Source organism: Lepeophtheirus salmonis, chromosome 4 (assembly GCF_016086655.4).
Source record: "Lepeophtheirus salmonis chromosome 4, UVic_Lsal_1.4, whole genome shotgun sequence".
Taxonomy (NCBI): domain Eukaryota; kingdom Metazoa; phylum Arthropoda; class Copepoda; order Siphonostomatoida; family Caligidae; genus Lepeophtheirus; species Lepeophtheirus salmonis.
The window spans coordinates 27,434,378-27,578,556 of NC_052134.2; the positions used below are offsets into that span (position 1 = coordinate 27,434,378).

The 144,179-nt window shown below is 28.9% G+C and overlaps 2 protein-coding genes and 1 long non-coding RNA gene across 6 annotated transcripts; 2 read left to right on the plus strand and 1 right to left on the minus strand.

The window, feature by feature from the left end:
• Window positions 1-7,962: 7,962 nt before the first annotated feature.
• Window positions 7,963-111,429, minus strand: LOC121116731 (neurotrimin). Of its 4 annotated transcripts, none has more exons than XM_071887771.1 (8): window positions 111,264-111,429; window positions 62,670-62,828; window positions 44,261-44,490; window positions 26,467-26,677; window positions 25,276-25,403; window positions 21,310-21,481; window positions 14,403-14,429; window positions 7,963-8,318 (listed from the first exon to the last, which is right to left on the minus strand). In XM_071887771.1, exons 2-8 carry the CDS (start codon window positions 62,731-62,733, stop codon window positions 8,197-8,199), a joined length of 954 nt encoding a protein of 317 aa, XP_071743872.1. In that variant the 5' UTR covers window positions 62,734-62,828; window positions 111,264-111,429; the 3' UTR covers window positions 7,963-8,196. The 4 variants fall into 4 exon arrangements, with proteins under 4 accessions (XP_071743872.1, XP_071743873.1, XP_040566960.1 ...); XM_071887772.1 differs by lacking the exon at window positions 111,264-111,429 and adding an exon at window positions 67,081-67,096; XM_040711026.2 differs by lacking the exon at window positions 14,403-14,429.
• Window positions 12,888-14,653, plus strand: LOC121116732 (uncharacterized). Its single transcript, XR_005863929.1, has 2 exons — window positions 12,888-13,171; window positions 13,357-14,653. It is a non-coding gene; the product is annotated as an uncharacterized lncRNA (long non-coding RNA).
• On the plus strand, window positions 108,258-108,767 carry LOC121116251 (general transcription factor II-I repeat domain-containing protein 2A-like). The gene has a single exon (XM_040710497.1). The coding sequence runs from the start codon at window positions 108,258-108,260 to the stop codon at window positions 108,765-108,767; it is 510 nt and encodes a 169-aa protein (XP_040566431.1).
• Window positions 111,430-144,179: the final 32,750 nt, after the last annotated feature.

Genomic DNA, 144,179 nt, shown 5'->3' on the forward strand with positions numbered 1-144,179 from the left:
GAAACCCTAGTTTCTACAATAAAAATATTCCACTTCATATAAACGAGTTCTACAGCTCTTATTGCAAGTCACCTTACTTCCGGCAATAAACTACTATTTGGGCCAATTATGAAGGTAATTATTGCTTCTGTAACAAAATATGCGGCTTTTTTTTAGTATTCCTATGGGAAATTTCTTGAATTGTGAATTTGCCTTGCATTTGGTTCGATATTTTCCTTCTTCGTCGGTTAGATTTTATCATAAACTAAAAATTAAAATAAATCAATTCTGGAAAAGTAAAGAATGAGATGAGCTTAAAGTTATTATTATGAACCTTCATTAGATTTTTTTTTTGTTCTATATGTTACTGGGTTGTACTTGTATTTTTAATTTAAGAAAATAATTTGAATAAATACATGTTTTTAGCCCTCTCAATAGTTGCATATTTTTGTAAAAATTGTTTTTGGTTTTTTATTTGTCAAAGGAATGCAAATGGGATGGTAGGCTATAATTAAGGGGGGAATTCTTAACTAAAATTTTTATTTATGATGTGTATTTTTGCATTCCCTCTTCATTTATTTCACATGGAGTGTTTAAAAACACCATTAAATAAATAAAAACGTGTATTCTTGTTATTCATACGATTTTTGCTCCTTTTAAAGGAAATTGCCAATTAATCTATATTTTGTACATCTTGTTAGGTATGCTACTTACACAGTTCATGAATTTATACAAAAGTACCCGGATGTCTTGGATAAAGTACAAAAACAGGACAATTTCTTGAAAACAAGAAAGTTGGTCATCTTATATGTAAGTGTTAAATAGTTGAAGGTTACGCCATTCACAATCCCCTATTAGTTTGACCCGAAATAAAATCTTTATTAAAGATCTAAAGAAAAATATGTCATTTCAAAAGACATTAATCAACTTATACAAGGTTTGTAGTAAGTACAAATATAACCCATCATCATAAAAGAAAAAAAGATTGATTTTTTTTCTTCAAAATTGAGTGTGGATTACATGTGTTTTTGACGACAAATTATCATTTATTTATTTGAAAAAAATTAATATTATTGAATCTTTGTAAGTGTAGAAATTGCATTTAAATTAGGAAAATGGTTACAATAAAATAATGATAAATTAAGATACTTAATTTGACATAAAAGTAATATAAATCAAATAAATTTTCTAAAATTACAGTAATTTTTTTTAGGAATCTCAACTCAACTAATAATTCAACATGTAATTTAAATATAAACTTATAATTTACACAAATATATTTATAGTCTATTGTGCTGCATATGAGACATAGGTTCGAATCCCACCGCTTCCAAATATGATATTTTAATTTAATATTAATTCATTTTAAGACACTAAAAGTTTTCTTCCTAATTTTTGTCTGGGCTTCTTCGCTTCCCATAAAGTAACAAGTATATTGGGATATTTCCTTTTAGAAAAATAATGGCTTTTGTTTACTTATTTCAAATTATTTAATTATTGGTAGCTTGTTTATCTACATTATGAAGTAAAATAAACATCCCTCTATAAATAACTACCTCTTGGATATTCATCCCCCCCCTGCCATTTTCATATAATAGAAAATAGAAAAAGATATCCTTCATTAACAGCTTGGATACAAATCTTGAGATTCTTATCTGTTATTTGTAATACTTTTTAACTCCGTTTCAGGAAGGAAAAGGTTGCATTTGGTGTCTTACTATTATATCAGTTCTTTTAATTCCTTTAATATTTCATTCACGGTCTCTTCAACTCTTTGGATTTTATCATCAGCCAAGGATCATTTATCGTATGAGTTTTCTTTCATGCACAATTCAAAAACGTCATATAGTTATCTTGGATCTTGGTACTAAAGTCCTTCTTTTGTATTATAATATGTGGACTATAAGGTAGAGATCTATTGTTATTTGGGCACCAATTCGTCTATTAATAGCATTTATTAAGACGGGAAATTGCAAAAACTCTGTCACTCTTCAGTCAACGATAATATGTCCTACTTTATTCAATAATAGTAATTGAAAATGTGGACTTTAATCGCTTAGGTTCGTAACCATATTTTATTTAATCCTGGAAGTTACGTATCTATCAAAAAATCATCTTTATTCTTTACAAAATTATACAAATATATATAAAGAAGAATAAAATAACATTTTATACTTATGCAAGCAAGTTTTAATTGTTGTATGGATTCTAACCAATAGCTCAAGTCATTTGAAATAATGTTTTTACCTAATAAGGAGGTGATTTAAATAGTGTTTGATCTTGTATGAACGCTACAATTTATGATAATTGAAATATCATATTAATTTCAATATCATATTTTACAAATCTAAAATTATTTATAGAACGGAATACACTTTTGTGAATGGTATAGTGTTGGACAAACTTGCAGTACTCGAGCCCAAATATATAACTATATGAGTTTGAATACAGTTCTAGGTGTCTGCTGCTTTAAAGTTTGGCGATTTAATGGAGTAACTTCATAAAACATTAGGTCTTTCATAGGTTAATTATAGATATCTATCTTGTAATCTCACAACTTAGTTAATCAAATAACTAATTTTGGGTTTCAATCTAGTATTGATGGAAAATAACTATAAATATAAGTTCAAAAAAATAAATGGTATTGATTTTTATTTCAACAATATATTTTTCTTTTTTAAGTAATATTTTCATAGTTATTGAAGTTATAATATGCATATTTTTTAACATATAATATATACATATATAATAACTATGATCCTATTAGGAACAAAGTTTACTAATATTAGTCGATCGATAGAAATTACTACAAATGCAATTTTTAATCCAAATAAATAAAAAATTAAACATAAGAAGAAGAGTAATAGCAAATAAGAGCGATACAAAAAGTTCAAATAATTTAATTAAGACTGATAGTTTAAAAGGCTTTAAATAAATTACATATATTGAAATATAAATCAACTTTTAAAAGATCAATTGAATATGGCATCAATAAAATTATAAACTGTTGATAACTAAACCATGGAGTAACCAAAAACTTATTTATATTTTATTTTATTAGTAGTAGCTATTGAGGAATTAATCACTTTATCGTAAATATCTAGATTGAAATTGAGTAAAAGTTTCATTATTTTTTTTTCTTGGCCACAAGGAGTATCTATTTCATTGAATAGTTAATAATTTAGCATAAATATGATAAGAAGAATAAAAAAAATAAACATCCAACTAAATCAATAAAAGATGTTAAAGTATTTTTGAGAAATGTTCAAAAGATATTGCTTATTCAACAAAACTAATGGATAAAAAATTAAATTGTCTTTTTTAAAACTCGGATATAAAGTTTCACTTTCGATAAAACACCGGATATATCCGTAGTTGAAGAGCATTTCTGTCCTTATAAATTTAGTTGGGCCTGGGAGATGACGGCGCTTATCATGTTTTCTTCTTTTGCAATGTAAAATGCTATGTAATCGTCTCACTTTGGGCGATAAAAGTTAACATTTTTGTTTCAAAGGCTTCCAATCACTTTAAACAATGTCTTAAGAGTTACACATTCGAAAAGAAAATGTTTCCTTGTTTCATCTTCCATGTACCAAATATTACATATACATGATTCCAAGTAAAATACTTTGCTCTCACTTCGAGTGTACCGGAGAGTATCCCATATTTTAGGTACTTCTAAGCTGAACATAGAAAATAATTACAAATAACACCAAAGAACTTCCTGAAATTAGTCTATTTTTCTTCTTGCTAAATGTCTCCCATATGGGAGTCAAATTAAATTTTCTAAGAGTAGATGGGATTAAAAAAGATAACCGAAGGTGAAATGGTACTGCTGGTATTGGAAATAATGCAAAGTTCCCTAAAGTGGATTTGTAACGTTCGAACACCATTTCATTTATGAGCTTGTCCGAACAAACTGTTTCCGCTGTGTAGTCGACTCCCCTGTTTCGAACCCCCATGTCGAAGATGGAGCCCCTGGTGGGAAATTACCATCTAAGAGATCTCTCAAAAGAGTTAACAATATCCACAGCACCCTTAGATAGCCTTTCCATCGTTTCAGTATACTCTGACATTCTTTGAAAGACTTTTTTAAGTCCAGTGTGGGGATCATACGAGTAACTTATCTCAAAAAAGTTAGATAGATGTCTGTTCCAAAATTGGTCCTCTCTCCAGAGTTGCCCAATCCAGTAGGCGTTAAGAGATTTCCACAAGTCATCAAAAAATATGACAAAAAGGCCGCCATATTTTATAGAGTTATGGATCCTCCTGGACGATGTTTTTTTTCTTGTTTAGCCCAAGAAAAGACTTTTCAAGCATGGAAACCTGCATTGCTACATTTTTTTCATATGGTGTTTCCTGTAATAAATTTATTACCTTTGAGACTATATAGGTGTTCCACGATCAAACCCTGTCCCAGGTATTGAGCTTAAAAAAAAAAAAAAAAATTACAAGTCCGCCCAATCTTAGAACTAATTTTGTGTAGGTTTTTTTCCAGGCATTCATCTCCAATCCAGGATCCTAGCAATTTTGTGCTCATTGTAGTGTGGAAGGTTGGCCAAAACTTTCGATTAGGTCACTGATAATTTTTGTTTTTTATATATTCATTTGCAGTCCAAAACATTTTTTAAAGTTATCTAGCAGGCTCAGAGTCTATCTTATTAATTTAATTGTTTGCAAGGGGTTACTAGAAAAAATCATTGTCAGGTCGTCTGCATAGCCAATACACATTGGATGGGATGTAATTGAGGAAAATCCAACGATGTCACCATCCTTATGAATCTCATAGATTCAGGGGTATAATAAGTAAAGCAGAGGAGGGATTTTTTTGTTGTGAATACTTGCCCTTTCATTTCCATACTAAACTATTGTTTGTTATTTGGCTGGGAGAGTGCCAATCATTCCAATGATATAGTCACCAAAACATTTATTGTATAGAGTTTGAAATATAAATTTATGAGACAGTGTGTCGAATGCCTTGGTAAAATCAACTGCCATTCAGCAAATATATTATTTTTTTATATGTTTTCTTCCTCTGATAGTGCAAGAGTGCCCTCTGATGTGCATCTCCATTCTTCGCAGAAGTAATGTACTTTTGCTGCATCTTGTACACGATGTTTCGTCAGTGCAGTCAAAACAGCTATAAAAATGAGGGTAATACATCTCGATTGCTTGGCTAATATATTTTGGGGCATCAGAAATTTCGCCGCTTGGAGTGAAAAGTGAATAACTTTTTCTGTTTTTTTTTCTGTTATTCTTCTTTTTTCCTACCTCTACATATCAAAAGCCGAGCATGGGATAAGTCTTGAATGGAATCAATCTTCAGTTTGGTCCTATAAAGAAAATCTGTATCCATAAACAGTTGGTAGGTCTTATACCTTTTTTCGATTCGACTTGATTCTTTCGTTGAATGTTTGCAATCTTAGCTAGATTCTGGGGGAATTTTTCAGCCTTATAGTTTCCTTTCTTCGTAATAGACAAAGGGTTTCTTTTCAAAACATGATTTCGACTGTGGAGAATAATCGTACATTTGGAGTTAAGGAGTATCTTGTTTTTCAATAATATTAATTATTTATTTTTTATCTCTGGGACATTTAATAGTGTTAAGTTAAGTTTCCAAATAACTTTAATCCTCAGTCCCTTTGCACATGGGGTAATTTGATCTTTGATGCCCAAATTGATGATCAAATATCATTATAAGATACTATTGATTCCCTCAATAATCTCTTGACTAGAAATAAGTCAATGCGCTAAGATATTTGTCTTAAATTTTTGTCCTTTGTAGAAAAAAGTATAAGTATAATAGTTCTTCAAGCTCCCAACATCGTAAAAACCATAAAAAGCCAACATTGGTTTCAGTACCTTAGTAGTACGAGGATGATCCTTTATAGAGGAGGGTTGAAAGTTTCTACTTATTTGAGGCTTAAAAAAAGTTCATAATCATTGAATCTATTACTCAACAATGATAGATATAAAACAAATAAATGTAGAATTATAATACAAAAAGTCTATGAACAAGTTTGTATAAAGATATTAGCAGGAGATAGTGGGAAATTAGTAAATTGAATGTTGTTTATTGGAATTGAATTGATAATTTGGTTGTTTTAGCATATTACTAATTGTGAAATACATAGAAAGTTTGATTTTGTACTAAACAATTCATTTGATCTAGGACTCCATAATTAATGAATCAATTATCACTATAATAAAAGCATTGTGATAGAAGAATCCCATTTAACATACAATATATAAAGAAACCATTATTCATGGGAAATGACAATCGAACATTCATAAATCACTGGTATGGAGTACAAAACATAGGAGTACATAACATATTTAAAGATAATGAGTTTAGGCGTCACAGATTCGGAGAGACTCTACGTCAGTGATCGGCAACTTATGGCACAAGTGCCACTGCTGGCACGAGGAGGCATATTCACTGGCACGCACAAATTAAAACATTTTCTCGTAGTTTGTGTGTTTTTTATCATTATTGTTGATAATGGCACAATCATTGATTAAAAATGTTGAATTTGGTTGTTTCAAAGGTTATCTACGCTATCCACAGCTTGTGTTAAAGTTTGGAGTTTGTAATAAATCGTAAATGAAATATTAAAAAGGAATACAGGAAATTGATTTACTATTACAACACCAGATGTATTCTATTAGAGTTAAATGTCCGTATAACAGACAAAAATATGGAGATTGGTCTTTCCAATACCTCTTCTCAAGGCACTCCCTAAACTTACTAATGAAGAGAGAGGTAGTTGCGACTCCATAATTTATCTATTTCTCACAACAATTCTTCAAGGAGTTCTTTAAGATGACCCATGGCTCTATAGACTGTTGTTAATGTCTGATTCAAGTCTCTTTACACTTCCGTCTACTATACAGATAGGACCCTTCTGCTTCAGACACTCGTAAAAGGCTTTCTAAAAGTCCTTATTTTCCTTCATTTTAGTAGATCCACATTTTCTATAAATAATGTAAAATTGTGTTGGGGGTCTGAAGGCAGGATTATCAACCTTTTAACATAGCCTTATAATACTTTTGAAGTACGGGAAGCTTTTTGCAATGATCTTAATCTAATTTATTCTCTCCTTACCTGGCATTTTGTATATATGGATGCACCTTATACGTTCGCAAGTTGACCGTACATGCTAATGGAAATTTTAAACTTGTCCTTTACATACTCTTAACTGAACAATAATTTTAATTACATACTAAAAGTCAATTGAATCAATTATTTCAATTTCACTTATTAATATTTTTAATTATTAAATATTTTTATGATCAACGAAATAATATAAATTTATAAATGTTTAAAACAAATCCGAATTGAAAATACTATTTAATTTTGCTCTTGATATATTTCAATATTTAGGACGTGGTAGAAATGTTGTCACGATACCAATATATAGGTATTTTGGGACTTTTTGTTACAAACTATAAAGCAAATTTCGTTAAGGGCAATTCCCATACAGTTACATGGGTATTCAAAGGGCTTTTGTTTAAAATGTAGACTAGCTCAGCAATTTTAGGACTAATTTTTTATAAAATCTAAATTTTATGGTACGAGACGAAAGAAAAGACAGATGAAAACAAAATAGACTGTAAATTTGTGTGCTAGTGAGATAACACGCAACCTAATTGGCATTCGACATGTTGTTACTTTTATTGGATCTGCAATACGCTCCTCAAAAAAGAAACATAAAAACAGGTTCAAAATCAATTATTCGTTTGCCCGTTCTATGCAACACTTGAATCATCATTCAATCGTTTTCAGATTAAATAGAGCTGGTTCCAATTCACTTAATCATCGTCAAGAAAATTAATATATTGGAAAAGAAGCAAATAAATTGATAACAAAATTGTATGCTGTACATTTTAAGTTCTTGTTGTAAAGTCACGTAAAAAAATGAACAATGGCAGTAGCTGACAGGTAAACAGCTTCATGAATGTATATATATAAATATCCAAAGCTCATATAAATTGTTATGTATTTCAAATAACACATATTATCTTAAGTTGAAATGAATACAATTAAAAAACAAGGAAACATTTTATTATACCTCAAAAACATTTTTTTAGTTCAAAAAATAGTAATTATATCAAAGTAAATTTAATGATAAGTAATGTAAATAAACATTTATTTTTATATGGAATAATAATAATAATATATTGACAGGAAAAAATTAATAATCATGCTGTTGAGAATCATTGATAAAAACACCAAATCATAATCAATTGAATCAGAAGTTCGAAAAGAAGAGCCGATAGTGAAAATACGGGACTGAAAGATGATGAATTTGTTAAAATTAATTGATGCGAAGTTTCACCTGAAAAAAAAAAAAAAATATCGTGTTAGAATTGTTTGTTATCATAATATCTAACCACATAAAATAGGATTCAATACAATCCAACGAGTGGTTCTTACTTCGTTATCCAATTTCTACATTTTAATAAAACCATTCCCCCATTATCAAATTTAAAAAAATCACATTCTATTAATTCATATTTTTACGAGGTATTTATACCACCTCGCCCTATTAAAACATATTTCAAATGATCCTTACAAGAGATAACCTCTCCTTTCAAATTATGAACCACTTGCATAGTGAATACATAGAAATAAAAAGTTTTCTAATATTTTTCTTAAATATTTAAATTTATACTATAAAGGTCTCTTGTAACAGTACCCGCAAGTATACCAGTTAAAGGATTGAATTAGAAATGTTCTAGTTCTAACTAGGACGTTTTGAGGATTTGAAAGATCTTTTGGATGTAGCATTTTTTCTGCTTAATGTTGGCAGTTCAGATTTGGGTGTTTTTTTTTTGATTTGGTACTTACTCAATTCAGACTAAATTGTTAAATAGTGACAATTGTGATGATGTCTTGTAGGAACATAAATATACATAAGCACTGTGATAGTTGTTAAATTTATACTCTTACACTTATCAACTGTTGTATTATCCGTTTTATTCATCCGGTAATAAATACTGTTACATTCGGTCCGTAATGTATGCTAATAATTTAATGAATTGTTGTTGATAGCGGTAGGGGCGTTCCTATCTTTCATAATTTGTGGGAGGGACCTGAACTCCAAAAATTAACACTGTAATATAATTAAGTTTATTATAAACATTCGTATGTATATAATTCTTGAGCTCCTTCCTGAGTCCGCACACCTGTATTAACCTCATTTTCAGTTAGTACTAAACTTCATAAGAAAGCTGTATTAGAAAAGTATGGTATGCATTATAGAACAATTTAAAATTCATATAAAGACATCATATTATCTATGTTCACAAATTTGAAACATATATGAGGTCATCAATAATTAATCCATGATTGGGGTCCAAACATTATTTTAATTGAGACCGATCATGACCATTTTTTTTTGTAGGACAGATCTATATGTTTTTCTATCCATACAGACAATATTTAATAAAAGGACCTAATTAGTTCGGTACAAGAAATATTATAAGAGTCTTACATCGTTATCTTTATTTTATCCCTCCACTTTTCCTAAAAAAAAGAAACATAAATAAATCAAAATCTGTTAGTAGATATACAAACCTTTCTAATTATGAAGTTGTTGTTTAAGAACTGCTAAAAACATTTCACAGCTGAACAAGAGCTTATTTAAATTCAATCAAGCAACGTTCAACCCCCCTGACTAAGGAAAAAATCAGAAACATCGACATCTTACAAAATATTATGATGTATACTTTTGTGTAAGTCATATCAGTCAGGATTTTCAGACCGAGACCCAACACTATTTGTTACTATTAAAACCGCTTGGAAAATGAGCATGACCTGTAAAATTTCTATATCTTGGGCATTAAAACTATCCAATTCCCTTCTCTCAAAAATCAATATGTACGTAATAATAATCATATAAATTAAGAATAATAATTGTATTAGAAAATCAGTAAATACTTTGTTAATTAGTTCCATTGTAGAAGCCATAGTAGAACTAAGTTATAAAATAATTAAATAACTCTTTAATAAGCTATTTTTCATTATATAGTTTTTCCGGAAAATCAAATACAATAAAATGTAGGAAAATTGATTAAAAAATGGAATGAAAATAAAAGGAAGGGGGAAAATGATTTTTCACTTTTATAATAATAATACTAATAAAAGTCCACCTTTTTTTCTCTTTCCTCTTCTTCTGTTATTAAGGTTAATTAGAACCACTGCAGGAGGGAAGAAGAGAATACGAAACAACCACAGAAAGAGAAGAAATTCTTTTTTGTTCTATTTTAAAGAGAGAATATTAAAAAAAAATAGACAGAATGAGTCTAGATAGATAGTATTTACCATATAATATATGTAAAGTAATAATTCATTTTCTTATTGTTTTCGCTATGAACTATAGGACTACTCGTCTTTTATATACATATACTATATATATATATGTATTTAGACAAAATGATCTATGACATAACACTAGGAGAGAACTATTTTAGTCCAAAAAAGCTGAAACTTTGCTGATGGCAGATAAATGCATCTCGCTGTTTCAGCCATTTTGGACAACAAATATGTAACAAAAGCTGGACATTCGATTTTGTCAATTTTCACAAAAATACTCACACCAACTCTCTCAAATAACTGCTACGTATTATAATATATTTTAGCCTAATAAAATTTTATTATCCTTTAGTAATTGTTAAAAATTGTGATACTATCTGCATCAATGAAAATATGAAATATATTTTTACCTATGAATTTTTAATCGAAAAAAATCATTTGAAAAAAAATAATTATATATTGACTGTAAGTAGAGGAATTATTTTTTCTAAATTAATACATTATTAGTAAACAAGACATTTCTCTACCAAATAAGACACCTTTCACTCCATCTCCCCTCATCATATTTATCCATGGAATGGTAGATAAACAATGAAAAAACATAAAAACATTCATTAAAACCTTACAATAATGAATTACAGAATTAGTTAACAACTAATAAATCGATAAAATATCACCCCATAAATTAAATAATGAAAGTGTATAATTACTGCATTATATATATATTACACATAGTATAAAGAGCGGAGACCAAAACTAGCAGTAACATGATCAAATTTTAAATAATATGATTTTTATGGAACAAAGAACAGACAACTTAAAACCAATTTGGGATATGTTTGAACACTTCATATATGTAGATATATTTTTTTATTAGATATGTCCTCTTTCACAAGCAATATCAGCCTCGTCATGTCGGCGAACATACTGACAGCTCTTAACGATGAATACAATGTCCATGGTGTACCAAACTATTATGAAATCAGTTCGGAGCGACTCCCAATTTGAATGAGAGTTGTGGCAGAGATTCTTCTTCAAAACACCACAAACTGTAAAGTCCAGGGGGGTTAAGGTCAGAGTTGTCGGTTCTATTATTGCTACATAAGTTGTATTTCTTTATCGTTATATGAGGCCAAAATGGACTTCTTGACGTTGTAGGCAGTCTGAATAAAGATGCCTATAGTCTTTGCAGCCTTCTCGGTAATGACAACGGCACAGAGGAGATCGCACACGCGTTACCTACATTTCTAGACTAAGATACATTGTAAAAAACCAAACTTAGTTTTTTTTTGTTTCAGCTATCGTTTAAAACCTTGTTATTAAAAAAGGTGGATAAAATTGAAAATAAATGGCATTGCAAGTTTTGGGTTCCCTCTGTGTATAATAAAGTAAGAATTTACAGTGAAGGGAATACATACAGATATATATTACATACAATAGAGTAAAAAGATATTTCAATTTATGGGGTGAATCAAGCCCCCAGGGAAGGTACAGAGGTCTTAGTCAATTTGTATTTCTTTTTATTTCTTAAAAGTAGCCTGGTTTATGTTGTAAAATATGTATGTTTACTTTGTTGCATTTTTATAAAGGCTTTATAATTGAATAATATCATATGACACAAGGCTTTACATTATTATATGTACATAAAATATAAATGTATATTTTTTACTAATAGTTGTAATTAAATAATTGCTGAAATGAAGATGGATGAACAAGAAAAAAAAAATGTTGGGGTAACATATTTTTGTGTTTTCTTTATACAAAAAATAGTTTGGTTTCAAAAATATTTTGATTAATGGCTTAGAATGCACCATTTTCATAATAAACATATGCACGCACAATTTAAACTGTCCCTGTTTCATGTTAGTATTTTTATTCTCTTGCATATATAGAGCTTTCTGTGGGAGACAAGAAAAAAACAGACTTTATCAAAATTTGAGACATCCCAAGCCATTTTAGTGAAAAAAAAACTAAGTCAAAATGGACATTTTTAAGCAGCTTATACTGGCCCAAATATGATACTGAGTCACAGATGTACTTTTTATATTTTATTTGTTCAATGATTTGTAGTTTCCCCTGTTTACCATTCATAACCATAATAAAATAGAGAAATAGCAAATCATTGAAGACATCTTAGAACCTTCAAATTATTCATTTAAAGGAAGGTACACCATTTTTTAAATGTTAAACCAAATACTTAAAAATATATGACTTTTTACGCACAGCATTCTATTTGGGACAGTATCAAAGGCCTAAGAATCGCCAATTTGGAAAGAAAAATACCATTTTTATAAAATTAAATTGACTAAGAGGCCTATTAATTTTCAAAAGTAAATTTTTTGATTATCCTCAGAAGAACAGGTCTTTGTTTTTGGATGATAAAAATATTTTCCCCGACACGGGACAGTCTAACAGCATATATAGTTTTTCATACTGAACAACAATGCCACTAAGCCTCCTACTGCAAGTATATACATAAATATGTATGCATATTCAAAAATCCTTGCCTTTAAGTGAAAAATAAAAAAAATTACGAGCATATGTACCCAGTTTATTCATCAATCATTTTCAATAACTCAATTAGGGGAGAATAGCAAATGTAATTTTATTTCATATATATTTTATTTTAATTTGTCAATTGCTTATGATTAATTAATTAATATCTATAAGCATAAGTTTATAATATGTTAGTGTTGTAGTTCTTGAGATAGAAGTTGATCGTTGCTTTCCTTATATCTAGTTCCCTAAAAGTTTTCGCTTCGATCTCTCAAAGTTTTCCCTCAGTCTTGGTTCCGAGTGACCTGATAAGTGAAACAAAAGATGCAGTGATTCTCCTTTCAGCTTTTTCATGAGTTGACTCTTTTATGGGTTAAGGTAGCTATTTATACATATTATTAACTTAAAAAAAAAATCAAAATCAAAAAAAGAGTATTCGATTTTCATGTGTAATGTGTCCATATAAAAACAGCCTTGAGAAAAACAACATGTTAAAAAATAGAATCTTTATTTGTCTAGTTACTTTACTTCGTATAAAAAGATCACATAATTTTTTTTTACAGGCAATTATGACCATGTCTTACTCCCTTGGACTGAACACGTGAAATAAAAAATCCAATTGTGCCCGTGTATGGAACATGGATAAGACAGTCATATCACGCAATTGGGGCTAATATCAAATAAAGTGGTTTGGCTTTACGATGCCATGATCAGACCTATTATCATCAATGGGTGTTTCGTTTGGGAACATACAAAGAAATGTGGAATGAAGACATTAAACACTATTCAAAGAAAGGTACTTCTGGGTATGACTCACACCCTAGGATCAATGCAAATTGCCGCAATAGAGGCTTCTTTTGTTGTCAACCTCATTGATCTCCACATAGAAGCACAAGCAACAGATTCAAGATAGAGAACAAGGCATTTCCTACGGGACACCTGGGATGACATTAGTATCCTACCAAGGGGCCGTGGGCATCGTTTCTCCTGTGATAAAATACTTCATCGAACTAAATTGAAACAAGCAAGTGACTTTTTTCTTATTGGGATCAACAACTTTCAAATTGACAACTCTGACGGTTATAAACACAGACGAATCCAAAAGATGAACAAGGTGGTACAGCTCCAGGATGGGCTATCACTCAAGGAAATATGTTCATTCACCAATCATCGACCTCTTTGAACAACGTGTTATCGGTAATTCAAGCAGAAGTATTCACCCTCTCACAATCAGTGGCCATCTTCTCAACCAAGATAAACTTTTAAAAAAGGTTATTACTCGATCAGATTCCCAATCAGCACTTTCGTGATATTTTAAATTCTGTACTACAAGTTATTAAGTCAAAAAGTCCAAAAAAATATTGAAGAGTAGAGAAAATGAAAAATATATATATCTTGAATGGTGCAAGGGGCATAATCATGAGACAGGAAATCAGATTGCAGATTACCTATAAAAAATAAGCACTAAGAATAAAAATCAAAAAGTTTGTTGGAGTGCATAAAAGCCTAACTAAGTACAGACCAAATTATGTAACAAATACACATTATCCGAGACAAAGCCAAAGATTTTCAAACTTGGGCGTGACCAGATAAAACTTTAACTACTTACGAAAGTCACGGGCTATTTCTTGCTCACCTGAGTAAATAGAAAAATATGAAGAAGTTCGTATTCTAAAATTCCTCAAATGTTTAAACATGAAAAACATTCTTGATAACAATTTTAATGTCTAACTAAATAGGTAGGATCTGCTGTAGTAGCCAAATACCCTAATGTTGATTGTGTTCTTTATCTTAATGTTTTCTTTTTGTTAATGTATAATATCCTACGGTAAACAACAATAAATGTTAACTAGCTAACTATGTACCGTTATATCAGTAAAAAAACAACTTGTGGGTTGAGGTTGATATGCATACAGCTTTGACCTTTTTTATGATGCTCCGTATTGAAAATTTAAAGTTTTAGAATTTACAGTTTTTTAAATCCAATCCAATCTATTTCTATGTTTAACATTGTTTATTCAATTTTGTTCACAACTAATAATAACAAATTAAAACCTGCGGTATTACCAAACAAATAAAAAAATTGTAAATATACATATATTTTAAACATTTTATGGTCAATACCTGTGGGAATGCTATTTAAGCATTAATTCCTATATTATGCTATTCTTTTTTATCGTGATAATTCCTGCTTTTGGATTTATTTTTAAATTTCGTTCTTTTTAATCAAGGATTTGTGATTAATAGTTTGTTCTTATGTTGTTTCAATTATTTCAATATAAATATTTATTATCTCTCAATGTGTTATAGACATAAATTTTTTTTTGTTTTTTTACTTATTTTTACAAGGTAAAAATGAATTGAATAGTTACAAAATGATACCAAATTTAAATGATTGAATTATTATAATCGATAAACTGTTTATGATGTAATCAAATACATTCCATCCTTAGAGTTCCTTTTTATTACCGAGTTACTGTGTTTTATAACGGATGATTATCTAACAAAGGGTTAAAACGCTAACTAGTTTTCCCTATAACACACTTTCTGCAGTTAGTGGTTTTTTGTTCAACATTAAATTACTATCAATAAGATATCAGTAAGCTACCTATCAAAAGATCAGCATACAGTAGCTATCTATATGCTAGCGTTTAGTTTGTTGCGTATATATAATGGTGTTTTGGGTGTTGAAACAAAACATTATATTTATTTTATTATATTTTAATCTTTTATAAACGTTGCTCCTATCCTATTCACTGTTTTTTGTTATTGAATCGACAAATTGATTTATCGAAGCTTTGAGAATAAAAAAAGTTTAGTTTAGATAGCAAATCAAAAGTTAGATTTCGTACAAGTTTTTCATTAAATCGAATATTTACCAATGTCTGCAAAATTTATTCATACACTATGTGAATAGATAATTATTGCAGACTAGATTGATGACTTTGCTTGTCTCGTAAATATCATTTACTTGCATATACATATTATGTAGTCTTAAATATATGCCTAGCCACACCATTCATTTTTTATTATTTTTTTTTTTTTGCATTGTCATACTTGACAAGCAATTATGCTCAAAGTTAATATTAAAAAAGTGTTTGTTAAAACTTTTGATACATTTTCGCAATAGTTGAATACTTTTTGAAAGTGATTCGACAAGAAAATATATGATTATACAGGGCTTGAAAAATCCCTAGCTTGTCACTTAGGGACTACATATTTACTTTTTCCCGCGAGTTGTTCAAATTTACACTCCTTGCACGTCGGCCACCTAAAAATATACACGAAGAAATATTTGAATATGACAAGTCTATTCACTCAGCAAAAACAAGAAATTTCTTACTTGCTAGAATAATCTATTTTTTTCTTCTTGCTCTGTGTAATCAAAGTTCCAAAAATGATGTCTTATTTTTATGTGTTATAAATATTATACAAACATTGAAAACAAAAAATGAACAAGTTCTTTTCATTTCAGACTACTGAAAGTTAAGAGTGCCTGTTTAAAAGATTACTAGAGATTTTTAAATTGTGCATGCCATGATAAACTAAAATTTGTTTCAGAATATCAGGGGTTTCATTAATTACAAATAAAAAATGTTTGAAATTAGGGCCAACTGTACTCGAAAATAATACTTTCGCAGAACATTAGAAACGGCAAAATTGATTAAATTAATATCTAATTTTTGCATATTATACAAGCAAAAGTTCAATGATTATCTTATAATTTAAATTTTGACGTAGTGTTATCATGATACCAATATATTGAACTGGTTCCGGTGTTAGAATACAAATATCGAAATTTCAAAGTTTTCAAACTCTTTAGACTAAAAATTTATAACTAACACGTCGACAAGTGTTATTAACATGTATTTACTGAAGCATCTTGCCAATTTTAGTCTGGGAAGAAATAAAAAAGTGGTTATCTCAAAAATTTGGGTTTCTTGTCCTCGACAAGTAATTATTTTTATAACGTAATGGCGCAACAAGTATAGGTTTTAATTCAAATGTAGTAATAAAATTCTGGGTTTAATTGCGCCTTATTACCGTTATAACAAGTAGCACTTATATATTTAGTTTTGTCCAGCTTTTGCACTTTTTCATTTTAAAAGACTTGAAGTGATTAAATCCAAGACTTCAATTCCAAAAGAATAAAATGCTGATTTCCAATAAAGAAATACATTTTGTTTCAAATATTTCGGATTCAAAAAATATGTTATATTTGCCATTTCAATTAGAATAACTTTTAGATGTATTGCTGAACATATTTTTTAAATCATACTTGCAAAAAATACAGAAAATGTATATTTTAGTATCCTTAACCTTTATTTTCTCTTAATAGTTGTTTCATATAAAAATCATTAAATAAATTTAATATTTGTTAAATATTATATTTTATACTTGTCAATTTTTAATCAAAAATAGTAATTAGAGAAAATAATATTAAATTTTATTTAACAATAGAAGATAGATTACTTATATATTACAAAAATATTCTCATAAAAAACATGATCTATATGAAATATAATATTTTTTTCTTCTCTTTTATTGTTTTTTTTTTCATATTCATGGTTGGGGTTAATAAATACTAAGAATGTATAAAAAAATCTTTGATACATAAATAATTAATTTCAGAATTGGTTAATAACTAAGAAATTAATTAAATATTATTATAATATAATTAATATTTAATTTATATAAAAAAGTGTGCCAAAATATGATAATCACCAGATATTACAATAATATTTTAATCTACGGGGTGGTTTAACATTCCTTGGGCAATATTTGAGTTTAATGACTGAAGCAAATGCTTATCACTATTGTATGTTTTTAATAAATGTGAATAGACTAGGCAATATTGTGAAACATAAAGATTATTTACAGACAACCATTGAATTATTGCTTTAAGTATTCAAAGATAATTAAAAATAAAGATGAAAAGAATTGATTGAAATTAATTATGGTTATTGTGCACACGATTATAGGGAACAACATCCAAAATGGGGGGGGGCAAAACCATTAAAAACAAACCACGAAATAAAGATTGAATATTGCCTTTTATTTCTCATTTTCTGGCATATATTTATATGCATGCAATGTCATTTTAATGCTCATTTGGCGATATTTTGCTTATTATTTATCTATAGGCATCATAGATTGAACCTCAAAATTTATCGACTATTTTTATGAGTCCTTCATTATATTTGATTTTATGCAAAAAAAGCTTTTAACTCATTACGTGTTTTGAAGTATTTCAATACATGGTTTATTGTAAAAATCAAAGTTGTTTACGACTGACTATAAAATAAAAACTATGGATTTATATATGTAGGTACCTACAATATTGTGGGTTCAGAGCAAAAGTTACAAGCCACTTGTTTTTTATAGAAAATAATTTTTCTTATTTTCAAATTAATATACAGGGTTTCAAGCAAAATGGGAACTGGGTTTCTCATTATTATTTAGCATTGGTCTATTGAACTTTTAAAAAAACAAGAAAAAAAAATCACTTGTTCTTCGACATAAGGAGAAAAAAGCAACGGTAGCAGATTTTATGATCTCATTGACGCAAGAATTTGTGTAAAGAATAACATTATTAAGTGTTATCTAGATTACCTAAATGACAAATAGTGTAAAATAAGGCCATCATTGATGTCTTTTAGAGAACGCTTGATCATCCTCTCCTATTTTAGAGGAAGACTTAGATCCTCCAATGTTGCTTAGTGTGGTGATAAATATAGATCAGTATATTTCAAAACTTCAGAATTAAATTTTAGATACCAAGGAATAAGAGGAAGATGCCACTTTGCTGATCTATATAGAACATAGTAGAATTAAAAATAGGTTTGTGATCCATATCGTGAAAGGTACACAAGTCCTTTTTTATAAAAATAGTTTCCAGCTCTCTCAGTTGTTTTTGTAAGTTATTAAAGAATTGATTCTAGTTTTTAATTTTGAGAAAGACATTTATTGGACTATTGTAATCAAAGACGTGTGATTTAATTATTTGTGTTGTTCCCATTTAAATGAGTGCTTTACTACTGTATCGTTAGAATAATTTGTACAAAAACCCTTGACCAATAGGAAAAATAGAAGTATTTTCCGCATTGATTTTTACCCCAGAAAATAAAGAATATTTATCTCAATAGAAAAGCAAAATATCGACTCTTTTCATTACTTGTCTGTCCGAATTTCCTTCTACCATCAGTGTAAGGTCAGCTGCATAAAGTTCAATCAAATGTCTTTTAGATCCTAGGTAAACATCAAACCTCCCTATTCCCGCATAAGTGTACAACCTGATTGTTCCATTGAATCCTAAACATTAATAGAGATATGGTACTCCCTTGTTTACAGCTTTACCTTAAGACTATCATGTTACTCTGCAATCTATCAATCACTAGAGTGGAAGTTCCATTGAATATGAGAACACAGATCAAATTATAACTTACAAAATAAAAAAAACTTATTCTTAAGACAAAAGCAATTATTGCTCCATTGGGGTTTTCTCATTTTAACGGAATTAATAATTGTCTAAATATTTTGTGTAATATCGGCTTCATGTAATTTGTTTAAATCCTTTCTGTTCTAAACCCCACTTATTTTAAAGTATGTGCTCGATTTGTTTTGCTTTAAGACTTACTAAAATTATGTATGATTCATTAAGAATTGGCAAAGGCCTCCAATGACTAAGTGATGTTCCATTTCATTTTTAGAGATGAGGGAAATCCTCCTTTGAAGTTGAGATGATAATACCTTTCTTTTCCATATCAAATACAACCCCAAGTAAGTAAAGAATAATATCCTCAGTACATAGGGTAAAAAAAATTTATTTTTTAATGTCAGATCCAGAAGTTTTGTGTATCTCAGTAAAACTTAGTGATATAGACAACATATTATTGTATGTTAAAGAAAAAAACAAGATGTGACTTTTTTTGGTATAGGAAATCCACTCCTAGAGCATTCCAAAATAACATGATAATCATCCTCTCTCGAAGTTAGTATATTACATGTACTTTGTCACAAGACTAATGTTTCCAAAAAAATGTATTTTCTCCATTAAGTCTTCCCCTACAACATACATATAGTATAGTTAATATCTTGCCCTGGATAAGTTATTCTGGTTTTGAAAACCTTTTCGCCATCGGCTTCCACAACCCAATCTTACATTGATAAAAAAAAAAAAAATGGAAATTTGTGTTTGAATTTTCAATTAGTGATATATTTTTTAGAAAAAATATTACATGTTGAAAATATGAAAACATCATTTAACATTATAGTTTTAAAAGGATCGCCTTTCAAAGACTTAAAGCCAAAACAATCGAAATATCAAAAAATGATAAATACAAAGTTTAACATATTCACACATACTTAATATCAAATTTTTCAAACTTAATTTACTTCAGAAAAAAAAAGGAAAATAAATAGACAACTCAGTTTGTATTTTGTTTCTTGTACTTCTGATATCACCGAATAATTAGCATTAGAGTACTTTCATACCGAAGTGATATCGATACAAAAGTTTTAATTATTTTTTGTGGCATAATTCCATGATGAACCTTGTGGTTGGGGAATTAAAGCGGTGTATATAGCTTTAGATGATATCAAAATATTAATTAGATTTCGTACGTCAATCAACCTATCTTCTGTGAGCTGTTGATCAACAAATGCTTTAAAGTTAATAATAGCAGCACTAATTATGTACTTTTTCCTCATCGAAATAGAATAATCGCTTCCCAATATCTTGGCTCGAAATCTTTAATATACTCGGAATCTTTTATAATTTTCAAAACTGGACAGTAAAGGAAAGCGTGTTTGATATCGATATATATTCGTTCACAGTCTTTGCAATATTGTGAAAAATTGAAAGATTAAAACAGGAACGGAAATATATTAAAAAGGCTACCTTAAAGTATGAAATATATTCTTTTTTACCCAGTTACGTGATCACGTTATAAAATCATGTTCAATAAAAAAGGTTAAATAGGCTTCATTTGATACACGCTTTCAGATTTAAATTTAGTTTTACTAATCTAATAATGAATTTAGATTATAGTTAAAATTCCAGTGTATCTTAACTCATCCCATAAACTTGCGAACAGGCCCTATAGTTTATCAAAACAATCTATGAAATACGGACTCTATGTAATTTGTATGAAAGTAAATTAGACAATTCGTCTAATGTCGTTTTTTGTTTCAGACTGTTTATATGTTAACTCACCACATATATAGGTACTACAAACATACTTAAAATAAGAAACGAAAAAAAAAAATAACATAAAGTTATCGAGAAAAAAACGCCTAAAAATACCACTTAAAAAATGATTGTTTATTCAAACTACAAATGATATACCTACATAACAATATTCCTAAAACATAAACTCTTCATTATTTGTGTATCTTGATTTTCATAACATTAATCGCACATATCTCAAAACAAATAATATCACACTTTTAAAATCACACTTGCTTCAGACGCCCTTAAAAAATAGTTTTTAATATACCAACATTAGACAACTCACCTCGTAAAACATGTACGTTGACAGAGATTGTATCTCCCAGAGAAGGAGAGCAGGAATACGTTCCAGAGTCTCCATGCTTTGCGTTTTGAATTATGAGAAAACTGGATGTGATGGAGTCTCCCTTATCCGTGATGACACTTACACCACCTCGAGTAGAGTCGTAAGAAATAATCTGTTGATACATTAAATAATTCCGTTAAAATAGAGTTTTATATAACATTTGATGAAGTATTATTTATATATGTTCATTAACTAATAAATTCGTTCTCTGGAATGATTCAAACAGCGAAATGTTAATATAATTAGTTTTACACTATGATTGGTGTTATTACTTTGTGGACATGCTTGAATGCTGAAAATATAACCTACCCATTCAATATATAAATATAGTTAATTAAAAAAATATATGAAAGAAATATTGACATACCATTGGTAAAAAATAATTAGTTTAATAATTTAAAAAAATCCCTTTAATTAACTTTGTCCCTTACTAAAATAGTAGGAATGAATCCATATGCAAAACCTAGCATTCAATACAAAACCACAGTTCAGCTCAATACACGTTGATAAATAAATTTAACATTAAAATCCATTTTTGTTTTGTTTTATCAAAAAGCAAAGTATCAACGCAAGAATAATCATTCAACCGATTAAGTACGGTGCGTAGGTATATCTACGTCCTTCTTTTTTCTGTTGCAATATTAATTTTGGCGAATATAAATAAATATACTGTTTTTTTCCCTTCATTTATATGTTTATACTGTATCACAAGAGATTGACCGTTTTTTTGATTTTGTTTTAACTAATTCCTTCAGTTTTTAAGTAGTGTGTAATAATGGCAAGAAGGAAAACGTTGCTTTCAAAAGTATAAATATAATTTATATATTTTTTTACTACAAATAAGAAATAAATATGTCATTTTATATTTTAATCATAATTAGAAGATACATAGGTTCAACATTGACAGGTTTTTTTTTTTTAATTTTGTTTTCTTCTTATATTTTTTCCCAAAGTAATTTTTTACGTCGATATATCTACGCTGCGGCCGTTATTACAAAAAAAAAACAATTTCGAACTGCCCATACATTTTTTTGCATATGTGTGCAATGTGTTCAAGTGGTGGGTATCTCTATTCTTTTGATTTATACTTGGTAAAGAAACACAAAAGGTAAAGAAGAATATCTCAAAAATTGGATTGAAAAGGAAAAGCTGTTTTAAAATAGATTGAGAAAGCAAAACATTTACCAAATAAAATCCGTCATATTATTTTTGACAACTACTTTATTTTCACTCATTTATGTGATACTATCATATAGTGGATATTTCGCATCGAGCAAATTGAGGGCAAATCGTACAGAAAAATATTCTATAGCAAGAAGAGAAAAAGAAGGAAAAAGGTGCTTATGATTTTGTTCATTTGACAACATTTTAGTCCTACGTAGGAAAAATATCAAAGAGTTTCATATTGCCACACATTTCAGAGGTTTGTCTATAAAAAATGGAGAAGATGGGACAGAAGTAAAAAAATAGAAATCCCTGAACCTAAATGTATCAAAAACTATATAACCAGCCTATTGGTTATGTTGATACAATGTGTGGGAACATTGTATCAAGTAGGAATTCGTCTAAAAAAATAGTGTTGATCAATATTTTTCTATAAGGGGTTATCGACAATCAATAACAATTTTCAACTAATGAAAATGAACTGAATAAAAAATACATTAAAAAAAAAAAAAATTAATTAAATGAATTTTATAGAAACTTTAGCTTTCTATTATTGCAAAGTTAAAGAGCATCAAAGTTGGAAAACAAGCACCAACCATCAAAACAGACTGGCTATTGAAGCTTTGAAAGAAAATATTATTAGATAAGTAACACAGAAAATACAAAAGTTTGCAAAGAATGCAATGAGAAAAGCCCTTTATTTCTGGTAAATATGAAGTTGGTCTGCATCCAAAACGCTTTAATATTATTAAATTCAATAGAAAAATAATATTATTTTTTTATAGTAATTGGTTTTAATATTTGGTGTATTTATTTGATCGGAATAAGAAGGTTTAAAGAATTGTTTAGAAAATACATTTTTCCCTTAAGTAGTGTGCTTTTTTATGTCTATATGGCCGATGCGTATATTTATCTACGTTCAAATATTTTGAAAAGTTATAATTCGATTTCCCTCAAAATTTAGTATGAAAGGCTTAGGATCATTTAAAATAGTATTTACAAGGTTTGTTTATCTTATGCCATTTTTTAACTTTCGGCCTTAATGGGTTAAATAGCCAAGGTGCCGAAATTTTTTTAGAATTCTTGATTTTTTAATGAAATGTGATTTACTTTCTAAGGTATTAATTTAAGAAAAACATCAATCATAATCATAATAGTATAAACAATTTTAGGTATATTAAAATATTTTACAAATTAAGTATATGCCTATTTAAAAGAAATCAAAAATATTACAAAGTTTTAAAACTTTTTTTTAGATTAATTGTGTAGAAAAAATAAATAATTATAATAAAATTAGAGAGTTAAGTCCTGATTGGAAATGAAATAAAAAAAGTGATGGTTTCCAATATTACATTTTTGACATTCTAGTGGTAAGCTTAGTTACCTTATTCATAATACATAATTTAATCAACTTATATTTGTGTATAATTTAAAAAAAATAAAAAGAACACAAGAATATTTATTTTCCAAAAACTTTACAAATTATTATCTTTAAACTTCAACAATTATCCTTTTCAAAATAAAGGGTTGTAGGTATGATTTTAAAATTTATTTTGTTTGTAGGAGTGAAATACTATGGTAAATTAAACCTTGAATGAACTAAAATAACTAACACAGCAATTTATCTCCCACAAAAAAGAAACTTTCAAATCACAGAACCTCTTTATTTTGAAAGGGAAAATTAACAAAGTTTCAAGAACAAATTATGCATTGTTCTTATACATAAATTGCGTTTTAGCTCATGATTAATATGGTTAACACCTTTAGGAAATTTCCTGTTATATATGGGGGGAAAACACATATATGTTATGTAATATTGTTGGCTTTCTGTCTGAAGCAGTTATAATGTTTTATGTCGTACTAACACGGCCTTTTAAATAAGTTCTTCATAGACTAGTCTCATTGATAGATTTGGTCAAGATCTCTTTAATTCAAAAACTACACATAGACATATTTAATGATTGAATTGTTGATTACTTCAAATCTGTTTGGAAATTGTGTTATCGGTGCAATGGCGATATATGAGGCTTAAAGTATTTAATATTTTTATAATTCGTATAACTCGGATAACTGAGAGTGGGGAAAAATCGTGAGTTTGCAAAAATAGGTCCATGACTTGAAAATTATGAACTTTTATGTACAGTCTCAGACTAAATAGCCGAACTTTATTCCAAAACCAATATTAAAGAAGTTCTCAATGTTATTATTGATCTTTTGTAAGTCTCTGTGAACTATGACGTATTTTTTTGGACTTAATTTCGGCTGAAAAAATCAATTTACGTGGTGGAGTACCAGAAAAAAAATCTAGAATTCACTATTGTAGACAAATCAAAAGTTACATTTTGCAAAAATAATAAATTATAAAAAGAAGTCTAAACCACCAGCTTACTAACCAATTTTGTTAAAAAATACATTTCTGTCGAAAGCTTATCAATAATTTTTTTATATTTTTGAGTTATATGACCAAACCCTTCTCTTTTTGGGGTTGGCGGACCTGAATGTGTGCTCAAAAAAATTTATTGAGATGTAAACATTCACTAACAAAAAGGATTTCGGCTAAAAAATATAAATGCTTTCTTTACATGAGTAATTATGATTGAGTACTTATGTAGGTATGTGTAATTTGTTGAACCACCTTACCTCCAAAAAGAACCACAAATATTTGTTAAAAAGTAGATTTAAACGTCCTATCTCTATTCAATAGACTAAATACAATAAAAGAAAATTTAAAAGAAAACTTACTTCGTCGTTGTGTCGCCAAAATATATAAGATGGAGGTATTGGGCTTTCTGATATTAGACATGTTAGATTTATAGTACTTCCTAGATTGAAGTAGATATCTGCTCCACCTAATATCGATGTATTTGGAACTGATGGAGAAAAAAATAAAGTTAATTATAGGACATGGGGTAACATAAATGTATATAAAAAAGATCGTTCATGCATATATGGTCCAACAACATCAAAACAAACCGGATGAATATTTTTTTAGGATAAGGAATATATCTCTAAAGGTGAAATAACGGCATGTTTCATTATCTATTATCCAATTTATAATAATATCATGACTGTTACTGTATATTAATTACAATATGGCATGAGCAAACAAACAATATATATTATCCAAAAGGTGATGTTACAGTTTTCAGTTTGAGGGGCAACATAAATATATTTGAAACATATAAATATTCTTCTTAGGCCTCAAATACCGTTTTGAATTTAAATTTACGAATAATAATTATCTCAATATTAGTCAGAAATTTGCGTTATCGCCACTCTCAATTGTTTTGTACACAAACTAAACAATCTACAGTAGTGCTGTCTTTTAACAAAATAATACAGCTTCTAGATTGATGATATTACTAAATATACTTGTTTTTATTATTATCTGTAAATTCAAAAGTGTATTTGAGATGTAAGAAATATAAATATCTTTTATTAATTTATGTATCTAATTAAGTAAACAACGACCATTACCAATTATTTTACAAAAAAGTAACCAACAGAGTTGTTACATACTTTTATATAAAATTTGCAAAATACACTTATAGATTGTAATAATTTCTTCTCATAATTTCAAAAAAACAATATGAAGGTTAAATAAAGTTTCAAAAATCAAATGAAGATTTCAAACTATTGTAACTATTACTTAGTATTTTCAGTAAACACTGAAATTTGAATATAAAACTCATAATTGATCAAAATATGTTCATTAAAATATTAGGTTTTTATAACAAAAAAATAAAATTGCTACAATATTATTTCCTTGATAATTATACCTGATTGTTTTTGTGTTAACGCACAAAAAACAAATATATCGATTTCTTTTCCTTTTTTAATTTACTTCCAGGGGTTAGTTATATGTTAAGGCAACCATATATAAATACATTATACTACATTCTTGTAACAGAAAGGCATAGATCAAATCCTTACCTGCGATTTCTAAATTAACAATATGACTATGAGGAGGTGTCGAGGATATTTGACACTCATATTTCCCTGCGTCTCTCTTTGTAGTGGGTTTGATTTGTAGTAAATAGTCCTCTGAAAGCTCTTTATGTATGGCTTTGAATCTTAGATCTGAAGTGTAGGTGTAGCGTCCGATAGTGAGGAGGTGTGTGTCATCATGGCGTACCCAAGATACCTAGAGAAAACGTACATATAATAATAAACAAGAGTAATTTAATGGGTGTAAAGATTAGAAATTTATTATTGATATAAATATATTTTATGGGATTCTCTTGATCCATTTAATTTAAAAAGACGTTATCAGGGAGGAAAGGAAGTAAGGGGAAAGAGGAGTAAAGAACCCGTATCTCTTAATGAAAATTTCGCTCGATCTATAGCTTGTAAGGCCTTTTTTTATCGTCAACAACTACATAGCAGCATCTAAAAATAATGTGTATCTTAAAAGTACATACATAATAATAGGTTTGGGAAAAAGTAATTTCGTATTTTTCGCTTTACTTCAATACTTTATATGAAGTGTTACAATAATCCATTTTAAGCCAATTATCTCCTGTTCTGTTCCATAACTTGTTTTTAACAAAAAATCAAGTTCATAATGCCCTTCTCCTAAAATCCCTTATCCCTATTATAAAAAAACTCAAACTACCAATTTTCACAGGCTTCTATTAAGGACGAATTTGTACCCTTTAGCGCATTGGCCATAGACAAAAAAAGGTGGTAATCATTTGGGACCGGTTCCAGACTGTAGAAGTCTGTATAAGAACTTCCAATCCGAGATCCCGAAGCTTATTTCACGTTATCACAGATTGATACAGCCTGACGATGTTTTGATGAAAACAAGATTCCTCTACTATTCACCAATCCTGTCTGCTTCTGTTCGATCGCCAGCTTCAAATGGTCAAGTTCTTCTGAGCCGACAACAGAATCAAACATTGGCTATAGGGGAGCAACTCATAGTAGACTATTCTCTGCCGATCCCACCAAACACATAGCATCTAATTCCTGGCAGTCAATCCTAGGTATAAAACTGTCTGGGCCGCTTCGTTGGCTTTCAAACACGATATTTGTCACTTGACATTGATGTGTTTTTACTTGGAAATTTGTCATTTAATCATTAAATATAACAATTTGAGGACGCATTCAGGCGTGTGAGCAAAGAAATCACGCAATTTGAACTTGTTTATTGCTTACGTAGACTTAAATTTGTGTGTAGACACTTTGCTAAAAATATCAATATATTTTATTATGATTCTTGTTGCATGACAATGGCATTAGGATTTTTATTTATAGGGACGGAAAAAGACTAGCCCTGTTTCGACTGCTAAAATTACCATGGAACTTTTTGATGAAATTTTTTTAAATTTTTTTTGATTTGCCTCCATGCTCGCCTTTGATAAAAGCTTATGAGTGCTTAGTAAAGTCAGGTCTAAAAGTGTACCAAATCTAATTAAAAAAGGAACGGACAAAACTTGAGCCAAGCTATATTATTAAGATTTTGCGTCACTTTGAAGCCGGCTGAAGAGCGTTATTATGACCATAGGAGGAAAAATATGACGTGTCTATTAATTAATGCGTGAAATATATTTACTTGTAATAACTAAAGTATTCATTTATCTAAAGTTTGTCATCACTAAATTTACACACGGTACATATAATAAATAAATGTCATTCCAGCTGGTATTTTTTTCTTTATTTCTGTATCTTTAAATTTCTTAACAAATGATGATAAAAGACATAAATAATAAAAACGATTAATAAAGATTTTTTTAATAAATATAAAAAAATTAATTTAAATAAATTGCTTTGCATTTTTAGATTTAATGAGATGCAGTAGTATCCCATTTATTTCTGAAAAGAAATGGTTCTTCTAATAATAGGATTAAGCTTTGAAGTATTAATTTTCAATTAATTTTACAATTAATTTATGTAAAACACGGTATATAATATGATAGTTGTAAAGTACAACAAAGAATTTGAGATTTAGTATTGCATTGATACTGCAAATTTAATTGTTTTAATTTAAAAAAAATGATTTTAATCTTTTTAACCTCTGTAGTCTGACAATAACAAAGCAATCATTCATTTGTTCAGTAATTATTATCAATTAAATTTATAATTTGTGAGGGATTTTGGTTCTTTTTTTGGTAGCTTTGGTTCTTTTATAAAATATATCAAAGTAGTTACTAAAATATAAGATATCTTTTTTATTTACCTCTACATGACATTTAAACACAATAAAGACAAAAATTATATTTTTTAACTTTTTTGATGAAATTTCGCTATTGTGAACTAATATTTGACAGATATGGAAAAGTTAAAATTTAAAAAGCTATTAATTTCCCAGTCATAAAATTACTATCTACATACTTCAATAAAAACTCTATAGATTTAAAGAAACTTCTTTTGGATAACACTATTTTGATTGTTAAGTAAATTCAAAAATGAATTCAAATAATAATTTGTAAATTTTTAAAAGTGTAGAAATAGTTCAAACCTTCCATAAATGAATAAAAAATAGCAGGAGAAATTTAAAACACTCAACTAAAAAATATACTCACATTTGTACATATGTGTGGAATTCTTATATATATAATATTGGTATAAAACTATATCAAGAGTCCGGTTATCTTCAGAGTTACCTTTAATAAATATCTTGGAACCCTTGCTTACTCTATGCGTTTATCAGGAATATTTTTGCGTTTATGTAAAATTTTATATTCTAAATTTTAAAAACAAACAAGCAATGTTTTCTGGTATGTTTTTTTTTATTCTTTGAGGATGACTCATTTATTAGAGACAGTGTGTCTATCAATGGCTGAGCGTTTCATATTACAAACAACCCGTAGTACGCATAATAAATAATTTATTTGAATACAAATGAAGCTTAGCAACGACATGTGTGATTAAAGTTTAACGCCTCATATTATAAAAGAAAAAAAAAAGGAGTGCATATAGTTAAGGCTTGTAAATCCTTAGCATTTATTAGAGTATGATTTTTGTTGTTTTTGTTGGCAACCCAAGTAATATTTTTATTTTATTTTTTAAAGCTGTTATCATTATTCTTTCATACTTGAGTATATAACATCTAAGTATTGAGTAACTGCGCATAAGTGTCCTCAATATAACAGAGATTTAAACTGAATATTTTTCGCATTGGAGTTATATTCTATATTTATCCAATAAATCTGTATTATTATATCAAATTTTGTTTCTTTGTTGAACCCTAATAATTACGGGACAATAGTTTACTTATTATATAGAAAGGGGACCCAAAACTTGAATTAGCATTAAGTTATAATTTTATCTGCATTATTTTTAATTCAGACTTTTCACCAGTAAGAAGTAGCATATGATTAGTGCAATGTTTTAAAGGGATTATATACTGAAATCAGTATTTTTGAATTTATGCAAAAGATAAAAACAAAAATAATATAACTTAGTACATCGTTGTATGAGTAGTACCATACAGTCTGCAATAAAATACCAATATTAAAATTTCTTCAACTAAACAAGCAAAGCGAATGACAAAAGACATTGTCGACCCTGCGCTATTTTTTTTTGTATAATAAATTTAGCAAAAAATAATAATAAAATATGAAATAAGTTAGGGAATTTTGTATTTAAATATAAACTTTTGGCATAGAAAAGTTAAATTGTATATTTGCATATACTTATTTCCGTTTTTAGCCAATATGTACTCAAAGATTTTAAACTTAATCTGATATTTATGTTTTGCATGTTCAATAGGGTGTTTCGATAGAAGGGGCAGAATATAAAAGAGAAATAAAGTTATGTCCTCATTCATGCAACTATTTCATTGGCATAGAAATAAGTCGAAACAAATTTCCCTTTGAATGAAAACTATTTAGGAAGCCATATCTATCCATTTTTTGTTTTTCTTTGAATTAATTTTCATTCAGAAGTTTTAACTTTTTGAAGAGGTCATAAAATATATGTTTTTCCCGAAATAAATAAAGTTACAATAACTTGATTTTCACAAATTGCACTAATTAAAAATTCTTACAGAAATTTCAGGACTCTAGTATGTTCATTTATAGAGTTTTTAGTGTTCAAAAATTTTTTACGAATTTAAAATCGTAAAAATTAATTGAAAAAATCATTTTTGTAAATTAGAAATTTAAATCAATTTAACTAACTTTCATTTATCACTCTAATAAAAATTTAATAAAATATTATGTCAAATCATCTTTTGCAAAATTTGTTTTCGATGGCAAACCATGTTCCTGTCTACTTCAAAGTATGATAGCAACTTTCTGTATTTTCAAAAAACTTTAAAATCTTTTTTCTAGGTCGAAACAACTCCTTCATCCCTACTATTTCTACAGCTTGTTTGACACGCATTATTAAAAAGAGTACATTTTACCGCACCATGAATAACTGGCATTAATATATTTTATTAATGAAGTTCATCTAGCCAAAGCCTATGCTTCTTAATAGGACAAACCACTCGGAATAAGAATACATAAAGAAAATATTTTTATGGGGGTTTCTTAACTTTTTTGAACTTTATATATGTTCTTTTTCATATTACTTTTTATTAATTTGACAATATAACAGCAATTATAATTTTTTTAATGCCTTATCATTATTCATAAAAATATATACCAAACATAAAATTATTCCTTTCAATTACAGCCTAACCGTCATATTTATATTAATAAAAACAATTGTCACAAACGATAGCTAAACATTTGCAAATATCCAGATAATCAAAATAAGAAGGTATTTCTGATAATTATTTTCTATTATCAAAAAATACACTTTTAATTGAAAACCATATACAGTTAAAAACTAAGTTTAAAAAATCATGAAAATAATAATAAAAGATCCAACAGACGTGCTTCCTTTCATTCTTTACTTTTCCTGAATCTATCTATTATGGTTTTTAGTTTATGATAATATACTAACCGACCAACAAGGAAAATATGGAACCAAATCTGAGCTGAAGGTTCTTTCTCAGAAATTATCAATAGCAGTACAAAAAGAAATAATGGGATATGTTTCATCTTTTGTTCCAAAATGGTTTAATTTCTCTGTAATCTCTTTTTTTTTTTAGAGAGGAGTGATAATTTTGTGGTAAGAGGAACTTGAGAATGGTTGAGAAAAAAACATATATTTTACTTTGTCTTTATAAAAAAAAAACCTAGCTACATATGCTATGTATCTAATGTGTTTTATCCTTCTCCTGTAAATTTTCTTTGAAAGGGGTCCTTGGAATTTTTTTTCAAAAATTAAAGTATCCCAGAAAATTTTACGATGCCGTTTTTAAATTATAATTAATTAAGTGACATTTAATTCAATATCTTTTAAGGAAATAATAAATTTTGAGCTATACTTTTCTCTATAATCTTAATTCTCATTTTATCATAATCAATAATAGCACTCAAGTTATTTTTAGACCCTTCGGGTCCCACTTTTATAAATTATGTAACCCGCAATAAAAAAAACTTTAATAGTAACTGAGGAAAGATTTCATTTTTGATGGAGCTGGGGGCTATAAATTTGTCAAATACACAACCCAACCCGTTGGATAAAAGTTAACTTAGTATACATATATAATTATAGTAATTATATGAACTTTATATTATGGAGTGATTAAATGTGTAATATCCCACGAAAAAAATATTTCCCAAAAATTATTTTCGTGGGCGTAAAATCCAAAGAAGTTATGGAAAATAAACCCTTAACTAAGTATGACTGGCATTGAATTACATAGAATAAATAAAGATGTTTAGAATGTACAAATATCAGGATAATGTAAAAGTAATAGGATTCTTTGGAAAAAAATAGTGTTTATTTGTTCAACTTAAATAAATTAAAAGTATATCAAAGAATAAAAAGTGAGCTGAAGATCAAAAGAATTGTTGAACTATGTATCTACAAGTCTTGCCTTTCCTTGTAAATAACTTACATTTTTTACAAATTCAAAGATCAATAAGACAACATTAAGTAAACCTACTTTGTATTTATATTCATATATAAATACACATTAAGCTACTTTATAAAATAATTAAATTGTCAATGTTTGGGGACAAAAATTTTGCCCTTTTTCATTTTTTTAATGTAAAATGAAGTCTTCCATTATACATAAAGGAACAAAAATCAATGTGCTTTATGTGCGGTACATTGATATTTCATTTGTATTTTTTTACTATAAATAATTGTTTTAATTATTATGTTGCTTTTAATTTGTTGACATATTTTCTATTTATATAAATTTATTTGTATTTAATTTGATTGACTTTTTTTTGTATAAACTTTATTATTTTTTACAAATTTTGACAATTCAATAGATTTACTGAAATTCTAAACATTGAAACTTTATATTCCTTCAGTTTTTACCAATAAGAACAATTTTACCCTATATTCTTCAAACATTTAAAAAAATATACTTTCAATACCTATTTTATCAAACATCTTTCTTTTTGTGTATATAATTGGGGGAAAAAAATAATATAAATGAAAAATAATATATTTCACATATCAAACATTTTAAAATTTTGAATCGATGTACTGTACATTGTTCAACTTTCCATTCTTGAAATGGTACAATTTATAATTAATTCTAAAATTCATTATAGTCTCGATGGTGATATGTATGAGGCAATATAACAGATTGTTAGAAATTGGATAGCACGTCGTGCTGTAGAAGAAGTAGTTGTTGTTCATTTATTCAAACAAATGCAATATGATGACATTTCCAAAAATATACAATAAGTAATAATGAATTGATGTCTTATATTTGATTGATTGTATTCGTAGGATTTTTAATATTTATGTATATATTATTTTATTTATATATTGTAATTTGTTTATGCAGATTGTACAAGTTTCAATAATAAAATGTAATGAATAATAATAAAAAAAAAATACAGTTGTCATGGTGGTGAGAATGGTGTTATAAATTAAAATTCTTTGGATGATAATTATATTAATGTGTATTTGTTGACTTTTTAATGAAATGACTAATTTATGAGTATTTTATGGCACATTAAAAAGTTCAGATGCCCACAAGTCAATATACTAGGCACGGCTACATCATTACCTTTTTTCAAAAAACAAATTAACAAGTTTTATTAATTTAGATTGGATAATGTTTTTTCAATAAAGATAGTACACATATTATGTATATATTACAGTTTTGAAGATCATTTGAGATAGGTGATATTCCCCATTGTCCATGATTATTTTTATTAAGAAAAAGATGCAAAATTTTAATGTAAACATATCTATTTTTTATATAAATGTGGAAGATTAGGTAATTAATTATTGATAATTTTGCAAAGTTCTTAAAATTTTTGATTTGTCCGGAATAAATCCAGTTCCAATTACCTGATTTGAATAAACTGCAGCAGTTTTAAATTCTTGAATTATACTGAATTTATTGTTATTCCTCTCTAACACCATTATATATAGACTGTGGAGTCATTTGCATTTAAATAATTTCAAAAATTCCAAATAATGAAAATGAATTGAAAAAATTTTGTTTTTTTTGTTTTTTTGTAAATTAGAAATTTAAATAATTAATTGGGTTTCATAAAGTATAAAAACTTAGAAGCTATATAACAATATGTTAAGCTTTTATTTTTGGCACTATTTACATTTGACGGCAAAGATGATGATAGCGACTGACTGTATTTTTAAGAAAACTTTAGAATCTCATCTCTAGAACGAAACAATGCCCCCACCGTTACTACTTCTACAGCTTGATTACAGCGCATTATAAAAAAGAAAATTATATTGCTGCACCCTATATAATAAATTAGTAACTTCTATACCTCAAAATGAAATAATAAGATATATATGAACTTATACTTGGGTATTAAGCTAAACATTACAAGCCATACAAATTGTAGCTTTAACAATCTAATTATACAAGTTTCAACTTGTATACAGCATGGATTACATTATTTAAGAGTGCCAGTAAATTTTGGATTCATATTTCAATGAAAGTCCGTATCTTATTACATATTTATGTTTTATATTGTGTCAAAACACAATATCTGTGTACATTGTAATATTTCTTCATTAATTGAAGAATAAATCAATACCTAGATAGATTGATTTCACTCTAATACATATATTGATTGAAGCTCCGTCTCCTTTTTGATTTACAAACTCTACTAACACCCTTTCGATATTAGATGTGATAAATACTATAATTATTCTGGTTTTTATTATATATATGATTCGTATAGAGAATGAATTTTTAAATATCTGGAGCGAGACCAGTTCTACAATGCAACATCATGGTTGGGCTTAATAATTTTTAAGGAAATAATTAAGTGGCTAAAATAAATAATTTTTTTTTTTCAATAAATAATGGTTAATCTTATCATAAATGTCTTATTTAATTATCAAATTTTGATGATTTCGTGTAGATACACGTTATACCACGTGAATAATAAATATAAGTGGATCAATGATGTATAGAAGAGTATAATCAGCCGAAGAGACTGACTACTTCGTTTAAAAAAAATGTTATTAAACCTACACATGATATTGCATTATAGATTTCGTGTCACTCCAGATATTTATACAACTCATGCGTGAATATATATTAACCAGGTAAACAAAAGTGTCATAAACATCAAGAACCATGTACTATTAGTAGAATAATTATTTACAATATAAGGAACACTCAAGTCTCTATAAAATATGTCCTCCCGTTATCTAAAATCTCTATAAAAAATGTAGGTAACCTAATATGAACCAGGTAGTTCTGACAATTAGAAGAATCTTTGAAATTAGACAAGTTTAGTATTATTGACACTTTTTATTTAGAAACATATAAACATGTTTAGTCCTATATTAATCCTCAATTTAACTTCAAATCGCTCCATTATTCTAGGACATATTTTATAAATCTTTAGACACACTCATAGGTATATGAGTACTCACACAGTATGTACAATTGCTTAAGTTTTATAGAAATAAGCCATTGCATATGCTTATATTATTAAGAATAATTGCATTACTTTAGTAGTAATTTTTTTTAACATCTCAAATAGGAAATACTACGGCGGAAACTGAAATATTGATATTTCTCAAAATACATTTTAATGCTCAACTCCAGCAAATAGCTTTTGAAGGGTAATTTACGGGTATCTACAAGATAGTTTTAAAACACTGAGCAAATATTTAATCTATATTATGACGTTCCAATGCAATGTAAAAAACTAATTACTGTAGTTAATATTTTTTAAAGAAACCTAAATAGTATTTTAATTTAAAAAAAGGTGATAGGTATCAGGCCAATATTTTACCAATTACTATGCTGTAAAAACAAGCTAATTTATAGTTATAACATTATTCTGTCTTTTATTTGTATATACCTCCCTATATGCTAACATAATATGGTTTTGTAGCCTTGTAAACTTTAAATATTTATGCAAACCAAAGATTGTTAACTTCCAGTATGATGATATCCAGTGAAAATGCTCTTTATACAGCGCATGAACTTGTTGGTTGGCCATTAGAGTGTGTCTTACGAAACCAATTTTTACTAATCCAAAATCCGTTTCTACCAAGAGTTGAGGTTTACTATGGGTGAGAATGTCCTGCAATATTTTTTTCCTTTAGCAAAAATTCGAAGGGCTACTTCCGGTCAACACTTCCAGTTAATTATAAAACTTCTCCAAGAATGATGTTCCATCTACAATAATTTTTTTTTTGTAATGTACTACGAGTGTAAAAAACATTTTTTATAAAAAAATCGCTTTGTTAGTTAAAAAACGAGGGTTTTCACTACACTTGTGGACCTTCTCAAAGAAATATAGTGTAGAGTAATATAAAGCGCGTTGCAATTCTTCGTCCTTCGTTTTACTTTTTTTCAAAAAATAATAGTAAACTAAATTATGTACAATACACATATAAGGACATTTCTAATATAAGTTATATACCAATTCTATGCTTTTAAAAAATAACAAAAATATATAAGATTATATTATTTTTGATGTTTATAAAAATATCGAAAAAGGATTGCAAGAGTAACATTGATAATTAGTTATCATTATCTAAAGCTATAAAATCTAACTTTTGAAAGTTTTTTGATATTTTTGATCTTGAATTATATATTGTTAATAATCTATGATGTCTAGTTCTTTCAGGCGGTATTAGTTTAGCTTCTTTAGTAGTTGATACGACACATCTTTCCACATTTTGGGAATGGCACGGGATGTCTGGTAAATCCAAAAGTTATCCTTCAATGCACTTCAAAAATTCTTCTTTTTTAATGTCAAAAGTTAAAGGAAGTTCCGTTAAAAAACTATTTAGATTCGATGATAAATCAACAAACTCCAAATAACTTTTTGCATTGAAGTTTAAGTAATCAGTTTGGCGAATATATTGCCTAACTGATCCAGTTTTTCTTTTTTCTCTGTCTTTCATGATTATATTGACTGCTGTCCTTCTGGTATTTTTGTCCGAGTCAAATAAAGCGCCTAAATGTATAGCTTCTGGGTGTACACCGAATGAATTAACTTTGAATGAATTTGCAACCACATTTCGTTCCTCTTTTGTAAGATGCTGACGTCCTTGATGTAATACAAAGAAATAGTGCTGAGAAGCATATCTAACATGATCATTCTTTTTAATGTTTACAAATGTTAGTCCATAAATATTAAGAATGATCACTACCATTCTTTTAAGCTCTTATGATGGATTTCTGGTTTGGATATAGAATCTCAGAAGAGTGGATGCTGTAGTAATCTATCTAGCATTGTGGACAGTTCCTGGATGTTTTTAGGAAAGGCATTGTGATAGAATGTGGTCCATTTGGAACATGTGTGCAAATTTCTAAAAAGTAATTTTGATCCAGACTAAGTTTGTTTTTAAAAGAATCATTGACGTTTAGAACGCATCCTTTGATGCCTTCATATTTCATTGGATCAGTTAGGCATGAAAAGTTTGACATAAACATTCCTAATTCTCCTCTAAATGTGTTGGGTCCGGTAGATCTTCCATGATAAAATTCAAATAGTTTTTTGAAGGGTAATTCATTAAAATGGAGCATGCAAATAATCCATTGTAAAAGAGTGCCTAATTTTTGATGATGCCACCTTTGTGCCCTGTATTTAATGTAGTTCCATCGCACCCGATGGCTCTGATAGAATGAAAACTGCCAGATTCAGAAATTGAAGAAAATAATTATCTTGCAATGTGTTCTGCTTTTCCAGAAATAGGGAAAAATGGGTGATATATTTACCTTCTGGTTCTACAATTACTGTGATCTGCTCCTCAATATTTCAGGTCTTTCAGACCCGGGCAAAGTTTTTTTAAGATCTCAGCGACCATCAAACTTGTTGCAAATGAATTCTTTGTTATCTTCAGCAATTTGACTAATATGATATAGATCTTTCTTTACTTGTCTAACCTCTTTTGATGTTGAAAGTAAATTTTGGGGAGTAGCTTGCTTCAGATCTCTTAATAATGTATTTCCATATGCTGCAGCAGAACGAACTGAAAGACCATACCTCATAAGAGTTTTGCTAGATTCCTGGAGTTCAGTATTGTTTTTTTGTACTGCTGGTTGGCATACTTGATTATTTGGCGTGTCATAATAATCCAAATTGCTTCTATAATCACCAAAAATGTAATTTTGTTGTTTAGATTCTTCTTTTTCTTTGTCCAAAGTAGTTATTCTTTCTGTTTCTCTTTCTGTTCGTTTTACCATTGAATCTTTTCTTTCTTGCCTTTGAGCAAATTTTGTATAATTATCTCCGTAGGACTGACTTGCTGCCTTGAAGTGATCATGAGTTTAAAAAAAAGTTTTGATCCATGTAGAAATGAAATTCATTCCGAGGTATTTTTTTGAAGGAGTCACATGTGCAATTTTTCACTTTAGAATAACTAGTTTTTTTATTCTTATAGCAAGATCATAAAGCAATATCAAAAAGTTCTGGCGTCTTTTTCAAAAACTCACCAACAAGTTCATCACTAGATCGGTCTTGTACATTCATCTTCTTTACTTGGTCCTTGATGAGAACCAAGAATTTGTCAATTTTTTGCTTGAGGTACTTGATGTCGTAGGGAGGGATGCTAACCATCTCCCAAATACTTTTAACATTCATTGACATTGTTATTTTTTTTGAAAGTCTTACTCCATTGGGATATTTATTTTTAAGGTAGATGTAATATCTCATTAAGTCTAGCTTACTTGGCAGAGCATTTAAGGGGAAATCGCGGGAATATCCAAATAAAAAGTGCTCCTGAGTGCTCCTTGTTCCTGAAGCCATGATAAGTGCAAATAAATGATAGTTGTTTGAAGTTCGATAACTTATAGAATGAAGAAATTAATTTTATAAACTAAAGGATATAATCATAGCTACCCAATGCTTAGTTATGTTCTTTGTTGTTCGAAGTACTCAGTAATTAATAATGGCACTGGTAAGACTAAACAACCCTACAGGCAATACTGTTACTTTCTTTAAAAGTAAAATTGCAAAGATTTTATAGGCAATAAACATTTTACATCAAATCCATTTCGGGTGTGTAAGAAACGCAAATTCTGTTGTGCCTTGACCAATGTCAAGGTCTCAACTACATACTCAATTTGATATTTCTTAAAAAAGCCAATAGTTTCTAAATTTTCACAAATCAAACTCCCAAATACCAAACTTTGTCGTATTTGTATTCATTTTTTTGCTATATAAAAATATTTTTATTTACTATGAAGAAGTATAAAATTTATATTACAAATGTTCATATATGTGTATTGTACATAATTCAGTTTACTATAACTTGTTGAAAAAAAAAATAAACGAAGGAAGAAAAATTGCAACTTATAATACTCTACACTATATTTCTTTGATAAAGTCCACAAGTCTAGTAAAAAATCTTGTTTTTAATTAACAAAGCGATTTTTTTATATAATAAAAAATGTTTTTTACACTCATATTACATTACTAAAAAAAATATTGTGCATCTAACATCATTTTTGAAGAAGTTTTAGAACTAACCGGAAGTAGCCCTTCGAATTTTTACTGCAGGAAAAAATAATTGCAGGACATTCTTACCCATACTAAACCTCAACTCATGGGGGAAACGGATTTTGGATTAGTAAAATTTGGTTTTGCAAGACAAACTCTATTGGCCATTGCAAGGCGGGTGGTTTTTTTTTCAAAATGTCCTTCTAATATCATATTTTTTTCGACTAGGGTACCAACTTTTTTAGCTGACATCACTTTTTTTCGACTGTAATATGAAAAAATAAGTTTTTGACCTTCCATAATTTTTTCCGAGTAATATTTATTGTATGACAAATTTTTTAATTTTAGCTTTAGAATGGCCCTTTTAAAAAAGATAAGTGTTAAAGCCGTGGCTGAACCCCTGGTGTTGAATGAAATTCAAATTAAGTACCACTACACTATAACAATACGTAAAATTTTATCTCAGAGATAATTGGCAAAGAATTATCCAATATCTGTTTTAAAAGTTATATTGTTGAAACTCTCACTTTTCCGTTGTTTGTTATTTTAGAAGAAAAGGAGGTTATTTCTGTTTAAACAATTGTTCAAAGTAAAATAGACATTTATGTATTGTACAGAGCAATGAAAATAGCAAGGAAAAGTAGGGTAAGTTCAGAAAATATATAGATTTTCAAAGAAAATAATAAATGATTAATAGCTTTGTAACAAACAAGAATAGGAAGAGGGAATATTCTATGTATATATTTATGTAGATGTACACACATATATACACATGCCTGTTATTCCATTCTCTTCGCTATGTGCTTTGGATATATTATATGTATACACACATATCCATATATAATGAATTGCTACAAATAAAAGGAAGAACTTCAATCATTTCAAAATGAGGCTAAGAGGCTCTACTCAAACCAACCATGCTAGAGTTTTTTAACCCATAAAGTAATATGTTTATTGGAATGAAAGCCGTTTATTTTAAATTTCTGAGCTCATTTGGAATTATGAGCTTCATTTGCAAAACAATGTACATACATATATTGCTAATTTTGTTCCTTCTCAAAGATATATGATTATATTGCTGTGAATTAATACGTCGAAATGCGCCAGTAAATTAGGATAATGTACCATTATAATAGTTAAATAAAGAAAGGATAAAAAGTCTGCAAAATACATATCATATAAGATCGTCTCAACTGAATGCACAATGGTTTTTTGTTTCTAAAAAAAAAACTCTTTATGAAAAATATCTTTATTTTCTTGATGTTTTTTCTTATATTAGTTTAATATAATTAGGGACGTCAAAAACTATTTTTTCCTCTTTTTAAGGAATGCCGGTCACATAAACTCATTTAAACTACAACTCCTTTTTTCGGTAAGTTATCAATTTGTATACTCTTGGTACTATATTAGACTCTGTCCAAATGGAAACTTTTTCTGTAGAAAACGCAAAATATTAGCTTGATAAAATCAATATTTGTTAAATATAGCTACAAGACCAGTAGAAACTGACATCCCTGTTTATGTATAAAATAACTTGGACAATATACCTGTACAAGTTGTAATTTTACAAATTAAGAGGTGGAATTAATTTTTATTCGCCTAATGTGCTCATTTTCCCTAAAATAAGTAATAATTATAAGATTCTCATCAGATGCATCACCATTAATAATTGGTTCGGATAAAGCAGACTTCTTGCTTGTGTGGGATCAAAATTTTTAGAATCTGAATAAAAGCATATAGGTCGTTTTATAACAGGGGCAAGTGTCTTATAAATTGATTTATTGGGTTATTTTATGCAGCTTATATATATCTAATATTATTACTGTTGATATATTTGTAAGTAAAAAATAGTGCGAGGAAAAGCAGAAGCAAGACATATGATACTACTGAATTAAGACACTTATAAATATCAACTTATTGCTACATGATTTTTGGTGGAGAAAGTAGATTACTTTTAAAAACAAGACAACCTTATACATTTAAAATAGTATTAGTGCAGGGGAAATATTGTAATTATACTTGAATTTATATAAATATATTTAATTTTGCATTTTAAACAATTTACACCAAAGATAAGCGAGAAAGCTTACTTCAAAGAGACAAATAAACACTAAGAATGAAAGAACCAAAAGAAAAAAAAGAGCACACTTTACAATCATTTTTCTTTTTCGAAGCAGTTAACATAGTTTTTCATTACAAAGATGGCAATTCTAACTATAATATAAGTTCAGGAGGTAGAAACTGCGCTCCGATTGTCACATGTAGCCTCGCAAAAGATGGAGCCATAGTGGACAACGCCCTCTAAAAAAGTTATTATCATGAATTCCATGATCGATAAGTGGATAATGGGTTTTGACTTCAAAAATATTTCCTTAGTCATATATATTAATTTTGACGCTACACAATGCTTAATCGTTGTCATTCCCTTTGTTTCTTAAGGGGAGAGGGGGAGTATGACCCGCCAAAAGCTTATATGAAACGATTAATGTGAAGTTTGAAGTTTTTTGGATGATCGTTTCATTGGTCAGATTAAGTTGCACTGATTAAGTATGAGTAAAGATTATATTATTTCTCCCGAGCACGTTGTCCATTGAGCTAAGTCGTTTTATGTTTCTACTTTTAAATATGAATGACTAAAGCAAATTAATCAATTTTTATTTTATCTCTCAAAATTTTCTTCTCCAAAAATATGCTAAAAACAGTTCAATCTATAAGTCAACTCCTATAGAATTACTTTTCACTTAAGAGTAGAAAATTGTTCACAGTTTTATTATAGCTAATTTGAGCTTAACTAATCAGCATTCAAAGTACTAAAAAGGAACCAGGGCATTAGAGAATCGAGTACTGACAATACAATATACAAATAAATTGTTAATATTTTGGGGAACCTTTGGGAAAATCAATATAATTGTTTTGTTACTTGGTTATTTGTTTACAATATGGACACATGATCTCTTAGCCATTATGTGGTTACTTGTATTTTGTTAGTTTACACATGTCCTTTTAATTTATTTCTTTTTTATTTTAGCTATTAACATACGTCCTAACAATTTTAAACAAATATTGAGAAAGGACAAAATCCCGTAAAAAATTTTTTACTTCATATTTAGCACACATACAGTTCACTATTTTATAATCAAATTTGAGTCAATTATTGGCTTTCTACTCAAATTTCTGGGATAAGTTAAAATATAAAAAAAAATTTGCTTTAGTGTAGAACTTCTATTCGTTTTCAAATAAAACTAAAAAATTTATCATTCTTTAAATGTTACGATCAAATTTGATTATTTTCAATGCTATTTGTAGTGGTGTCTTAAAATAGTTTATAATACTTTTTTTATGCTAAAAGTTGATTTGACGATGTCGAATAATACAAATGTAATTCACACACAATTTTGTCGATAATTTTTATCATTTGTTTTTGTGTTGACATGGTATATATTTAGTATTTTAATCAATATAACTTTAAGGAATCTAACTTTTAACATTACAATTTATTTAATGTCGCCCTTTCACATAAAAAAAATTACCATTCCTATCATGAGGTATAGTCAAACAATTGTCATAAATTTGATTTCATTTTCCAGGTTTCTTACGTAAAAGAAACCCAGCTTCAATGTAGTAAAATATAATTGCATACATTTGCTAAAAGAATCTACCATAAAAAACTTTTTCCTCTATGATAACAGGGCTTAATAAAAGGATAAATCATTTTTCATATATTTTGCGTGTTTTGTAGGGATCAGCTGCCTACTTTGATTTCTACTTTTAACTATATTAAAAAAGTAACATTTGAAAAAGCGAGTAGCAAATTAAAAAATTTATAACACAGTTCATAAATATAATTGGTCAAAACCAAATATTAATTCATTTTTGCCCTAGACCAGTAATTCTTAATCTATTTTAATTAAATTAATTGGGAATTTGGTACGTTTTGGAGAGAAGATTCTGGTATAAAACGATATCCATATAAGAAAATTTCTAAAAAAATGGTGGCAATTGTTTATTACACATATGATATTTTTGTAAATATTTGTCTTGACAAAAAATATTTTACTAACAAAGTTATTGATCAAAAAAATGGCAAAGGATTTTTTTAATTCAGATCCCAAAATTCAACAATGGAGATTAAAAAAATGTCGAAATAAAAACATGTTATGCATAAGTAATATGGTATTTAAGTGTCAGCTGGTAAATAATCATATATTCTATCAAATAGAAACAGGGAAGCTAAAAATACATAAAAATGATTAAATGTTAACGCTGTAATTTTTGTTGATGATAAAAGTTTAATAAGAAGAGTTAACTAATGTATGTCTTTGGCAAGCATAAAGTAAGTCTTTTATCTAAAAGTAAAAAAACAACAAATAACTTTAATTTAGTACTTGAGGGAGTCAACTTTATTTTGTACCTTTGGTTGTATATACTAAATACGTACACACAAACAATTATTATTGAAAATATACTACGATGTTAGATATCGGATCCATAAATAAATATTCATCTATTTTCCTATACTTTTGTGAGCTTTCTAATGGAACAAAAAAGTTCTTTTACGTAAGATTAAAAAAATTCAATGTAAAGAGTTTTCAAACATTAATTGACTTCTACATATCATATAAAATTTCTTATTCAGCAAATTTCTCGATCCCCCCCCCCCACCTTTATTGTTTGATCTTTTATCATAATATCTAAGAAATCAATGTATATATTAGTAGCTACTATTAATACCTAATTTGACTTAATATTGTTAACGAAGGTATACAAAGAAAAAAGCTAAATCATCAATATTAAATGAAAACACTCACCGTTTTATTTCCAAGATTCTTCACACGACAGTTTAATATTGCCGTTTTACCAAGAACGGCTGTTACATCTCCGGAATGTATAAAGTCGAAATAGGGAGTACGATCAGAGTCCAAATGAGGATGTTCTTTTTCATTTAAGGAGTTGGTGTGTACCTTGACAGGTTTTGTATCGTAGAGTTTGTTTAAATCTTCTTGGATGCTAAGGTCATTTGTGTTGGAGTAACTCATCACTAGATAATGGGAATAAAAATGGAGTAGGTTATATTTATCTCAAATTGTATAAAATGCATGCAATTAACAATTTATTTGTAGATACCCGGAATAAATTAAATTATGACACATTTTTGTCCTTATCTTGTAATTATTTATTACCAGACAAAACTATAATTAACAATATCTCACAAAAAACATAAATTCCTATATTACTTAAAAGGAATACCTTTGACCTCAATGACATACTTCAACCAGCCTTTGAAGTGACCAAAAAGATCAGGTGAGGAAAAGAATATTCATTCAAAAATTTATGGGTGATTTTAACAATAGGGACAAAGCAAGGACAGGTCCTCTATATAATGGAGTTTTACTCAATGCACAGTTAAATAAAAATTTGTCATAATTAAATTTACACCCAGGGCTTAAGAGATGGAGTGAACCCATATTTCAAATAGGTAAATATGTTATAGGAATGTTTCATTACTTCAGTTTAATATTTACTAAACATAAATTTTATTAGTCAAAGCTCTTTGTAGACTTTATTAAACCTATTATTACAATTTTATAACGAAGCAGAGGCAGACATAAACACACTTATATATGTACGTATAAACATGGAGATTGTAAACGTTTATTGACTCAATAAATATGAAATCAAAGTTGTAATTTTAATGAACAAAATAAAACAAATCATGACAATATGCCAGACAAAAAAAATTTAAGCATTCAGAGTTAGGGGTATTTATTTAAAACTATATAGGACTGTCGGATTGCATGTAAATCTTCGCCGATATATGCAATAAGTAACAAATTTTTTCCATATAATACTTTTGTCTACTGAGCATTCATTCAATCAATCACGTCTAGACGTTACTTCATTAAGTATCTAATAAAATTAATAGAATTAACAACTAATCAAAATGACAAAACAAACTCATATTCTAATTTATATCATAAGTAAATAGTACACGTATAACTAAATCAAATCTATTATTTTTTTATCCAAAATTTTACGATTTAAGTTATATAAATATTAATTCATAACATATATATTGATTAAGAAAATGTTATTTAATGTGAAGCTGAGCCTTTGCATAGAGTTGTAAATCCCAATCATTTTTTTTATTGTGTCTCTTTTTTGTACTTCGCAATCTAACCATCAGCTGTTATCATTCTTACTTAATTTATGAGGACTATAATTTAACAACGAATGCGTGTGCCTATGAAAGATGGTGAGTAACCTTGATGACTTTTAGAAAAGTACTATGTGTAAGTTCTTATTGCACTATAAGTAGAAATTAGAACCGACGTAATAGTAATTCCACTCAATGTCTTTTTTTATTCCATGCCTTTCTCGTTTTAGCTGTTTTAGCTAATCTAATGTAGCGCCATGAGACCTGACCTCCTCTCCTTCTAAAAAAATATTGAGTTTGACATTGTTATTTTTTTAAATTTTTCCATGAACCTACCCATACATACCTATCCTATATAGACTCTACCTATCCTCATTGATGGCAAAGGAATATTGCATAAATGGAACCTGTATTCTTTTTATCTTTCTTATATATTTAACCAGTTAAAACAACTTACATTGAAATGTCTTATGTGTACTCTTAGAGTACACTCGTCACTATTCAAAATATTTTGTGTAAATTTGATACCTTTCCATTAACCACTGCTGGTTCGCAGTAATACCCATGAGATCCAAGCCGTTCCCCGTCCTTTTAAAATAATTATACCCACATTCATTACTGCTATTTAAGCAGCAGAACACGAAAAAGAACATTAAAACTTTTAACCAGTACAGGTGTGGCCTTTAAATACTTTTTTTAAATCAAGTGTAAAGAGTATAACTACGATTCAGTACCACATTTGGATATGAAAGAACTTTATAGATGAAAATCAAAGAAATAATAAATTGATACAAACATTTTAGTATTTGAAAATTGAATTATTTATTACTTTATCTTGATTACAATTAATAAAAATGTAAATAATCCCCAAAAATCGAACTATATGAAGGACTTTAAATAGAAACTAATATATTTTTCATATTTTAATTCAGTGCTCTGAATTGAAGATAAAGAATATACCTTATATTTCAATTTATACAAAAGGTCGATTTGATTGATTTTTGGTTAATTAAGTTTAATATATTTATGAAGAAATTAAATAAAAATAAGCTTAAAACTCTAAAAGTTGAACTTGTCAAAATCATACCTTCAGATAAGAAAGGGCTAAAAATTACTGCTTGCCTGGAGGTGGAAGAAAACCTCTTCTTCATAATTTTCTGTAACAACATAGGTTAGGTTTTGTTAATATAGATTATAACAATATTTGTGGAAAAAAGATGAGTTGCTTATAAGTTTATAACTATCAAATAATTTGAATATGAAGAAAATATCAACTTGTTTTAATCCCCTGTCATCCAAATTATTTGTTACATATGAGTATATTACTAGTTATATTAATTTTTTGTTAGTTATATACATTTATTATTTTGTAAATAATTCATTTTTCATATGCTGAAATGTTTGTATCTTTTTGTTATTTATTTTAATTCATCTATATTGTTCTTACATATCCAAATATGGCACTGAATCGTAGTTATACTCTAAAAACTTGATTTAACAAAAAAAGGCCTTTAAGACCAAAAGTATGAAGGTAAAAAGTTTTAAAAAGTCACTTTAGTGGACTTAAGCCTGCAATAACAATATCAGATGTGGATTTGTCAAATGGAATTTTTTATGCATTTCATCAGTCTTAATCATTCTTCTCATTCCGGAGATCATTTCGTTATTTGTTATACACGACATGTTAAAATCTTTATATTTTGATGTTATAATTCCATCTTATTGCCAAATGAGAATGATCTCATTTTAATCATTTGTATTTATTTATCCATTAATTTCATACTATTATAATAATAATTTAGTGTTAAAATAGAAAGTTATATGGATTTCCCCTTTTTCAAGTAAATTTTGGACCTTCTTCAGAGTCATTTTTTTCCCCTAAATTTCATGGATACAAGTTTATTTATTGTGAAATTATTCATTTTGGAGTAAAGCAAGACATTTGGTTCAATTTGTCATAGACTGTGTGATAATTATAGTTATTTAGTTTCCATTTATGCAAATATTTGATGTAATTATGTTTTGCTATGAGACATACCCAACATACTCTGAGGAAGGTGAACAAATACTAGAGTATTTTTTATGTTAAATAATTCATTTTTTGGAAAGGGTTATGAAAAAATAAATTGTAGCCCAAAGTCTATAGTTAAAGTTCAAAGTAATAGTAGAATAATGAATAATAATGAACATACGCAAAGTTACGAACAGAGGTTGCACAGTTCATGTTATTTGAAATTTCAAACATTTTTTGACCTTGTACGCGTGCTGTGAAGCAACTACTGAATAATTTAATCTAAATAAGATCTGAAATCATAGGAATAGTATTTATTAACTAGATAAGACGATTAAAAACATTTTAGATACACAAGATGCATCATCGTACCTAGATAAACTTTGCATATATTTACGTTCCTCTAGGGTCGATGGCCAGTAATGGGTTAACCATCACAATTCGTGAGTAATAATTCAATAAACATTAAATCTTTTAAAATTGGAGAACCATGATTGAGAATTATATCTTCATAATAATCCATAATGAGTTATTATCAAATATTTTTATTATTTTTCTACACAAATTAGTCATTCAGCAAGCTGTTAGTCTTACAATCATTATAACATTACTAAAATTTAACTATATTTTTCATTTTAAGTATTCTTACTAACAGTAAGTTAATAAAAGTACCCAGTAGTTGGGCGAAAAAAAAAACATTGAAAGTTCTAAAAATGAAAAATATTGATTTATGTTTGTAGTTGATCAATTTTTGACAGCAATTGGATAACCCTACCCTTGATACATGAGTACCTATAGAATTTTTCATGATTTACTGAATTAAATTTAGAATGTCATTTTCGATATTGTTGCAAGTCTTCTTTTTCTTCTATATAATATTAGTATATTATATAGATGGCTTATGTTGTTGTTATACTAGTCCTTAAGGGGGCTCCCTCTCTAATTTTTCTTTGTTTATTAAATAGACATATATGTAATTATCTACTTGAAAAAGCCCCCTTATCTATTAGAATATTCCAAATAATATCAAAACTTAAGAAATCATTTAAAAAATTTCATAATATTTATATATATATACACAGGGGGATTCAGAAGTTTTGAACCTCATCATTAATGCAATTAATAATTTAACAATAAAAATATCTAAATTTAGTTACTATAAAAGTATATTAGCATATAAATACCAATTAATTTTATGAATGACCTATTCTTTATATCCACCATCATTCGAAACTATTGATAATAGTCTATGTTGAAATGAGTTGTATGGTGTTAGAATCATTTTTTGAGTAGTTCGTCCATGCAGTTTCGATGACATTTCGTAGAGTATTCAAACTTTGATATGACCGGACTTCAATTCTAAATATTTCTTTGCAAAATAATTGGAGGGATTGGTATCTAAACTTGAAGTTGGCCACATTGATTTTTGTTCTAAAATTGAATGTGGTGTCCCAACCCTTCTTGAATTCAGAGTCCGATATGTATAGGAGCCCCATATTGCTAATTAAACTAATAAGGGGTTATTTTCAAACGATGGAAGCACCACAGCTTTTAAAATACTTGTGATGTAATCATCCTGGTTCATACAGAGACCGTCAGGCAAAAAAAAAAAAAAAAACTCGACACTCAGGCCCTGACCATCAGATATCGGCTTTTGGTAGAGCACGTGTGGTTTTACTGTCCAAGGCCAAAACATTGGAGGTGGAGCAGAGTCGAATTTTATGTCCAATGATTTTTTTGTTAAAATCCCTTTTTTTTTCATCGCTAAAAAAAATTCTTAGTCTTAGCGTACAAACTTAAAACAATTATTGACAACGTTCGACTTTCGTCATGCTGGTTCAGGTATTGATGTTTTGAATGTACCTTAATTTATAGGGCATCATTTTCAAATCCTCACAGACAACTCAACGTGATGATGGCGTTCAAATTTCTATTTTATCACCAATTTTGTATATTTGTCTATTTGGATTCCGATAAATCTTTATTCAAAGTTTAGTCCAGGTTTGTGTAGTCCTTGGGCGAGTGGATGTTGGTCAATCCTAGACATATTGGTCTCACAGAGCTCCTTAATTGTATATTTAATTAAATTTAAGCTCTTTTTTAGGATAAAAGTCAATAAATTTGAATGGGCGTTTTTCCATGGTTAAGAAAAACTTCGAATTCATTCCATAAGTTTTGAATGACGACTAAGGGAGTGAAAATTTGTTTGGTTCTATTTTTACCCTGTACTGAGAATGAAATTTCTTTTCAATGTGAACTAATAGGATTTATGATTGACTGATTTGGTGCCAAAATAATTACAATGTAAAGTGAGAGGTTTAAAACTTATGAACAACCGTTTATATTTTCATTTTTTCGATTTTTATATCTACATGAGAAATGTCCATCTCCTTTTTCTTCGTCTTCTTCTTGAATACACATATTCATGCTGAATTAGCTCTTTAGTAGAAACATTTTTATTTCATATTTATGTATATTTTGCTAAAAAATTAAAAAAAAACACACAAGCATGCTCAAATACGACAAAAAAGCAGATAAACATTTCATTTTTACGATTATGGTTATTGGCATATTTTTGAATTTTGAGATTGTTTTTTCCTTCTAGAGGCTACCTCCTTTCTTCCTCATATATTTTCTTTCTTCACATATTGAACATATTTAAGTGCATACATGGATTCTTCTGCTATTTGTGGATATAGAAAATTGATATTTGAGTCTTATTTATGTATAATAAGTGAAATAAACTAGCAAACAGTCATTGAAAAAAGGTAGATCGGTGCAGTGTCGAAGTGGTACGATTTTTACGTGGAAGCTCATATATACATAAATTTAAGCAACTCTACCCCTACACTACCAATTTGGATTTTAGAAAATACATTTGGTTCTTTTTTCGATTTGACACCCCCATCAAAATATTGTTGGCTGGCCCTAAGCGATTGATTTTAATTTTTTTGACTTTTTTTCTTGCTATTTTTCCCTCCAACTTGTGGTACCATATTAAATATTAATTGTTGAGACACCGTGGATCCCGTCCCTTCCGTGAAACTTCATCCCTGTATTGGTGGCATGTACAGGGTGTTACTTCTAGTTAAACACCAACAAGATTTTTTTAATGTACTTTTTTCTAAACTAATCCCCCAATTTTCATAAAAATCAATGCCAAACAAAGATGAATCAATTTTTGATAACTATTCAACTTAATCACCTTCGGTTATAATAAAGGTCTTTACTTGACCTCTGAAATGAGAGTATGTCTTTATGATCATCTGTTTAAGCAGATTCTGGTATTCCTCCCGGATCAGCTCGTACTTTGTGTTGTTGGGGGATTTTTAATATGTTGCTCATCTGTGCATCAAATAACGAGTCAATAGAATGAGGTCTGGTGATCTTGGAGGCCAAACTGTGGGTATAACAAAGAAAAAAATATAAAAAAAAAAGGCAAGTTTTTCTTTTAAATAGGACCTGTCCAGCTTTCAGAAGTTTGTAACCTTAACATTATTTCCTCTAGTGTGGATATCTAAAAGAACATTCTTCCTTTTCCACGATTGAGTAATGGATAATTTGTCAATCGATATCATTTTTCAAATGGAATCGCCAATACAAAAAAACAAAGTTTTACCTGGGTATGCGCAACTGTCATTCAATGTTCTTCGTTAAACAACGGCTGCAATAAGTATGTCCACTCATTTCAAAGTTATCCGTTACAGCATCGTATATTTATGGGTTGACAAAAATTGTATACAAGTATTTGGAACAATTATGAATAAATTGATAATATTTTTATTTTTTTAAATTTCATAAATACCCTTAAATATATCTTGGTGACTAATAGGATTTATATTCAAATACAAATACGTAGAGGTGTTAGCTATAGCTTTGTTTGATATATGTGAAAGTATTAGGCTCCAAAATGGCCTTACAAACAAAACCAGTTATTTTTTTTTATTTGAGTGTGAATTTTTGTGACTTTTAATTTTATTTTCAGTGCATTTGAGAAATATTGAATTAATCAGTATAACGTATTCTTATAAAATAAAACCAACTAGGCTGAAGAATACAAATTTATGTGTTATATATTTTTGAGAAAAATAACTTCTTTTATTTGAGGTAACGGGACTTACACATACGTAAAAAAATTCACTTCAACTATGGGAGTATTGAAATATATATATAGTAGTCGTTTTGAGGAAGTTAGATCAATTTGAACTAATTTTGGGATATTAGGAAAACAAAGGATTCCTATCGTATAAAAGATTACTCATCGTTGAGATTAATTCTGTCTGATGAATGCATTGGTATTAACTTGGAATCTTGAATTTTATTTTGTCGTTTTGGGAATCTTAAGTTTGTATTAAATTAATTATTGTGTCATTTTTATATGTAAAATTTTATAAACAAGCTTCTTTCATAAATTTGAAATCGTTTTATGCGTGACTTTAAAATTTATATTTTTTTCAATCTCTGCATAAAACTCATCTACAAATGACTCAAGAGTATGAGTGTCTACAAATGTCCCTTTTTGTACCATACATGCATGCATACACAGGTACATAAACGATTATTATTAAATAAAGTTATATGTTTACAAATATAGAGAAGTAAAATGATTAATTACTTATTTATTTATTTTTTCAGCTCATATAAGTATACTTTTTAGAGGTATTTGTGAATGATTAATTAATCCTACCTGATATTCATATGTGTTTGCATGGCTTATTTTTGATACTTCTTATACATACATATATATTCCTATTCTTGTTTATTTCTTTTGGTTTGTGTATTTATATTTATAGAATTTAGAATACAAATCAACGCTAGTTCTTCTATTATGTAGCTATTTATTACCCTTTGTTTATGGCCATTTTTAGTTAGAGCTATTACTAATTAGAGATGAAAAAAAAAACTTTCTGGTAAGCGTCGATCACTCTGAAATTAGCTCAAGTTTAAAAAAAGCTAAGGAATATTAATAATAGGTGCATCACATGATTGTTGTAACTTGTCCTTTTTCTCAATTATCAATTAATTTCTTGCAATAAAATTCACGTCACAATTGTATAATATGCTCTAAATTATTGTGGAAAAACTTAAATATTATTTATGAAGTGTTTTTTTTTAATTAAGGAACATTTTAAAATACCATGTTAAGCCACAAATTTTCTTGAAAAAAATGTATTCTAATTTATATATAATTTTTATTACTTTTTTTATTATTATTTTATCCAAACAAGTAATGATAAAATACAAAGACGAGATCACAGTATCACAGACATATTCTTTTAACCTATAGTCCAGCTCTCTGTTTTTCCTTTAAAAGGCAAATAAGTACTGTGGTGAAAGATAAAAATCCAGGAAAACGCAAAAAAAATACACTTGAGCATGAAAAAATGTATGTAATTACTTTTGGAGTAAAGGTCAACTGTTGATGTTGGAGTTCGCATAAGAATACGTCATATTCATATACTTGTTAATTTTTGTAATAACTATTCATTTAATTATAAAACTACATATTAAGTTATTTATTATTATCCAAATAATAATGTTGAGCTCCATATAAAGTAAATCATGGTGATTTGAATAGATCTTAACCACAAAGTATTCGGATATGTCCTTCTGCATCCACACCTTGATGTGAAAAGAGATTTGCACAATGAAGATCCTTTCATAAAAGGAGATTAGCTCCACTGAGTGATGCACAAAGAAGCGATATCCCTCGAACAAAACGTGAAATCGAAAAGAGAATGAGAAGTAGTCTGGATTGCAAATCCTCCAAATTAAAATAAAAATAAAATATTGTCCCCTAAGAAGGGCAAGGATTGGTACATACGGATCTATATATCTGAATGCTTCGTTGTAAAATTCCATGAATTTCTTAATACTTTACACGCAGTTGATCTTAAATAAATGTTTGGGGGTAAAGTAATTGCGTAGTGTTTGCACTATTTCAATGCTTTATAAGAAGTTTTACAATAACTTGGTACCGAGGAGTATCTATATTCATAATGCCCTTGTCAAACAAACCTTTGTTGGTCTCTGTTGAGGTCAAATTTGTACCCCAAATTATGTTGTCCATAGAAAGAAACAGGTTGTAGACACTTGTTGCCATGTTAGGACTGAAGGGTAAATGTACAAGAACTTTCCATCCGATTTTTTAGACCTTCTAGTGGGGCATCAAATATCTATGCAGCCTTGCGTTGTCTGGTTGATGTTTTGTTGTCTCCTATTTACCAATACTGGCCTCTTCAGTACCATTTCTAACTTCAAATTATCGAAGTGTTCACAGAAGAAGACAGAATTCACTGGGAAAAAAACTAATGTTATGCAACATGAATCTAATGATTATTGTCCCCCTATACATCGCAAATTTTCTTCGTCACTTTCAAAGCTTTTTTTCCCTTCAGTTGGTAAAAATGTAAAATAGGGAAATTTTTTTTCTTACAGTCCTCCATACTCGACGCAGGATAATTTACGACTGAACCAGCAAAGTGGCATACTGTCAAAATAATATCTGTAATGTACACTCACACCTTTACAATGTTTTATCAATTGATCCGATTTCACAAATAATAAACAAGAGTTAAAACTTCGTTAATAAAAGGGATGGGAAAATCAAATTTACTTTTTCCACACCTAATATTTGAATATTAAGTAGTTATGTTACTTATATTTATGATACAAATTCAGCAGCAGTGTGACGTATTTTTATCGTAGCTCAAACACCATTCCAACAAAATTACCATATATTTTTCTAAATGGTTAAAGCGTGCTATTTGCGCTCACCTTATTTTTTCTGAGATTTCCATGTTTGACTATAATCATCAAGTTATTTACCAGTCAGGAATAATTTATGGTTGTGTACATAGACATAAAGTAAATAAGTTATAGCATTGTATGTTTTGATAGACCTTAAAACATACTTTTGTATACCTTACGGAATATTACAAAGATTAACCCTTGCAGCATAAAGAATCCCCTGCGTTATACTTAAATGGATCAAATATAAGCTGCTCAGGGATAAAGTAGCAAAATATTAAGAGCTTTTAAATTCTCTTTCTCATTTAAAACTCGAATTCGAAAGCTTTCGCATATTAAGATCTCTCATATAATTATTACATTTTTTATGACATCCTTTTAATGCCTGCAAAAGAATGACTTTTTTTACGTCATTTTTTAATAAATTATAAGGAAATTTAAAAAAAATATCTAGTTCATATTTTGATGATGATACTTGGAAATTATTGACAAACATGTTATAACTTATAGAAATAATCTGTTTTATCCACTTGATTTACTTTAAATCCATGAAATCCTTTTGGAAATATAAATGTATTTTGCTGGTTCTTTTTTTAGTACTCAAGAGATAAAAAAATGTTTTTAATCAATGATTATGATTACACCTTGCTAATCTCATCCTTTTGTTGTAATTCCCCATTATATTAAATGCTACATAAGATGTTTGACAAATCTGATAATTGTATTTTTTCTGAGGGATTACGATCAAATATCCTGGTGTAGATTGAGAGTTTAAAGTAACTTTTATTTGATCTTGCATCCATACCAATGATTGCTTGTTTAATGCTAAACAAATATATATTCTTTTTGTAGCCAAATACCTTATAGTACTTCAATTGTACTAAAGAACAACTAAGTACATTCCGAAGGAAATGTAGATATGTTATGTATTTTTACATACACTTTCAATTGTTTCTTATTTTCATCCACACTGATTGTATACAAATAAATTTCAAACATCATAAGCAATTTCAGTTAAATTTTAGATATTTTTATCCAAATGTATAAATTAAATTTTAATCAAAAATTTTTCATTGATATTACTTTCTAAAAAGTTGGGAAGGGAGGCAATGGTTTTTCAATTTGATTTTAATGGGACTGTGTACAAACAGTTCTTTATTACAGAAGATGGGAATTTAAAAAAAAAGTATAGTGCATATCTTTTTTGTACCATTGTCACTTTATCAATGAAACTTTCAAATGACTTGAAATGAATCGTACATATATAAATTCAAATTTGTATAACTAGTCAATCAGGAGAAAATGAAAAAAAAAACACCTATTTTAGGTTACCTCTAAAATCAGGTTTCCTATTTTTTAATTATTCCAAATTTGAAATTGGATATGGCCATTAGATCTAGTTTGACAATACATGTGAATTTTATAAATTTTTTACATTAGTGGTTTCAAAACTTTTGTGCACGTAGTACTAGGGGTACTTGAGCTCCCTATATTGATACGTGGATGAATGTAATAAATATATGTCTACTTTTTATTCAGTTTAGTAATAATGGAAGTATTTTGATATTTTCTCTAGTGCTGCACACAGTAAAATTTTTGGTAACTTCTAACTTCTCGAACATAGAGCAATGTTCTATTATCTCATAATTTTAAAAATGAGACATAAATTCATAGTTTTCTTGGGGAATGGTACAATATGATATAGCAGTTTGATAACTAGACCATTCTATCTTTAGAACTTTTGCATTTTTATTTATTAATTAACTAAATTGAAACAAACCAAATAGAACATAGTATCAAAATCTCTTAATGTAATTAATACTAGTTACAAGAGCCTTTTTTAAAAACATATTATTCAGTTTGATTTCCCTTTTGTACATATTCAACTAATAATTCCTTCTTAATTAAACGTATACCATTTTCATTTTTGAGCTGAATGTATGCACATACATAGGTATGCTCCTTACAACATACAAGTAAATGGAAACATGCCATTGAGATCCCTTATACAAATTCAAATAAAAAAAGAAACCCGAGAAGAATGAAATTTTGTTTAATCACTGAACAATTCATATTTCGTGTTTTACGTATACCCATGTGCTTAGGTACTACATGAAAATACAATAACATGAAATATGCATTTATGAGGATAGTAGATTTATATAGATCATCAAATAAGTTAATGTATGCGTATGTATTAAAAATTATAATGCACCAACAACAAATCAGTGAAAAGTATACCATAAAAAAGTTCAATCTAGACGTCTAATAAATATATATTATTTATGAGATCAAATCTTAGTTCCTTTTTATCCGTAAATAAATGACTTTTTTACCTATCAAAATAATGTACTTATCAATATTATAAACCAATATAAATCTATCCTTCATAATACACTTCAAACCATCTTGGAATTTCTGTAGTTCATCGATGGCTGTAAATAAAAATGAAAATGAAGTTTGTTTCTGTCAACATCTATCATGTGTTGTTGTCAATGTTGGCAAGTACATTGCTGAAGTTGAAATCAACATTTGAACTGCAGCATGCATACAAAAAAATACAAATCGGATTTAATTAAAAAATAAAAAAATATTTGTTTTGTATAACTACATGGAATGACTCTTCAAAAAAATTAATTTTCTTATCCTTACCCCATTTTAAATATATATATATATAATTATATCTTTTTACATATAAGTTTGACCGGATTATAATCTCTAATGTTTTTTCAACAATTCATTCATGTATTTTTTTTTTCATATTAGTGGAATTTTTGCAACTGCCTAAATCAATCAATGCACTCTTTAATAGTGTTTTTATCAGTTTGATAATGAGACCTCATGGTGGTAATATAAGCGAGATGGAAGACAGAAAACCTCTTTTGGCATTGAAACGGATTTTTAGAAGTATAGATTATTAATTATTTGTTGATATTTAATATATTTTTTTAGCTATTCTAACAACCAATCCTTAGAATAAAACCAATGTACATATTATTAGGGATTATGAAATTGTCTAATCTCCGTAAATATAATTTCAAAAAAATGGATAAATTGGTAACCAAATTTATATTATGTTGTGCTTTTATAAATTATTTCTCCATTTAAAAAAAAAAAAATTCAAACTTATTTGCAAGCAATGAGCAATATTTTTTTGTTTATCAACATATACTTTTCTTTTTGATTTACAAGAAATTTTCACATTCTTTTACATGATATATGGACAAGTATTGTCCTAATACTAATGTTTTATCACCGTTTCCGCTACTGAAATAAAATTTGATATTTTGATACCCTTTTAATTTATAATATCAAAGAAAAATGTCCATGTTTTTGTACATCAAATATACCTACAATAAATATCTTAAGAACATATTCCGATAACTTACAAAATTTAAATTCAAATTGATGGGATACATTGGACACCCCAAAATAATTAATATAGTATAGTATCCAGTGTTACACACTACTTATATGTATTTATGCCATTTTGATCAAATGTTAAATTGAAAAAAATGCAATGAATTGATTTTAAATGTGAACAATTTCTTTTTCAGGGTAAACGAGCTAAAATAAAATAAAATATATTGTTGCTTATAAACCTTATTAAATATTTTCTTAACTTATTATTACAATATTCGTAGCATAGATATATACTAATTTTTCTGAGAATGATTTATACTGGACATACTGAAAAGATTTTATAACCATTGGAACAAACATTATATATTTTTATTCAACTCATTACAATTTTTTCTCTCGTCTTTTTCCCCCTTAAATGTTCATAGTGTTGAAAAAAAAACGTATTTGTAGATAACTTGAAAAGAAGATTAGTGAAATAAATAGAAAATATGCAAAATAGGAATTAGATATGCATTATTTCCCAAAAATGTGGATTCATAACCAAGAGAACAGCAGATTCACCACTCCATGAATAAAGAATATATATATATATTTTTAAATTGAGTAATTTAAAAAAAAAAATACATATCTTTATTATGAAGTAATTTTTATTTACAATGATAATTTTCTTTATTAAATCCTTGACTTTTCTTCCAATTTCTCTGATCCTAGAGTATTCTAAGATTAACACTTATTTTTTCTTTATACCCTTGTGGCCTTCGGAAAAAGGCCATACATTTTTTTTTTTGACAATTTTCACGGTTCAAAGTGATTTTAAGCCCTCGGTGTTGAAGATAGGGATAAATTGTGAAAATATATTTGGAAGCCGAATGTTACAAAACTCTAAAAACATTAATAAAATGTCTGCATAATACTTTCAACTCGAGTTATCTTTGTTTAAAGTGGAAAATAGATGCTTTTTATTCAGAGGCTCATTGTTTCAAGACGAATAGATTCAAAAAAATTTAAAATATTGTATTTGATAGTTGAAAGTATGATCTTTAATTAAGAAAAAAGAGCCTCGCCAAAAATACTCTATATCTTTATTAGTTTAGGATAAGGCCATGACAATATTTCAAGGATAAAACTCTTTTTGAATTAATCTCATAATAAAAGTCCATAAGTATTCGTATGCCCCAACTACAAGAGATAGAAACAAAGATAAAGAAGAAGAAATGAGATAGAAACAAAGAGAGAGACTAAGAAAATGGATTTGCTACGTGGACTCCCTTGAATGTCCGTTTTTAGGAATCCCTTACTCACAACGGGTATGCAACGAGTCCTCTTGTATCCATAAAGCTTGAAATAATTTATTTTACAGTTTAAGACATGAGGCTTAATGTAATAACAAATTGTATAATATATTTTTTCTTTTTCTCTCTCTTTGATTCTATCGCATTTCTTCTTCTCTCTGTGTGTTTCATTCTCTTGTAGTTGGGGCATACAAATACTAATTGACTTTTATTATGAGATCAATTTAAAAATGAGTTATATCCATGAAATATTGTCGTAGCCTTATCTTAAATTGACAACGATAAAGAGTGTTTTCATAAAGGTGTTTTTTTAAATTAAAGTTTATGCTTTCAGTTATCAAATGCAATACTTTGAAACTTTTTGTATCAATTTGTCTCGAAGATATGAGACTTTGAAAAAAGGGCACCTATTTTCCACTTTAAACAATGATAACTCGAGTGAAAAGTATGATGCAGACATTTTAAATATGGTTTTAGAATTTTGTAACACTTGGTTTAAAAATATATTCATATAATTTATCCCTATCTTCAAGAATGCGGGCTTAAAACTACTTTCAACCTTAAAAATAACAAAATATGTATGGATTTTTTCTTACAAGACTATGAAAGAAAAAATATGGCCACATTTGGAATCAACGATTAAACTGTGCTAAGTTAAGCATACACTGTTCTTGTGCATAAAAAAAAGAGTAATTTTGTTGGATAGTGTAAATCCGTTTGTTGATCTGGATACATAGAAAGAGGACAATTATTATAACTTTCTTATATAAAAAAAGCTTCACTTTCTTATGAAAAAAAAGGGAAATATTTCAACCAATTTTTGTTTATGGCAATATTTGATTTGGTATCTTTGATGACCTTAAAATGGCCAAAAAGATATTTCATAATGCTCTAAAATTTCATTTATTTGTAAATTATAGCCAATGGTAATCATTATGTTATGTATCTATCTGAGTTTGTGTAGAATATTTGAATAAATATAATAAGATAGTAATAAATATACGCATTTAGTTCAAGATCTAAAATTTCTCGATATATATCAAATAAACTTTATCCAAATATATTAATGAAAAGAATGTAAAATAAATTGAATGAAATAATTTGGAAAGTACTATTAAATGCAATAAAATGAGACATATTTTCTTTCTTTCAACATTTTCTAATATAATTGACTTATCAACAGTGATATATTTTTATTCAATTAAATATCTTCCGGGAAATTGGCACCTAAATCAATCAATGAAAGTTTTATTTGAAAAAATTCAACATTTTTGATTAATTGAGGTATTATATGGTGAGATCTTAGTTACATGTATTTATGTATTTTTTTAAATGATCTTGAGCGTTAATTAAAACCGATATTTTTTTTCCAGTTCAGCCTTTATTTATTTTTTATAGATCGATATAATGTCCTTTTAAGATTTATCAATTTACATTTTTCTTGCTTTCTTTGTATATAACTTCATGAATACTTGACTTTATAGATTAATCTTCAATTAACATTATCTAAAAGTATTTTAAAGCTGAGTTTCTTTTCTATGAATAAAATATTTCTTATAAGTTTTTGATACAAATATTTCAATGTGTAATGTTAGCATGTATTTAACTAAAATAAACTAATTTTTTACAATGTAGCTTATACATTTGTACGCATTGTAGTTAAAACACTTAGCATACTACTAACTGTAGAAAATATTTGCATTTAAATAAATCTAAATAATGTGTGAATGGTAATTGAAAGGAAAGACACTTAACGAATATTTCTGTAGTAATACCTAAGTAATTTTACTATACAACTATTAAATTTATGGGCAAACAAGCTATTGTATTTCCAAACATAGCATTGCCAATATTTGTCTATACTATAAATTTGTATATATATACAGGGACTGGGGATCAAATTGTCGCCTACTTTAAACCTTGATAACTTGAAGACAACATTATCAAATAAAAAACCGGTTACCAAATAGGAAAGCTATTCTCGTCAGCTGACGATACATAGTTCAATTAGTATCATGCCGTCATCATATGAGGAGATAAAGAGCTATAAGTGGAACGAGGAGCTTTCGAAGTCCGCAGTAGTCATGGCATTGGTTAATAATGGAAAGGAAATCTCCAATTCAACGATTGCTTCAACCTTAGGAGTGAAATTACGGACTGTTCAGCGTATCTGTAAGAAGCTAGAGGACACCTGGGATGTTGATGCCACAATAAAGAGGGCACCCAAGGAGGAGGGCGCCGACAGGAAGGTCAGGGACACCGAATTTATCGACAAGGTGAAGAAGATGGTTGAGGATGACCCTACCAGGTCCATGAAGGCCGGAGACAGACCCTGGGGTGTGGCAACAGGACTCAGCACCCTGCCATGTGTCCAAAATCTCCATGCAGTGGTTAACCAAGAACTGTTATGACGTCGTAACCAAGGATTTGTTGCCTCCTAACTCTCCCGACCTTAATCCTTTGGACTATTTTGTCTGGGGCTATGTCGAGAGACATACCAACAGACATCCCCATAGCACCAAGGCCAGCCTGATGGACTCCATCAAGCAGGTATTCGGCAACATGGACAATGAGATGGTCAGAAGAGCCAGTGGCCGGTTCAGAGGCTGTATTGAGGCCTTTATTGATGCCAACGGAGATATATCAAATGAATGGCTACTCCATACCTATATGCTCGTCATAGTTTTGATTTTCAATAAAAAAGTTAAAAAATGTATATTTTGTGTTGTTTTTTGTAGAAAAATATTTTGGCAACAATTTAATCCCTGCTCCCTTTATATGCTATGTTACTCTGATAATTTAGAAATGGTTATTTTCGACTTGCAAATTCTATTTTCAAAAAAAAAAAAATATCATTTTGGTACATATGTTTACGAAGTATGTTGACAATGTCAGCAATTTTGTACTGTTAATTTTTTTAAACAGATTAAATGGTTAAACGTTTTTTGTTGTGCTCTACAGTTTTCTACTATTGAAAAAAAGAAAAAAGTATAATCAATTGAAGTTAAAATTTTATTACATTTTTTGACAGATAGTATATTTTTGTCAAAATGTATCATTTTGAAAGAAATATATTTTTTAATTGAATAAATAATCCCTCAATAGACTTTTAAGAATTTGACCCTAATTTGATTATTTTTTTCAATGTTTTACTAAAAATAAAAGACATTCTATCTTTTTACCTGTCAAAAAATACCAATGCAAATTCGGTAGATATGTGCAATAAAGGAATACCAAAAATAAACTTGTGCATCAAATAAGGATTTAATTTTGAATTAAAAAAACCGCTTTCTTTTTTATCAGACCTCAAATGTTGATTAAATGTATCTTGAGGATTTTTCCGTGAAATTAAAAATGGGTTTAATAACTTTAGAATAATCAATTTTGAAAATATCAATTTAATTGCATTAGATTTGATGAAATATGTAGATTTTAATTTGAATTATTTTATATAAATTGATTAATTAAATTCGGATTAATGCTTCAAATTAGACATTTTATTACACTTGCTCAAATGGCAATATCTTTGGTTTTAATGATCAGATTAGCATATAAACTATATCAAACGATATGTACAGAGGCAACTTTTTTATAAAATGTTTTTCGAGCATTCAAATGTAAAATTATGTTACGGAAAAGTTACTTACCCTGAGTGGTAGCCACGATGAAAGGAATTAGAAATATTTTGAAGCAATCCGTGGAAAATACCATATTTATTATTGACAAATAATTTTGTAATTCAAACACTTGGATCTAATTGATACTTTCTCGTTTTGGCAGTATATTTGACACAAAGAAACAATGAACTGTAAAAAATAGATAAGGAAAGGAAACATTACAATTTACTATTATAATCATCCAAGGATATCCGTTGTAATTTGGCAAAACAAACACAAATACATAATATATACACATAAGAGTGAAATAGCTTCAAAATAGAAAAAATAAACTTAAAATCCTCATCTATAATTTCTTTTTTTCCTTTTCATCACTCTTGGCATATGTGTGGACTCATTTCAAATATATTATTTCTTCCACCAAAATATATTTATTTCATTCTTTAATTAATTACTAATGTGACTTTGAAGACCGGAATCTGTCAACTATTTATTCTAAGGTATAATTTAGTTTTAATATTTTTAGTACCTACCAATTTTTATTTTGATGATGATAAAGTATTTGAAATATTATATTGAAACATATGTACTATTTTAAATATTAATACCAAAAAAAAAAAAGAATAATGAACATGTTTGTCCCTTCATATATATTTTTTTTGTAAGAAAAACTTTTTATATTGGTTTGGATAAGTAAACAATAGAACCAATTGAATCTTTAAAATATATTCGTTTTTTAGTTAAGAAAAAAGTAGATATTATTTATAAATGTTTGTACATTGTACACTACTGATTAATTATAATTGTTTAATAATCTTTATCATCCATTGTAAAAAATTGTTTTTGCCTGAAGCTACATAAAAAAGACCTTTATTTCTTAAAATATTTGCATTTTTGAACTACAAAAAGCTCCATTGAATTTCCCTACAAGGGGCATATATATCTTTTTTTTTAATAAGCAATAAAATGTGTTTTCTGATTAAGATTTTTTTATTTTTGTTTTATAATGATAGACACTTAAAGTTTTATCATACACAGTTTATAACAACTAGTAGAGTTTCCCATGTTCAAAACAAGGAATAAACTGAATTTCAATATTTTAATAATTGACATTTTTTTCAGTTTTTATTTATCTTTTAAATAACTTTTAATTATAAGATTTGTAAGGGATATTTATATTTTACAAAGAGATACAAAAAAAAAATATATTTTTTTGTAATTGTAGATAATTAGATAATTAAGTTATTGATTTTTGGTATATCCACAAAGGTAATAAAAATGTTGGGGTTTCACAATGACTCGGGTTCCAATTACCCTATTTGGACAAAAAAGCTCCAATTTATAATTCATTTTGTGCGTTTATGGAATTGAAACAATTAATTGGTTTTCATAAATTGCACCATTAAAAACCCAAGAGCTAAATTGTAATTTTTTTAATTTCAATAAATATTTTTTTATACCATTTTTAAATTATTAAAGAATGAACTAGTCTTGAATTACAACACACCCAGATTACTCAGAAGTAAAACCAAAGGAAGAAGAAATATGATCGGTACTGGATTTTGCCCAGAATGGTAAATTCAATACAGATATCAGAGTAAATGTTAAAAAAAAGTAGTCTCCAATGTTATTATCGTAGCAATAGTAAAATGGTACAGGATCCCCCTTGGAGGAATAATTTAGGGCTGCAAAATTTCAAAAAAAAGAAGATTAATTTTTTGAGAATCATATGTATCACAATTACTTAATTAAGAAAAGCAAGGGTTGAAATAACTTTTTTTAATTGAGTTGAAGATTCAGGAGGAAAAAAGTTCTTCTAAAAAAGTATTTTTTAGGAGTGGTAAAGTATATTCTGGAGGAAAATATAAGATCCGAAGGTTTACTTTTGTAAATCTGTACCAAAGTGGCAGTAATATTTTAACTTGGCCTCCTATATGAAAGTCAAGCAGTCGCTGGATTATATACAACAAGTAAAATTATGTCTTTTATAAGTAGAGATGAAAATGTAGTAAGAGTGCAAGGAAAAGATCTGAGCGAAATATTAAAATAAATTTAAATAAACAAATTGATAAACATGTTAGTTAAAAGTATTTTATCAAAATATTTTCATTAGAAGATCGAATAAAGAGGTTATTAAATATTTTAAAAAAAACACTACCAAAAAATGCCCAAAATTCATAAATCCGGACAAGTTTTAAATCACTTTTTATTTTATTTGGGACGTTATTCAAATCATGTTTGTTAATTTCAGACACCATGAAACAGCAAAATATTGGAGAAAAATAAACATAGGAGTGCAAATGCTGTTTGAATATTTATCTCTTTGGTAGATCAAGTTCAAAATACAACTTAACTACTCTTGTATACCGGGAAATCCCTGATAATTTGGTAATCCTTGAGATGAAAGATTTCATATTATTTTCTGAGAACGAATAGAAGGAGGAACACACACACGGTACATAAATTAGAAGAATAAATTAGAAAAAGGAGAATCATCCTTCCCCCTTATGTCGTATTAATTTAATCTATAAGCTTAAAGGATCATATCAGTAATTCCCAACTCTGTCTCGAGAAGGAATATTATGGAACCAGTTCTCCGATATGATCCCATTTATTCCATGGATACCTCCAATATCCGACTACTTCACACTGCGATAAATTTTAATATCTTTAAGATTACAAAACGCCGTGTATCCCCTACAGGATTAAGGAACTAATTATATACAATTTGCAACTCGGTTATTCCTAAATTCAGTTTCTTATTTATTTCATGATTAAATATTGTTTTCATATTGTCTAATTTATAGTTTTATTAATCATTTAATTTAATATCATAATATACAATTCATAAATGAATTAATTTGAGTTCTTAATTGATTGATTAGTTCGAATATATGGCCTTGATTGGGTCATAACCCATTGGGAGAGGTGGAGCATAATATTGGCTAAAGATTCTTCTGCCGTCCTCTCATATTTTTCTCTCAATAAAAGGTATTCATACAAATGAATTCAAGATTCAACTCCCCGCATAGACAATGCTTCAAGTGGAATAGCTGCGTAAATCCAGTTAAACTTAACGTTCGTATGACCACCTGCTAGGGGATTCATAATAATGATATATGCTTGAAAACAAAATGTTGATAATTTCCCATGGAGTTGGAGTGAAACGACTCGAACTCTGAGAGACTCCATACGATACTTGGATAGTTCTAATTCGGACAGAGATTTAATGTCAATTAAATATGTATTGGAGGAATCCACGGAATAAATGACATTATCTTGCCGAAGTGGATCCGTTATATTCCTTTCCGAGACAGAGTTGGATGCTTATTATTCCTTTTATTATTTATTAATATGATGGATGTGAGTCATGAGAGAGTTGAATGTAACGTATGTAAGTTCCTCATTTTCTTCTTCCTGATCATTAGCTATTTGAATGGGTTTCTCTTCGGTATCTAGCTAATTGTTTAGCTATTTAGTAAACTATTTGTTATTTTATTCAATTTAAAACACTGTCCAATAATTTGAGTTTGTCTATTATTTGGTTCATATTATCAGACAGCAATTATTTTGCAAATAATATGACAAAAATGCAGCAAAAAATAAAATAATAATGTCGAAACTCCTATTGAACTCGAACGGGGCAATTCTGTTCTAATATAAGTAAATGCAGTCGAAGTATCTTTATATTATCACACCCTATAGCATATAGAAGTGATGAGATTGTATCTACAAATAATTAGAACCTCGAACTTTAAACTTTTGTTTCTCAAAAACTATACCATGAAACGATTCGGAATTTTACATGATTATTTACAAATCTATAAAAATTACATAGCAATCTTTTTATGATTTTCTTGGTTGAAGTACTAAAGAATTGTTGCAACTAAGCAGTTTAGTGTCCACAATGTGAAACGTCAAACCATGCGTAATTTAACCTATATAGATTAAATTATGAGCTTTTTAAACAATTTTTATCAAAAATTGATGAGAATGCTTGATTCAGAGAAAGAAGTAAATAAGTTCAATAGCCTTTTATCCTTTTCTAGTTGCTAAGCTTAGCTTTTTCTACACACAGATACCTTTTTTATTTGTAAGGAGAGAGGGTGGAAGAAATATGAACCAAATTTGAATAAAAGGGTAGCAGGGAAAATACCAAAAACTTAATTATATACATTTTATATTGCCCTAAGCATAATTAAACTCATTTTACCGGCATGTAGTTAAAAAAAAGTATAATTCCCAGATATTTTGTATTGATAGTACTGTTACGTAACATGAGAATAATTGAAAAAAAGTTCTTGGCATAATCAATCGACATTGGCATACATATGGGAAAGTAAAACTAAAATTATATATATAAAATATTTTATGAATATTGATTTACATATTATCATAACTCTATATATATATATATAATTTTTCAAAATTTTGTGCTTACCGAAAGAGACACCAATTATGTTCTAGAAAGACTTTTTTTTAATAGACATGTTTATTTGCTTGATAAATAACCAACTTATCTCAAAAAAAGTACTTTACTCTATTTGCGAAATATGATCATATATAACAAATATTGAAATAAATTAGTGAACTATTATTCTAAAATTTGTTGACCTGTCTTTGATTAACGAGTATCACAATAGAAATAATTATACAATTCAGTTAACAGCCTATATTTATATAAAAGCAAAAAAAAATACAACAAAACTGATTTTGGGCATTCTGGTGTACTTACTTCCTTAAACAAGTTAAGTTGTCATTAAAATATAGAAGATTTAGTTCCATTCAACAATTGTATATAATTTCAAATTTCAATAATTGCTTATTATGTAAAAGAAGTAGGCATAAATCTGCGCAATTTCTTGGAATAACCCTTACAAAAAATGGGTCTGTAATTTTTAATTTCATATTATGACTTTTTTCTTCAGTACTAAAGTTAAGGTTCTAGTCTCATGAACTCAGGAACAAAACCCTTCCGAAATATTTCCTGAAGTACTTTTTCGAGGATTGGAGAAAGCAAATTTTTAATCTTTTTGAAAAATTCAAAAAGCAACCTTGATGGTCCAGGGCTTTAAATTTTTTTGTCATAATATTAGATGAACTGCATAATTTCTTTTTCACTATTCGTTGAGTATATATCTAAAAATAAATCACGATTTAAATAATTTTGATTTTTTTTTTCAGTTCTTCCAGGATCCCAATTTTGAAATAACAAAGTTTTCCATTTTGTTGGACCTTTCAATAACCTCCAGCTCAAACAGAAGTCACATAGTCTCTTCGACTAACAAACCGAATAACTATATCATTTGTAATCAAATCTGCATCTTTCTTATAGTGTGACATCAATCATTACATTTCAACTTCAAAGACTCCTATGTGAATATATTAAACGAAAATAAATAAGAATAAGAAAGAAACAACCTTCAAAGTGCAACAAAGCTAGCTCGTGTGTGTAACATCAATAGTATAATATTAGTCAGTTACTTTGTTTTTTCCTCTTTCCCCCTCCACCAATCATAAAATATATTTTTCAAAAGTATTCATTAACATAAATCTACAACTTATGACGAAATATATATAAAAGATTAGACAAAAAAAAAAAAGATCTGTACAAAGTTTCTAAATTTTTCTCTTCTCTCTCCCTATCAATATGTTCTCTCCTCTCGATCAACCATGTCCACCTAAACTCGTTTAATGCTTCTAAAGCTAAACGACTCGTTGAAAAAAATATTATGGTACTATGCTACAGATAGTAAACACTGTAATTTCGAGGCCACTCTCTCGAGATCGCTAGCTCCCCCAATACCATACAAGAGTTTGTGGTTCAAGTGGCTTCAATTTGGACTCCACAAATTGGCTAATTTCTTGTATTATATACTTCAGAGGGCGTCTGTGAAAAAGACCTAAGACGAAATAGCCTATTTCAATTAAATCTTTTTGGTGTAAGGATAGGACCCCGAACAAACTTGATGAAGTCTATAGTTAGCCGGTATGCTCTTCGTGATTCAATCGGAACGCTATTCAATTCTCTCATCGGTGACCACTGTAAACGATGTGGATAATTTTTACCTTCAGCTTCTAGTATCGCCCTCTTCCACAGGAACCCTACATGTGAGGCCCTCCTCCTCCTTCAAGATAATAAAAGGAGATGTCATTTTTATTTTAAAGCAAGCTGTCCCAAGCTTCCACGTTTCTTGGGAGTGAACAAACCGCTCGTCCCCTCCGTTTTTGGGCTCCGAACCAAATCAATACTTTTTTTCTTCCATTTCTCATCATATGGTGTAAATGTCAGGATGTGGTTTATTCTTGAAATTACAACTTGATTCCAACATTTTATTCTCTTGACAAGGGCGAGTTTATGTTTATAAATTTCATCAATAAATTTACTAATAATGCTATTTATCTTACTTCGATTTTTTACATTACTGTTTTGATGGGGATGGTATTTCACAGGATTGCTGTTTCTTCGACTAGATTGAAGGAATGCATCTGAGATTTAGATGCAATAACCCTGAAACCAGATCTTTCTCTGAATATTTCCAACACTTCTTCAAGCCTCAACGTTTGGAAGTCAATGTTGCAACTACTAAGAATGATAGTTCCATCATCTGCAATCAGCATCCAAAAAATTTTGTAGGCGACCAACAGCTAATATATAAAACATTGGACTCACAAATCCCCTTGACTCCTAGACCACTATAGCCTTACTGTCGGACTCTTTTTAATATCAATGATTGATTCTGATTCATTAGCCAAGTTTTTCATAGCTGCACAAAAGACTCTAGGGAAATTAATCCTCGTTAGGTCGTTGGGTTTGCCGTAACTTTGATAAGTGAATATTTTCCTTGCTGAATTTTTAGTAATTATTAGGCAATCCTATGAAAAGATTGTTTACCACCATCTTATAACACTTTGTTCCTTTTAATAATTCCAGATATCTCGTTACCAGTTCCTTCTGCATCCAGGAGAGACACATTCAGTTTCCATAAGGATCTTCGAGGCTTTAATGGATTATTGAATGCTTCAAAAAACGAAAAATTGTAGGTTATGTATAGAGGGAGCTCATAAACTCTGCCAATTTACCTGACGACATAAGATAATCAAGTTGACTTCGTATTTTGTGTTACATCTTGTAATACCTATAAAAGTCATTTTTGGTGCAAACTCACGAAACACAAGCTCCAGGTCCACTATATATTTTTTTTCATTAAGAGCCTTTTCTATAACATTGTTTTTGTTACAGGAACTTCCATAGCCAGAAGCATCACTTTACGGGTGGCATATAACGTTAAGGTCACATACTATTAGACACTCATTCTCCGATTTCAGATCAATTTTTTTCTTTATTTTAGAGAATCAAAGTTTGTATTCAAAGTTTGGACCATATAATATATACTTGCTTGATTTTTGTTACTCATTGTTTTTATGTATTCACCGCAAATGTACAACCTATTTCAATTATGATTACTCATTTCAATTTATTTTTATTCATAGACCATGAATTAAATAAAGCTTTTCTCGATTTTCAAACTGATAATACATAAAATTTTATTGATAGCTTTAAAAAAATTGTCGAGCCTCATGATCTATGGTCCTGTAAATATTTGAAAGCCTTTATAAAATAAAAAACGCAAGATATTTTAGAGCTATACAATGTAATTTGTATGTATGCACGATTTGACTGCAATATTTCATTCAAAAAGAATGATACTATTGCACACATCAATGTACCTAACTTTATCTCTTCATTTTTGCTTGTTTTTATCGCATAAAGAATCACTCATTAATCACACTGTTATACTATTCATTTTATTGTACATAATATATGCAAATACAACAGTGTGTGGCTGAATGCATTTTTTCATTTACATCTCTCTTTATGGTTTATATACCATATTTACCTTGTACAAGAATTCATAAAATAGTGAGATTAACATAGAGAAAAAAAAATAATTAATTGTATTTTCTGTGAATAGGAATCAGCATAAATTTTAATTGAAAAATATATTATTTACAGTTGAGCATCACTTAACATTAAATGTATGTAAATACCCAGAATGGAGTTGTTTGTAATTACATACTATGTAATAAATTAACTTTTACTATAAATGTCACAATAGTTTTTTCTGTTGTTTTTTGTAAACAAAAAAAAGAATAAAGCTCCAAGAAGTAGTACTATGACCATTTATTTTTAATATTTTTATTTCATTTCATATGTCTTATTTTGAATTTGTGTGTGGATGAAGTTAATTTATGTTTACATCATTTAAACTCATTTAATGATTTATGCTTTTAAAGAGTATCATGCAATGTTCAATGTTTGAAAACAAAAGCACTTTACTTCTATATAATATTCATAAATTTCTTGTGCATTTTTATTAATCCTTGGTAACTTTCCTAAAATACTCCTGTAATATTCTATGCTTGTCTTATTTTTGCTCCATCTTTTGCATCAAATTCTTAATCTATAATGTAACATGTTCCGTATAGGCATACAATGATTTAAATCCCACTAAATAACAACTAACGACATATGACCCAAGTTTAAGTTGTACTTTGTTTACAAAAGTTACTAAAAGAACTCAAATGCAAAAATTTATCATCATTTTTTATTGGGCACTAAATATACCGATCACTGAGGAAGTTGAATAATGAGATTATACTTTTTAATTATTCCCAAAACAATTTACGCTACTATAGCGGACAGTGGAATCATTTTTGTATCTATCAACTATTACTAGTTTAAATATTAAATTAAATTTCTAGTCAGACATATCGGAATTCATTTCTTAATGTTTAGGAGTGAGTTAATACTTGTTTTAAAACTAAAAACTTTTACCGCCACAGCCAATCATCTGTAGATTGATATGGAAGATGCACTTATCAAGCTTTCATGTGCCCAAACAATAAAAATAGATTTTGATTCAAAAATACTTGACGATTCTCGATTTCTAAGGTGAAAGAGTATCCACTTCTGGCTAAAGCGTCTCTAAATTTACTTATATCATTTTGGCCCAATTTCATTATGGAGGAAGACGTTTTCTATATTAACTTATTTCAAAATAAATATAGATTGGGGCTTAACTTGTAAGATGACCTTAAAGTAGCTGCGTACAAAATTCAACCTGAAATAGACCTGTTTTGCTCAAAGTACAGTGCATATCCGTCAAATTAAGACCTTGATTTGTTAATAAACCTATTTGCAGAACTGCAGCCTGTAATTTTATTTGTTTGTGAGTCTCAATTTTGACTTTATGTACTGTAAAAAAAAATGAACTGTTAGTATAAAAATGTTTCATAGTAGTAAATATATAGCTGATTTTATATGTATAATATATTCTATTTTTTTTTGGTTCTAATTTTTATTTTTTTCCTATATTTATTAATGTAAGTATAAATACAAAGAATATTTTAATCAATAAATTCAGTTACCTTATTTTATTTGCCTTTAAGTAATCTATTTGCTTCAAATGCAATTCAAATTTTATATTCATCTCTCAATGAGAGGTGTGGGGGTTGCAAATTGTCTAGCAACAAATTTTAAGGGTCGAGTTAAAAAAAAATGCAAACACTGCACTAGGGGTCTATATGGAATGCTGTAAGAAGCTACGTGACTTTTTTTTTATTTTTGTAGATGGTGGCAACTTCTTTCTTCAAAAACCTAACCTTATCGGTTTATGATCTCCAAACTTGGGAACCCCCTCATTACCAGACTGATCACCACTGGAGTATAGAATATAAAGCTTCGTTTAGAAGAATGCCTGTGAAGTCCCTACAGCTATGTTAATTTTCTAATGGTCTCCATTGGGAAGGAATGCGAAATAGCCAATGACCACATCATTAAAGTGTGATAGGCCTTCAGGCCTATACTGAATGCCATGGTGGCTACAGAAGGAGGACATTTTAAGAAATAATTGTTGTATATAAGATACCAGTACGTACCAGTATTACATATTTTATTTCGAATTATATTATTGATGTATAAATAACTACAGAATTTATTAAAACTTATCGACAGTCAACATTTGAAGTTATTTCATCTCTTTGGTCATTATAAATAGATTATGTTCTCCTTCCACCATAATACAACTAACTCGGGAATCCTCATCCTGATTCCCTTATTTTATGCTTCTTCCTTATACGTACTCCATTTTTCCGTGTATACATTTTTTTTTTTTGACAATTAATTTTTTTTATGCATTTTCTAATTGACGACCCTTTGACAAACTTTAAACACGGGGATTTGATCTCTTTGCATGAAAAAAAATCAACTTAAGAGTAAAAAAAAACCTTACCCTCCAGACACCAGGAGTTTGGCATGATCAAAATAAAATATAAGCCTAGGTACGTAACTCAGAATTCAAAATAACTTTTATTTTATCTCTAAAGTCTGGATTTGTCTCCGTTTTTGGAATAACAATGGGCATAAATACAAATATAATATCATAATGTATAATTTCCCACATAAATACTCCTGATACATTTTCATATCGTTCTTGATAAAGTTCATTTAAATCTTATTATCAAAAACTAAAGGATTTACTTATACGCACTGTATATTAGTTAGGATGGACGTAAACATCTTGCTTTCATTGGCCAGCATAATTTTGAAAAATAATTGGGATCATTTTTGATTCTACGAGTAGCATTACACTCCTTCATACTTTTGTCATAAAACACTCAATTTATCATAAATTATTTGATAATTATGTATGTATTACTTGTGTATCATTACTCAAGAGCACTTTAAATTTTCCGGATCGTAAAAATATACATTGATCTAGTAATTTATAGTGTTATTGTTTTTTTGAGAAAATTGACTATTTAGAAGTGAACCATAGGCTATCAGGTCCAATAGATTTAATATTTGTCCATGTACAACCTACGCACATAAATCAGTGGAAAGCCATTCCTTCCAAAAACAAATTGTTTTAAAACGGTCAAACGAGTAATAGAATTTGAGACAAAAACAGAAAGAAACTATTTTTTTTACCTTGAATATACATATTGTCACTACATCTTTGTACAAAAAGAAAATATATACATTGTACGACCCATAAAAAAGTACGTATCGTATGAGTTTTCTTTGTTTTTACAATAGTGATTATTAGGCTATGTAGAACACACTGCTTTGAGTACTACTTATACATAAACACAAGACATTACGGTGTACTTTGTGTATATATATTACTCATAAAACACTACAGGTCTGTAATTATAGTCACAATTTATATTTTCCTTACAGTTTTCAAATGATATCACAAAAAATAAAATATCCGTAATTAAACTGACTCAATTTATTTACATTTATCCGAAAAACTGTCGACTCATTTCTTATATCCAGTAATATTTAATGCAGATGGCACAGTTATAGTTATACTAAATATATATCTGAATAATTTTGCTTCTATTAAATAGAAAAACAATTAACTTAAAGATATTATTTCCTTATTTATATTACTTTTTACTTCTGATAATAATACATTTTTGTTATTACTCAATAGGATTATTAAAAACTTTAATGTTTTGTTTTAATAATTGAAAATTACATTCATGAACCATGATATTTTTCAAAATCAGAGGAAAGTCAGAGTTCCATAAAATTCATTATATAATTATTCAACTTAATGAACCGGAGAATTATACTAGTCAAGATTTATAAAAAAGCTTGTTATTCCTTTTAATCTACATTTATCGTTAATACTTTTTAGTATATTTCTAAAACATTCAATTTGATTATATACAGTTCAATATTTACTTCTGACGATGCCTTGTTTAGTATTTATTAATAAATTTACCTCTTTGAAATCAAAAAATTAATGAATTATATCCATTGCTTTACTTTAAAATCGTTCTTTTGTTCTTCCTTGAAATTTCTTGGATAATAGTATATAGTAAACATTTGTATCCATTTAAAAAATACATATTCATTTTTAAAATGGGGAAAAGTTTTATTTTATTTTTATAAATTAATTTTTTTAAATAGAGATCTTGGCAACTTCAAATTCTATACATACTCGTATGTGCATACACAAAAATATTTTCATTGATTCAAACATAGTTTATGAGTTAGAATGTTTAAATGTACTATCAAATTTTATTCATTTACAACAAGAAATAGCAAAAGATATATAGTCCATTAAAAAAAGAGTAGTTATATATTTAAATATTAAATATTTGTACTTTAAAAATATAAACTCCCAATATTTTTTAAACATAATATTTCATTCAAATATACCTCTATTTTAATTGTTAAGATAAATTGAAATACTCCAAAATATTATTTCTATTTTAAAAAAATAGTTTTTAAATTTTTTGCACCTAGAAAAATGTATGAAATTCAAGGAACCTCTTCCCAAAAATGACTTATTATTAACTTGCATACTCTATAAATGTATTTGAAATGCTGTTAATGATAAACAGTTAAAAGTATTAAATTAGAGTATTACTCAAACTCGAAAAAGCTTCATAGTTTTCTCAAAATAGCTAGAACTTACTTTCAATATTCTTCTGGAAAATTATTTTTTTACTTTAACTCAAATTATCAAAACTCAAAGTTTTCCAATATTGATTATTCAAATTTATATTGACACTTAAATGGTGGTTTAAAACTACTAACACTTCTTTCATATTAAAAATAGAAAATGAAAGAGAGTTCATCTATTAAAAAAGAAAAACTCCTTTTATAATATTTCGAAATTCTCAAATGATCGCACTCTAAAATTGCTTTATTGTCCTAACTTGAATTGACAAAAAACTTAAAAACTCGCCCGAATTTGAAAATTCTGAATGAGTCCAATACTTATAACATAGGAGAACAATTAAGGGGGTGAGGGGGAGTATTTGGTAAAAATGAAAGGAAGACAATAATACAATTTATCTATAAGTGCAGAATCTAAAACTGATCTAAGTTTTTCTCATGAGTGTTCCCCTGTGTAATTAGTATTAAACAGCCGTGTTAAGTCAATCTGCAGTATCAGCAAACAATGTATGCACTTATAAATCCAGGATGGGTAACAACCTGTGGTGTAAGACCTATAGATAGGACAGGTATTGGAGCCGGATCCAAAGTATCCAGGAAATATATGAAAAACTTGTACTTCCATAAAAGATCCAAAATCTGAACTGGCTTAGGATACTTAAACTCTTTATGGGTCTTAAAAAGTTTATGATTTAAAATAATTCTAATCTTGATGTTGCGAGTCCAATGGCATAATAATAATAACTAATAATTATGCTGTATTAGTATTTAGTTGTTCATTGTTTCAGATTAGTAAAAATGTAACCGTAATTCAGATCCTATTATATTACGGTACAAACTTCGGGTAAAATTTTTCTAAAATATAAGACAAGTGTCTATTTAATTTTAGTTTTTAAATCCGAAATTTACCCAAATCTTTACAGCTAAAGTTATTTATCTCTAGTTCAAAAAAAAAAAAAAATAAAGGAAGGTAGTAAACACTGTCATATAAGTATTATTTCTCAAATTTACAACTTCTGATTGCCTTAACGGTAAAAAATAACTCTTAATGGTAGTAGTAGTAATGAATTACTAAAAAACCAGAAACCTTTAAAATTTGTGGATAAAGACAAAGATCAGATGTGGATTTTAACCTTCTGAACTTCAATTAAAATCCAATTGGTAGAAATTGTGTTCCTCAGTGTCATTTTGTTGATGAATATAAATATACTTTATAAAAACCATTCCAGCTTGTTTTTGGGTTAACAAATCATTTTTGTTATTTGACAGTCCCTCAGGCTCTGTTTAATCTATGATAAAAGGGGAAGATTTATTGCAAAAGAGGGTCTGTCAATGCTTTAATATCCGTATGATTGACAGAAATACTATAAGGGGCTAAAGTGGAATTGTTTTATCAATAAATATTTATTTAATATGAAAAAATATTGAAAACAACAAAAAAAGGCGTGTCTCATCAATCAAAGAAGAAAAAGGTTATTAATTATTAATGATGGACCTATTTTTTTCTTTCTGAAGGTTCTTTTATAGTCCCATCTATTAAATAAATATATATATATATCAGTAGAGGAAAGGGAGGGATTTCTGGAAAAGAAAAAAAAGGTATAAAGTATCATACTGCTGCATCAAAATTAATCATGAAAATAAATTTAACAACAATTTATCAAACTCATTGGGGAATTAATTACTTCTATATGAAGCCACACCCTCAAAATATATTAATGAACAACATCATTGAAGGTTATTTCTGAGGTACTTACATTTAAAAAGTAACATTCTTTTACTTACTTAGATATTATTTGCATACTTAATCTGAAATTCACAAGCAAAAAAGATTATTTGTAGGTGGCTATAGTTAAGTGAGGTATCGCCGTGGGTACTATGGACTTAATAAATACTACCTATGTTAACATTACCTATCTGTTAAATTTATAAAAATGCATTTTATTCGTTTAAAAATTAATTTTAAAACAAATATTTCAGTTACCTCCTGCAACAGTATTTCTGCTTATATACAATTCTTTGTTTATCTTGATAATGCATGTTTAGGATTTATTCGTTTATTGAGCAAACTTATAAATCGAAGTTTAGCGAATTTCAATAACAATTCCTTTGTGTTTCCTTTTGATTTCTAGGATTCTTTTTTTTTATATCAGTACAAAATTAAAGATATTACAGGTAATATTTTATATTATACACGCTACCTCATCAAAAATTGATCGGTATTAATTTAATTTCCAAAATTAACATATAGTAATGAATATTTTATATAAATTTTATCAAAATAAATTTTAATGTTTTTATTTTTAGAATAAAAAAACTAATTTGTGAGTTCACGAACTCATGTTGCTCAGATTATTCAAATAATGGATTTTTTTTTCTCGATGTCTTATATTCATACAAGTAGTTTTAACATTTAATTGATATTCCTTTCCAAAATTTATGGAATATTTAATAAAATGAACTTTATTTTTTGGGCTTTTTTTTACTTACTTAAATAATACTTTAATAAAAATATTAATGACTAACAGAAGGATGATTAATTATAGAGGGATAATTATCAGTTACACTATCAAAATAGGACATAGCCAGGAGGCATCTGTACAATATATAGCTTTTATAATAGTCTATCCGGCATCTCTATCAAAAGATGTTATATGAACGTCTTTCAGCACTATTACGTACTTTACAATAAATGAAAACCTTCTAATGATTTATCCAGCTCCCCATTTTGATAATTTTTCAACGTACTCATTCTAAATGTACTTTCTGCATATAATGTTACAAAAAGAACACTACATTTTATGATCGTTTTATTAATGAATAGTGTAAAAAAACAATTATGTATTTGTCATGTCTTTTCTGTTGATAGATTTTATATAGCAAATGATTTTTTTCCCCTTATATGTTTTTGATTCTAAGTTGCGGGAGAGTCTAAAGAGTAAATATATGTGCTCTGATGCACCTATTCTCAAAAATATAGAGTCTTTATCTCGTTATGTAAATTATACTTATGAAATATGTTTCGGGATATTAATATTTAATGATATCACTCAACCTACCTTTCTTTAAAAAGAGAAAGGGGAAAAGGTTACACAATCAATTCAGAGTTTAATAATTTTTCATTTCATAAAAGTCTTGTGGCGACTTGAATTGAGCAAGTCGATAAATTAGAAAAGATATATAAATAAGAAACTACGGAAGGTCCATTTCTATATTTCGATTCAATGAAATACTTTAAACGAGTACTTCGTGTATTACTGAAGTACTATTACAGAATTATTTTGGTAATTTTGTTTGCTTTATAAGTACTACCGAGCCAATATTTTTTAGTAACTGTAAAATTGTCTAATTTCTTACAAAAACGTGGTGCACATTTATATATGTGTAGTCCGTCTCCTTAGATATTGGAAGTAAATGAAGCTGACTTGCATTTTCTCAAATTTGATAATCAACTGACCATTTGAGTTAAGTGGAATCGAATTCATGATTGTTCAATCGGTAAAACACTATTTAATGATAAAAAGTTGTTGAAAGCTTAACAAGAGCTCAATTCATTTCAACCAATCCACAATCATGCAATACCTACTTCGAAGGGGCAAGAGAAGTCATTGCCCACTTTAAGATGTATTTAGTGTATATTTCCATGTATGTAATGGAATAACGTCGTATATATATATTTTTTTGTTTGAGTCAATAAAAACAACTGCTAACTTCCCTTCCTTTACAAGATAACTTTTAAGGAATAACAATGTGCTCATGGTTGAAAAGTTATATATTGCAATCCATAATATAAATGAATTTAATTTTGTATAGACTATGTTTTGCATTTATGTCTCATTTACACCTCAATAACGCCAGTAAAAGGAACAATATAGTTATATATTTAATGGCGTAATATAAATTAGCATAATGACACTATAGTTTTCTTGAAGCTTTATATCTTTCATTTAATGAGTAGACACTTACCTAAAAAAAAAAAAAAAAATCAGGATAAGAAATTTTAAGTAATGAAAGGATTTATAGATTTTAAAATAAATTTGGTAGAAAATGAATAAAAATACGATTATAGTAAAAAAAAAATTATCTCACCATTTCAAAAAAAGAAAAAGACGATAAAGATTTATAAAGGGAAACAAAAGTACGATATACACTTTAACTTCATTTATGTAAGCACAATATCCATATTGAAATAATTAAACAAATAATTTAAGTTACAACCCTGTACAAATCCCTCGAATATACATAAGCCCTTTTCGCTCAAAAAGATGCTTGATAAAAAAAAAAAAATATATATATATATGTATAGTGAACTTATTTTTGTTAATAACATACAAATGTCATTGCTAATATATATTTGAATAGTTGTTACATTTATAAAAATACGTTCTATTTACTATATTTATAAAAATACGTTCTATTTACTATATTTATAAAAATACGTTCTATTTACTATATTTATAAAAATACGTTCTATAATTTACCAAATTTATAAATGCATTTGTTCCTTATTTGAAAAAAATGTTTTGATGTAAAATATATCCTTAGTTCAATATGGGGTCACTTTTTCTATATGATGCAATCTGTGATATCAGACAAAAAGTTTTAAACAAAAGAATAACATTGCTCTAGCGTTTAATAACTATTAGTTTCATTATAAAAATACAATAAGATAACATCTACTACTAGCCTTTAACCCCCGAAATATAATTTTTTTTAGATCAGTAGTAAAGTATAGACTATTACTACTTCATTCATAATCATACTTAAGGAACGAACATAAAAGGAATTTAATTTTTTTACCCGGAATTAATATACTATGTTTTCTTAAACTAAATTTCCCTAATCTTTTTGAGACGTTGTCAACTAACGTATTCTTGGCTCTGATGGGGCCCTGTGAAATTTTCAAATAAATGATATAAACTATCATTCATCGACTCAGGTTTTTTATATTTGAAAAATATTTTTGTTTACTTTTTGAAAATAGCTCTTTTTATAGATCGATACTTTCTTATTTATTCTCTTTAAATGAAAAGTCATTTTAGTAGAGAGTGCAACGAGGAAATTTTCGGCGATCAAGTAGCAAAACCAAAACCTTAATAAGTTCTTAGTACAAAAAGTTATGAAAAATGCTATGGAAAAAACTTTTATTAATCAAATTTGGCCAGAATTATTCAATATGACCGCCTCCACACAAGGTCAGAACTCGGCGCAGATTGCCACAATACATCAGCGGACATATTAACCCATTGTTTCTTGCACATTTATGTGTGATGTCTTCTAATCTTGGCCTCCATGGAATTGAGAAATGTTTCATCTCACTTCAAACCATTTTTTCCACTTCATATCTTCCTTTTGACTCACTCCCTATTTTCCTCGGCCACCCAGATGTTCCGTAATGACCTCAAGGCCACGCCGAAAATGTATGACAGGAGAAACATCCATATCAAGAAGATTTGAAACCCTTTGCCTTTTTGATTCCTGTTCACTTATTTTTTGTCCGATTTTGAATAAATTAAAACAATGACCAAGAAAAACAGCACATGTATCGAACCATAGCTTGATATGTCCCCTGAAACCTTAATTAGTACAAAAAACAGTAACTATGCAGAAAATTTCCATGTCGGCCTCTGTAAATATCTTTTAATTTTTTTAATAAACCTGTGCCGGTCCCTAGTAAAGAAAAAGCCAGGGACTTTCTACAATGCCCATTCTAAAACCTACCCTTCCACTAGTGAAAAAAAAATATTCGAATAACAAACTTTTTTTTTTAATTCGTCACAAGTTTACATCAGACATCAGTTTATTTTAACCAAATACTAGTTTTTTAAATATATTAAAACGAAAATAGAATTCAGTATAGATTAAGCCATACTGGGGATGCTCCAAGAAGCTAATTTGCAAATTAGCAATTAATCGGTCGATTACACATTGCATCAAAATTCAAGACTATGAAAGTCTATTGACTAAAACCCACTTTTTTCATTGATATTTTAGCCATAAAACACAAACATGATTCTTGAAATTTTCAATTGCAGTAATTTTGCCCTTTAAACGTTTTTAAAGTACAATGTTGATTTGGAACCATATTTTGAAATGAAATAAATATATAGATGAAAATAAAATACAATAAAAATGAATAAAAAAAAATTGCAGCATTCAAAATATAATAAAATATTTATTATATTATTTGAAATACAATTGCTACAAAGTGGTTTTAATTATGCAAAAATCAAATGATTTTCGTTTTTTTTGCAAAGTAATATTTTCTGCATTTTGTTTTCAATTGTATTATATTATAGTTAATAAAGGTAATATATAGTAATATAGGTAAACTAAAAATAGTTCGATTTTAAGTGATTTTTTCAATTTAACTTTTAATTTTCTTTTAGAATATTGAATTTATACGTACTGTAAGTAAATGCAATGGAAATAAATCATATTTAAATTGCAATTAATCTTCATTGTTCTTAATATTAATTATTTATCACGATTTGTCAAATAATCGAATGATTTCAATATAATTTTCTAAACTAATAATAGCTAACCCACGATGAGGCTTAGCTAGCTGCATTTGCCGAATCAGCTATTTAACGTTTGATCCTTTAAGAAGTCTATATGTTTATTTATAAATAGTGTTTTGATTTTTTTTTATTAAATGTTATCTAAATAAACAAAAATACTTTAAAACGATAACTTTGTTAAGGTATTATTATTTAATTAAAAACATCCTTTTCTTTTTTTTAGAATGATTTAAATGAATTATTGTGAAAATACAAGCTTATATATAACTAAAGCAGTTTATTATTCACTGCTTTCGTCAAATTTTGTTTATAAATTAATTAAAAAGCTCTAGTTGTCTCTCAAAGAGAAGAAAGTACATATAACATGCTGTGTTACAAGTCCAAAGGTTTTTTTATAAGCACAAAGGTAAAAATAATATGCTAATATTTTTTTTCCAGTTATCTAATTTAAACCCATATGAAAACTGAAAGTACTGTTGATAGAATATTAGTTTTATGTCTCTAAATACATATTTATTATTCCTTTTTCAGACTTATTGCTAAATATTTGAGTACTTTTTCTATATTCAATTTGACAAAAAAATCTAGGATTTTACTTTTACGAACTACATCACAGTAATTTGGTATAACCAACTAAATGTCTTACTAATTTCTTTACTATGTTATTGAAAAAAATAACATTGGTAGCGTAGCAATATATATTATTTAGTGAACTTAAAGGTATAACACAAGCCATAGATACATTTACAGTTATTAAATATTATATTGTTATGCACAACACATGCATTTTGTTTGGGTTTATTGTACTGTTGTTATAAGACAACCATTAGTTTGAAATTTTTTTTTATTAATATTATTTTCCATCTTCTACATTTAGTTCAACTGAATTTATTGAAATATCATGTGAACAAATAAAGATGTTTTGACGAAAAATAATACCAGTTGATCTATCACACCCACACAGATGTCAATATCCTAAAAAATTCAAACATGTCCAACTTTTGATGTGTCCATTAAAACTTAACAATATTTTAAGAATATGAAGGTATCTCAATATTATTAACAGCCATTTTTTTTAGAAAAATCAAAAATTATAAACCTAAAAAGTTTTTCTTTTTTCAAATGTGGTAAAATAATCATATTCAGTAACTTACCAAATATTCAAAACTTATTTTTGATAAATCATTATAAAATTTGAAAAACAGTTTCAAAATCTTCACTACCAAACAAACAAACAAAAAATTCGTTTCAAAAACAATCGCAGGTTCTAATTTTAATAATGATACATTTTTATCCCTTGGGTGAGAAAAAGGAATAGTTATTTTTACTTTATAATTACAATTATTTAACAAATAATTAATTATTGCAGTGGGACTAATTTATCTTAATTGTAATTGGAGTGATCTAAACCTAAAAAGGTTGTTCAAAATTACTGCCTCATCAACTTTTTAATCTTTATTTGAGGTTTATTGAGGAAATTAAAATATCTTCCCCCACCCAAGTTAGTAACTAAGAACATACGTTCAAAACCCGCCTACATCATGGTATGGATTGGCCGCAGATGCCAAAAGAATAACTTCTTTTCTGTATTTCTGCAAAATATAAAATCAACTAGGATACACCTACTTGGACTGTCAAACCCCATGTATTGAAGCGGAGATAACAGTGATTCAATCCTGCTTCCCCTAAGAAAGAACATTCGCCCAAAATGCCAAAAAAATCGATTTATAGCTTGTGAATTTTTCTATGTAGCATATGGTGGACGGGAATACCAAGTTTTTCCAAGAGTTAACAAGGATGAGTAGATGGAAGCTGCAGAGACTATGTGTGTTAGATATAATTGTATTTATTAGAGACTTAAGGACGATAGGATTGTATAAATTCTTGATACTTATATTATATTTTCCTTGCTTCATCAATCGGGGTTTTTCTGTGTCTCTTTTTTTCAAGCCAGGTATTACTCAATTTAGTAAGAGACGATAAGTTAGAATAACGTGAATAATGAGTAATCTACATATAAGAATAAAGTATAAATTTTTTGACAATGTTAAATTTTTGTAGAGTTATATTAATATAGAAAGAACATAAATTCAACAACAACAAAAAAAAAGCAACAGTGCCAATTGTTTATTTTCTCTTTTAAATATCTTATAACCGTGTTTTATCTTGACTGGAAATAACTTGGTTTCCTGTAAAAAATTGCAAAGTTACAACTTGAACAAAGAAGACAAGTATTTCCAAATATACACCCACTAAACAAAAATCCCATTCATTTTTCAAACACAAAGACTTGATTGACATTCAGAGCTCAGCTTTTATGAATATAAAAATGTTTTATTGAGTGATAAATGTATGTATAAAATTATACGTAAATCCTAACAATAAACACAGAATAAGGCTTTTTTTTACTATAAAAGATGAAACTGTATGGACCTTACTTGGTTTCTGCATAGATATATAAATATGTGTATTTGTATTTTCAGGTGCTATTTAAACAAGGGAAAATAAATCAAATGAAGAAAAGAACAACAAATGTAAGTTCTTGTATACGTACATTGATGGATACATAAATCTTAATTACATTAAACATGATGTCAGTTTCAAGATGGAACAAATAAAGAATTGTAGGTACTGTTCGAAAGAGGTAAATACATGATGAAAATAAGAAATATATATATAAACAATATTTTGGGTAGATCTGTTCAAATATTAACTTTTTTTCCAAACCTTTTAATGTTTGATTTTTTCCCGTTCTCTCAGGTCTATAAAAACTAAATATACCCCTAATTTGGATTTAGGACCATGATTATACCTGCCGCGTAGACCTTGAAAATTTATTGTTAGTGGCTCTAAATAAAAAGGCAAAAATAAGGTTATTGTTTTTATTGTTTTGACTATAAATTTGCAATGGCTTATCGTAGAGCATTGATATTCATATCAAATCAAAGCCAATAAACTGTGCTTCTATTTGTATAACTATAGTATTACCCCTTTATTTGTGCCCATGGGTACATTTTACCCCAGATATAAAAATGGTTTTTTTTAAATTTTTTTATTACTATCTTGACATATATGTATAAAAAATAGAATACAATAAATTAAAGTACATTTAACTTTTAAGGAAAATTTACAAAAATATTGAACATTGTAAGAATTGCACTGTTAAAAGTTTTGCTCTACTAGTCTCCTCAGTATGAGTAAGGGAAATTCCTTAGTGTTCCTTTCATAACAATTTTCACTGAACTTCAACAATGTAAGGCTATGTTAGACTTATTGGAAATATAGAGCCTTAAAAACAACGTTGTTGATCTATGACTTGACACAAAAGCTAGCAATAATGGCATCAACAACGGTACAGCAAAACTGATTATACACAAAATTGGGTGAAAAGTTTTTACACTACTTGCAGTCATCATATATCAGAGGAGATAATTGGAGGAGGATATGAAGTTATTTTGAGCAAGAGTCAGGGCCCAGACAATACAATGTTTGGTAAACTAAATGAAGTTTGGTCCATTTTAGATAGGGACAATCCAAGAATTTTAGCCAATGTTGAAAATGATTAGGACCCAACGAAGAAAAGATCAAATAATGCCAGTTACAATTTTTATAGAAGACATCTCCAATGGCAGACTTAAGATAAGAAGTGGATCCGTCCCTGATTATTCTCGGTAAGAAATCTATGCGATGTATTAATTCGACCAAGACCGGTGCAATTAATCACGATCGTTAGATTGCCAAGAATACATATGCTATGATAATGCTAATGTTTTGAAATTGACTAAAATACGAAAAGGACACCATCATTAAACTAGGAGAATAAATAAATTCCTGTCTATTTTTATACAAAGCATTGAATAACAGCAAAATCTGCTGCTGATGCTTCTATCCACAATTTGCAATTATTTAAAAACATGCTTCACTATCAACATATTGATAATGAGCATGAAAACTTTTTTTTCTGAAGAAAATGAGAAATCATAGTTGGTATATGACACAGGAATTAGTACCATTGACCTTGTTCACTTCACATGAGACCATGCCAATATTATATTCTTTTTTTTTTAAGTATAGAGTTATTAGCATCGATCCAGAGAAAAATGAATTTCTTGTATTTTATTCTATTTTTGCATTCATATGCGTCAAGATAATAATAACTTAGAAGAATACTTAAAAAGACAGGGGAAAAGTATTAAGAAACAAGTATTTTTTAAATCTGGGTTTAAATTTACCCAAGGGCACATATAAAGTGGTAACAATATATTTAAAAAATTCCAGGACTGTTTATAGGCTTTGATTTGATACTCATATCAATGCTATACGATAAGCCATTATGAAGCTACAGTCAAAAGAATATAAGCAATCATGTTATTTTTTCCCTTTTTCAGAGCCACCTACAATACATTTTCAAGGATCATGCAGCAGCCATAGCTGCGGTTTAAAATCCAAATGACTAGTATATTTAGTTTCAGTAGACCTTGAAGAATGGGAAAAAAACAAATATTAAAAGGTTTGAAAAAAAAGTTAAAATATTAACAGGTCTAATGAAGGAGAGGCTGGGGACATTTTTTCTTTTTTGATTGGCTCAATCAATCCATGTTTGTTATACTTATACTCATCAAATTTTAACACATTATATCATATATGTGTTTTATTGTTTTAATCTTTTGAAGATTTTACTAATCAATAGTCCAAACGACTCGTCAAATGTTACGAATGTACCTGTGTATAATGTTGTGATGGTCTTTATTTAGAACTGAATAGTGCAGCCCCTTTTAGTTCAGTTAAAGTCCACTTCATTTCTGCATATCAGACCAAACAACTCACAAAGTTTAGTCCTATATAACGTCAATTAAATTTATTTATTCTTTCTTTAATCAATTCTAGTACTGGGAGTCATAAAGACCTACAGTTATAAGAACTGGTCCTAAGGACTGATTGAACCAGTCCTAAGACTGAACTGGATTGGACTATACCAAATAAATAAACACCAACACAACTCTACTTGTAGATGGTTGGAAGAGTTTAAAAAATCGAATTTGGGTTAGAAATTAAGTAAAACTAGACTTTATTACTTTTTGATAAATAATTAATTAGACTTTTGACGATGTTGAAAAATTAAATTTCAACGTAAAGAGTGTAATCACATTAGTCCGTTTTCGGTAAATGTTTGTTTTTCAGAACAAATACTGCTCCAATTACCAAATTTACCAATGACCCAAAATGAAACTACGCTTACCTCTCTAAAACTTCCACAGTCGGATTTCTGTGCATGATAAAAATAGAAATGATTATTAAATAACAAAATTTATTAATTATGTAATCTTCATTACATTAATACTATTGTAATGTGAATTTTATAACTAAAGCTTATTTGACACTTGAAAAAAGGTAATCCTTGGCAAACCTTCTCTGTTCCCAGTGTCCCGTGTCCACTTATTTATAATTGGAATTTTAAAGAATGTTCAATAATAATTATCAATTGACTTCACCAATTAAGAAATTACTTTATATTTTTAAGATTAAAGTCTATGTATCGTATTTATATATGAATACGTAATTAGCAATTTTTAAAAAAAAAATTTTTCCAATAATTGTTCCTGAGCCACAAAATGCTCTAAAATATTTAGGAAAACAAATTTTTTTAAACAAGTTTCATACTTGAATAACCTACAGATTTTAGACAGAGTCATGTATTTATATTAAATTAATTGTTAAAGATAATTGCTACAAAAAGAGAGTCTTACAAAACAAAATGCTTTTATGAAAATGTATTTTATTTGATAAACAAAGGAATATAATTATAATTTTGTTTTTGTCTTTTTTTTTGTAGCTTTGTTTTATGATGATATCTTTTTGGCATAAAGTGACATAAAGCTATTATATCATTATTTCGATATAAAATAAATATCATAATAAAAGTAAAAATAGTATTAATATATTGAACGGCAGCATTTTCTATTTGATAAAAAAAAATAACAAAAACATCTCAATCACAGTTCTTTGATTGCATATGAAACTATAAAATACCTACAATATAATAATGTAGTAGTACAAATAAATTGTTGATAGTGTTGTTTATGACAACTTCGTTATTGTAACATATCGCCATTGTTTTTAAATTAATATTACCATTTATCACAACAACATCTAATACACATATTAATATAAACGTTAAACACACAATTTTATTTCCCCCTTCCACCCAGAATTTCTGGTTGAGCGAAGATAGACTATGTAAACTTAAGAATAAAAAACTATCATTTTAAAAACCAACAATTAGTGTAAAGTAGAAAAACATATATACACAAAACACTTTTATAATATATATTTTTTTCCTGCCATCCATCCATCCTTTCCTATACACATTCGTCCGTCCATTCTCCCGATCCGAGCCGGCCTCCCCTATCTGTGAATTATCCGAGAATACTTATTGATTGCTCTATATATTTCTCGAAATTGCCTGGGATCCCCTTCTCCCTGTACCGGATCGCAGAGAGTATTGAGAGGACGCTTAGAACCAAACTCTCAATTTTTCTGCAGTTCGCAAGCCGGCTATTTCTCTCAGAGGCCTCCCTCACAACATGAATCTTAAATTGTTGATCGTGTTGTTTATAACAACTTTATTATTGTAACATCTACGTCATTGTTTATTTTAAAATTATAATATCTTGATTTCTAAAAGAAGGCCCCACCCCCATCAGTTTGAGAGGAAAGGGACTCCTTTTCTCTAAGTTTAATATCACTTACGGAAAAAGATCTCCAACGAAATAACCCCTTTAGATTAAATTAATCTATTTATATATATATTCTATTTTGATATGTCAGAACAGTTTAATTAAAAAATAATTAATTAATTCAAACTCCCATGAATTTTATTTGATTTTACTATAAACCCTTGATATTTTTTATTAATGTTAATTTATGACAAACAATTTATAAATGTCAAAATACAATTAGTTACGAAGTACCCCATTAATAAAAAGTTAACTAATCCATAAAACATTCTGTAAAAATTGGGTTATTTTAAACTCTAAATTAATATACAAAAAAAGTTGCCATATACAATAGACGGCAGATTTCAGAAGGGGAGAGGTACATTAGGGGCTATAACAGGAGCCTAAAATTGAACTTTCCCTCATTTTGACCCCTCAAAAGTTCCGAATGGTAAATAGAAATTCGTTTTACAAAAAAAAATATATGATAAAACATTTCCCCCTTTTTTTGTCCGGAAAGGTTTCTCTAGGAAGGAAAAAAAAAAGATTATTAAATAATTTTTTTTTTCTTTTTCATAAAAAAGCTTTACGTGCTCAAAAAATGCACAATATGTAATTTTCGCTAAAGTTATATCCCTTACTTCTATGGTGAGATAAACGTTGTGCTCTCTTGAATTTGGTGAGAAAATAGACGAAATAGATAAAAATTACTTATGAAAAGCAGAAAATTCTTCCAACATCTATTTGTTTTTATTATATACATATAAGTTTAATATGTAATAATGTGGATAGCATAAATGCAAAATGATTGTAAAGTAAATTTACTTTGTATTTTGAAAAATTGACTTATTAACATGTTTCTTTTATAAAATTACTTCAAATCGAACCATTGTTCAAGAGTACTAAATTATAAATTCAAAGCAAGTGATATTTTACAAAGTTTTCAAACAGAAACAACAATGGTTACAAAAAAGTTTAACTCTGCATTTCCTTTTTGGTAAGCCTAGTGATCTAAATCGGGCAATTCTCCTATTTATAAATCCCTTCTAATTGTAAAGCAAGAATTAAATCAAACTCGTCCTGTAAATGGTTTAAACGAAAGTCTTATTTAACAACTGCAGATTAAGTTTTGTCAATATTGGAGCTATTCAGCATTCCTGCAATGAACAAATACGTTGTTGCTGGTAAATTAAAAAAATGGACAAACAGTTGGCAGGATTTTAAAAATGAGTTGAAAACTTATAATTCTTTGGTTAAAAAGTTCGTTAATGAATATGAGGAAATGTTTGATATCGTTTCATGTTAATGCTATGATAATAAAATTCCAAGAGATAAATGCAAAAGTCAAAGAAAGATCCCTTGTCAAGAGTGGCAGGCATATATTGATGAAGAAAATGGGGTGTGGATGTTTGAACCTATTGATTGAATACTACCAGAAAGAATTTGGATACTGCCAGCTGGAGAGAATGTCAAATTGAGCGTGAAAATAAAGAAGAACTACGGCTTATGTTATCAGTCTTGAAAAAATTTTTCAGATGTGAAACATTTCCCCATGCCTTTACATGCAGATGAGAACTTGGACTTTCAAGAAGAATCTGTGAGGCAATTCAAAAATCTAACCATAATAAGGGATTTAACCTAATCTTGTAATAATGCCGGACAGATTTTGGTTGTCAGATACAACAGTAGCTGTTATATGAAGATATGGAATTAATTGCGCCTTCAAATATACTAGATAGGCAAAAAGTTAAAAAGGCAGACAAAAGTACAGGATAATTCCTGCAAAATCTTCAAAAGAAGATTTTATAATTGAAGATCAAATGCATTGGTTTTGATGGCAAGATCGACCTTACCAAAATGGTAAAAAGTGTTGAACATCAAGAGAGAAGCAATGGTAGCTTTCTACCTAAAAATATATTTTTTTTTTTTAAATGGCGCATATAGTTTCTTTTTCTTTCTGTCTTGGCCACAAGGCGTATCGAATTCAATAAAGAGTTAATAAGTTAACATAAATATCATAACAAAATTAAAAAACGTAAACATCCAACAAAATCAATGAAAGATTTAAAAAGGTTTTTGAGAAATGTTCAAAAAAGATATTGTTTATTGAAAAAAGGTAATGGAGAAAAAATTGTCTTTTTTTAAAACTCGGATTTGAAGTTTGACTATCGATAAAACACCGGATATATCCGTAGTTGAAGAGCTTCTCTTCGTGTATCAAACTTGTTACGCCTTAGAGATGACGGTGTTAATTTTATTTTCTTCTTTTCCAATGAAAAATGTTATGTAATCGTCTCACTTTGGGCGATAAAAGCTAACATTTTTTTTAAAGGCTTCCAATCACTTTAAACGATGTCTTAAGGGTTAAACAGTTGAATAGAAAATGGTAGCTTGATTCATCTTCCATCTGGCAAAAATAACGTTTACGTTGATTGCCAGTGAAATACTTTGCTCTCACTTCGATAGTACCAGAGAGTATCCGATATTTTAGCAACTTCTCTGCTGAACATAGCACATAATTATCAATAACAGCAAGGCACTTCCTGATAGGGTAGTCTACTTTTATAGTAGCTAAATAATTGCTAAAAGGCTCCCATATGGGAGTCAAATTAAGTTTTCTAAGAGTAGATGGGCTTAAAAAGAGTAACCGAAGGCGTAATGGTACTGCCGGTATTGGAACTAATACAAAGTTCCCAAAAGCGGATTTTTACCGTTTGAACGCCATTTTATTTATTATCTTGTCCGAACAAGCTATTTCCGTTGCGTAGTCAACTCCCCTGTTTTGAACCCCCGTGTTGAAGATGGAAACCCTGGTGGTAAATTCCCATCTTAGAGATCTCTCGAAAGAGTAAACGATATCCACAGCACACTTATTTTCGTAGATTCTAAAATTGTTTGTAAAGTAAAAGGAATGTTGTCCATCAATTTATCCTTCATAAAACCGTTTTGCATCGGATGTATTTCTGACTTTAAAACTTTGCTTAGTTGGTTGGCTGAAACGCTGTATCTATAATTTTTATCTTTTTCCTCTACTTACGCACTAAATCCGGGGGTGCACAACGTTTATCTCCCTGTAAAAGTAAGGGACTAACTTAAGAAAAAAATTACATTTCGTGCAAATATCATTTTTTAACAACATATGTAGAGCTTTTTTATTAAGAAAAAAAAGTGTATTCCGCCTTATTTTTTTTACTTCATACAAAAACCTATACGGGCAAAAAGGGAAGGGGGTCAATTTTTTTCACCAGGATTTTTTTAGTAAAACGGATTTATGTTTACCCTTCGCATTTTTTGAAGGGTGAGAATGTGTGATATCTCAATTTGGGACTCACGTTTTACCCCCTAGGGTACCTCTCCCATAGAGGTTTTTAACTGGGGAGAAAAGAGATTTTGCTATAAAGTCATACCCTCAAGCCTCAAAGTTTAGAAGGAGCATTTGAATATTTTATATATTATATTTAACCATATAACTACAAATTGATAAATGCCTTGGTTCTTAATTAAAATAAACGTAATAAGTTTAAGCATTATAAATTAAGTCCACCATTTTTATTCATAATAAATCTTTTTTTAGGAAATCTGACAATGAGAAAACGTAATGTATGGCTTGTTTTGTGCAATAAAATTGAAATCATTGAGTCACAATATCTAAAGAGTGATAAATATCCATGTGGAGTTGCCCTATTTTTTACCAGTCGGCAGTTTTTCTAAATAAGTAGTTTTTATCCTTGAAGAATTTATTACTCAGGAGCTATTGCGATGTACTCGTGCTATATTCACCGTTTTTTGTCCTTATACCAAAAATAATTAATTTGTCAATTATGCCAGATGCAGACCTAACGAAAATTAATAATAATGAGATCGTCATTACTTTGCTGTCAATGAACCTTATAGTAATTGGTTGAAATCCGAATTACTTTCATCGTCACAATCCTTTTTAAGATCAATAACTATAATAGCCATGCATTTAAAATATATAGGTTCATTTTACTTCCTAAAAACAATTAAATCTCAATGAGTATCCATTGATCTTCAACAAGTCCTTATCCTAGGCCTGAAGACCCTTCACCTCTTTTTATGTCTTTCTGTGGCATGTTAGCCTACTCCTTCTCCACGACAGCCTATCACATGGGAGGTGGCAGAAGCCATCCGCTTGATGGCAGACAGATCCCATGGTCAAAAGGTTTGCAGTCTGGTTGGAAGAAAGGCCAAATTGAATAGGGTCAGAAACTTACCATGTTTTCTTTCCACCCATTCTAAGTTTGTTTGTTTTTTTTTGCCTTTTTTTTATGCCTCTAAGATCTTGTTGACGTCAATCAACTTTTTTATTTTAGTAAAGAGACCCATGGTGCCTGTACGTACGTCTCGTCATAACTCGTTCCTGCATAAATAAATACTGGCTTAACTCTTCTTTTAGGATCTATTTCAGTTGTCATAGGTCTCATAAAGAAATTCGATTAAACAAGAATTTTCTCTTTTTATTGCTCTATGAGTTATTATTAAAATAAAAAACCCCGGTTAATTAATTAGTAAGTCCAATGAAACCTTTCCAAAGTTTGAATTGCTAGGTCATGACGTACATAGGAGAGGTGGGAGGGATTTGGATTTTCATATGTTCATTTTCGAAGGAATTATTTTGATAAGCTCATTTATTAACTTATACACAGAATAAGCTATACACGGAACTAAAGCCTTAAAACCATATAGCGTGACGAAAACCACGAATGAATATTTGTCTAAGATAGTGGTCATGGTGAAACTTTTTTTTGTCCATTAGGAGTGTTGAATATTAATCCGTAACTAACTATTTAGCCTCCATAAATTCATACTTCAGTTAAGAAAAGAATACATATGGCATAATGAAAATTATTCAGTGACGTCACCTGCAGTATAATAAACAACTACATTTTTTTAGTGAAAACTGTATTACCACGATCATATTTTTTAAGCAAACAAAAGCGTTTCCCAACTTTGCTTAAAGCTTTACATGGAACGTGAACTTTTATTTTCATTTTTTTTTTGACCAACTTAAGGGTATTTTTCCTTTTTTCTATTAGTAGAATTGTAATGCATGTGGGAATGGAATGTTTTAAGGAATTGAACAAACTTTCTTCATATATAACTATTCCTTACTAGGAGTGCATACCAAAAAATATTTATTAGTTATAGTTATTCATTATCTTATACCTATAAAATACTTTTTAAGTAGTGTATGTCAATATATACAATTAATTAAAAACGATTTGATTTTAACATTATCTCCAGAAGTCACTTCTAAATTTTTTCGGCTGTGGAGGCTTCATTTTTGAGTATTCATTTAATATTCGATTAAGTAAAAAGTTTTGAGCGTTTTTCGCTACATGTATTAAGTGAGCTATATCTCACGACTAATACATTGCATTAAAAACATTATAAAGTATGGTTAAAGGCTAAGTGTACACTATAAAAAAGTTCATTTAAAATTTTGTGTTTAGTAAAACCAGTTAGAACTTTCCAAAATGGAAGTAAAAAAATTATACATTCTTCAGTAACACTACGGCAAACGTAAAAAGGTAGAGCAGGCGGGCAAAAAATTTTTTGCATTTTTTTGCTGACAATGTGATAAAATAATGGGAATTAGGAATGACATGTGAGCACGTATTTCATTGCCCAGGAACTGCAGATTAGTTAAAAAACCGTGTATAACCATTTAAATTAGGCTGATTTTATGAAGAAGCTCAATCTTTGGATAAATTGACACAATTTGAAGGGTATGGTGATTGGCGATGAAAAATGGGTCACATACCAAAACAACAGTCAAAAAAGATTGTGGTCAAAATACGGCGAAGCAGCTCAAACAATCGCCAAACCAGGATTAATGACCAAAATGCTTTCTTTGAAGTGGGGTTGGAAAAATTCACCCACAATCAGCTGCTCCAATAGGGAAAAACACTCAATTCAGAATTATATTGTCAACAACTTACCAGATTCAAGCAGGCAATCGGCTAGAAGTGGTCAGAATTTGCCAATAGAAAGGATGTTGTATTTCATCAAGACAACACCAGGATACACACATCTTTAATCCAAGAACTTCGATGGGAGGTTCAATAACACAGACGTATACTCATGATCTGGCTCCAAGAGATCATAATTTTTTTTAAGAATTTGCAAAAAAAAAAAAAAGTCATGATATAACAAAAATGGCTTCAAGAGAGGTTTGTGAAAATGAGCAAGTCAAGTTTTTTTTTGGCAATAGGAACGAACACTTGTTCAACCGCAAAGTTATAAAATATCCTTCAAAATGGACAAAGTTATGAAACAATATTTGATCTTAATCAGGTAATCTTAACTATGTTAATTTTAATGTTAAAATTAAACGATAAAATGCTCTTTTTACTTCCCTTATTATCTTACATCTCCGTGACTACTTGATATAAGATGTAATAACCTAGTGACGAGCATATATTGATAAAGCTCAACGTGTCATATTAAAAATGAAAAAAAAGGGTGTATATATATTTATTTAACAAAGTTAAATGTCTGTATATGTCGATGCTTATAAATTGGAGTAATTGTGGATAGTCCTTCTAGAATAAAAATAAATAAATATTTTTACCTTTATTCTTAAATAATTTATAGACTAAAAGCTCTTAGAAAACAAAAGAATTAAGTAGGTATAAATGTTGAAAAAGCATCTTTTATTTTATATACGAGTATTGTAACTTTTTTGAAGAGGGATCCTATTAGCAATATGTAGTTTCAAATAAGTTTTTGACTTGTGTTATTGTTCTTTCTGTGACATGTTATTTAGTTTTTTAAATACTGTCAACTAGTATAAGAAAAACAAACACTTTTAGATTTAAATTAAAGATAATTTGCAAGAAAAAGTGTGTATCTCAAAAATTTCCTTAATACATAATGAAAATGTTCTTAAGTTGTTTACAATTTGTAGACAACTTGTGTATTTATGTATACTTAGAACGTACAACCGTTGATTAAAAACGAACTTTGAGTGCCTGAGACAGTTGTGCATGCAATAGGACGTTGTTTGTCATGTTTTAGGGTGGCCCAAAAAAAACCATCCTAATATAAATAGTATTTTTGTTGTGGTCCGTGGCGGATGAACCAATGTTGATGTTACAAAATTCTGATACCTGGGCAGTTCCTTTTTTTAGAGAGTCACTTGTAGCTGGGAGGACAAATGTCCGAAAACAGGACTCTATTCCATTCCAAACTGCCAAGAAAACGTTGATCACGCTGTTATATTTTTATTTTTTTGAATATGTTAGAACCAGTGTTTGGGCTCCAAGCTCACCAATGCTTAACTTTATGATTTTTTTTTGTTTTGGGTTCATTTGAGCAACACACAAACACTTCTTTCTGCAACACAAAATCCGAGCTGATGTTCAAGGTCCAGAAGGAAGGCAAGGAATATGCTTTCATTTCTGAGGTATTGTCGATCCCGTTATTGACGACAAAGGCAATTATATTGAATCATAATAAAAGAACCTGATTTAGATTTCATTTGGCATTGGTTTATATTAAAATCAGATGATTATTTTTTGAGAAAATTTATTAAAGAAACATAATGATTTGGGTTGTTAAATAGATTATTGCTCCGTATATATATATGGTTATTTTTTTCCTTCCTATTTTTGAACAATTATAAACTATTTTTTCTTTTTGTAGAATAGTTAAAGTTGAAACAATGAATTGAATTAAAACAATCGTGTGATGAATGATTTAAGAAATTTAATTATTTACTTTGGTTGATCTATTTATTTTAGCTTGTCAGAATTATAATTAATAAATAAATTTCATAAGACATTAATTACACAATCTTTTTATTCTAATTATTTCTTTAATTTCATTACTGTTCTAATAATAAAAAAGATAAAAAAAATTGTATGAAGTTTGTTAAAAACAGGAATGGATAAAAAGTGCGTGTATATGTGTAAATTATTTCGTCAAGTTGTACAATAAAATTGAATATAATTAAAAAATGCATTAAACGGTGATATTACATTTGTAATTCCAGTCAAATAAAATACACCTTTTGGTATAAATGGATCAAAGGAACAAAACAAAATATGTGTAAATATTCAATTTTTGATGTGATACTATTCAGCTTAGAGAAAGTACAATATAAAAGTAGAATATAGCAATAAATACCGTCTTGATATTTAATTATATATTTAGAAGCAAAAATGACTTGTTCACCAGGTCTGTCAAGTATATGGCTATCAGGATCCTGTTTTTCTGGAATTTGTCGAATTTATACACTTATCCGAAATTCCCAAGAAAAACATATTTTATAGTAAATCGAAAATATGATCATTTCATAATATATCATTGAATATTTATTTAATTCAAAAAAAGTTGGATACATATTATTAATGCGTATTAAGTTAAGAAATTTATCATCTAGTGAAAATAATGGAGATTAACAAACATTAATACACAATAAAATATCTATAACAACCAACAAATAAGAAATTAATTATCCCTCCACCTTTTCATAAATGAAATATATCAATGTTTTATTTGTATCTCCTATGACAAGTTTAAAATTTATGTTTTGTTCTTCAAACATAAATTAAATATCGTATACTAGATAGTATTTATCATGTGCTGCATTATCCCAGAGTGTCCCGGAATTTATACTTAAAGTTATTCAAAAAGTGATATTAAGACGTGATTATTTTAGCATTGTTCAAAACAATTTACAAACTTTTGATTTAAATTTTATAACATAGATAATGGGACAATAAAATTAATGTCAATTTTCTATAAATAATTTTTTGTCTCAATATAAATAATTAATAGCGTTTTTTAGTTAAATAAAGTTTAAATTTTATAATTTTCGAATTATTAAAAATTTAAATAATTAAAAAATATTTAAGTAGAGGGTGGGGTTTTTTAAATAGTTTCAAATAAATTTAAAAAGTATAAAATTAAAATGAAACGGCGGAAAAAGTTTACAAATAATTTTGAAATATTGAAGTGTGTAAACTAAATGTATAATTGTATGTCAAATGATCATTTTTGTCATCGAAGACCTTAGCCGAACACTTTAGTACCCCATTGCAAGTGACCTGCAAAGTTTTTTCTAAAATTTTGTCCTCTTAGATGCCTTAAAAGGGCTTTATAAATTTTCCTTACTTGCACTTGAAAATGCATTTGCTCAACTATTCATTACATAGGGCCAGATTTTGATGGCCTAATGATTTTCTTTTAAAATCATTTAAAAATTAAAACAAACAATTCTATTACAGGAAAATATTTTGATTAAACAGATGCTTGCTGAAAATATATGAATAATTAAAAGTGACAAATTATTAAAAATTTATTATATATAGATATATGCATATAGAAGTAGCCAATTTTATCTCTCATAAAACTTTAATCTATTTAAAGTTCGCCTCTTATTATTTTTCTCTTTTTTTTTATCGTGTGAAATTAAAGTGATTTCAAAATCAGAATTAGAAAAATCAACCATGGAAAGAGGATATTAAGAAATTTGTAAAATTATGAAAAACTATTCTAACCAAATGTAAAACAATTACAACTGTTTTTGAAAATTCTATCCTCCAAAAATTAGAAAAATAATAATAAAAGCTTGAGAAAATTTAAAAAAACCATTGTTCAGGTTGCCAACAAAGACAAAAACTCGCAAGTTAAGTAATATTTAAGCTTTACAGCTTGTTATAAACACATATATTTAGATACATAGAATTGTTGCTAAATCTCATTTGAACTTGAAGTCGCATTCATTATTTTATAAATATATTTCCCTTTTCTTTGTTTTAATATAGGGATCTGTGTTTAAAATGAGTCCTCCTTAGACAAACAGACAGACAAAGTTTCCTGTATTAATATATATATTTTTGGAATTTATTTGATTATTATTAATTTGATCAGAAGTTTGATTCCTGTATAAACTTGACTGGTATGTTGAAGCTACAAAAATCATACGGTTTATTGTTTTGTCCGCATATTACACAAAAATGTATGTGGCTCACAAACCAAATTTAGTTATCTTAAATTACAATTTGTTATCTTGAATATTGTGTTATTGTCATCTTCATGCATCAAAAGTCGAACAATAATATATCAATTTCTCCGACATAATAATAGTACATAATCATCATCAATACCTAATAAATAGTCAATTTTTTAAAAAGTAATATGTATTTACAATAGAGTGAATAAAAAGCCTAAGTTCTTTACACAAAAGAAATTCATTATTTGAAAAAAAAACATATATTTTACACATATAAATTAATTAAGAAACCTTTATTAACCACTCCCAATTTTTACACAAATTATTTTTATAGCAATATACTTTACGAAATATACGAAAATTAGACAAGTAGAAAAATCTTGTGAAGGAGATCAGCTTAGCTCTTATAGCGTTTCATCTCATAGCTGCTTGCTATGCATTAAAATAATAATATTATGCATCTATGTATGACACTACAGAACTTCTCTGAGCATTATTTTTTTTTCTAAATTTGAAAGTGTTGATAAATCCTCCTTAAATTGACCCACCCTAGAGTACATATATCCTTCATTTCTAAATCAATTCATACTTGAATTTAAAATAACTATCTAGTATGTATACGAATGTAGTACATATATTGAATAAGAAAGAGCAAAATAAACTGTACCTAAGTCAATTGAAATTCAGTAAGATGACTCTTATTCAATATTTACATACAAATTTATAATCAATAATATCCCGAGTAGAAAAAGAGGCCTTATTTCAAATTGACAAATTTTCAATTTCTTTTCTTTTTTTATCATTTGTTATCCTTGTATTTCATTTTTTTGTATGTAGTACAAAATATTTTTACTTTAAAAGTATATTCGTATGTAGATATATTCTTTTGAATAATATATTTTGCAAGTATGAAGATGTAATAAGAAAGTAACGAACATGACACATAAAATGAAAAAAAAATCTTTTGTTATAATTTACTTTGAAAGAATTTTTCTTCTCTGTAGAGAATAAATGTGTACGCCTTCAATTCAATATAAACAAAATTGAAAAGATCTCTTCGACAAATAGGTAGTAAAAATCTAATCAAATATGCATTATCTATTACTTAACTTATTTTCAAAAGCTCTTGGCCATGATTCGAAGTACAATGGTTCAATGAACAACAATAGCTAAATATGTTTGAATCTACAGGCTCTATGGAGAGTTGTATTAAAAGTTTAGTATGATATAATTATTTGGTTGATTACTATACACCTTAATACATCTAAAGTTATGTTAGATTGAAGTATAAATCAAGCTCAAATAACAAAAATTCAAAATATTGGATTCATGATTAGTCAAAGTCGCAGAGTCCCTCAAAAGTACAGTAAAAACAACAGACGTGTCTTTCTTATTAAAAGAAAGCATAATGTATCAAATCGGAGAAACTGCAATACAAAATATAATATCTCGAATTGAGCTGTACTCATTAATTTTTATATTGTCTAGAAAGGAACTCCACTAGACCAAGAACTCAATACTACGAGTACAACCGAACTAAAAAAAGCTTTAAAAAATTTTATACAAAATGAACACTGTTAAAAAAGTATAGCATTCAAATCCATTCAAAATTACTTATATTAACTACTTATATAAGAAGCTCCAAGAAACCCAACTTTTTCTTAAGCCTTTTTATACGAGCAGAAGGGGTTCATTTGAAAAATTTTTAATTAATTTTTAATTATCAAAATCAGACTTGATTCTAAAGATTCTAGTTAAATACATTTCATTTCAACTATCCTATTTATAAAGAAGAAAAAATAAATAAAAAAAGTGTACAATTGAGAGTATAAAGTTGCCCAAAACTTTGAAGTTTTTTTAAAAATTTAAATGAGTAAAACAAGGCTTGAATTATTTCGATATTTATGAAACAAAATCTAAAGTCAAAAGATAGAGTGCTTATTTTCTCATTTTTGTTAAAGATTTGTCGCCATTTTTTTTCAGTTAGATTTTTTCTAATCACCCTTCTATATATTAATATCAAACTTTGTATTGAGAATTTTATACATACTTATATTTGTTGTATATGTACTCTACGTATTTATTTTATACTGGTAATATATTTATAAAGATAGATTTATACATTATAGATGTCGGAATATTTATCATATGAGAGTCTGCCCAACCTCGATGTCATATTAAGAGAAAATAAATAATAATGCTAAGATATAACCGATTTCCTATGGTAACTTTCTAAAATTTTCACCAAATCTGTTGATAACATATTCTACTAGTTTTTCATAACTTTTATCATCTTTAGAATACTCTTTCAATTTTTCCAATCTCTTGTCTGTTATTTGTCTACTATCTGTCTGATCTCCAAGAATAGCTTTTATTAAAACACGGCTTGTTTCCTGAATTGTAACAATTTCTTCTAACACATCTTCAATTACAGGTTTTCAATAAAAGTTTCTCGAACGTGCATCCACAAATACCAAATTTTTTCCAGGTTTCCATTTCCCTGTAAAATTATACCTAATTACAGTCCTTTCTTTTATTTCCGTCTATTGCGGATTCTCTTTATCGCCTAACGTTTTTTTATTCAAGATACTAACTAAAGCTTGATGGTCTGTTTCTATTACAAAGTGATCGGCACCTTGTAAATATAAATTGAGCTTCTTTGTGGCCCAATAAATACACATAATTTTCATAGTAGTCATCCCAGAATTTTCTTCCGATTTACTCAACCTTCTTAAATTTTTTTCGATCCAATTCCATTTTCCATTCTCATCGATCTGAATCAAAGCATAAACAAAACCATTTTTCTTCACTGCATCAGTCTCCAATTCAGGCATTCTTCCAGGAACAAAGTGACTCTTCTGAAGCAGTTTCCCATTACATTTTTTTAAGTTTTTAATAGCTTCTTCCTACTTTTTTGTCAATAAAAATTATTGTTTGTGACATAATAATGGACGTAATTGTATTTCAAATTTTTGCAATATATTTAGAAAACCCCATCCCTCTAATTTACCATCCCCGAAAATGAATGCTTTTCAAAGATGCTCAATGGAATAAGAAACTTTTCTAAGGAGTCCATTTTTTCAGGATCAATGTTGATAACTTCTTCTCCAACAATAAATCCAATATATTCGACTTATATTTTTTTTTTGTTTTCTTTCAAATTCAAACTTGTCTTATTAAATGAAATTCCAAATTTTTTACTGAACCATAACATTTTTTTAAACTTATAATCTGATCTTTAAGTTTTTGTAAATATAGTCTACCACTTTATTTCTGTTGTTAAGGCTACTATAGGCTTGGTCCATCTTATGATTAAAAACATCACTCGTTGCGTTTCCCCCCGTAGGCCATATTTGGAACATATATCTTCCCCAATTTGTAATAAACATTTTTAATTACTTACTATCACGATCCAATGGTTCCTGCCAATATTCCTTTATAGTGTCAAAAATATTGAAGTTTCACTATTTATAATAAATAAACGCATAAAAAAAAAATATATATTTTTAATATATTCTGGGACACCTGAAAACGACTTAGCTAAATTTTGGCGACCATAGAGCTCAGCTATTATGTGACATAGTGGTAGTTTATTGGTATAAAGTTCACAAACTATTTCAACTAGTATATGAACAAAAAAATTCTCTATTATTTTCACTCAGTGCATGTTCTACTAGCTTTACCACCAAACTCTCTCTCAACATGAATATACACAATTCGGCATATCAAAAATAAGAGACATATGAAATTTAAATTAATTTTTTAGGAAACCTTTTAGGGAAGTGATTTGGGAGATATCAGGGTACCTTCATAACGTTCACATAATCTCAATCGGATTATAATACAATTATTAATAACAAGAATTTGAAAAACGCCAATAAGCTTTTTATGACTGTAGTCATTCCTCAAAGTGGATTGGTTATTTTTATCGAGAAAAAAAAGGAATTAAATATTCATAATAAATGAAAAATATATAAGTTATAGAATATAAAAAAATAAAATATGTGTACATAAAAACAAATTAGCTCTAGAAATTCCGGAAAAATATATAGATATTGCGTATGTTTAAGAACTTAATTGACAGTTTTTGTGATCCAAAATTGTAAATCGGTAAAATAAGTTGGATTAATTGGTATAAATGAATAGTATATTTGATAATAATATATTGGAAATTCTGTATCAAAAAATGAGATTTTAGATATAAAAATGAAGATAAATATTATAATAAATGCATGTAATACGTGGTACCAAAAGATTTTATGCATTTATTTGCCGGATGTTTGGAACTAAAATACTCATCCTTTGAGGCAAGTTAAAGAAAGATTCTTCAAATATTGTTTCAAATTATATGTTTCATTTATAATACTTAATAAAATAAAAATCTGTAGGTGCATTTTAATCGATAATTTTAAAGAAACAACCTCAAAATTTCCTTTTTTTTTGATATTTTGTAGATTTTCAAATCAAAACACATTTTTTTGGACTTCTATTGGCTATTTTCTTGTATAGAGGAATAAAATACAAAATATCCGGCGATACCGAATCCCCAGCTATTGTCATTTTGGTACACCCAGTTAAATACAAATACAAGGTTAGTATTGGTATAAGGTTGTATTTCCATTAACCATAGGTACACCCTAATACATATATATATAGGTAGATATATACACTTTAGATGTCAGAATTTTAATCATATGAGATTCTACCCAACCTCCACCTCATATTAATACAATATACATCTATAATACAAAATACATAACAATATTGAAACGTTATAATACTTCTTAATTATTTTTATTAAAGAACAAACTGCATTTCTATTTAGATCCAGCTCTGCAGTAGTTACAGAAACTTGTTGTCAATACTTCCATTAAGTTATATTTATTTCTACATGGTATCAAATTTGAAATTTATAGTACAGGATACATCCGTCTATTTTAATTAATCTGTATATTAAATGCATTTGTACATATTAAAACCATCTATGGTAAGACATTTTTTTAGATTCAAGATTTTCATTTAATGTTATATATACATATAAATATATAAAGCTTCTAAATTGATGTTTTGTCTTGTTGTTTTTTTCTTTGAGAAAGCTAAGATATTCTCAATCCTTGGTAAGAAGAATTTTTAATACATACATATGTATATATGGTAAAGTAAAAATATAATTTTTTACCAGGTTAATTTATTCAGATTTTATTTTAATCTAAGGCTTTAGTGAAAACTTATGGTATATATATTTTTTTTTACTTTTTTGAACAAAATATTATTTCTTTGTTTAAAACACTTTGACTCTATCAAGATAGTAGAAAAATATCAATTTTTTAATTATGTTTGTTGTGTTATCAAGGATGAGAGGGATCAGTCATGTGAAAATTAGACAAAAGAGATTTTACGAGAAAAACTGTTTCTAAATTATGTAGAGTTGCCAGGTTTAAAATAAATTTTCCTATGGCCAAGGGGTTTCCTTTTTGAAAAGAATAATATAAGGAGCTTAATGACTACATTAAGAAAGGAATTCATTTTTCATTTTCTAAAGAAGGGAATTTTCTTATCTTCACGGTCTTAATACCTCATGTACTACAACTATTCAAGGAGTATAATGTATATTATATTATAAAATGATATTAAAAGAGATGTTGGAGGGTGATATGCGGATTAGAAGGAAGGGATGAATGATTTACTCAGCCATTTAATGGTAATATTAAACAGTTAATGAGAAAAATATCTGTTAGTATCATTATTGTATTATCATATTTAAAATTGCAATAAAAATCACAAATTTCTAGAAAATTTCAATACTTTTTATCCGTCTTGATTTTAAATATTACTCCAACAGGAGAATAAAATCGACTTAACTAATACTGACAATTTTCTGAAAAAAAAAAAGATTTTTTTTTCTTGGATGACAATAATTAAAGTGCAACCCGTTGGAGTAAGGATAATTCAAATTTCTAGATCAATAGAAAGTAAAAAAACTCCTAAAAAAGGTGTCTTATTCATGAACAGTCCATTAGTGAACATGGATATAAGACATTCCAATGCTTATAAAAATCCTTCTTATTTCGTTCAATCTCCATTTTATTGCCAATTTTTTGAGCATGCTCCTGTAACATTATATTTGATTATGTACAATGTTTTTTTAAATCACTATAATGCCTTGTTTCAGATTTATTAATATATTTTTAAATTTTTGATTCACTGTTGTACCGTCCCGGCTTTTTTCCTTAGATTATTTGGAATCTTTTTTTTTTTTTTTTGTCTCAATGTGAGGACTGAGCGTACAATGGTACCCCATTCGAAAAAACTAAAACTAAAAAATTGTTGAACTCTTTGTATATCGCCAAAAATGTAATGTTTTTTTCTATAAGAATCACAATTTTGGGGAAGCCTCAAATTCATCTTGGTAAGATTATTTTAAAATAAGGATTTTTTTAAAATTTATTTTTTATAATTGTTCAAGTATATGTATGTGGTCTTGTCATTGCTAATTAAATATTGAAATGTAAATTGAATTTAATATCTAAAAAAGTGACACAAAATGTCAATAAAGTATTATTTCAATCCTTCAAATATGTATAATTTAATCATATAAGTTGTTTTTTATTGTTTTTTTGACTTTTTGTTTACCAAGTTCACTAATCTAATTTTAGAACGGATATTCACTAACTTAAATTAAGAGTTGATTTTTGTAAGTTTAGGAGCCACATTACATATGTTGCCCGTCAGCAAAAATTAAGCTAGGAGTATTTCCACAAAAGGTGAGCCTGGATTACATTTGTATTTATAATTTGATGATATTATATCAGTATTTATAAACTATTATTGTAAATTATTTAGAGATACTGCAAATTGCTCATAATATATTAAAAATTATCAATCAGTTATGAAATAGAAAAAATATCATATTGAAACTAATTAAAGTATCTTATATCAAATGAAAGCTCCAGACTATAGTTAATATTCTTAAACATCTTAATCCATCCCACAAATTAGAATATAAAGCCTATAATTGACGAAAAAATAATCAATTATAAAATGGTGATTTATATTTAGGAAGGGAATGAAAAAACTAAGAATTTATCTTTTTTTTTAAATTTTTGTGTTAAAAGTTTCTTTTGTAGGGACAAGCTGCATATGTAAGAAATTTCTGAAAATGGAGTTTGACGGAACTTCAAACCTTTGAACCTAATCTAACAATATTATTTATGCAAGGGCATATTTTTGACGTCAAAAGATTGAACACAAAATTTGCTAGTTTATTTGCCTCACTTACACACTGTGTAAGTGAGGCAACTCTGTACTGTACTGCATTATTACTCTTTCAAGCTATGCAAAATAATCCTCATTATTCAGTTTAATCAAACATCATGTAAAAAATTTGATCATGCAAAGTTTCAATAAATTCATGTAATTATAAAGATTGAAAGAAAATGTCTGGAAAAAAATAAAAAGATTAAAACAAAAAAGTTTGATTTTTTTTACATTAGTTGGTGAGAAAATCAACAAAATTTCATAAGCAGCATACATGTTTTATTCCTTATGAAATCTTGTGGATTTTCTCAGCAACTAAAAGCGCTATCAGGTTTTTACCACTTGGCTCCCTTAATGAATTCCTTCTTGATAAAATTGAAATTTATTTATTTTTAATAGAATAAGTCTATATATAATTATTTTTTGATAATATTAATCATCAATATTTCTTATATATATAAATTTAAGTTTATTACAATATTCATTAATTAATAATGTCAAAAAAATAATTCTATAAGGTATGAAATATATGTGAAAGGCAATGTCTAAAGTGATGTAGTGAAAGCATAATGACTCTTACCGTGGTTAATGATAATTTATCATTCATGTATGTATGTATATATAATTATGTATTTAAATGGGATATTCTTTATTGAATAAGAAACAATTTTTCAATCAGTTACATTAAAGTAATTTACTTTTTATGTTTAATTAATAACAAAGAATCACTCAAAAAATATTAATATATAAACAAAAAAATAAATGTAACATAACCTATTTTTGTCACTCAATTTCATTTGAAAAATATGAAATTAGAATAATTGATGTCAGTCTTTTTATATTTGTTCCTATAACTGTGTAAAAAATGGTCAATTGATCATCAAGAGCATGTAATGGATGAGTTTTTAGCCTTACACCCACTATTTAACCTTTTGTTTATTCCTCGAGGTTCTTATTCACCCCGAAAACAATAAAATTCTATTAATATGTAAATTCTTAATTTATTATGTACTTTCTGTATTTCATTTTTTGAAGGGGGTACTTTTTTCATTTCTGATTTATTAATAGATTCAGGAATATTTTGTTGTTTAGTAGATTTTGCCTTTTTTTGTGTAGGTTGTGTTTTGTTGATAATTATTAAATAATTTAAGTATAATACATCTTTAAAGTCTACCAAAAAATATATTTTCTTCAACAACCCCTAATAAAGATTATGAATTTAAAGGTATAAAGAACAGTCGTATAAAGTATTTAATTTGTGATCTGAACCTTATAGTATTACATGATAAGGTAGCAAACCACTCACATTATAATTCATAAAAAAATCACAGAGAGTAAGAAGTCTTTTTTTCACAAATTAAAAAAATATTTTTATTGCAAGTATATACAGTTTTTATAATAACAATCTAACAGCATGATTTTAACAAATTGAAATTAAATGTCAATATCCTACAGGCTCTCTATCTATATTGCAACACTTTTTTTAATGGTCCACCTTTGTTCATTGTGTTAATGACAATTTCTTCAATTAATATAAACATCTTTTAGGAAGATATATTTATGACCATCTATCATACTAATGAATTTCTCCTGGTTTCTTCCAGTGAGTACCTAGAGGAGAGGTAAAGTTATAGCCAGGTTTGCCTTTTTTTTAAATTAGCTTTTGCAGATGTGTCTGATTTCAAAATTTTATTTATCTTCCTGAAACAATTTGCCCACGTGTGGCCCGTGGGCTGCCCGTGGCCATTTATTTGCTGCCCTCTCCTCTCCTAGTAATTTATTTATGGATATTTACTCGGGAAAAAAATTAAACATATTTTAATAAATAGGAAAATGATATTAATATTATACAAATCCAGAAAAAATTATAAGCTACTTTACCTCTTTGAAATGCAATTATTGTTATAACTAAATTTTGAGTCAAGGATGATGATTAAAGCGACGATGCAAAGAGTGTTAAATAAGAGAATATACACACACAAAAAAAGATATTTTTCCTTCTTTTTGGAACCATTAGAAACTTATGGATTTAATCAACAAGAGGTATTTATATATTTTTCGAGTCATCGTGTACTAGATATCATTTAAATTCTAAGGTGTTGGGATTCTCATATCCCGTCGGTCCCGAAAGGTTTAATAATTAAGTGATGTCTAGTTATCATGGCTACTAAAAGAAGAAGAACTGTAGCTAAAGAAAGCAGGACATTCAATACTGAATGGAAGGATAAATACATGTCTACATCAGTAAATAACAAAACTATATGTTTAATCCGCCAGAATTCAGTAGATCTAACTAAGAAATACAACATTAAGAGACATTTTGAAACAGATCATGGTAAAAAGTATGGCAAGTACAACATAGAGGAGAAAAGACAGTTTGCCTAAAAGTTGGCCAAAAATCTACAAGATCAACAGCAAGTGTTAAACCGATCATCTGAGGGTGACATTGGCAATAGTATAGTGAGCTTTTAGACTGCAAAGATTATCTTTCAACACCAAAAACAATTCTCTGAGGGTCAAATAGTAAAAGAGTGCTTACAGAAGTTTGCTGAAGCTAAGTGCTCACAAATGCTAAAAATTGTTTCAGATGCATCTCTTTCAAGCCGCACTATAGTCAGACGAGTAGAAGATATTGGCTCAGAAATAGTATATCAATTAAAGATGAAGCAAAGTGATATTGAATGCTGTTCACTTGCATTAGATGAGAGTACAGATATCAGAGACACAGCACTGCTGGCTGTATTTATTCGAGCTGTAAATAAGGATTTCAATGTAGATAAAGAACTACTTGACTTGAACCCGTTGAAAGGCACAACAAGAGGTGTAGATGTGTTTAAAGGTGGTCAAGCATTACTAAAGAAAATGAGAATGGAGGACTTTAAGAAATATGTATCACTATGTACTGATGGTGCACCATCTATGATTGGCTGTCACAATGGCCTCATTGCCAAAGTACGTGATTTCAACCCAGATGTTATTGCAGTTCATTGTATCATACACCAGGAGAACCTGAGCGCTAAACGTATCAATATAGATCATGTCAATTCCGTTGTAGTAAAAACAGTAAACTACATACGCTCACGAGGACTAAACCACAGAGAGATTCAGGAGTTCTTGAGACAACCTGAGAGCCAATCTGAGGATGTTATTTATTTCACAGAGGTTCGCTGACTTAGCAGAGAATCAATACTCAAACGTTTTTAGTTATTATTAGATGAGATCATTCTGTTCCTGAAGTTGAAACAAAAAATAAATGTATGACCTTCTTTGGTGAATGAACCTCGCGTTCTTAAATGATATCTCTCAAAAATTATCCACGCTTAATGTTGAGCTTCTAGGACAAAGCAAGCTGGTACACGAATTGTTTAAGAATCTCCGAACATTTGAAAGATACCTTCAGCTCTATAAACAAAGTCTGCACGAACAAAAAGTTGACCATTTTCCCATTTTTAAATCTGTCTTTAATGGCAACAATAAGATACTGGATAGTTATGTTCAGAGAGTGGCAGTACATAGGAAGGATTTTTCCTTTCGTTTTAAAGACTTCAGAAATCTCAGAAGTGAGATGATTGTCTTTTAATTCCCTTGTGTGAGATAAGCTCAGCAGCTGTATAGCTCCAGTTAGAATTGAACTCGCTGCAGGAGGATAACGTTCTCATACAAAATTTCAAAGAGATGAACCTAATTGACTTTAATTAGTTCCTACCAGCTGCAGATTACTTTAATTTAAAGGGTTTGCCAGAAGATTTGTATGCATGTTTGGAAGTACGTATACCTGTGAGCAACTGTTTTCCAAAGTGAAACACATGAAAAGCAAACTGAGAAGTAATCTAACTGACAGTCATCTGATCCATAGTTTGAATCTGTGCACATCAAGAATAGAACCAAACATTAACCAATTGCCTAAAAACATCCAACATCAAGCTTCCTACTAACTATGCATATTATAAAAATATGCATTTGGTATCTCCTGTCATTCATAAATAAAATACATGCACGTTTATTGTTTCATATCCAAGTTATATATGCTATTATTTCAAATTTCAGTAAAAGCAAAAAATACCAAATTAGTGTTTTTGTGGTGGGGCCCCCGACAATTGTTGCAATCTAAAAAATATTCCTGCTCCTGGAAAGGTTGCCCACCCTTGCTTTAAGCTCTTGTAAACATTTTTTTAAAAGAAACTCATAATAAAACAGAAACATAGTCAATTAAGAAATTATGGTGTCATAACCAAAAACATGCCATACAGAGCAACAATTCTAAAACTAAACCACGCGTGGCAAATCAACATCAGAGATATTTAAAGTATTGAGGCTGTAACCGTTCTACTGTGTACCGGATGACAACAAGAGGCACGCCAAAGTGTTCTACAAGGTCCAGATCAAGGCTTAATAGGCCAAAACAATTGGTTGAAGCAGTTAAATGAACATTTGAGGGTAGAAGAGACAAAGTGACTATCAATGGCTTTGCTCGTGAATTTGACAGCAGCATTATCACTATGCACCGTTTAGTGAAGCAAGGTTTAAACCTGAATGGCTATAAGAAAACTCATCCTCAGGCTCTGATGCCATTCAATTGAGTAAATCATATGACGGTGTGCAAAATTTTCCTCCAAAAGCTTAAAAAACAAGACACATGGACTCCCCCAGCCTCAACTATTCTTTTAGACATTATTATTTGGGAGACTTCAAGGGAATCTTTCGGGAAACATATATACAAAAAAGGAACAATTGAAGACCACTATCTAATTGAGCTAATCCAAAGCCAACCTTTGAAAGGAACAGTTGTGCGAAGATCTGCAATAGTCTAGAACTGATCACGAATGGAAAAGACGGCTATGTTATATAAAATCTAAATAAGGAATCCCCCTAATTGTATTTTTGAATTAAATTTTCCAAATTTGATGATTATTTTTTTTAATTTTCAAAAAGTGTTCCATTTTTTATGTAAAAGCCTGAATATATATTAATCACAGAAGTTCTCTTGCTTGTTACTTCTTGAAAAAGAATAACCAAAATGTATTAAATAAATAAATTACACTAACTTTAAGCTATAAAGTGCCAAAACTTAATATGACATTATAATTAGTAACGAAAAACTTTTTTTTTTTTGGTAAAAGTTAATTTGCAAAAATATGTGAAACTTTTTGACTTTTTCACAGTATTTTTTTTGTTTTCATATTGACTCAAAAACTTTTTAATTAAAAAGCGTTTGTGATAAAATTTAAATAACAAAAAATGATACAACTATTCGCTAAATGAGTTTTCTCATTATTTGTATCGGTACTCATAAATGTTTCTTGAAGCAAAATATTTTTCTACTTTGATTAATATTACTTTCGTTAGGGGTAATAAATTATTTTCTTAAGAAAGTACTTGTCAATATGACAAAAAAAAAAATGGGACTTAATAAAATTATTAATAATAGTTTACTTATGTTAATTTCATTTGCAAAGTTTTCTAAAACTTTATTCATTATGTTATAAATTAACATATCAATCAATTACAAAAATCACATATTAAATATTTTATTTTGGGAGAGTTACAGTCGTCACAGCATATTTGTAACGATTATTTCGTGGGAAAGTAATTAAATATAAATACAAAACTAACTTTTATACATATTCAATCTTATAATGTAAAAATATAGATCGAAATTTCTCTTACCAAAATTTAAGCTTCCATTTAAAGCAATTCTTCTTTTTCCTCTATCCTAGGATTAAAAAAGATTATTTTTCAGTAATTGTAGAACACTCACAGATTTTAAAAATTGTTTCTATTTTTATAAATATAAAAAAGTGTCTTCATCCCTTCATGGTAAAACATATACTATGCGTAGGAAGGCGCTTCTATACCATTTTTACAAGGAGAGAGAGGGAAAGGGAAAAATATCCCCCTCCCTCCTTTTTAACCATAGTTTATATTAACCAAATATGGTAGGCGGACCGATATTCCTTACAAAAATAGAAGGAAACTTAAAATAGAAATTATAGTTCAAAGGGGTTTTGTTTTTGTTCCCGTTGGAATGAGTTTTGTATGTAAGAAAATAAAAGCTGATGGATAGAAAGTGGTCTGAAATCTACTACTGCAATTTATCTCCTGCTGCATGTTGTATCTTTTAATCCAATTGTACAATTTAAAAGGAGGAGTAAATTTGTACCCACAAAATGCCTTTATTTTTTTTAAAGCTATAACCCAGTAGTGTTGTGATATTCCTAATTTATTCAACCCAGTCCAGCCATAGGACAGGTACTTCAGACCGTTGGTCCTTCGATCTGTCAGTACTAGAACTGATTAAAAAAACAAGAAATAAAATAGACTGACGTCTTAAATGACCCAACTTTATAAGTTTTAGTACTGATATAAAGGCTGAACTTGACTGAAGCAAGACTGACGTCTTAAATGACCCAACTTTATAAGTTTTAGTAGTAATATAAAGGCTGAACTTGACTGAAGCAAGACTGATTTGGATGGGACTGAAGTCTTCAGTCCAAAATAAGCACCATACAACACTATATGCCAATTGATGAAACGAAATCCACAAGATCAATAGTCGTAAATGTAATGGTGTGAGCGACACTTTTTTAATTTTTGTCGACAAGAAGTGATGAAAATTATTCAATTGACTATAACTACACAGTCTTCATAAATTTACCTTTTTAACAGAATGAAAAAGGTAAACTTTGCAAAACGAAGAAAAGTTGCGTGCGTCAAAAGGGGAAATGCCACTAAATGTGGCTTCAAAGAAATCGAAATCTTGGGTAAGTGACGCATATAGTAGTAGGAGCATAAAAACTTAAGCTAACATGTGCATTTCCCTATTTAGTTTTATAGCATTAATTTATCTATTTTATTTTTTTGTAAGAATCCTTGAAATAATCGATTTGTATCAAAATTTGCTAAAGTAGTATGCAATATTTTATTACATCCATATTTTTTTGATAGATCTGAGTAAAAGTGATTTAATATTTACTATTTGAGATAATTTTGAGTTGCAATACTTTTAAAAGAAAAAAATCATTTTATGAATAGTTTTTGAAGATCCAATCTATTGTTATTATCATAATTCAATTGCAATGTAAAGAGAAATTTGATGCATCTAATTAGTTGGGTAAAAATTTAATTACCTTTATCTATCAGAAAATATCAAACCTAATACTGTTTACTTAAAATAAAGTGTTTCTATAATATTTATAGATTTATTACTAACAAATATATAATCCTTATAGGAATTGCTGATCCTTTCCAAAATGTAAAGGAAATTTCAATTCCACATTAGTTTCCTTTATCACTAACTATTATTAATTGATTTTTAATTAACGGCCTTACCTATAATAGTTTATTCATATGCAACAGTATTTGATTATTAACACTTGTGTTTTTTTTCAGTTTTGATGTAAAGGGACTTTTCTGGGCCGATCTAAATATGGAATTGTATTTCTATTAAGCTCAAATATAACAAATTATTTATGTTTCTCAAGGAAAGATTTTTTTAACATTAACTACCACCAACTTTTTATGTGTAGTCTGAGTTTTACTACACCACTAGTGTAAGCTTTTCAGACCTAAGCTCAACACTACTCATTAGAACCGGGTTTTTTGTTCCACTACATATATAACTCATCATATGTTACAATTATTTCCAAGAGAGAGAGTAACGTTTTTAGTTCATAATATGTATTAGTATATATCCTTTTTTAACATAGTTAGTAGTGAACTTGATTAAAAGTTACTTCAAAAATTTAACAATTTTTTGCAAATGATACACACTCAATATAAACTTCCAATAATATTCTTTAAATTTGTAATATTTTCAGCTTTTTCATTCATTTTGCACTCATAAATGTAAATTAAAATGCTGAAAATACTGGTATAAATTCAAAACATGTAGCAAGGTACTTTCATTTTTTAATTAAGCAGCAAATATAATTTGTGATAAAATTTAGGATAATGAAAATCACAGTTCACTAACAAAGGTTTAAAAAATTGACTTTGTTCTATAATGACTTTCTTTTGGACATGAAAGGGGCGGGGGGAGGGTTGAACTACTATAAATATGTATTATTTACTTTGCTTCTATTATCGATTTTAGTTTGTTAAGCCCTATTGCTATGTACCTAATGATTTAGTTGACGTTAATGACGTGCCTACTCACTCATTTATTTATATAAATTATTGGTCTTAAAGTAGGAAAGTATATGAATTAATTTATGGTCTCCAATTACTAGGAAAAATTTGTCATACTTTGTGAATTAATGTAAAATTTTTTAACTTACAGCATTTTCTAGTCCTTATAAATACACCATTGCTTAGTTACAAATGACAACAGTTAGTTTTTGAATCTATTTGAATAGGTGAGTGTCCAGTAATAAAACTGCATTTGGTATTTGATAATTTTGATAAATTTTTCGACTAAAATCCACAAGACTCTTTGTTGGAGTATCAAGAAGAGAAAATTGAGGACTTCTATATAATTTTATGTAGAAAAAAATATATATTATTTTCAAAATATTTTTATTCTTTTTTGTTCAATAATACATATCTACTTGGTAATCAAAACATTTCTACGATAGCAGTAATTTAAGACAATTTCAATTATTTTATCAACATTTTCGACAATGGTCATCAAATATTGACATTAAAATAATAAGAACGGAACCAAATTAAGTGTAATTGGCTGTTACAGTATCAGGATCATAAACTCTATCCAACATTTGTTTTCGTCATTATCGCAGAAAAACTGTATATATTGTGTATTTTTTCTTTATAATCGTCCATTTTTGACTTGCACTCACGTAATACTGAATAAAAGAATCAGAAAACTGTTTAAAATGTACAAGTACGAAATCTAAAATGTATAACGCCATATAAGGTACACCAATTTCACTTATATAACGCGACAAACGTATTAGTAATGTCATTTTTGGGGGAAATAATTGATTTTTGTTTTCTAAATTAATTTTCATTTTAATTTTTTGCTCTTGTTTGTAAAAGAGAATTTCCTTTTAGGGGATACTACAAGCCCAGAAATTTGAAATTTGTGTCATCGGCAGGCAAAACTATCTGTATATCCCTAAATTGTTGACCCCCAACGTTAAAATATCGAGCAAAGAAATAGTAAATAAAGTAACACTAATCATCAGCACACTGTCATTTACACGTCCCACATTTTATATCAAACGACCATTGCTTTGGTTTGCTTAAGCCTGGACAAGTTTCGGGTCAACGGTATTACACAATAGGAGAATAAATATTACTACGTCTGCCTGTAACAGGACGATATTATAGCTTCTCGAGTGGTAATCGGATAATTCTAAGTAGTAGTCTTATAAGTAGTTGGTCGCTTTCCTTGATTTTGTGCAATTGACCAAGCTTACAACATCAGCATTATTACTGGAAATGATAGACTTTCTGGATAGACACGAATTTGTTTTTTTAGCAAGAGGCTTCTAGTTATATTTACCGTCTATAAGGATCACAATCTTTGACGTATCATTAAGCTAAAGTATCAAATCCGTGGTCTGTACGTTACCAACAACTTTATCTTTATCAGAATACACGTTTGATATTCAACACATATTTAGAAAAAAATATTACCTTTGCAGACCCATTATCAAGGATTAATATGAGCACATTAACTTTGACTTTCAGTCTTTGAATCTTCTGTGGTGACCTGTGGTTGCGGGCTATTGTGATTTGTTTGATGTTTAGGTGAGAGGAAATAGAGCGGCAATTTGCAGTTAAAAAAAAGAAGTTGACTAGTAAGGACATATAATCATTTATATACTAATTAACACGACATTTCCATAATGCTAAGTCCAATTTGAAATGTCCTCCTACTGCACAACTAAATCCAAACATAAATTATATAATGTAGATTTCGGTTCTTCAGACAAACAAATTGTGGTTCTAACTATATTTTTGGCCCCATTCCGTGCCTGGTTGTTCCTAAGTCATTGAAACGGCCATTATTTGATATTATTAACTCGTAATCACATCTATCAGCTCGTTCTTCCTCATAATTTTAATAAATAACTGTGTTTGGTATGGTACAATAAATAAATTAAACTTTTCACTCGTCTATGAATTAAATGTCAAATGTTGACCAACATACAAGATCAACACAAATCCAAATTTCCATTCCTATTTCTAAATTCTTTTATATCCATGTCGATTTAGTAGATCAACTTCCCTCCTCTCAGGATTCACCAATGTTGTACAATAATGTATCGTTTTTCTCGTTAGCCATAAGTTTCGATCTCCGACGCAACTCGTCCAAAAATTAGCCACATTGGATATCTGGATTTGGCGTTCGAGTAGTAATAATCTCCAACAGAGGTACTCAGTTCACTGTTCACTTCTAGCAACAAGCATATCTCTTTTGCGTATAAAATAACCATTACCACATCGTATAATCTAACGGTTAAGTCGAGCGGTTTCATCGACAACTCAAATCTTCCATTAAGGTAGGCCTTACTTCATCACAATGTGTAGACCAACTTCTCTGGACACTTCTAGGTATCTTCACAACCCCTAAATAGGGTCTTTCTTCTTTGTCAGCAGAAATGGATTAAGTTAAACTCCTCTCCATTCCTGGTCCAATGATACATCCTTTATTGTCTTCTCTAGAACAAACACAAGTGTACCTACATAGAAATCTATCAATGCTACTTCCTCACCAAACTATCCATAACTCATCACATGAATCGATAACTTATAATCACATCAAACCCCTCAATTCGTTTTTGTTCGCCCTGGGACTGCTGTCAAAGTTTCACTGTCTCCTTATGAAGGCCCTTTTAAAGTTATACCAATGTCAGACAGATATTTCACCACTCAACGGGGTTCCAGAGTAGAACGGATATCCATCAACAAGTTAAAGCTCGGAATAATTTCACATGACACAATCTTTTATCCATAGTCTTTACCACGAAATTTCCTCGATAAATAATTTTACCAGAGCTTTCAAAGAATAAATGTTAGTTTCACTATTACAAAACAAGACTTACGTTAACACTGTGCGTTTGTGAATAATAGTTATCAATTGTTATGTGCTACATATAAGGAGCAACACCAACCTTTTGAGTTTATGTTTATGTTAACATTTGGGAGTACCTTAAATTATACCATGATCTATTTGAAAAATAAATGAGTATTTTTTTTTTTTGATATTTATTAATTTTTTTATTCGTATCCAAGATTCTTTTGGTGTTAACTCACCACATTTATGAAATTTTTATCCCTATGTTAGGAAAAACTACATACCCGTAAATTAAGATTTTTTTTGTAATTATAAAATCAAGCCTGTAACTTGCGTAAAATTGAAAATTTACGCATTACAAGTTGCGTAAGCACTCATTACGAAATATTTAAAAGTATTGTATTTATACTTTTATAGTTCTTAACATGTCAAATTGTATCCTAATACAATGGTGATCTTCTTTTTTTTTTTTAATTTATTTAAAACATTTTTTATTATTATGAATTATCAGAGAGCAGAAAAAAAACCCAAAAAGAATCTGAGACCCCTTCACTCGGGAAGGGTTACCAAGTTATTACCAAGACTCTATATGTCCTTTTAATGACTCTTTATAATGTAAATAAGGCCATCAACAATTTTGGCTACCGTCTCAGTCGAGTTGGAGTTGGTGGGCAAAATAGAAAGAGGGATGCTGACTTTAGGGGTAGTTTGCAGACTAAGATATTCTTACCCAACCATCTCATTATATTATCTATCTCAATAAATGAAGACCTTTAGGGAACATTTCGGGAGACTGTGAATAAGGAGATTGACGCAAAATGCTTTTTGTAGTCCCTTTACAGCATAAAACGGCATTAGTGGTGAAAGAAAAAATGAAATATACTGAAAGTCTTGACATTAACATTTTTTGCCTCTCTATCCCTCGTATCTCTATGTGTATGTTTTCCCATTGCCAAGTGTTTTAAAGAGGTACACCAATCCTATTCTTTTCCTAAATTTGCACTATTTAAAAAAAAAAAATCCCTTGTCTTTAGGACAAGGTTCCTGAGGGAAGTATGGACAGGTCCTTTGATAGTGCCCGCGTTTGTATACAGGTAACAGTTATCACTGTTAGAAAAGGTCTTATAAAATAAAAAAGTTGTAAAATTTATATTACTTTGTCCTATTGTGAATACATTTCTTAAATTTATGAAGTAAAAACTTTCACAAGGTTCATTTATATGGATACATATAGGATGTATATATGTTACATATTGTATAAACCTAATGACTCGGAATAAACCATTAAATCGATGACCCATGCCCTAAAAATGAATTAATGGAGATGATATATGAATGTTCATATAATATATATATAGGTATCTATATATAATTATTTGAATATGATTTTTTTTTTTAAATTGAGTTCTTTTTTTATTGTTTGTTTTTTTCTTCAACATATTATATATAAGTTTCTTTAGTAATGAATATTTATTTACACTATATAAAGTTTATTTATTTTCTTACAAAATTGTAAATGTCAAGTTTTAACATACATTATTCATATTTTTTTCTACAAAAAGATGCTTTCATCTTCCATATATAGACATTTTAAAACGATGCATGTCTAAAAACTGACATTATATATTATAATACTTATGTACATATATTAAATAACAAAAAAAAAGTAAACAGTCTGCAAAATAGGTCGTAAATTACTTAACAAGTTTATTTGGTGAGTTTTATTTAAAAAGATGGATTTTTTCATTCAGTTATCATAATAATGGTTTAAATAAGAGCAATAAACATATTAATTGAATCAAATGATACCTTGAATTTTGATTGTTTGAAAATCATCTACTTCGAAGTGTTTAATTTTTGAGACGGATTATTGTTAGGTAAAGGATTTTTGTAGATAAACATAACAATTTATAAACGCCAGCCACTAAAAAAATTATATTCCTAGAAATTTTTGATTGAGATTGTGTCTTCTCATTCCTTAGAGTAATGGTCAGAAAACTTGAGTAAATTACCCTAAGGCGGGTAATTTAGAAAATTTAAGGGGTAATGGAAGTACTAATAAAACATCATAGAACAAAAATTTATTTGACTGTAAAGGTTTATCATATATATATTTATATAAAACTAACACCTATTGAATTAAGTATTACGGTATTGATAATTTTTGGGACTTGCCCCCCTCTATGATAAAAACTAGCCATTGTTTATATGTAAAAATATAAAAACTATATGATATTTTAAAAATATTAACAATACTGGTTTAAATAGACAAAACATATAAATATATTCCTGAATAATTCCAATCTCCAAGAATCTTGAAAACTGGCAATATTTGATTGTCATGAACATCGTGTACATAATTAATATTAGAGCTAACTCACTTCTTATAATTTCCATTCTTAATCCTAACCAAATAATCTATGAAGTGTGCCCCATCTATCTTCCCCATACATGTAGAGTTATAAATACCACTAAAGTTGACAATAAATTTCCTACGTTACTGCTACAATGTCATTTTGAGAAACAGGTAATGAAGTCATGATGTTCTTCATTGGCTTTCGGTCCTTATGCAGCTATAAACCTATAATTTTTCCAGTTTACCCACTATTGTATCTTCAGCCACAAATATGATGGGCTCGGTTGCTTCACATGGTGATGAGGTTGTATCTCATTGTCTCTTCGTTGACCTTATACAGGCCCGGTCCCTGAAAATTTGTTGCCGACTTAAAATTTTTATACTAGATTTAGCGTAGCGACTGCTGGGCAAGAAAGACAGATTTGGACGTAATAGAATTTAACAACGGTATATTAACCGTATATAACACTAGAAATTTTTTGATAATTTTTTAGAGGCACAATATTTTTGTAATGATGCAGTTAGTTAGTTATTCTTTTTACAAAAAGCAAATATCATTTTTGAATAATTTATTTTTTTACTATCAATTTTATCAAGATTTGAAACTCACTTGTTTAGGATAAATATGAGATATTGTATTGTTCATTGGTCAATTGCGTCAAGTGTTGCAAATTTCCCACATACTTTATTCTCCGTTATTATTCTTATATACATATTTCTACTTCACAACAGGTATACAGTGTATATTAGACAGGGTTGTAACAGTTAGTTAATCTTTTCTATAATCTTAATCTACTATAATTTTTAATATAACGCATACTCTCTTAATTATTTCTTAGATCAAGTATCTACACAGTTCTAACATGATTCAAAAATGACTTAGAATATTAAAGATACACATACAGATAAACTTTGCTTAATTAATGTATGTACTGGTGTGTCCATTGAAATCTGAACACTTATAAATTCAATAATTAATAAAGATTGAAATTAATTCATATTCCTATATATTTAAGCATAAACAATTAGCGAGAAAATAAAATAAAACTAAGCTGATGTACAAGTTGATAATATTACACTTGAATGTGATCTACGAATTTCCATTCCTACACTTATTGACACACTCAAAAATCCCAACGAAAGTCTCTAAGCAGTTTCGCGTCTACAAGACTATCGTCCACGCCGTCAGTAAGTCCGAAATATTGGAGAGGAAGAAGTACTTTGTCAAAAAGATGAAACTACATCTGGAGAATATATAGAAAATAGCCCAGGTCAATTCCCTCAATCCCATGAAGTCACATGCAAAAGATTTTAGATTTTCACACCAAAATATCCAAACAGCTATCATCAAAATAGGTGAAAGAGCTTTGGATGATTATTTTGAGTTCTTTTGCCATTTTGCAGCTACATTAATGATTAAGAGATCTATTTAGACTGTTGATTTTGTTGAAATTCTATTGTTAATTAATAAATTATATATTCTTGAAGTTTAAAACACAAAGTCTTTTTTAATGCACTGCTCAATACATATATTAGATTTAAAATGAAGTGATGAGCGTACACAGGCTCGTTGCTAAACCTCATCCAAAGTCGCATTCTTTTTTATTTTATTTTTGTAATATACTTCTCTATCCATTTTTATTTGAATTTATTGTTAAAAATGAGTCATCATTCCACAAACAAAAAGACAGAAAAACAAACCTGGCTCAACGAATATATTTACAATTTCTTCATCGAATATTCCACTTCAAAAAAGAATCAATTCAAAAACATATAGTTAAGTTATTTCCCTAATAGGATGAAAAAATGATTTTAACGAAGATGATATATGTGTTTTCATTAACTTTAAGCTATGTCGTAAAGTGAATATTGGTTCGATAATATTATGTCAATAATATAAAAAAAAGCTTAATTATATTTGTAAAATGATAAAAAATATAAATTATTATCTTTAACATATTTATAATGTTTTCTAAAAAGATGTTTATTATTCTGAAGTAACTATTCAAATAATTCTTTAGATTAATTAGCTTAGATATTTATGAATGATGATGGTCGTTTTCAAACTAATGTATAATTGGATTATCAAACAATTTAATATTTATATAAATAAAATCAAATTAGAGTATTTTAAAAGTTGCAAAGAACAAGGGACGATAAATAAATCTCGTTGTCAAATTATTAGGGATACAGTATTTATATAATTATGAATGATTTAAAACACATAAAAGAGGGTTCATCTAGTTCTTTCATTATTTTTTAGCTTGATCAACGGTTTAATTCATGTGACCCTTTTCTCCGCGTTTGACATGATTAAAAGCTGTCCCTTGCAACGTACATTGCTTTGTGTACATCTTCATTTATAACACGATGGACATTAGAATAGGATACTACGTTGATGCTGTCAGATATTGCATTAATCGATTGTCTAGGAGTTTTCTTGATTTCTTTGTGTATTCACCTAAAAAAAAGTAGGACTTTTGATGATTTAGGCCCAAAAAATGGTTAACATTTTAAAGATTTACCTTTTTACAAAAAGTAAGACTTTACTCCAATAAGAATGATGAAATTGCAATATCTAATTATTTTATGGACTATCAAAAGTTTTTTGAATTGATCTTTTTTTTTTGCTACCTCCCCCTCTTAGATCCATGACATTTTGTATGATTAAGACCATCATGAATGAATCATATAGAGATTGGAGCTAGAACACCCAATTGATTGAAGAGGTGGATCTCTAACAAAATCGGAAATCTACTAAGTTTATAAACTTAGTAGATTTTATGATGAATGACGATTTTTGAATAAAATCTCAAATTACCTTACTACATATCAAATAAGTATTGTAAATGGCAAAAATGAAGTTCTTCGTCTTTTCACCAATGTGCAAGAAGAACCCCAATTACATCACAACACTAAAATAGGAAAATTATATGTGCTATTAAATTTACCTAAACGATAAAGATGGTCCCACTAACCTTATTTCTTCCTTGAAGCAAAGAAATTATTGTCTCTCCACTGTTTTTGATTAATAATAATTGGGAAGGGATTCATAACCAGTATACATCAAATTGCATTTAATGAATGCTTCGGAAAATAGGAAAATCGCAGAACCAAGGTATTCGCAAGAGAAGATGAATGTATTGAAAAATAATGTCTATCTATAAATTAATTAATTAGTTATCGACTCACACACATATTGAACTTTTGTCTCCATATTCTACGAAAAGTGGTAAAAAAGTCCTACTTAATGATCTATTGAATAAATATAATTATAAATTATAAGAAATGTATTACAAGATAATTTGATCATTAACTGACTAATTAATCAAATAAACAATTATTCAAAATGGGTATAATTGCATAAGCTCAATTTTAATGCACTTGTATTGTCTACATCAGTCGTTACCAAATTAGTGTAAACGAGTCCATTTAATCCTCCATGGAGCCTGAAGGAATATAAAATGTATGTTAAGTCTCATTTATTGTATATGTACATTAGAGCTTTTTCAAATTTTAACTTTTTTTTAAAACCTATAAATATTTGACTTATTACTATTCTCAAATGTTCATAAAATCTAAATATACCAGTCATTTATAATTTTTGACCGTGATTATTCCTGGCACATCCCTTGAAAATTTTTAACTTATTTACCTCAACAACTAGAAAAAATAGAAGAAATACACCCTATAGCTTGTGCCGACGAATATTGTACAAGAATAGCTTTAAAGAAAATCCACAAAAATATTGTACAATACACATGGATGGCAAACTTTTAATGGGCGTTCTTGGTAAGAATTGCCCTGTTAATAGTCTTGACATACTCGTCTCAGATGCTCCATAGTACGAGAAAGGGACATTGCTCATGTTCGTTCGATAACAACCTCCACCAGACTTCAACAATACAAGGCTACATTGGACCTATTCAGCTTATTCAGTTCACATGAAAGCATGACAACTCATATAAAACAATGAGCTGTCAATCCAGCTATCAATAATGGAAAATCCGGAGTGTTATGAAAAGGTAAACCCCTTTTTACCTGTCATCGCTTAAGCTATCTCTCAAATACTTTGTAGGACCTGAGTCACATTTTCATTTTGACACTTTCGGATAGAAAAGTGACTGACTTATTACATCAGTTGATACCTGGGAAAATAAGAAAAATATAAAGAAGCAAGGGAGCTTGTGAAGTTGGCTAACATGTTGCTGAAAGATGCGTAAAACTCATGAGTGACTTGGTAAATAGTATTTTTACCATCCAAGAGCAAAGTATCTGTTTACTGCAAGTTGTGAAATACCATGGAAATAAATATATTACTTCAATAAATTTAATTTAAACCATTAAGAATCTATGTATTTCTAGTATTTTATATTGTAAGCTTTGTTCAAAAAAAATAATGTATTTTTTTCGATTGTGTTTTATTATTTTATACATAAACGTCAAGATTATTATAGGTTGGATAAAACCTAAAAAGACAGGGAAAAAATATAAAAAACAATCATTTTTCAATATCTAGGGTTAAATTTACCCATGGGCACAAATAAAGGACAAATAATATGATTATACAAAATGAAGTACAATTTATTGGCTTTGATTTGATACCCATATCAATTCTTTACGATAAGACATTGCAAATTTATAGGGAAAAAAATATAAAAAAAGTATTCATGGGTATGCACAAAAAAATGCTTAGCTTAGTGCCATTTCTTGTTTAAAAAAAGTGAGTTCATACAACTTGTTAACAATGGTAGATTAAGACAAACTATGTATATATAAAGGTTATTCAATAGAAAAAATTTCTCTTTTTTTCATCAAATTTCAATAAATTAGAATATATTTAATAAATTTTGAATGGAAAAGTATTAAATGCAATTTTAGATCTGTAACTTAATGCAACATTGAAGTTGGAGCTCCTTTTCATGATAAATTTGTTCAAAATTGTTATTGGATTTTATTGTAAGGCTCTCATCAAAATGAATACATATCATATGACAGCTATTGAGCTATTCAACAAAGTATTATATGTAATTTATTCAATATTTATTATAAAAAGTGTGGTTGACCTAAAAACAGGTTTTACCTTAAATATTTAAATTAACATTATTTCTTTGATTTTCATACAAAATTTATCTGAACATAATATAAATAGAAAATAAAAACTTTAAAGAAATCAGAAGTTTAATGGAATATGCACATTGTTTAGTTATATTCGTTTGTAAAAAAAAGGAAACAAAAATGTTGATATTTAGTGCCAAAATAAAACAACTCATCAAAAACAATATTAATCAATACAAAATAAAACGGGTATCTAACATAGAGGAAACTGTAAGAAATAGTTGGAACATCCGCATTTATTTTTTGAATAAATAGCTTCAGATACAAACTTAAAAATAGTATATGTTATTTTTACCTTGCTCATGCCCTTTTATTTTATGTCAATAAAATTTCCTCTCTAATGCTTTTAAGAGAAGTAATTCTCCTTTAAATTAGCAAATCCTATGATATCAAACCAATTTAAGTCAAACCTTTATTACCATAAATAGTTAAACCATAAGTATTTTCAACAAAAATGAAAAGAAAAAAAACAAAGTTACCATCTTGATAAATAACCGATCCATGTAAAATAATTTAGAGATGGAAGAATCTTTCAAATCTAAATGAGTGGTTAAATTTGTTGGCATAGTTTTTTTTCCTCATTAATTTTGCAGTTTGAAGGAGTTTTCAACGATATATGAGAATGAATATAACACGTAGGTGGGTTAAATTAAAAAAAATTCTTAACACTATTTGCATTACACTTTTAAAAATGGTAAGTTGTGTAATTATATTAATATGAGCTAATTAAATGTATCATATGTTCCAAACCAATAAACAAATCTCTATAATACTTTTTAATGTGAAATATTGATTTGATTTTGTTATGATAAAGGTTGCAAATAATCAGAAAATAAAATATTTAAGATATTTAGTTTTAAATAATATGGTCTAGGTTGAATAAACAAAAATTGTATTAGGTATTTTGTTATATAACTAATAGCTATCAAGGGATGTATTGTATGTTTCCATTAGACTACCAATTTACAAACTGGAAGAAATGAATTAAATGGCAAAAAACGTTATTTTCTTATGAGAACGACACTTAAAAAAAATAAAGATAACACTATTTTTGATAAGAATACGAAGGCGAAGAAACAAAAAGCAAATACTGATTTAGAGATGATGAAGTTGATAACTGCTCTTTTTTTCTTTTTTTTCTTCTTATTATTAATCTAGCATATAATCAGTAAAATTTTGAAAATTAAATACTTTACATTGGTGACCTTGACGGGATTCAAAAAATGCCCCAAAAGCAAACTTCACCATTTGTGTCTCCCCAAAAACAAGCATGGTCGATGAAAACGGGCCAGGCAATTTTATCAATGGCCGTTGTAGAACTCCACCTTCTATGGTTCTGGGCTTAAGATATTGAGAACTGGTTCCGGAGAATTGAACTTGATTTGGCGTTGAGGGGTATCTGTCATACCAAAGTTAAATACAGTCTAATGGCGATAGCATTGCCAGGTAAGGTTTTCAATATTATTCCTATTAGTGAGGAAAATCTCACTAATGAGGGAGTAAAGAAATTCATATTAGTCCTTTATGGGCTATCAACTTCTGCAAGTATAAAAAGAATAGTCTACATGATGGTTGATATTTCTGGGCTCTCGAGTATGGAGATCAAAGATGAGGTTGAACATCTTCTGGATAAGGAATATCTAAGGGATTTAGTGAAAGTTTGAGTAACAAGGCACTAATAAGGAATTCAGCAGATATTTGTATAGCTGCAAAGAAAGTCACAAACACGTCTATTTCTACTATCGAGGTTCCATCTACTTTTCCTACTGTCGTATCTTTGACTAAGAATAGACTTAGTAGAGCTTAATCAAGTCCTCAACATCTTCAAAATTTAAAAAAGTATGTTATTATCATTCAAAATTTAAAAAAGTATGTTGTTATCATTCAAAATTTGAATTGAATATAACTGTGTGTTGTGGTCCTGATTGTCATTTTAATTCATTTATTTAAAAAAATACATTGTCATGGGGTGCATGGGACCGAGGCATTAAATAAACCTTCAACTGTCTTATTAGGGAAAGATAATAGAAATTCAATTAATTTTCTTGTAGATACGGGTGCCAAGGTATCTGTTATATCCTTGCCAAATTGTAATGATTTAATTTTGATGAAAATGCAACCTAATTTTTGTTATTGGGGGAATCCAGTAGAAGTTATCGCTACTAAAACTCTAATGGTAAAAATAGAAAGTCTAGGAACTTTCCAATATAAATTTACGTCTCCCGAGGCTGCCCTATTTTAGGGGCAGATTTTCTTCATTTCTACAAGATTAATATTGACCTATTCAACAAAAAAATGTGTTTCAATTATCCATGCGTCATTTCAGAATTATCAGAATCCCAATGGGTTCAATCTCAATACCCTGATGCTCTCGATGATAAAAAGTTCTCTAAATCTTACCCAGCTCATGGAGTTGAACATCACGTACAAACTAAGGGCACGTCCTATTAGGCAAAATCCGGAAAGTTGGATGGTGTAGAAACTCAATTGTATAAAAAACTGAATTGATGAATTTTTGGAGAAACGAATAATTCATCCATCTTCTTCAAACTTTTCATCAGAGATTCATGTAGTACCTAAAGCCTAAGTAGGCTGGCAAATGTGTAGTGATTATCGTCAATCAATTATCATGACGGAACTAGATCGATATCTCTTCCAAATTTAAAGGATTTCGTATCCAACCTATTAGGGATGAAATTTTTTAGTAAAATGGACTTGCACAGAGCTTACAATCAAATACCCATTATTGAAGAATCCATCAGTAAAACAGTTATCATTACGCCATTTGGGTCGTATGAGTACTTGAGAATGCCGTTTGTTCGTAAAAGCGCTGCCCAAACATTCCCACAACTCATCGATTCTGTTTTGAGAGGAACTAAAAATGTGTCGGTGTATTTTCATAATATATTGATTTCTTCTCGAACAAAGGACAAACATTGGCAGTCTATTAATGCAATTTTGTTGCACCTTAAAACTTCTGGATTAGTACTTTCTCTTGAAAAATACGAGTTTTTCAGGGATTATGTTGAGTTCCTTGGACATTCCATTTCACCAGAGGTTTTTAAACCTCTTAAATCGAAAGTTGAAGCTATTGCAAGAATATACCTCCAAAATCAAAAGATGATTTACAGAGATTTTTAGGCATGGCTCAATTCTATCAAAAATTTGTCAAAATGGATAGTGATGTTATATACTGTTTTAATGATTTTTTTTTGATTCATATGGAATTATGAATGTAAGAGACTTTCCCTAGGTATAAAACATAGTTTATCCTCAAGTACTCAACTTTTATTACGGGACAACTCCTTACTTTTAGCGCTAACCACAGATGCGTGTGATACAAGAATGGGAGCGTCTCTGGAACAGAAAGTGAATAGCGCTGGCAACCAAAAGCATTTTGGTCTAAAGCATTATCTGAAACCCAAAAAAATATTCAAGTTTGGATAGGGAATTACATAGTATTAAGGAAAGCATTAAACATTTTCTATATGAATTGAATGGACAAAATTTTAGAGTATTCCACCTTTCCTGGAAGGTTGGATATCAAGATTTGGAGTACCTGTCTTCAGTGTGTCAGACAGGGGGACGCAATTTACAAATGCTATTTAGACGTGTGTTTGCTAGACACTTGGAATCGCATATACGACGACTACATCATATCCTGAATCAAACAGGCTAATTGAACAGTTCTACAGATCCCTAAAAACTTGGCTAGTTGCATGGATACTAAAAGAGAAAGAAAGTCAGATGAATATTCTGTCTGTGGCTTTGTGGGGACTAAGAAATTTAGTACCAATGGATCAAAGATGGATATTCGCCCGTAACATTACTTACTGGTCACTTGGGATCTTTGATTTCAGGCTTCTTCGATTCGTTTCCTATTTTTAAGGTAGATGCTGATATGAGTCATTTTTTCAAGACGATGGAGAAGGTGGCTAACGTTGCCCTACGACTAACCCAGAGAGAAAAGTTCGACAATCGTCTGAGCACGGCTGACTACGTTTTCGTTAAAAATAAGCCAATTAGAGAATCTCTTTTTTTGAACCTTCTTGGGTCCTTTTAAAATCATTGGAAAATACAATTATTATTTTAAATTGGACTTGGACGCCAAAGTCACCAATGTCTCCAAAGATACACACCGTTCTGCTTTTGGAATCGCCAGGATACTATTATAATCTCAAACTGTGCCCTGTACAATATTCATTTTATTTATTAATTACTGTTGTCAGTTTATATTGCTGGATTATTATTTTGGTTAATTTCTTAAGTACTGGACTTTTTTTCGTCTAAGAGGAGAGTATTGTTGAAGTTTGATTTGAACAATTTGATTACTTCTACCTTTTCTTCTTCTGTTCATTATTATTAATCTCAATATGATCAGTAGATATTCGAACATTAACTACTTTACATATACATTAAATCAGAACGGAAATTCTGAACGTACATACCATGAAGAGAAAAAAAATTATACATAATCGCTTATAATCGCTATAAACATCTATATACCTGTTATCGCATTTCAGAAAAAGACAAACAGCTTGAAGGGGAGACCCCAGGGGGACTTGCAGATTGCAACCCCGTTTGAGGTAAAATAAGATAAATGTATAGATTATAAAATTTACAGACAAAACTGAGAGTTGGCCGAAATAAGGGAAAATCAAGGAGTCGTCACATGAAATTCTAAAACAAGATGCAGTGGATCAAAATACAAAAAAAAAAGTAAATAGTAAGTTGCATAGCTGATAAAATGCTGTTTGTTTTATTATTAGTGTTGTATTAACTAAAATATAACCAATATAACAAAGATAAAATTTGATTCATGGGTTAAATTTAAAGTTAAAAGGTCATAATTATAATAATAAAAAAATAGTGGATAGCATTTTTCGTAAAAAAAAGAATTAATTTTTTAGGTGGCAATATGATTATTGATCAACGAACTACCAATAAAAAAATGATATAAGGAAACGAAGTTATGGTTGAAAATATTTAAAAATATGGGTTGCAGATATTTAAAAAATAAAGGAAGGTGAATGACGTTATAAATTCTAATCTTATCTTACATACATAGCTAAAACAGTGCTAATAATATAAAACTTTTGACTGAAGGAGTTTTATGCGGATTTCCCGCATAATTTCTTTATAATTATTTTACGCACACTGGTATTAAATATTTCTTTACCACTCCAGTCATAAAACATTATAATGTTATCCAAAACTAGCTAATTTAAAAATGTATATATTTGCTTTGAATATTAATTTACATATTTGTTGTACTCCTTTGAAATTACAAACATATAATTATACTACAGTTTTTTCTTAAGTTTAAAAAAATAATAAGGCTCAATATTTATTTATCTTGATTGGAAAAAAATAAAAAATGATTAAAATCTATATTTACGTTTGGTCGTGCCCTAAATACTGTGAAATGAATAATCGTAAACTACTTTATTTTTTATTTTAAACAATAAACTTTTTATATAAATTAAACGAAAGGGTCTCACTTTTCCAAAATTAAAAACCTGAATTTAACTGCATTGTAGCAGCTTAGGATATTGTATAATCTCCATTGTATTGTTGTTCTATTTTCTAACTAGGGAGGTTTTCAGTCTCTCCAAATTTAGATTAACCTTTTAGTTGACCCTATCTTTTAAAATTTAGACAGATTCTAAAACCTATCAGTTTCAAATCTGAACTGAATGAGGGCTAAAAATTGCTCTCATAGCACTACTCTACTTCATGCTCTATGTGTAAAAGATAAAATATCCTTGTTAAAAAGGTCTAAACCAAGTCTCTGAAGTAGAATTTGGTCCATAGCTTGAAACCTTTCCCTGAGATGGTACCCATGTACTGATTCCTGCTAATTTTGAGCAGGAGGGTGTCTCAAAGGACCTGGTATTAGCACCCCAAACTATTAACTGTATAAGGGACCTATCTTGTATATTTTAATTAATTATCCCCAACCCCGATATTGATTGGCTACAGTTGTTCAGACTACTCATAATATATCTTTTAGAATTACAATTAAGCCATTAAGCCTAAGAAAATAAAGTCATTAAACATAGCAAAATTTATATTTCCTTCTATAGGAGTAACCCAGATTCGAATGTACACAAACTAAATACAGACAAAATTATTTAATCCCAAGCGTGCTGTCCACTGAATTTTGAAAATTCATTATTTTATTAATTTCTGATGTGATTGATTTTTTTTTTGTACGGTTGGATCTTGAATGACTAAAAATGTGAAATATTATTACTTAAATCTTACTTTACTTATAATTTTTAATTTAACATTAAAGAAGAAAAAATTACGTATTAAGTGTTTGTGTTATAATACCGGGTGTAGAGTTGACTTCCTACCTTTATACTAGCAACACGTTACTCGTTTTTTCTTGAAGTTTAATTAGTTTTGGAGGGGCTTAAAGTTCATTTTCACATTTGTATTAAGTTAAAAAGTATTATAAGTGCACACCCTTCCTCTTCTGAACTAGCATTGGACATCAGGTATCTTAATTCAAACAATAAATGGATTAATTGAAAGCTAAGACAATCTTTTTCTTAAGAAGGGCGTTTCCAACTCTCTAATTGAGCGCCCATTTTTCCCATCTGTCACTCAACCTTTGACTATGGCTAAAAATGAAAGTGATAAATCATATCTAAATAATAAATAGAAATGTCGTCGACTTAAAATGGGAGACTGTCACATACAAAAAGAGGGGTAACAGGGTAAGAGCCCATCCTACGATCGGAGAAAAAGGTTCTAAGGCCTCAAAACATAATATTCAGAAAATGTAACTCTCTGCGCATGAAATACTAAAAATCAAGCCCTCGAAGTAAGAAACAAGAGAGTTCTTCGATTTGGTTGCCAAACCAAAAGGAAAAAAAAAAAAAAGAAATGTTTAGCTTCTCTTATTTTTGTAAATTTATGAAATGTACAAAAATATTTTACAAATTATTGATAATAACCATAAAATTAAGTAGGACTTAAGATCAACTTCTGTGTAGTAGCACATATACCCCTTGTGTGGTCGTGTTCATTGCCGTATGTATCTATAGTTTTGTAATGTATGCCTATCTGTATTATTTTATAATGTATGCAAAAAATAATAATAATAAATTCTTAACTAACTAACTAAATAATACCAGGTGTAGAAAAAGTACTGAGATCTGCCTCTAAGTAGTCAATAAAATACTCATAATTGATCAGGATGATGCTGTACATAGAAAATTATATTTTTATAATATATTTCAGTATAACAATGCAAATTAATTATAAAATTGGCCACCATCAGTTCTAATTAGAGCCTCCAAACTGCCTCTGGAACACCTTGTACACATTGCAAACGTATACCTTTTTTATGATCCTTCACTGCTGGTTAACTGAGGTCTTCAAGCATCAATGTTCAAGTGGCAGACTTTGTAAGCCTTCTTATCAATTTTTCACCAAATGTAGTAATCCAGTGGATTAAGATTTGGGCCCTGAGGGGCATTGGCTAATGGACCAGAAGCATGATGTTACCCATCCACTCTTGTACAATAATAGCAGGATGGACCAAATTCACTTCATGCTGAAATACGTACGCGGCCTGGCTGGACTTCTTCTTGGTATTGGTGCCTGTCCTGATACTATTATCAGCCTCGCCAAAGCATACCACCCGATCAGCTTTCTTGTTGTAGAAGGGTTAACAGCAAAGGTCTCTTCATCAGAGAAAAAATTACATTGTTACTTTTGTGCTTCAGATCATTGAAGAGTTTTACAAATTGCTAAAGACGAGTTTCTTTTTACCGTTGGGGTACGAGTGGCCTCGTAATTCTTGTAAGCGACCTTCCTTCAGCCTTTGGGATGGCCTTGCCTAGAGTAGACCGAAGCCCCTTCTTCTTCTTAGTGTACTCTGACATCTTCATAGTTGGGTTGACCTTAAAGGCCTCTTTGATGTCTTCAGGCTTCACTTTGGTGGGTCTTCTACTCTTGGGCTTGTCTTTATCAGCCAAACGATTTTTGACCCGACAGACGTTGGTCTCGCTCACGTAAAGTTGTTCATGATGTCCGAGGTGGTTTTCCCGGTATGGATTATATCATGGCTCTTCTTGTCTCCATCGCGACATTTTTAAACATGTACATCAATCAAAGGCTTAGAATTTAAGCCAATAAAAATAATAGGAATTTTAAGATTTAATCAAAACACCTATTCAAAACAATATTTTTATGATGTCGGATTATTTTTTCTACAGCCTGTATAAGACAAAGGACAACACAGACGATAGATGAGTAATTATAAGTCTGCCTCCTTGTTTGACTCAGAGTAGAACTGAGGATCGAAATTGGACTCGTTCCTTCTTATATTTTACTATTTACAAATCGGGGGTTGTGATTATTTCTTCCCCTCATAACGGCTTGCAGCTAATATAATTAAAAGTTAAGCTGCACTCACATCTAACATTCTTTAAATTGTCAGAGCGAGAAGTTTAATTTTCGGTGGGTTTTTAACCAACAGAAAGTTACATTTTTTCGTCTATAGGAATTATTGTAATATTTTAGTCTATGCAGTAAGTAAGTTAAAAAAAGGGAATTCAACACTAAGCTCAAATTTCTCATATTTTAGAATATAAATATTTTGAATTATTTTTTCTTCAAATGTCAACATTTTATTTTGTTTCTTTATCTGTAGAAAAAACATTGTATGTACATTTCTAGTATCTTCTTGAGACATTCAAAAATATTTTTTCAAGAAGAAATAAAGTAAAATTGTACAAATGTTTATATATAGGTAGATATTTGTAAAGAGGTACGTGGGTATATTCTTAGTTTTGTATACACAGAATCGTAAGACCTAACTTATTTTCTATTTTGCATTACAATACTCTTTTTGGAAGGAATAAAAACTTTAGAGAAATAACCAACTGGCTTTTGATAAGAAAAGTGAAATAGTACAATATGTCTACTTTTAAATATGTATGAATTGGTACATCTATATTTGATTCGAAAGCATTGAACGTATGTATTTTTGTACTTTAGCAATATACAATTACTCTGTATACTTTTTTAAATGGACAAGTACTCGGTGTATAAAAAGTACTTAGATTTGCCTCTAAATATTCACTGAAATACTTAAAATTGATCGGGTTGAACGTAGAAAATTTTATTTTATAATATTTTTTTAAATAACAATCAAAATTACTTATAAATTTTGAAACCATCAGCCTAAATTACAGCCTCCAGGTGGCTCTGGGTCCCCTTGCACACATTGGCAACGTAGTCCATGTTCACAATCCTCCACTGCTGGTTAACGGAGGTCTTCAGGGTATCAATAATCGGGTGGTAGACACTGCAGACCTTCTTCTCAATATACCACCAAATGTAGAAATCCAGTGGATTCAGATCTGGGCTAGAAGGGGGCCAAAATGTCTTGGAGCATAAGTTCATGTTACTACCCATTCATTCTTGTGAAATATTAGCTGCATGGGCTGGATCCCATCCTGCTGAAATTACTTATTGGCCTTGTTGGACTTCATCATAGTCTTGGTGATCTATGGGACAAAATTTTCATTCAACAACATCAAGGAGTTAGCTAACCCAAAACCAATAGGAAACAAGATTGGAGAATTTTTTGTCCCGTTGATTCCACAACATCTAACATCATCTGAGAGGTCTTATGTTTGGTATTGGTGACTGTCCTGATGCTTTTGTCAGCCTTGCCAATGCATACCGCACGATCATTTGCTGAATTCTCTGATTAAGAGACAAAAGTCCCTTAATTAGAGAAAATTATGAGCTGATTCCTGTTGTGCTTCAGATCATACAAGACTTGTTGACATCGCTGAAGAAGAAGTTTATTTTGTTGTTGGGACAAGAGTGGCATCTAAATTATTTAAAGCGACCTTTCTCCAGCTTAACATACAACTTCTTCATCTCATGCGTATTCTGACAACTTCATCGTAGGGTTGACCTTAAAGGCATCCATGAAGTTTTCTTGCTTCTCTTTTGTGGTACTTCCACTCTTGGGCTTCTCTTTAATGTTGTGTCCATCAGCCAAACGATTTCCACCCGACAGAGTATAAGACTTTAATGATGTAGATGGCTCTTCTTGCCTCCATCGCAGCAAGTACATAATTTTTGTTTACAATATGTGCATCTATCAAAGGCTTAGAATCTATTCAATTCAAAAATAATAGGAACTTTAAGATTTAATCAACAATACTTATTCAAAACTGTATTTTTCGAAGGTTTTTCTACACCCTTGGACACACTCTATTATTATCGAATTTTTGTCACAACAGGATATATATATTAATATATTAAAGCTTGTCGATATGTAAGTCAAGGTTTTATTTTTGAGTGTACGCTTAATACCAACCTAAAACAAAGAGACTACTATCTAATAAAATCTAGCAATGAGCCTGTGTTACTAAAGCAAAAGCAAAACACACGTGACAATAAAAATAAGGTGAGTATATATCTTTATTACGAACTACGTATTTCAGCCTCTTTATATATTTAGCATGCCTGATAACTATAAGCAATGGCAGGTACTCCCGCTAATAAGTAAATATTGAATTGTTTTATCTTTTTTTCCTGGTAGGTTTCTATATTTTATTTTCATTTTTTTTTTTTTGTCTTCAATAAAATCCAAAGAAGTTGAATTGTTAAACAATATTAATTAACCTTATGGTTCCAATTTCATCTTTAAGACAAAAACATCATAATCAAAATGTAAATATTTATAATCATAGGCAAGACTAAAACTCTAAAAACAACACTTTAAAATTCCAACAAAAATTACAATTAAGCTATAAAACTGCCTCTTCTTACAATATTGGTTTTTAAAAGGATTGCAGAATCCGTATCAAGCAAGTGAATTATGTGACCTGCCCATCACCAATCAGTGTTGCCAAGATTGGGAATCTTCATATTGAGTACTCTATAACGGTTGGCGGATAAAGTTAAAATTGGCCTTATGTCCTTGCTTAAATTTTATCTTCATTGTTTAAATTGTCAGCGCTTTTGCATGTAAAATAGCATAATTTGAGACCTTACTTTTGTCTGAACGATTGGTCGCAGGACCAAATAATAAAATTTATCGGCAGTCATACTTTTTATATTTAAAGTAATAAAGTTTTTTAAATTCTAATAGATGGGCAATCAACGAATGCATGAATGGTAAAATAGTACTTTTTCCAACAGTCTTTGCAAGGAGAGTCAAAATAAATAAGCCTATTGGCAATTTGGAGCTGACCAATAATTGTATACCGTCTGCTATTTGATTCATTCAGCTTCAGATCCTTGTTTTCCGTGATTTCGACAAATCCAACTTTTTAAAATAATTATTGGCAATTTTATCGGCCTCTTCTGGAGTAGCTACGCCAAAATCCATTTTCAAGGGGCAAGGCATTGGAGAGATAGGATTGTTTGCAGACTTCATTAAGGGGAATTAGAAATTTTCCTCATCAAAATGGACTATCCTCATTGATATTGTGAGTAGTAATTATGTTTCGTTTAAATGCTAAAAGTTTTAGTTTTCATAAGTCAGTTTTCTTTAAAAATATTTCATTTCACAATTCCACACAAATAATGTCCAGAGTATAGTTGGAGTGGAATCGATGATTGGCTTTCCATAAATTATTTGTCTAGTACCTCAGGACGGAGACAAAGCTTAAACTTATAGAGAAAAAGTGGGTACTATGTATTTTGTTCAGATATCTTATTTGTGTTGTTTAAATTAAATTCGGATTTAGTGAGTTCAAAGGATATTTTGGCCTTTTTATATGTGTAAAAAGTGCTAGAAGTCCATTTTTTCGTTGTTATTTTTGGAATACAGTATATTGGAAGTGAATTGGAAAATAAGAGTCGACGCTTGTCTCTTAAGATCTTTAGTATAAAGCAAGTTCTTGTTTTGGTTTGTTCTTCTTCTCATTAGGAGGGTTTTTATATTTTATTTTCATATATACATATTTTATAGTTTTCTTTATTTAATTATAAAGAAATAATTGATTTTTTTTTAATATATGCCCGCTTAACCTCCCCATAAACCTGCCGACTATAATATCAGGAAATCATTGAAGATAGATGGAAGAGGTTTCTCAAATGTATTGAAGGAAAATGAAAGCATTAATAGAGATGCACCGGTTCGTGTGAACCAGTATAATAACTTTAAATAGGAACTTTTGTCCTCAATATAGACGGTTCAATTGAAGATGTTACATTTATAATAAATAGAATTGACAATGTTAATATTATTAACAAGAAAGAATTGTTTTTGACGCTTATTAATACTTTCAAAAGAGTATATTAGACAAACGTGGTTGAATGATGAAGCAATTTAGGAAATTATAAATCACTATCCCAAAAAATAAAAACCAATTGATTACAAGTGAATGGAAAATATAAAAGTTATACGGAGATTTGGCCAGACAGTGACAACATCGTGGAAATTGTATCTAATTCTTCGTCTATACTTCAAATTTTACTAGTGTCAGGAAATTTAATAAAGCTGATTTTTTCTGGAGTGAAACTTCAATGGCAAAGATGCTTTAATTTTGGACATATGAAGTAATATTGCTTAGAAAAATGACTTAAACCTTTTGAATTTGAAAGAGCTCTCAAAAGGGCCATGCATGAACGTCTTCCATCAGAAGTACAAAATGAAGAGATTAAGGAGGCCTAATTGGTAGAAGACAAAAATAAAGATAAGTCTCCCAGAATTGATAAAGATCTTCTATCCAAAAAACAAATTGAAGAGGTTAGTAAGACCCAAACTGTAGAAGAAATGAAAATAAGTCTTCCAGAATTGATTAAGGATCTTTTATCCGGAAAACAATTTGTAGAGGTTAGTGATACCCAAACTGTAGAAGAAAAATATGAAGATAAGTATTCTAGAGTAAACAATAATCTGCCAAATGATTATGTAGAACAAGTCCATGTAGACTATTTGGATAAGGGAAAGGAATGTTTTATTTTATAAAATAATAGGGAGGATGATAGAGCAAGTTGAAAGCCGAAAAAACAATCCAAGCCTCATTTGGACGTCTATACAGTTTTGGAAAGTCGTACTCGTGATTCCTTTGTGGAAAAAGAAGTAAATCGGATAAAGATATTTCTCTGTAATAGAGAAGAAACAGTGAAAGAGCTCTGAGTCTAGTGCATCTTGATAGTTGGTGGACCACTCCTGTTATCCTTTGATTTATTTATTACATTATTAGAAAATGAAGGTATCAAACATAAAAATACAGACTTAAATTGTGGACTTCTTTCTTAATAAAATTTCCAAGGGACAAAAATTGAATATCGGCATCAATAGAATATTTTTTTTAAACATGAGAGGGGGTAAAGATAGAAGATTTAAACATGCAGTAATGATTCACTTGATCGCAATGGATCCTGATGTCGTTTGTCTTAAATGAGATATATCTTCTTCTTGATATAATAACCGTCCCATTTGCTTACCTAAAAGGTTTTATTGTTTCTTGAGAGGATATGGATCTAATAGAGGAGTCTTGACTCTTATTTCAAAGAAAATCAAAAATGTTTCCTGTGTTAAAGAGTTCTCCTACAAAAACGACTGGCATAAAATTCGAATTTCTGTATATGGGATGAGTTTAAGTCTAATAAATACCTATGGACCAAATGAAAGGTATATTTCCTTTATCAAGCAATTTTAATAACAAAATAAAGGATTCAACTCCGTTCCAGCTAAATGGGGATTTCAATATTGACCTCTATAAATTTGATTCTACTATCCAAACCTTACTGCTCTACAGAATATAATTCTTAAGTTCAATCTGTTGCCTTGACAAAAAAATTCAGTTCGGAAGAAACTATTTCTTGGAGGAGAGGGAATCAGTCTTCTAGAATTAACTAATAAAAAAAAGCATTTTATAAAACTGAACCTTACTCTAATCATAAATTGATTTGCATTGAATTACACAGACCTTATTAAACTTGTGGTTCATAGAAGACGATAAATAGAAAACGAAATTAAAAAAAGAATTGCTTGGTAGTTTTAATAACTCTTTTTCATCCAACCAAGCAACTCAAAAGCTCATGAAAATAATTTATTCAACAATTTTACGGTTTCTTTTGTAAAATAGGAAGGAAAAAATGTAATACGCCAGTTAAGTGGATAATGTTCGCAATAATGGATCCATTTTTGCACACACGTATTTTGCAGATTCTTTGAATTTTTTTTTTACCTGCTAAAATTGCTGATGCCGAAATGAAAGAAAAAGCTGAGTCAGAAGGGTCTGCGTGCAGAAGGCTTAAGAAATTTTTTAAGAAAGAGAAATTTTCTGCCTTTGGTGTTACGCCAAACTAATTGGTTAATTACGCATTAAGGAAAAACTATATGTGTTAGATTACTTTCATTCCCATTTTCAAACATTGTTGGGCAAAATGAGGCCACTTTCCGAAAAGAGAGATAATTGCCACTGTTCAAGGGAAATACATATAAAGATAATTATAACCATAGATATTATTATATCTCACTTTCTAGGACAGTATTATAAGGATGATAAAGCCTATGGTCCAAATGGAGTCTCAGGTAAAGTATATTCGAAATTTAGCAATGAAGTCAACCCGTATCTTTTGAAAACTGGGCGTTCTATGGAAAAGTTTGGACGACTACAAAGAATAGGAAGAATTGCATTGATTCTGAATAAAGGAGATGGGACAAACTTTAACCATTGGAGACCAATCAATGTTTTCAATGAAGCATATAGGATTCTTTATGGAGAATTGTTTAAACAGATACAACCAATTCTCGACAAAAAAATGGTGTTGAACAAAAAAGATTTTTTAAGAATAGGAAAATTTCCAATGTTTCAGGCAATATTTCATCAGCAATCGACACAGAGGAAAGTAAGAAGAATTATGGAGCAATAATACCAATAGAATTCTGCAAAGCTTTCGACTCTATTTAGCATAGACAAATTTTTAGATCTGTAAAAAGGTTTCTTCCGAAACGATTATTTCACCCAGTTCGTGCCTTGCTATATAACGGCACTTCAACAATCTCCTTGGATGGACTAGAAAGACAGACACTCGTATAAGAAAAGAGCTCGGCTCCACTTCTTTTCATAGCTGCAATCGAAGAACTCGTTTTAGGTGTTACAAAGAGGTAAAGAGACTTTGGGATTAACTTTGAGGGATCTCAGCATATTATTGATTTGAGTGCAGATAATGTAACTTTAACTGCAGAGGCGAATTCTGAGTCCCAGCTAATTGCCAGAATAAAAGTCTTACTTCATTCTTTTTTGAAGTTTGAAGAAAAAACAGGATCGGCTGTGAATAAAAATAAGACCTCTATTTTACCTTTGGGCTTCTGGAAGCCTGAAGAGGATCTTAAAGTCGGAAGTAGGAAAGTTAGAAGAATGGTAGAAATTTTGCGTATGAAATGGAATAGCAGTGGTATTCATAAAGATAACTGGCACGAAATTTGAACCTCCGTCAACAAAAGAATTTCTTTTTGGAAAAGATTCAACCTTCAAAAAAGAGTTGACTTTTATAACAATTTGGTAATACCTTTAATTTTATATAAAGCTACATTAAGTCCGCAACTAGCTGAAAAAGCTATTTTAGAAGAAGACAAATGGATGAATTGTTTGTTGTATAAGAATGAAAGCGAAGCCATGAAAAGATGTAAATCCCATTTAGGTGGTGGAATAGCCCAACTATCTCGTATTGTCCCGAAAATTTACTCCAAAATTTATGGTGGATATTTCAAGAAATCCAGCAGTAGAGTGGAGAAGAAGTATAACGAACCAAAAACTGTATATTTGGCTTATGATGGGACTAATCTGACAACCAAAACTTCATCTTTGATCTCTCCAGCTTTGGGCTCAGCTCAAAGAATAATTTGGATGCTCATCCCTGCATTTAGAAATGACTCAAACATTGATATACTTCAGCAAAATATAAATAAAAAGTTACTTTTTTGAAATTGAAAGAACCCCTCAATTTTAGAAGAACACGTAAACACACGACATATTTTAACAGATCATAATTTAAATTTGGAAGAATTGCTCAACAATGATAGAATAAGATTTCCACTTGCTAATTCTTCAAATTATTATCCAAGGACATGCCCGTGGCACGTTAAGATGGCCCCCTAAACTTTGATGCAGCTGTGAATTGACTCTTGGACCTGCATAGTAAGCGTTTTGGCCTCCGTATGGGTTGGAAAAGAAAAATACTGTCTTCTCTGAGGGGAATAAATGATGATCAAAAGTTTAAGGTGCAGTTGCAAATCTCCACAAATTGTTTTAAATATACTTGGCCCTGCAAGAACTGGGGAAAACTAAATAATAACACACTTCATGCATTTCTGGACTGCCCTGCTATTTATATCCTTAAATATTTTGTATTTATAAATCTAAAAGGGCTAACGAACGGGGAAGAAAAATATGGTAAAGGTCTTTTTCGTTTTGGAATTTCAAGAAAGAAGTGTGGAACTTCTGACGTACTAATGGCTCTGGACTTTGCAATTCTTAATTGTAAAGCCCTCGTCGCCAGCCGACTAACTAACTATAAGCCTATTCAGGAGGATGAGTTGAGAGGTATCGTCGTGGCAGCATAATCCCGCTATGTATCTCTCACAATGAAAATTCTTAAATCAGGATGTGAGTCATGGAAGTTTGCAGGGGAAGAAATCCGGTACCTTCCATCAACTACGCGGAATCACCTAAGTATTTTAAAAAGGATGTTAAGAAATTTTAACAAATATTTAGCATAATTGTTAATTTGCATGTTTACCGTTGTTTTTTTAAAGATTGATTTTTAGAATGTTCGTTGAAATTCTACCCCTGGGCATTAAGTATAAACTATAATGCTTGTTGATATAAATTTTACGCGATTGCTCCGGTTTATATACTCAATATTCAAATTTGTTGTTGGGTCTATAGAAATTCTGTAGATAAATTGATGGTAAAATCCTTGATAGAAGTGTCAGTCCTCCTCCCATTTGATATTTAGTACTTTTTACTGCTTATATGTACCTTGAATAAAACAAATTGCCTTGTCATTTTTCATCTTTCTTCATTGCAACCTCTAATAATCTACCAAAGTGAATTGTAATTGTAAATACGGATTCTTTTTTGCAGATTGAAGGATCTCCAACCTGTAATTTTTGATTGAATTTTTGGACTAAGGGCTAACCAATTAGAGTCCGCACTGCCATCTTTTCCCAAACTATACCTCGTACTTTAATTTGGTTTTTAGTAAGGGAATCCATGTTTTTTGTCTGTTAACTGCGCCTAAAGAAAGAATCCCTCTTTATTCTCTATTTATTTCCGATCCCAATTTGTTTCCGTTTTTCGTAAAGAAGTTCATAACTATTTCAATCCTCCAAAAAAAAAAAGATCTTTAAAAAATAATTTTGTTTAAAAATGGTAAAGATTGAACCAAAACAAACGAATCAAGCAGCTCTTATTCTACATTTGATATGGAATCCGTTCGAATGATTACCATATGAACATGTAAGCCACTAATTTTAGATAGAACGAACTTCTCGGATAGAATGATTGTCCTCCAGCAGTATGGAACTCCTGCCCATTCATATATAACTAACAAGATTCATGCCACCCTACGTTGATTTGTAGTAGAAGGAGGTGCAGCCATTTTAGAGATTTGATATTCACTCAATTGAATAAGTATGTAGAAGCTGAGGTTTGTTGTGTACGATATTTTGAATATTAACGCTCTGAAGGACACTACCAACAAATGAAGGAATCAGATGCTTATGACGAAATAAAAAGACGTTTTCTACATTTAGAAAACACTTTAAGATAATAATTTCTGCAAAAGAGATTTTTTTGTATAATTGTTTTTAAATATGTTTCTTGAAGTGTTATGAGTCAAATACTTAATTAATATACTACATCCGGTATAATAAAAAAATAATCCTGCTTATAATTTTCAAAGTTACAGCAATTATTATATGGACTACATATGTAAAATAAATGAATAACTTTGGAGAAAAAAAAACAATGAAACAATTTTTTTAATAATAAATTGTTATCAAAAATGAGCGCAATGGTTTTTAAACACCTCACTACAATAAATGCAGATTTTTAACTTTATTTTCAATATTTTACATCAAAAATATGATTTTGCATATTTTTGTAAGAGTAAAAATATCAATTTTGTAGATATTTATTTCCACAGTATAGTTTTATGTAGAAACATCACATATAGATATAGAAGGTCTGACAAAGTTACTAGTCCGGCGTTTTGGAGCTATGTAATCTTTCATTAAAGCTACTAAAAATTAACACTCCCAACCTGGCGGGCCTTATAAGAATATAGCAAATATCTTATGCTGGATAAGAATCTTGCTGACTTTCTCACTTCCTCTCTCGCTTATTTAACTTAAATATGCCATCACTGCAATTAAAATTGACACGTTTGTGACGACTACATAAGCAAATAACTATTTTTGATGGCCTTTTAATCAATCCTATCTGAATTTTTTTACGGTCTGAAAATGAGAACTTACGTCACATTAAATCAAGTGATTAAACAGAGTACCTAAAAAAGTTATTTTAATAAATAAACCGTTTATATTTTATAGATGCAAAAACTAAATAATAAAAATATATTATGTTAGTCTAAAGTAGAGGCCAAAGATATATGACTCAAAATAAATGTTTTACTTTTTTAATATAAGATAGTGAAGGCAGTGATACTTCAATAATATTAATTATCTTACTTGTATGTACTTTTCAATAAAGAATTAGGTTGTAATTAAGTTTTCGTATCATTTTTGCATTTTGTAAAACGTTTGAACGTTAGTCTCTAGAACGTTATAACAAAAAATGTAGAATTTCAATACTATTAGTTCACTAACTTAGAATAGTTTTTTTTTATTTTAGCTCAATGTACAACGATTAAATACTTGCTGGCTCTTTGAGAAGGAAATAAACATTACATATCCGTCAAATATGAACTTCAACAACAATTCCTAGCTCATATGGAGTAACTGCAAAACTAAAGTATTTAATTATCAGGTTTAATATGAAACTTACAAAATGGACAATAAATAAATTTTGGCAAATATAATCATGAAGAGTGTCTGCCAAAAGGTTTCAAGGGATTTTTAAATTTTTCTAGCCCCTGTAGGTAAACCTTTTACATATCAAAAAAGATAAAATACAAAAATGGATTTTACTTTTTCCTTAATTTATTTTAAGCTAAATTTAATATAAAGCTACAAATTTAATCCAATTTAAAACATTATATATGCACATAATCTATGTATAGTTTTGCAGTGAATATAAATCAAAAGGAATTTATTTTTTGCCAATCAAAGACAAATACGTAACATTACTTTCATATGTATGCCGAAAATAAACAGAATTGCATTCCAATGTTACTCAAACACATAAAAAGTACAAATAAAAAAAAATTATTAAAAAATATATTAAAGTATATATTAAATATATACAAAATTTCAGTCCAATACAAACAGATTTCAAGATTCCAAATCACAATTGTATTTCTGAACTTCCATATCATGTTCCCTGTGAAACATAGTGTGCCCCATATGTTTTACTAGTCTGCAATGTGCATCATATGTAAGTCACATGTACCATTTTTTATTAGTTTCAAAAATTGAGTTTTTTTGATACAATGTGAACTGATATATAAATAAACCTATACTTTTGATTGCGTCATGTGATAGAAAAAAGAAAAAGAAAATCAACACATTTACTTTCACTACGATTGCTTGTGGCTAACTGGAGATATGCACGAAACAATAAGTCGCAGCTTAGGAATATAAAAGTTTTAACCTATGACAGGGAACGTGATATTTTCTCTAATAATAAGCCTTTTAAGCGTATGAGTTCAAATACTAACATTTTTTTTCTCTTGGCCTTTATTTTTGACATTTATTTAATTTAAAAATACATTAAAACACAACTGTCAAAAAAATGACATCGATAGACAGGAATGAAAAAAAAGATTTAATTTTAGGGTTTGAAAAATTCATAACGAAAATAAATCATAAAATAATATCACAGAAAATATCTCTGAATACTTAATACATAAATAATTTAATTTTTTGCAATAGATACTATTCCGTTAGTGTCAATTTCAACTTGCATTTTCTTAGTATATAACACAGACTGAATTGTTTCTA

Coding starts and splice junctions, on each gene's coding strand:
- LOC121116251 (XM_040710497.1), top strand. CDS start 108,258: ATGAAGCAAAGTGATATTGAATGCTGTTCACTTGCATTAGATGAGAGT.
- LOC121116731 (XM_071887771.1), bottom strand. CDS start 62,733: ATGGTATTTTCCACGGATTGCTTCAAAATATTTCTAATTCCTTTCATC. Junction 26,678..44,260: donor AGAATCTTGGAAATAAAACG/GTGAGTGTTTTC, acceptor CGTTTTCTCTAG/GTATCTTGGGTACGCCATGA. Junction 25,404..26,466: donor TGTTAATTTAGAAATCGCAG/GTAAGGATTTGA, acceptor TTTCTCCATCAG/TTCCAAATACATCGATATTA.